The sequence below is a fragment of the Lolium perenne genome, chromosome 4 (assembly GCF_019359855.2).
Source record: "Lolium perenne isolate Kyuss_39 chromosome 4, Kyuss_2.0, whole genome shotgun sequence".
NCBI lineage: Eukaryota > Viridiplantae > Streptophyta > Magnoliopsida > Poales > Poaceae > Lolium > Lolium perenne.
Window position 1 is genome coordinate 115,039,881 of NC_067247.2, and position 125,754 is coordinate 115,165,634.

General features: G+C 43.9%; 2 protein-coding genes across 2 annotated transcripts; one reads left to right on the top strand and one right to left on the bottom strand.

The window, feature by feature from the left end:
* Nucleotides 1-31,421: 31,421 nt before the first annotated feature.
* On the bottom strand, nucleotides 31,422-94,336 carry LOC127347110 (putative cyclic nucleotide-gated ion channel 9). Its single transcript, XM_051373334.2, has 5 exons — nucleotides 94,253-94,336; nucleotides 75,039-75,085; nucleotides 62,043-62,287; nucleotides 36,438-36,444; nucleotides 31,422-31,888 (listed from the first exon to the last, which is right to left on the bottom strand). Exons 1-5 carry the CDS (start codon nucleotides 94,334-94,336, stop codon nucleotides 31,426-31,428), a joined length of 846 nt encoding a protein of 281 aa, XP_051229294.1. The 3' UTR covers nucleotides 31,422-31,425.
* LOC139830774 (uncharacterized) lies at nucleotides 89,474-92,805 on the top strand. Its single transcript, XM_071819604.1, has 3 exons — nucleotides 89,474-89,941; nucleotides 92,062-92,238; nucleotides 92,369-92,805. Exons 1-3 carry the CDS (start codon nucleotides 89,474-89,476, stop codon nucleotides 92,672-92,674), a joined length of 951 nt encoding a protein of 316 aa, XP_071675705.1. The 3' UTR covers nucleotides 92,675-92,805.
* Nucleotides 94,337-125,754: the final 31,418 nt, after the last annotated feature.

Consider the following 125,754-nt stretch of genomic DNA (forward strand, 5'->3'; position numbering starts at 1 on the left):
GCTGTTTGGAAGGCGATAAAACTTCACTAATGAAATATACTGGCCTCTGCACTCCATGGAGTTTTCCTTCTTCTTCCCTTTCGACAACTAGCACCGTGCTAACCACCTGGGGTGTGGCTGCAATGTACAGTAGGAGAGGTTCTTTTTTCCTTCGGCGCCACTAAGACTGGTGGTGTCGAGATTGTGCGTTTCAGATCCTCGAAAGCTCTATCGGCTTCTTCGTTCCACTGGAATTTCTCTACTTGCTTTATTAAAGCATAGAACGGTAACGCTTTTTCTCCCAGCCTGGCGACGAATCTGCTTAAAGCTGCGACTCGCCCAGTTAGCTGTTGTATTTCCTTCAACTTTGTTGGCTTCCTCATTGTTACGATAGCTTGGATTTTTTCGGGATTTGCTTCAATCCCTCTTGCTGAAACTAGGAACCCGAGAAGTTCTCCTGCAGGGACGCCGAAAGAACACTTCGTCGGATTCAACTTGAGACAGAATTTGTCGAGGTTGTCGAAAGTTTCCTTCAAGTCCTCGATTAATGTTGCCCCCTTTTTTGATGTGATGACGACGTCGTCGATGTATACTTGTACATTTTCCCAATCTGTGTTGCCAAGCACTTCTGCATCATCCGTTGATATGTTGCTCCCGCGTTTTTCAACCCAAAGGGCATTGTTTTATAACAAAATACGCCATACGGTGTGATGAACGTTGTTTTGGCTTCATCGTCTTCTTTTAATCTGATCTGGTTATAACCAGAGTATGCGTCCAAGAAGGAAAGACGTTCACATCCTGCCGTGGAGTCGATAATCTGATCGATCCTTGGGAGGGGAAAGTGATCCTTTGGACAATGTTTATTGAGACACGTAAAGTCGACACACATGAGAAGGACTTTCGTGTTTTTCTTTGGCACCATCACTGGGTTAGCTACCCAGGTGGCCTCGGTGGATATCTCTTTGATGAAACCATCTTCTCTGAGTCGATCAATTTCTGACAGCATAGCTTTGCGGTTTGGTTCCGAAAAACGCCGCAAAGGTTGCTTGATTGGTCTCGCGATAGGATCTAAGTTTAGGTGGTGCTCGGCAAGTTCCCTGGGTACTCCTGGCATGTCAGCTGGACACCATGCGAAGATTTTCCAGTGCTCACGGAGGAACTCGACGAGCGCGCTTTCCTATGCGAGGTCCATGTTTGTTGCGATGGACGTTGTTTTCTTCGGGTCTGTCGGTTCAATCTGCACTTCCTTAGAATCTTTAGCTGTATTGAAAGTTGATTCCTTGTTGGGCCTCCCTACGTCTGACAGCACATCATAATCAGTCATGAGCCTTGACGCTGCGTACTCTGCCTGCATCCCGAAAGTTTCTGATAGTCGATGAAAATCTTTGTCGCATTTATCGGCTAGCGTGAAGCTTCCTTTGACTGTGATTGGTCCTTTAGGTCCAGGTAACCTCCAAAGAAAGTACGTGTAATGTGGTACCGCCATAAACCTGGCATATGCTGGTCGCCCCAGCAAAGCATGATACTGCGACGGGAAATCCACAATTCCGAATTCCAACCTCTCTATCCTGTAGTTTTCTCGGGTCCCAAACTGAACGTCGAGATTGATCTTCCCCAGTGGGTAACTTGGCTTCTCTGGTGTGATGCCGTGGAAACGTGTGTCGGTTGGTTTCAAATTTGCGAGGGAAATATTCATCTTCCTTAGCGTATCTGCGTACATAAGGTTTAAGCTGCTGCCGCCATCTATAAACACACGAGATACGTCAAATCCTGCGATGACCGCTGGTAATATGAGTGCTGACTGTCCTGGTCGAGGAACCTGCTGTGGATGGTCTGCTATAGTGAAGCCAATGTCTTGCCATGACCAATTAAGGTACTCGACTGTTGGTGGAGGCATTTTCTCTGCCATGAACACCTGTCGCGAGATCACTTTCTGAGTTCTATTGGATGGCCTTCCCTTCTGAATCATCGAGACCGCTCCGTTAGAGTTAGGATCAACGTAAGGCGGTGGTGCAGGTGCCGCCGCTATTCTGAGCTGATGTCGATTGTTGTTCGTAATCGCGGGAGGATGTGGCAAGTGAATCTCGCTTCTAGGTTCTCGAAGATTTCTTTGCGCTGCCTGAGCATTAGCATGCCCTGCATACCTTAACATTGCCTGGAAATTGCGGCAATCCTTCTGCAGATGTCCCGACTGTCTTTTCCCGTTGCTGTCGAGGAAAAAATGCATCTGACACGGCCCGTTCATCATCTCCTCGGGGGACACGAAAGGCCTCTGGAACCTTGGCCCACTGTTTTGCCTATTGTTTCGAGGTTCATCTCTATTGTCGCCTCGTTGCTCATTACTTCTCTGGTAATCATCTCTGTTGTTTTCTCATGCGCTTGCTCGGAAACCAGCCGAGATTTGTCCTGGAGCATCATAGCTCGAGTACTACCAAGGAAATCGTCGCCTTGGTTGATAATTTCGACCGCGGTCTTCCTCTGGCGACCTATGCCGTTTGTTGTGGACAGCATCTTCTCCATCTGCCCATCTGTTTGCTATTTCCATTAATGCGGACACTGTCTTTGGATTGGTCCTTCCCAGATCCTCGACAAAATCACCACGCCTGATCCCTGCGACAAACGCATCTATTGCTCTCTCATCAGATATATTTTCTGCCGAGTTTTTAATGATGTTCCTGATACGTCTCCGACGTATCGATAATTTCTTGTGTTCCATGCCACATTATTGATGATATCTACATGTTTTATACACACTTTATGTCATTATTATGCGTTTTCTGGAACTAACCTATTGACGAGATGCCGAAGGGCAGTTCTTTGTTTTCTGCTGTTTTTGGTTCCAGAAATCCTAGTAAGGAAATATTCTCGGAATCGGACGAAATCAACGCCCAGCATCCTATTTTTCCACGAAGCTTCCAGAACACCCGAGAGCCGCCAGAGGAGGGCCCTACGGGCCCCAGACGACAGGGTGGCGCGGCCAGGGCCTGGGCCGCGCCCCCCTAGTGTGTCGTCGCCTCGTCGACCTTCCGACTCCGCCTCTTCGCCTATTTAAAGGTCCCTGACCTAAAACCTCGATACGGAAAAGCCACGGTACGAGAAACCTTCCAGAGCCGCCGCCATCGCGAAGCCAAGATCTGGGGGACAGGAGTCTCTGTTCCGGCACGCCGCCGGGACGGGGAAGTGCCCCCGGAAGGCTCCTCCATCGACACCACCGCCATCTTCATCAACGCTGCTGTCTCCCATGAGGAGGGAGTAGTTCTCCATCGAGGCTCGGGGCTGTACCGGTAGCTATGTGGTTAATCTCTCTCCTATGTACTTCAATACAATAATCTCATGAGCTGCCTTACATGATTGAGATTCATATGATGATGCTTGTAATCTAGATGTCATTATGCTAGTCAAGTGGATTTTACTTATGTGATCTCCGGAGACTCCTTGTCCCACGTGTGTAAAGGTGACAGTGTGTGCACCGTGTGGGTCTCTTAGGCTATATTTCACAGAATACTTATTCGTTGTTATGAATGGCATAGTGAAGTGCTTATTTATATCTCTTTATGATTGCAATGTGTTTTGTATCACAATATATCTGTGTGCTACTCTAGTGATGTTATTAAAGTAGTTTATTCCTCCTGCACGGTGTAATGGTGACAGTGTGTGCATCCGTGTTAGTACTTGGCGTAGGCTATGATTATGATCTCTTGTAGATTATGAAGTTAACTATTGCTATGATGGTATTGATGTGATCTATTCCTCCTACATAGTGTGAAGGTGACAGTGTGCATGCTATGTTAGTACTTGGTTTAGTTGTGTTGATCTGTCATGCACTCTAAGGTTATTTAAATATGAACATTGAATATTGTGGAGCTTGTTAACTCCGGCATTGAGGGTTCGTGTAATCCTACACAGTTAGTGGTGTTCATCATCCAACAAGAGGGTGTAGAGTCTAACATCTATCTATTTATTCTGTTATGTGATCAATGTTGAGAGTGTCCACTAGTGAAAGTATGATCCCTAGGCCTTATTCCTAAATACTGCTATCGCTGCTTGTTTACTATTTTACTGCATTTATACTGCCTGCAATATTACTACCATCAATGCCACGCTTGACAAGCACTTTTCTGGCGCCGTACTACTGCTCATATTCATTCATACCACTTGTATTTCACTATCTCTTCGCCGAACTAGTGCACCTATTAGGTGTGTTGGGGACACAAGAGACTTCTTGCTTTGTGGTTGCAGGGTTGCATGAGAGGGATATCTTTGACCTCCTCCTCCCTGAGTTCGATAAACCTTGGGTGATCCACTTAAGGGAAACTTGCTGCTGTTCTACAAACCTCTGCTCTTGGAGGCCCAACACTGTCTACAAGAATAGAAGCGTGCGTAGACATCAAGCTATTTTCTGGCGCCATTGCCGGGGAGGTAAGGTAAAAGGTATTCACATCCTCCGACTACTAAGCTATTTCCTAGTCTTGTTGCTGGTGTGTGAGTGCTCGAAGCTATTTCCTTTAGATCATGCAATTGCATCTTTTTGTTTCTTGTTTTTATTTTTCACTAGTTAGGCATAATGGAAAACAACAATGAGCTTTTTAATCTATTTCCTGAGTTAAGATATGAACTGTTTGATGTGAAAATTAAAAAACCTATGGAACCTTATCTGCATGATAGTAGCAATGTTATTAGTATGAATGCAATTACTGCTAATAATGCCATGGAAAAGTCTAAGCTTGGGGAAGCTAGTTTATATAAAAATAATCTTTTTTGCTCCTCAGCTTTGGAAGAAATATTTTGCTCTGATAATGCTTCATCTCCCATATGCGATAACTCTAATGATGCTTCTGATATTTTAAATCCAATTGCTGAAAGTGTTTCATATAAAATACCTACGAAAATTATTGAACATGTTATGGATAACCGCTATGAAGGGGATGGAACTGTCCATCCTGGAGATCATTTACTGTTTTTGCATGAATTATGCGGGTTATTCAAGTGTGCAGGTATCTCTATGGATGAAGTTAGGAAGAAACTATTCTCTATATCGCTGTCTGGTAAAGCGGCGCATTGGTATAAATTGCTGAAGAATGGGGATTCTCTTGATTGGAAGGATATTGCGCCTCTATTTTACTCTAAATTCTATCCTCCAAGTGAAATTCACAAAGACCGGAACCGCATATATAATTTCTGGCCTCATGATGGAGAGAGTATTGCCCAAGCATGGGGAAGATTGAAGTCTTTAATGCTCAAATGCCCCATTCATGAGCTTCCTGGTAATATCATCATTGATAATTTCTATGCAAGACTTTCTTTTCAAGATAAAACTTTGTTGGATACTACTTGTTCTTGATCATTCACGCGCAATAAAGAAGAGTTTAAATGGGACCTTCTTAATCGGATTCAGGAGAACGCTGAAGGTTGGGAGAACAACAAAGGTGAAGAGTCAGGTATAAATTATGATTATGAATGCATTGAAGCTTTTATGGATACTGATAAATTTCGAGATATGAGTGCTACTTATGGTCTTGACTCTCAAGTTGCTGCAAATCTTTATAAAGCCTTTGCTTCTCATTTTGAATTGCCTAAAAAGAATTTTGATAAGTATCATGAACCTTTTAAAGAGGCTTGCATGAAGGATGAAATTGTTGTTAATGATTGCAATATGCATGCTCAAAATCCTAAGAATGCTATTTCCTATAAGCATGTTAATTTTTGTGGAATGCATAGACCTTGTGGAATTAATCAAATCAAAGATGAATATTGTATCCATCATATTAATGAAAAAACTAGAAAGTGGGCTAGGGCTCTAGATGATCTTGGTAAAAAAGTTTGTGCCCTCTATCCTTTTATTTGTGAAGTTTGCCATGAAGTGGGTCATTTTAATTTTCAATGCTCCACCAATGATAATTTGAACCCAATGAGTGCTGCAAATTTGTATTGTGATGATGAAATTACTCCTAATCAGCATGATGAACTCACTTTATTTTTGTGGTGTGAAGAGTTATCAAGGAAAATTTCTTTGTTACATATTAATGATCTTGATATTGATGATGTCCTGCATGGGTGTTTTTCTGATTGCATTGATAATAGCCATACAAATACTTACATACAAAATATTTTAGAAGATGACACCTTGCCAAAATATGATAGGACCGCTGTGTGTTTTGAACTAATTAATGAAAAGGAGGAATCCTCCCAAGTTTCTTCTATTGTTTCTGAAAGTAAATCAGGTTATGCGGACAAGCCACCCTTCAAGCCTCTTCCTCCTAAAGAAGGGAACAAGGAGAAGGAAGAGAAGAAGAAGAAGAAGAAGAAGAAGAAGAAGAAGAAGGGAACGAAGAAGAAGAATAAGAAGAAGAAGGATAATAAAGAGAAAGAGGTAACGGCATATCCCCGCGTGAATGAGATAACGCTAGGTAACCGTAAGTATGTTGCTCCTAATGATTATTATGATAATGAATCTGAATACGATGATCTTCCTATGCCCTTTACATACATTAGTGATCATGATTTGAATGAGCACACTACTTTTGATATTGCAAATCTCTGGGAAACTAATTCTGAAAATGATGATGATAATAATTGCCATAGTATCAGTGCTATCCATGCTTCCTCCCATAATGATATAGAAAGCTCTAAGCTTGGGGAAGAGGTGTTTGAAAATCCTTTTGCTACTGATCATTATGTGTTTGATACATCTCCTTCTAATAACAATGATGGTATGGTCACAGATAAACCGACTGTGAAAGATAACTATTCTATTTCTTATGATGACACTGTGCCTCCGACATTTGATGATTATTATAAAGAATGCTATGATATAGGTTATAATTATCCTTATGAAACTTGTCATAGTCATGATTGGATTGCCAAAAACAATTCCCTTAATATGCAACTTGTTTACCATGTTCAAATTCTTGATAATAATCTTGCTCCAATTACTATCAATGAGAAGAACTCTTCTTATGCCAAAATTAATGATACTTCTATACATATGAGCCATGATAAGAATGTTTTAAGTGATGGGTATATTGTAGATTTCATTAATGATGCTACTGAAAGTTATTATGAGAGAGGGAAACATGGTTATATGCATCTTAATAATATTAAGTTTCCCCTCTTTATGTTGAGAATCTTGAAGTTACTCGTGTTTTATCCTCTTATGCTTGTCACTTTGTTCTTCATGAATTCATTTGTGTACAAGATTCCTTTTCATAGGAAGTGGGGTAGACTTAAATGTGTTTTGAATTTGCTTCTTGATGCTCTCTTTTTGCTTCAAATACTATTTCTTGCGAGTACATCATAAAAACTGCTGAGCCCATCTTAATGGCTATAAAGAAAGAACTTCTTGGGAGATAACCCATGTGTTTATTTTACTACAGTACTTTGTTTTATATTTGTGTCTTGGAAGTTGTTACTACTGTAGCAACCTCTCCTTATCTTAGTTTTATTGCATTGTTGTGCCAAGTAAAGTCTTTGATAGTAAGGTTCATACTAGATATGGATTACTGCACAGAAACAGATTTCTTGCTGTCACGAATCTGGGCCTAATTCTCTGTAGGTAACTCAGAAAATTATGCCAATTTACGCGAGTGATCCTCAGATATGTACGCAACTTTCATTCAATTTGGGCATTTTCATCTGAGCAAGTCTGGTGCCATTTTAAAATTCGTCTTTACGGACTGTTCTGTTTTGACAGATTCTGCCTTTTATTTCGCATTGCCTCTTTTGCTATGTTGGATGAATTTCTTTGTTCCATTAATGTCCAGTAGTTTTATGCAATGTCAAGAAGTGTTAAGAATGATTGTGTCACCTCTGAACATGTGAGTTTTTGATTATGCACTAACCCTCTAATGAGTTTGTTTCGAGTTTGGTGTGGAGGAAGTTTTCAAGGGTCAAGAGAGGAGGATGATATACTATGATCAAGAAGAGTGAAGAGTCTAAGCTTGGGGATTTCCCCGGTGGTTCATCCCTGCATATTTCAAGAAGACTCAAGCATCTAAGCTTGGGGATGCCCAAGGCATCCCTTTCTTCATCGACAAATTATCAGGTTTCTTCTCTTGAAACTATATTTTTATTCGGTCACATCTTATGCACTTTACTTGGAGCGTCTGTGTGCTTTTATTTTTGTTTTGTTATTTTCATTCTTTGAATAAATGCATGCTTGTGTGGGAGAGAGACACGCTCCGCTGGTTCATATGAACACATGTGTTCTTAGCTTTTAATGTTCATGGCGAAGGTTGAAACTGCTTCGTTCATTGTTATATGGTTGGAAACGGAAAATGCTACATGTAGTAATTGGTAAAATGTCTTGGATAATGTGATACTTGGCAATTGTTGTGCTCATGTTTAAGCTCTTGCATCATATACTTTGCACCTATTAATGAAGAAATACATAGAGCTTGCTAAAATTTGGTTTGCATAATTGGTCTCTCTAAAGTCTAGATAATTTCTAGTATTGAGTTTTGAACAACAAGGAAGACGGTGTATAGTCTTATAATGTTTACAATGTGTCTTTTATGTGAGTTTTGCTGCACCGGTTCATCCTTGTGTTTGTTTCAAATAACCTTGCTAGCCTAAACCTTGTATCGAGAGGGAATACTTCTCATGCATCCAAAATCCTTGAGCCAACCACTATGCCATTTGTGTCCACCATATCTACCTACTACATGGTATTTCTCCGCCATTCCAAAGTAAATTGCTTGAGTGCTACCTTTAAAATTTCCATCATTTACCTTTGCAATATATAGCTCATGGGACAAAATAGCCTTAAAAACTATTGTGGTATTGAATATGTACTTATGCACTTTATCTCCTATTAAGTTGCTTGTTGTGCGATAACCATGTTTCTGGGGACGCCATCAACTACTCTTTGTTGAATATCATGTGAGTTGCTATGCATGTCCGTCTTGTCTGAAGTAAGAGAGATCTACCACTTTATTGGTTAGAGCATGCAAATTGTTAGAGAAGAACATTGGGCCGCTAACTAAAGCCATGAATCATGGTGGAAGTTTCAGTTTTGGACATATATCCTCAATCTCATATGAGAACACTAATTGTTGCCACATGCTTATGCATTAAAGAGGAGTCCATTATCTGTTGTCCATGTTGTCCCGGTATGGATGTCTAAGTTGAGAATAATCAAAAGCGAGAAATCCAAAATGCGAGCTTTCTCCTTAGACCTTTGTACAGGCGGCATGGAGGTACCCCATTGTGACACTTGGTTAAAACATGTGTATTGTGATGATCCGGTAGTCCAAGCTAATTAGGACAATGTGCGGGCACTATTAGTATACTATGCATGAGGCTTGCAACTTGTAAGATATAATTTACATGATACATATGCTTTATTACTACCGTTGACAAAATTGTTTCATGTTTTCAAAACCAAAGCTCTAGCACAAATATAGCAATCGATGTTTTCCTCTTTGAAGAACCATTCTTTTACTTTTATGTTGAGTCAGTTCACCTATTTCTCTCCACCAAAAGAAGCAAACACTTGTGTGAACTGTGCATTGATTCTTACATACTTGCTTATTGCACTTGTTATATTGCTTTGCATTGACAACTATCCATGAGATATACATGTTACAAGTTGAAAGCAACCGCTTAAACTTAATCTTCCATTGTGTTGCTTCAATGTCTTTACTTTAATTTATTGCTTTATGAGTTAACTCTTATGCAAGACTTATTGATGCTTGTCTTGAAAGTACTATTCATGAAAAGTCTTTGCTTTATGATTCATTTGTTTACTCATGTCATTACCATTGTTTTGTCGCTGCATTCATTACATATGCTTACAATAGTATGATCAAGGTTATGATGGCATGTCACTCCAGAAATTATCTTTGTTATCGTTTACCTGCTCGGGACGAGCAGAACTAAGCTTGGGGATGCTGATACGTCTCCGACGTATCGATAATTTCTTGTGTTCCATGCCACATTATTGATGATATCTACATGTTTTATACACACTTTATGTCATTATTATGCGTTTTCTGGAACTAACCTATTGACGAGATGCCGAAGGGCCAGTTGCTGTTTTCTGCTGTTTTTGGTTCCAGAAATCCTAGTAAGGAAATATTCTCGGAATCGGACGAAATCAACGCCCAACATCCTATTTTTCCACGAAGCTTCCAGAACACCCGAGAGCCGCCAGAGGAGGGCCCTGTGGGCCCCAGACGACAGGGTGGCGCGGCCAGGGCCTGGGCCGCGCCCCCCTAGTGTGTCGTCGCCTCGTCGACCTTCCGACTCCGCCTCTTCGCCTATTTAAAGGTCCCTGACCTAAAATCTCGATACGGAAAAGCCACGGTACGAGAAACCTTCCAGAGCCGCCGCCATCGCGAAGCCAAGCTCTGGGGGACGGGAGTCTCTGTTCCGGCACGCCGCCGGGACGGGGAAGTGCCCCCGGAAGGCTCCTCCATCGACACCACCGCCATCTTCATCAACGCTGCTGTCTCCCATGTGGAGGGAGTAGTTCTCCATCGAGGCTCGGGGCTGTACCGGTAGCTATGTGGTTAATCTCTCTCCTATGTACTTCAATACAATAATCTCATGAGCTGCCTTACATGATTGAGATTCATATGATGATGCTTGTAATCTAGATGTCATTATGCTAGTCAAGTGGATTTTACTTATGTGATCTCCGGAGACTCCTTGTCCCACGTGTGTAAAGGTGACAGTGTGTGCACCGTGTGGGTCTCTTAGGCTATATTTCACAGAATACTTATTCGCTGTTATGAATGGCATAGTGAAGTGCTTATTTATATCTCTTTATGATTGCAATGTGTTTTGTATCACAATATATCTGTGTGCTACTCTAGTGATGTTATTAAAGTAGTTTATTCCTCCTGCACGGTGTAATGGTGACAGTGTGTGCATCTGTGTTAGTACTTGGCGTAGGCTATGATTATGATCTCTTGTAGATTATGAAGTTAACTATTGCTATGATGGTATTGATGTGATCTATTCCTCCTACATAGTGTGAAGGTGACAGTGTGCATGCTATGTTAGTACTTGGTTTAGTTGTGTTGATCTGTCATGCACTCTAAGGTTATTTAAATATGAACATTGAATATTGTGGAGCTTGTTAACTCCGGCATTGAGGGTTCGTGTAATCCTACACAGTTAGTGGTGTTCATCATCCAACAAGAGGGTGTAGAGTCTAGCATCTATCTATTTATTCTGTTATGTGATCAATGTTGAGAGTGTCCACTAGTGAAAGTATGATCCCTAGGCCTTATTCCTAAATACTGCTATCGCTGCTTGTTTACTGTTTTACTGCATTTATCTTTTGCAATATTACTACCATCAATCGCACGCCACAAGCACTTTTACGCGCCGTACTACTGCTCATATTCATTCATACCACTTGTATTTCACTATCTCTTCGCCGAACTAGTGCACCTATTAGGTGTGTTGGGGACACAAGAGACTTCTTGCTTTGTGGTTGCAGGGTTGCAGAGGGATATCTTTGACCTCTTCCTCCCTGAGTTCGATAAACCTTGGGTGATCCACTTAAGGGAAACTTGCTGCTGTTCTACAAACCTCTGCTCTTGGAGGCCCAACACTGTCTACAAGAATAGAAGCGTGCGTAGACATCAGTTCCACCTTTGGATATATTTTCTCATTGGCTCGTCTGGCTTTTGTCGGCACGCTCTCAACTCCTCTAGTGACGCAGGTTTCTTGCATGTGGACCGGAAGTTTTTGACGAATATGTCCTCGAAGTTTTCCCAACCGTTGATAGATCCTGGAGGAAGTTTCTTTATCCAAGATCGTGCGGCTCCACTCAAATGCACCTGGATGCTTTGCATAGCTGTTGCCCTGGTTCCTCCTGTGAGCTTTACCGTCTCGAGATAATCAACTAGCCAATCATCGGGATCTTGGAGGCCGTCGAATTTCTTGAAGTTATCAGGTAATTTGAATCCCGACGGAACTCGAGTTTTTCGAACTCTCCTTGTAAAGCATGGCAAACCACACATGTCCTCGTCATTTAGCTCTGGGGACTGCCGATGGTCCCTTCTACTTTGTCGTGCTCTGTCGACCCTTGCTTGTGCTGCCGTGTCCCTTGCTCCACTTGGCCCTTCGGGAGCTGTTGCTGTTGCTGCCGCAGGTCGTGGACTATTTTGCCTTGCCGTTCCTTCGGGAGGTGCTGATATAAAACCGTTCCCATGGCTCCAACTCCTGCCATTGCCATGTTATATAATGCCTCCCTTGGATCTCCTGGGGGTGACCTAGACGCTAAGATGAAAGCTTGTGTCGCCATGTATCCTGCTTCCGGTGTTTTTGGGATAATATTCCCCCTCGTGTCGATTGACATAAAGGACATGTCGAGGTTTTGGATTAGAGTCTCTCTTTCATCTTCCGGTATATTTTGCAGCTGAGATCTTGCTCTCCTCCGAGCTTCTCTGTGACTATCTCCCGAAGTTTCTGAGTGTCGACTTAATTCCGCTCGTCGCCTGCTTGATGCGGAAGCTGCTTCTCTTCTTCTGTTCAAGGCAGCTGTTTGTTTTTCCAACTCTCTTCCAGCTCGGGCGAGTCTATATTGATAAGCTTGTAGTTCTTCGACTGTAGCAGTTGTCTCCATTGGTTCAGAGCCATCTAAAGCTTTCGCAGCTCTATCCCAGGCTGCTTGTGGAAGTTGAACTCTGACACGTGGTGTGGGCCCGACATATTTAGTGCCCAAACCTCTCCTTAGATCTGAGGGATCGACATAGGGATTTCCCAAATCGTCGAAAGCCTCTGATGTTTCCTCTTGATCGCGACTTGCCTCTCCAATGGCATAAACTTGGTGATATTTTGGAGTTGTCACTTTGCTTGGTTTGGTGACACCATCATAGAGATTGGTGAAGACCTTCCCAATAGACATGGATTTGTCGATGAAGTTGAAGCTGTCGGTGTCGCTTGAATCATCGCTTATATAGGAGTCCGCAGATGACTCGAAGGACATGTCGCTGAAGATCTTGGCGAGTTTTTCGCTTGCATTGCTGCCGATGAAGCGTGGCGACGAAATCTCCTTGTCGCTTGACTCAATGGATGATACTGAGTTTGAGAAATCAGGATCAACCGCCGATAATCCCGACGAGATCGGAATTTCGAGACGATACACTCCTTCTTTCTCGACGCGGAAATCAAACTTTCCAATCGTCATCTTCATGGGCTCGTCCAGATACGCATATGCATCCAAACGGGAGGGCGGGTGAGGAATAAAATCAACGAGACCAGTTTCGATCTGTTTACCTCTGTCCATAATGTTGCTTGCTACTGATGAAGTCGACGATCTTGAACGTGCCATCGAGATCAGCTCCTTGTCGCCTCTAGATCCCACAGACGGCGCCAATTGACAAGGTATTAACTTGTCAATGCCTACGGATTGTAGACTAGGGTTTAGTTGGATGTAGAGGGCAAGTAGATCTCGAAGGTTTCAGCCGAAAAGTACTCGACGAATATGAAAACTAGGGTTTTAGAAACAATGATTCGATGATCTCTTTGTTCCTCGACTCCCCCTTATATAGGAGGCGGAGCCGAGGGATTCGTATTGTACAAGTTACAGAGTCCGGGAAGGTTTCTAACTCCTCCCGCAAGATTACAAATAATACTTCCTATTACAACTCTAGCTTTCCTTAACAATATCTTGGGCTTCCGAGTCTTCTTATTCTTCGGGTAGTGGGCTTTCAATAAACCCCGGGTACTATCTTCGGCAGGCCCATTGGGGATGCCTATGTCAACGTGCACCAACAACTTATGCTAAGCAAGATAAGCAACGAGGTGATAGCAAATTAGATATAGAACATCAAGCACGAAGGCTATCACAATTTAAAGCGCATAGGTAAAGGAGCTCGGGTTGATAAGCAACCGGTGCACAAGGAGACGACGATGTATCCAGAAGTTCACACCCTTGCGAGTGCAACTCTCTGTTGTAGCGGTGTGGAGGCACAATGCACTCCAATATGCCACTAGGCCACCGTGTTCTCCTCGAGCCTTTCCCACCAAAGGGAAAGCCTCGATCCACTAAGGGACCCTTAAGGGTGGTCACCGAACCCGTACAAGCTTGGATCAAACACCCAAGTATCAAGTTTAAGGCAAACTCCACAACACCGAAGGCTCTCAAGTACAAGACCACAAAGGCTAGTACGCCACAAAGGCGACAAGGCCATGAAGGCAACAACACCACTAAGATCAACAAGCCCTCAAGAACCCTAGAGGGAACACACACAAACTCACACGAGACCGAAACCCCGTAGAGAACCCAAACTGATGCACCTAATGCAATGGCTAAGAACAACACTAATATTCCCAAGTCCTTCTCTCCCAAATTCCAACAAAGCTACAAAAGCTATTGGAGGATTAGGGGAGGAAGAACAAAAAGTAGGAGGAACATCAAATTACTCCAAGATCTTGATCTACCAAGATCCCCTCACAAGGAGAGGGATTCACTTGGTGAAATAGTAGATCTAGATCTGCTCTCTCCTTTTTCCCAAAAAGATGCCAGAAATAGTGGAGAGATCAAGAGGAGGGACAAGCTCTTCTAGGTCAACAATAGAGGAGAGAGAATAGATGGGAAGAGCTAGTGTGGACGAAGGTGGAAGAAAGGTATAACTAGGAGCCCAGAAAATACATTCGTTGGGGGCAGATTCACGCCCAACCAGTACAACCTCTTGCACTACCGGTAGTAGCTCTTATGTATAATAGGGCATCTAAATATAGGCAGAAAAACATCTTGGGCTGGCACTACCGCCTGTTGTACCGGTAGTATCGGCCAGCAGCAAAGCAGCACAAAACAGCACATGAGGAGAGGGGGCATCGAGCTGGGCTGGGGAACCTGGCCGGCCCATGGCGGCAGTGAGCAAGCGCAGCAGGGGGCGAGGCGCACGCGTGGCTATACGCAGCGAGCGGGAGGCGGGGTGGTGTCGAGCGGGGAGCAGGTCCCGCGTGGGATCGAGCATGCAGCGGCAACAGCAGCGCGCGAGTGGGCCGGCGTGGGTGGCCCAGAGCGGGAGGCGGGGCAGAAGGTGCCGAGCCGGCCAGGCGGCGGCTTGGTGCAATTGTAGATGGCAGGTGGGTCAGAGGAGGAAGAGGGACTAGGCCAACGATATTATCGGGCCCGGTACCGTATGGTACCGGCTTAGGCTCCTGGGCTTACAGATGTCCTACCAGTACTAGGCCGGAAGCTGGGCCAGTAGCACCACGGCCCAACTGGTTTTCCCTTTCTTCTTTTTAATAAAAACTGCGCGTATGACAAATACGAGAATCGCAATTTCTCAAGATCGGAAACTCGGAATGGGGTGAAACTAACTTTGCTGGAAAGAGGACAACAAGAGATATCTCCAAACAAGGTGAAAACATGGAAACAAGTGGATGATGATTTTCTATGAATTTATAGGTGCAACCTCTCAATACGGTAAACCGAGAAAACCATCCAACTCAAACACGCAACATGACATGCATCCAGAATCCGTTTCCGATGAGCTAGAGCTTTTCATGAGAATGACCACAAGCTCAAAATCATCTCATGGATAAGAACCAATGACAACCAAGAAACACGATGCAATGCATGCAAGATTTGAGCTCTCTCCGACGATGCGACCAACTATCCTACCAAGCACAAACCTTGACCTTGCGCATTCCACTCGATCCGGCAAGCTCCGTCTTCACCCCTCTTCAACATTGTACATGTCACCATCTTCATCCCACTTATTCAACATACACGCCACCGTTTTCATCCCTCTTCGACACCGTCTTCATCCGCCATCTACATTGCACTTGATTTTCTTCATTGCAACCTTGAGACCTACATATGGCTCAAACATTGCCTATGGACACAACCTAAGAGAGAATCTCAATACAACCATTAGTCCATAGGGATTGTCATCAATTACCGAAACCATACATGGGGGCTCTATGTCCATTCAATGAGCCCCTATTTTTAGAGTTAATTCAAATTCAAACCGTTGCCAGAGAGTATGATTCACGAAAACCATGCGGTATGAGAGGCGCAAAATCCATTCAGTTACCATTCCTAGAGATTATGATTCACGTAAATCACGACCGAGGAATTTCTGGCGGCTTCGAGTTCGGAAATAAAGATTGGTTTGGAAGCTCTTCGATATTCTCTCCGGATTGAAGTAAAGCGGAAGCTAGACGTCAAAATGGTGAATCATTGAAGAACTTCAGAGGCTACTGTTTTTGGTACACTTCATTGGTATTCCATCAACATGATCCGATTCCGGCAAGCCCGGGTGGTCCACATATGGTGGTGGTGGCATATGGCCCACCTGGTGGCCCAGTTGCTGTTGATTAAAGATGGAAGATGTTCAGCCTAGGAACGAGGAGCCGGATCCATGGAGGTCCATGAAGGAAACCGGATCCAATACGATAAGTTAGGATAAGTGGATCCTTGACGTGTACGACAATGTAATATTTTGTAGATAGACAACTTGTATCAGGGTAGGACTCTCCGTATAAACCCTAAGATCCTGACGCCTATATAAGCCGGATCCCGAGATCCCTAGCTGCATGACACAACTCATTGTAAGACGCACAAGCGCCTAGATAATTTCAGACAAGCATCAGTATGCGCTGCCATCGTGCAGCGTGATCTGAAGCTGCGTAAATCGCGTACCACCGTTCCGGTTGCTCTCCGCCCTATGGCCCCATCTTCTTCCCCCTCCCCTTCGTGAGGATACCTCCTCTCGATTATTGTCTTCTATGCAATGACACTTACCGCCGGCGCACCACCATGCTGGTGCACCAAGGGTATAATAATTACGCCAGCGCACAAGGATGGTGGTGCTCTGGCGGTAAGGTTTCTTCTGATTTCTCCTCCACCCCTGCATCGCCTTTCTAGTGTTTGAAAAAATAAAATAAAATGATATAAGTTTCAAAAAATAAAATCCTTCGAGATGCCCATGTGTTATGTCATCTAGTTTCCATGAAAATTTTAGAAAATGAATTTTGATATATTATGCAAAATGACGTCATGTTTTGGTAAAACGGGATTTCTGGTTGCATACGACCTCTGATGAATTTTTTTATATCAAAATGTATCTACGCGAAATTTTACATTCGATTCAACCCTCTCTGGACGTTTAGACAATTTTTAGATTCCCCGGTATCAAAAAGGAAACGAGACTTTTTTTAGGTTTTATATTTTGATGTAAAAATAAAAAAATTATCGCCAGCGCACCACCATATTTGGTGCCCCAGCGGTAACCTTTGCTATATATGCAAACCAAACCGGGGGTCTCTTCTTCTTCCTCACTTTCTTTCTTCCCCCACCTCCTCATCCTCCTCCTCTTTCCTTCTCCCCCTCCTCTTTCTCCCTCCTCCTCAACCCGGCAAGCACCTCCTCAACCCCGTGACCTCCATCCGGTGAGTATCTCCCCAAGCCGGCGAGCATCCTCCGGTGACCACCTCCTCAACCTCGTCGGGACCTCCCTCTGGTGACCACCTCCTCAACCTCGCCCGGACCTCCCTCCGGTCTGGCGACCACCTCCTCAACCTCCACGGCAACCACCACCTCAAGCTCGCCGACTACCTTCCGGCCGGTGACCCATTGTGAAGAACGTGAAGAACACATCATGACGAGATCTAGATCTAGATTTATCTTTTTTTTTTGAATTTTGAAAAATATACCGTCGGCACACTAAGCTGGTGCGTCGGTGATAAGTCGAGTTACTGCCGGCGTACCAGGAGGTGCGCCGGCGGTAACGTGTACCACTGGCGTGTTCCCACTGGCGCGTGCTGGTGCGCTGGCGTTAGCCTATTTCCTCGTAGTGTCACTATATATTCTCGTTTGATATGTTTCATATGTAGTATCCATAGTGTGTCAATATTATGTTTAATCGAGTGACGTGAAATACGTACACTTACAATTCTTATGAATTGTTGTGGTGCAAATTGTTTGGTTTGTATGGTAGACATACTTAAACTATTGTATGTGTTTTTCTGTCATGTAAAAAAATAAAGACAAGAGGACGCACCATTCCATCTGCACAGAAAATGGACAACTGGTTAAGAGTCTTTTTGCACATAGAAAATACACGTGACCGGGTGTGTACAACCATTAACTCAAGTACTGATCTAATGGCATGTAAGAACAATAGTTCAGTTTACAGATCAAATATCTCACTTATATTGGTATCTCAACATGGCAGGATAATCATTTACCCACAGTCACTACGGGGACCAGTCAAGGTGCCGACGGCCGGCGGCCGTCGGCACAGCTTGCTTTGCCTTCGGCACAGGCTTGTGCCGACGGCAGCCGTCGGCACCTTGCCGTCGGCACAATAACGCCTCGGCACAGTCAAAGTTGCCGTCGGCACAGGCTGGCCGTCGGCACAGTATCCTGTGCCGACGGCAAAGCCATCGGCATAGAAATAACGCCGTTTGGTAATTCTGGCTCGACTTTTTTCAAAAAAAAAAATTAAAAATTTTTTCAAATTTTTTTTTTCAAATTTTTTTATCCCAATTTTTTTAATCTCTCACATACACCATTTTAACTCTAACTACACTTAATATTAGGTCAAATTTCACTCATAGCCAAACTTCCCGGTCAGTCACCCATCCTCACACTACTCCACCCCTAGCACGCTTAACTTCTTGGTTCCATTTAGACTAGATTCCATGAAAGAAATGACACCTTGTTGACAATAATACCATATCAATACTATTAACCCTTATTACTTGATGTTGCACATCATTATTTTTTGAATTCCAAACAATTACCTACATAAACTACAAGAATAAGTATATTAATCTTGAATTCAAATGGACAATAAAATGATTTATTTATTTTTTTATTTAATATGGAATAATTAATATCTTTAAATCTGTAAATCAAAATTTGACAAATAATATGTCTAAATTGATTAGAAAAATGAGAGGAATCCAAATATGACATCTATATCATATTTTGAATCTAAAAATATTGTTTCCAAAAAATCTTGAGCATTAGATCATGTACCAGTATTTCAAATCTGGCCGGCCTCCTACCGATTCGGCAGGAATTTGTCTTTTTCATGAGGGGTGGACGGAAAGGTTTCAGATACACCGGTTGAGAAATTTTGCATCTTAGTTGGTCTAGTATTTTTTAAAAATGTGTTGGTACCAATGTCAATCTTTAATTTGGTGGTTGCTTCACAAAACACCCCGTTTTCGGCACCTCAAAAATGGAAAATGGTTTTTTCGTGCGATAAAATGGAAAACTTCCTCCTGCAATATCGTAAGACATCCCAAGATGCACATGTGTGCATAATATGGGCACATTATCACAAACTATGCCGTGATTCTATCCATAACATGGTCGTTTGACCTAAATGTCATGAAACCTCGAACATGATAGCTCATTTTGTGAAGGATTTTTTGTGATGTTCGCAATTTTCCAACTTTAATATTTTTCCTTGCAACTATGACACATAATATGACACCACGCGAAGGTTTCACATTGTTTGGATCGTTTTCGATTTTTTATGCCCGTTTCAAACTATATTCAAAACGGCGGGCAAGACGATCCTTTGCCCGGGCCTGAGGCTCGCCAAACTTGCACTGGATCTCTGATGAAATAGCATGTTGTGAATCTAAAAATGATTTTTACAAAAAATCTTGAGCAATATATCAAGTACCTGTAGTTCAAATCTGGTCGGCCTCCTATCGATTCGGCAGGAATTTGTCTTTTTCATGAGGGGTGGACAGAAAGGTTTCAGATACACCGGTTGAGAAATTTTGCATCTTAGTTGGTCTAGTATTTTTTAAAAATGTGTTGGTACCAATGTCAATCTTTAATTTGGTGGTTGCTTCACAAAACACCCCGTTTTCGGCACCTCAAAAATGGAAAATGGTTTTTTCGTGCGATAAAATGGAAAACTTCCTCCTGCAATATCGTAAGACATCCCAAGATGCACATGTGTGCACAATATGGGCACATTATCACAAACTATGCCGTGATTCTATCCATAACATGGTCGTTTGACCTAAATGTCATGAAACCTCGAACATGATAGCTCATTTTGTGAAGGATTTTTTGTGATGTTCGTAATTTTCCAACTTTAAATTTTTTCCTTGCAACTATGACACATAATATGACACCATGCGAAGGTTTCACATTGTTTGGATCGTTTTCGAATATTTTATGCCCGTTTCAAACTATATTCAAAACGGTGGGCATGAAGATCTTTTTCATTTTAAATATTTCAAGTTTGATATTTTTCCAAGATAGAACTTATTTTTCTGAAAATTTTGATATATTATTTGTATTTTTATGAATTATAATGATTTAGTTATGATTTTTTTAAGATTAATGTCGTAAAATGGAAAATAGCTATGCCGACGGCAAAGCCGTCGGCACAGGGCTGAAATATATGCCGACGGCTTTGCCGTCGGCACAGGCCTGACGCTGTTAGCTCGCCGTCACGGCGGAGAGGCTATGCCGACGGCCGAAACTGTGCCGACGGTTGCCGTCGGCACAGACCTTCATGTGCCGATGGTTTACCTGCGCCGACGGCTGACCTGCTGGCCTGGCCAGAACGAGTCCTGTGCCGACGGCCCCGATATTTTGCCGTCGGCACAGGATCTGGCCGTCGGCACCTTGACTGGTTCCCGTAGTGAGTTTACATATTGCCAAAGTTTATACTTGCACTTTTTACCAAAACATTTGTCATAATTGTGGAACAATTTTTGTATGATCACATAATGGGAAATAATATGATATTAATGGAACCATATTTTTATTTCTTACACTTTAAACCAACTACAGATGATGCCCTCAAAAACGCTAGTTAACAACAACAACAACAACAACAAAAAGACCGGAGCACACCATACATGGCTGGTCTAGTTAGAGCTTTGGATGAAAATTGGAGAAGAGCGAGGTTTGAGGTGATTGTGGAGTTGGCGCTGAATGGGGTGTATTTGGCGACTCAACTCCAGAGTTCGAGCATGAAAAAACTGTTCGATATAGTCTAGTCCGGCGGAGAACGGCGCCATGTATCTTGATCGAGCTACGTTCTAGATAGGGCATGCAGTTGATTCGGCCATTGCCATGTTTAGACAAACAACGCCAGTTCACCCTAGGACTCGTGACGTCTTAGGGTGCGTTTAAATTTTGGATAGCTAGCTGACCAGATGAGTCACTAAAAGCAGGGTTAGTTGTTTGGGTAAGGGGCTAGAATCGCTAGTTAACTACCGCACAACGCCCACCATCGTGTTCTATATTGCCATGCGGGAGAGCCAAATTTGGCTTTTCACGGCCGTTACATGCATATGCCAGATTGCAAAGCTCCCTTGCCAAGAACCCAAACGCACCCTGAGTAACAAGTCATTCCGGTCCAATTTAACAAGTCAACGGTTTCCTGCTGCGGTTCAATCTTTGCTGCGTTTGCTTGCTCACTCTCTTCGACGGCTTAAAGTGTACATTCTCGTGCATAACTGGAGAGATTTGCCGGCACGAATCTACTGTGCAGAGAGTTCAGATGTCTCGATGCCTCCCATTCATATACACACAATTTGATAGATGGATCTACCATATGCATGTTCTCTAGAAATTACACAACATACATGCGCGCGAGAAAACCACTACTTCAACCAAACAGGTATATATATCAATCAAATTTGGGTGTACGAACCAATCCAGGTCCCCTACAGCCTCTGCAATCCACTCCTGGTGAATCATATGATCTTTTTTTTTATCTGGTGAGCAGGTGAGATACATGTCATGTTGTAGTCCATGAAATATATAATAGGAAAACCTTATCAAACTAGTACAAGGATGGTAAATATAAATGTGGAATTGCATCTACCGCATATTAATTACTTAGGGCATCTCTAGCAGATCCCTTAAAATCTATTAGAGGATTTTTTGTTTTGTTTTTTGGAGGTTAGATCGCACCTAGCCGATCCCTCAAACTGGTTACTCAGGCGGTTTAGTCGTCCTCTACATTATAAGGGATCTGAAGTTCTCACCAAAGTTGGTGGAATTTTAATCAACAAATAACTATACTAATGCCTAGGTTTAAATGTAATTTGCTTAAAATTAAGCGTGAGAAACTTTCTTCATAGATTTTAGCCTAATATTTCGTGCTTCTTTTGTCCTATAACAATTATCGAAGATTTATCAAATTTGAAGATATCTAGATAGTTTCACGAGATAGAGGGAGTATTTAGAATGAAAACGGTTGTAATGAACCAGTGTCACACCCAAATAGAGTTTTGTAATCATTCTTCGCCTGTTTTGCCACCCCAAAACAAAACAAAAAGCTCGCTCTTATGAAAGTTTGTTTTAAGACCAGACAATTGTTCAAAATTGCATAGAACTAATTTCATATTTAGACCTTTATCTAGGTTGTGTTCCATAAATAAAATGGTGTCATCTGCATACTGACCCCCTCCCCCCCATCTACAAGATGAGGAATAAGACCAGCAATCTGACCATCTTCTTTGGCCCTAGCGATCAGAATAAGCAACATATCCGCAACAATATTAAATAGAATGGGAGACAGATGATCGCTGATACGTCCCCGACGTATCCATAATTTCTGTCGTTCCATGCTTGTTTTATGACAATACTTACATGTTTTGCTTGCACTTTATGATGATTTCATGCGTTTTCCGGAACTAACCTATTAACAAGATGCCATAGTGCCAGTTCCTGTTTTCTGTTGTTTTTGGTTCCAGAAAGGCTGTTCGGGCAATATTCTCGGAATTGGACGAAATCAACGCCAAACCTCCTATTTTCTCCGGAAGGCTCCAGAACACCGAAGAAGAGTCGGAGAGGGGCCAGGGGGCCACCACACCACATGGCGGCGCGGGCCAGGCCTAGGCCGCGCCGGCCTAGGGTGTGGCGCCCCCAGGTGCCCCCCTGCGCCGCCTCTTCGCCTATAAAATCCCTTTCGACCTAAAAACGCAGTACCAATTGACGAAACTCCAGAAAGACTCCAGGGGCGCCGCCACCGTCGCGAAACTCCAATTCGGGGGACAGAACTCTGTCCCGGCACCCTGCCGGGACGGGGAAGTGCCCCCGGAAGCCATCTCCATCAACGCCATCGCCTCCACCATGCTCCGTGAGTAGTTCCCCCATGGACTACGGGTTCTAGCTGTAGCTAGTTGGTATTCTCTCCCCCATGTACTTCAATACAATGATCTCATTGAGATTCATCTGATGTAATCGGTGTTGTGTTTGTCGGGATCCGATGGATTGTTACGTTATGATTGTCTATCTACAAAGTTTATGAAGTTATTGTTGCTGCAATCTTGTTATGCTTAATGCTTGTCACTAGGGCCCGAGTGGCATGATCTTAGATTTGAGCTCTATACTTATTGCTTAGATTGTATCTACAAGTTGTATGCACATGTCACTGTCCGGAACCAAAGGCCCCGAAGTGACAGAAATCGGGACAACCGGAGGGGATGGTAGTGATGTGAGGATCACATGTTTTCACGGTGTGTTAATGCTTTGCTCCGGTGCTCTATTAAAAGGAGTACCTTAATATCCAGTAGTTTCCCTTGAGGCCCGGCTGCCACCGGCTGGTAGGACAAAAGATGTTGTACAAGTTTCTCATTGCGAGCACGTACGACTATTATTGGAAAACATGCCTACATGATTAATGATCTTGATATTCGGTCTTAATGCTCTTTCAACCCTATCAATTGCCCGACTGTAATTTGTTCACCCAACACTTGTTATTGGAGAGTTACCACTAGATAGCTGGGAACCCCGGTCCATCTTTCATCATCATATACTTGTTCTACATGTCAACTGTTTTCTGGTGCTATTGCTCTCATATCACTATTACTGCTGCTGTGTTACTATTACTATTGCTCTCATACCACTGCTACTTTCACATCACCCCTGTTGCTAGTGCTTTTCCAGGTGCAGCTGAATTGACAACTCAGTTGTTAAGGCTTATAAGTATTCTTTACCTCCCCTTGTGTCGAATCAATAAATTTGGGTTTTACTTCCCTCGAAGACTGTTGCGATCCCCTATACTTGTGGGTCATCAAGACTATTTTCTGGCGCCGTTGCCGGGGAGGCATAGCTCTACTCATAAGTTCACCTGGGGAGTACACTCTACATCTCTCTCTATTTTATTTTATTTTGTTTTGCTTAGTTTACTTTTTCCTAGTTTACTTGTGCTTAGTTTATTTCTGTCTAGTATTAGTTTGCTTAGTCTACTTTTGCTTAGTTTATTTTTGTCTTGTTTTATTTGTCTCATATACCCAAAAATCCATAAAAATTTGAAAAACCAAAAAATTAAAAACTGCTGTTATGGGAGAACCAACAACTTACTTGGAGCTTATAGAATGTTATAATTGTTATAGAGAATCAAGAACTGGTAAAATAATGAGTGCTATGATAGAAAAACTGAATACAATTGCTAAAATCTTGCTTGAACGCCATAATATAAACTGTTGCTCTCAACAGGATACTAAACATCTTAAATTTCAATGTGGCTTTAGTGAGGAATTTTTAATTAAGAGCTATAATCGGAATTGCTATATTCATTATGGGTTCGAAGAGGTAGAACAATTTGTCTTATTTATGGGAGCCTCCGAGATAGAATCCTTCATGGTTGAGAATTATGAAACTTGTGTTGTTTGTAAGGGCCTTAAAGATTATGTCTCTACTATCCTTAATTCTTGCATAGAATGCTACAGTAGGAATCCTTATATCCTTGATTATAAAGAGAGACACATTAATGCACAAGAATGCACTCACAATTTGCAGGAACCGATGGAAGAAGAAATTGATGAACCTGAAAGCTCATTGGATGAAAAAGAGGAGGAAATTGATGAACTTGAAAGCTCATTGGATGAAAAAGAAGAGGAGAGCGACGAACAAAAGGAGGAAGAATGGATTAGCTACCCATGTCAACCTTCTAATGAGAGTAACTCTTTATCTCTTACACTATTTGATTGTCCTCCATGCTTACCGGAAGAGGTTGAATGTTATGTTCCTGTGGATTCTCTTGAAATAATACCTATGAGTAATACTTGTGAGAATGATTATGCTACTGTTATATATGATAATCCATGCTACTTTGATAAATCTTATGATAATGCTTTGTTTGTGCCTGATGTCGAAATGCATGGTACTAAAGAATTTTGTTTGGCAAATGTCTATGATAAAGCTCTAGATGATGGTCCTATGTTACTTGATAATATTAATTGTACTACTAATGAAAATGAGATTGGAGAAGATTTAACTTATTCTATGAGTCCCATATCTCTTGAGATTGATCAACTACCTTGTTATATTATTAATAAAAGTAAGTTTGAAAGTTTTAATTCCACTATTCTTGAACTTGATAAAAATTATGTGTTTGGAAATCATGAGAAGTATGCTGCATGTGATAGTTATATTGTTGAGTTTGTTCATAAAGCTACTGAAAATTATTATGAGAGAGGAAAATATGGTTGTAGAAATTTGCATGGTACTAATACACCTCTCTATATGCTTAAAATTTTGAAGTTACACTTGTTCTGTCTTCCTATGCTTGTTACTTTGCTTTTCATGAACTTGTTTATTTACAAGATTCCTATGCATAGGAAGCATGTTAGACTTAAATCTGTTTTGAATTTGCCTCTTGATGCTCTCTTTTGCTTCAAATACTATTTCTTGCGAGTGCATCATTAAAACTGCTGAGCCCATCTTAATGGCTATAAAGAAAGCAACTTCTTGGGAGATAACCCATGTGTTATTTTGCTACAGCACTTTGTTTTATATTTGTGTCTTGGAAGTTGTTTACTACTGTAGCAACCTCTCCTTATCTTAGTTTTGTGTTTTGTTGTGCCAAGTGAAGCCTCTAATCGAAGGTTGATACTAGATTTGGATTACTGCGCAGAAACAGATTTCTTTGCTGTCACGTATCTGGGTCTAATTCTCTGTAGGTAACTCAGAAAATTATGCCAATTTACGTGAGTGATCCTCAGATATGTACGCAACTTTCATTAGTTTTGAGTTTTCTGGTTTGAGCAACGGAAGTATTTTATTAAAATTCGTCTTTACTGGCTGTTCTGTTTTGGCAGATTCTGTCTCTGTTTTTTGCATTGTCTCTTGTGGACTTTAAGCGAGGTTTTCTAGACGTGGAGAGCTGTAGCTAATGTTTTATTGAGTTCTTGCAATGTGCCACTACAGGACCAAGGTGGATTCAATTTTTTTTGAGTACTAACCCCTCTAATGAAGTTTATGAGAAGTTTGGTGTGAAGGAAGTTTTCAAGGGTCAAGAGAGGAGGATGATATATGATCGAGAAGAGTGAAAAGTCTAAGCTTGGGGATGCCCCCGTGGTTCATCCCTGCATATTTCAAGAAGACTCAAGCGTCTAAGCTTGGGGATGCCCAAGGCATCCCCTTCTTCATCAACTTATCAGGTTCCTCCCCTGAAACTATATTTTTATTCGGTCACATCATATGTGTTTTACTTGGAGCGTCTGTGTGTTTATTTTCGTTTTGTTTGTGTTTGAATAAGATCGGATCCTAGCAATCCTTGATTGGGAGAGATACACGCTCCGCTTTTTCATATGAACACTTGTTCTTCGTTTTACTTTTAATGTTCAATGATAAAAGTTGGAAGCTACAATACTTATTGGTTATTTGGTTGGGAAAAGAAAATGCCTTATATGTTGTGGATAATTTGACACTTGGCAATTGTTTTGAGCTCTTAAGTAGATTATTTAAGTTTTTGCATGTAGTTTAAACCTATTAGTGGAGAACTACCGTAAAGCTTGTTAAAATTGGTTTGCATAATTGATTTCTCTTAAGGTCTAGATATTTTCTGGTAAAAGTGTTTGAGCAACAAGGAAGACAGTGTAGAGTATTATAATGCTTGCGATATGTTCTTATGTAAGTTTTGCTGTACCGGTTCATACTTGTGTTTGCTTCAAACAACCTTGCTAGCCTAAGCCTTGTATCGAGAGGGATTACTTCTCATGCATCCAAAATACTTGAGCCAACCACTATGCCATTTGTGTCCACCATACCTACCTACTATGTGGTATTTCCTGCCATTCCAAAGTAAATTGCTTGAGTGCTACCTTTAAACAATTCAAAATGCTTCTCAATTTGTGTTAATGTTTTATAGCTCATGAGGAAGTATGTGGTGTTTAGCTTTCAACCTTGTCATTTACTTTTGACGGACTCTCATATGGAATAGTGGCACATCCGCTTATCCAATAATTTTGCAAAAAAGAGCTGGCAATGGGATTCCCAGTCCCGAATTAATTAACTTAAATAGACACTCCTCCATGGTTTGTGATTGTTGGAAGGCACCCGAAGGATTCGGTTAGCCATGGCTTGTGTAAGCAAAGGTTGGGGGGAGTGTCATCATCATAATAAAACTAAAATAAAAAGGCACTCCTTCATGGTATGAGATTGTTGGCAGGCACCCGAGGATTCGGTTAGCCATGGTTTGTGAAAGAAAGGTTGGAAGGAGTGCCACCCAAAAATAAAATAAAATGGGAGCCGCTCTTAAAAGTCCGGTTGGCGAGGTAGTTAGTGTACCCATTACCATTCGTTGACAACAACAAACACCTCTCAAAATTTTACTTTTTATGCTCTCTATATGTTTTCAAAATCAAAGCTCTAGCACAAATATAGCAATCGATGCTTTTCCTCTTTGAAGGACCATTCTTTTACTTTTAATGTTGAGTCAGTTCACCTATTTCTCTCCACCTCAAGAAGCAAATACTTGTGTTAACTGTGCATTGATTCTTACATACTTGCATATTTGCATTCATCATATTACTCTATGTTGACAATATCCATGAGATATACATGTTGAAAGTTGAAAGCAAGCGCTGAAACTTATATCTTCCTTTGTGTTGCTTCGATGCCTTTACTTTGAATCTATTGCTTTATGAGTTAACTCTTGTGCAATCTTTTGATGCTTGTCTTGAAAGTACTCTCCATGAAAAGTTTTGCTATATGTTATCTACTTGTTAGCAACTATAGATCATTGCCTTGAGTCACTTCATTCATTTCATATGCTTTGTAATAGTATGATCAAGGTTATGTAAGTAGCATGTCACTACAGAAATTATTCTTTTTATCGTTTACCTGCTCGGGACGAGCAGGAACTAAGCTTGGGGATGCTGATACGTCCCCGACGTATCCATAATTTCTGTCGTTCCATGCTTGTTTTATGACAATACTTACATGTTTTGCTTGCACTTTATGATGATTTCATGCGTTTTCCGGAACTAACCTATTAACAAGATGCCATAGTGCCAGTTCCTGTTTTCTGTTGTTTTTGGTTCCAGAAAGGCTGTTCGGGCAATATTCTCGGAATTGGACGAAATCAACGCCAAACCTCCTATTTTCTCCGGAAGGCTCCAGAACACCGAAGAAGAGTCGGAGAGGGGCCAGGGGGCCACCACACCACATGGCGGCGCGGGCCAGGCCTAGGCCGCGCCGGCCTAGGGTGTGGCGCCCCCAGGTGCCCCCCTGCGCCGCCTCTTCGCCTATAAAATCCCTTTCGACCTAAAAACGCAGTACCAATTGACGAAACTCCAGAAAGACTCCAGGGGCGCCGCCACCGTCGCGAAACTCCAATTCGGGGGACAGAACTCTGTCCCGGCACCCTGCCGGGACGGGGAAGTGCCCCCGGAAGCCATCTCCATCAACGCCATCGCCTCCACCATGCTCCGTGAGTAGTTCCCCCATGGACTACGGGTTCTAGCTGTAGCTAGTTGGTATTCTCTCCCCCATGTACTTCAATACAATGATCTCATTGAGATTCATCTGATGTAATCGGTGTTGTGTTTGTCGGGATCCGATGGATTGTTACGTTATGATTGTCTATCTACAAAGTTTATGAAGTTATTGTTGCTGCAATCTTGTTATGCTTAATGCTTGTCACTAGGGCCCGAGTGGCATGATCTTAGATTTGAGCTCTATACTTATTGCTTAGATTGTATCTACAAGTTGTATGCACATGTCACTGTCCGGAACCAAAGGCCCCGAAGTGACAGAAATCGGGACAACCGGAGGGGATGGTAGTGATGTGAGGATCACATGTTTTCACGGTGTGTTAATGCTTTGCTCCGGTGCTCTATTAAAAGGAGTACCTTAATATCCAGTAGTTTCCCTTGAGGCCCGGCTGCCACCGGCTGGTAGGACAAAAGATGTTGTACAAGTTTCTCATTGCGAGCACGTACGACTATTATTGGAAAACATGCCTACATGATTAATGATCTTGATATTCGGTCTTAATGCTCTTTCAACCCTATCAATTGCCCGACTGTAATTTGTTCACCCAACACTTGTTATTGGAGAGTTACCACTAGATAGCTGGGAACCCCGGTCCATCTTTCATCATCATATACTTGTTCTACATGTCAACTGTTTTCTGGTGCTATTGCTCTCATATCACTATTACTGCTGCTGTGTTACTATTACTATTGCTCTCATACCACTGCTACTTTCACATCACCCCTGTTGCTAGTGCTTTTCCAGGTGCAGCTGAATTGACAACTCAGTTGTTAAGGCTTATAAGTATTCTTTACCTCCCCTTGTGTCGAATCAATAAATTTGGGTTTTACTTCCCTCGAAGACTGTTGCGATCTCCTATACTTGTGGGTCATCAATCGCCGTGTCTAAGACCTTTTTTTGTTTGAAAATAACGACCTATGTCATTTTTTACTCTAATACCCACACTACCTTTCTCAATATAATTCTAAACCCATGAACAACACTTAGGATCAAAATCTTTCATACGCAACGCTTGTTGCAAAAGAGCCCCATTTACCTTGTCATATGCCTTTTCAAAATCTATCTTAAACAAAACACCATCTAATTTCTTCCTATGAAGTTCGTGTATGGTTTCGTGAAGGATAACAACACCCTCGAGAATGTGTCTACTAGGCATGAAAGCAGTTTGGGTCGGCTGGACCACACTTTCAGCAATATTTGAAACACCATTAGTCCCTACCTTGGTGAAAACTTTGAAGCTTACATTTAACAAGCAGATAGGACGATATTGTCGTATTTGGATGGCATTTTATTTTTTGGGGAGAAGGATGATCGTCCCAAATTTCAAATGAAAAAGAGGTAACTCTCCTCTTTGAAAACATTCGAACATCGCTATCAAGTCAGATTTCAAGATATCCCAAAACTTTTGATAAAATTCAGCCGGGACCGGGTCCCGGCGCCCTATTCTTTTCCATTTGCATTATGGCCTTTTTAACCTCTTCTGCAGTAAAATCACAAATCAAAATCGCATTTTCCTCAGCAGAAATTTTCTTTATATCATGATTCATCGATTCAACCATAATACAAGAATAAGGTGGTGGCGGTCCAAAAAGATTTTTGTAATACTTAGAGATATAATGTTTCAAATTTTCCTGGCCCAAAATTATTCCTTACTCTTGTTCTAATTGGAAAATTCTCTTTTGACGACTTTTGCACGCTCATCCCACTTAGACTCCTCTTCGCGATGTAGCTTAGCTAAATCAGCATTTGCCTTACGCATGGTATCGGTATGTCTCTCTTGAGCATCTAACGGGATTGTTTCCGCTTTGCAACCAAGGATCTCAACAATATTTAAGAGCCTATCTTTTTCAATTTTATATTGTCCGCTTAAATTACGTGCCAAACCACGAAGATATTTTGAGGGAAATAATTTCTTGGAAATAAGCAAGAAACGTCGACAAACACTTTTGTCTTTGACTTCACAGTGAGAAAAAATTCCAATTTATTCTCTGAGATAACCAATAAAGATATTCATCCTATTTTGGTTGTAAACTCATTTACTTACGCTACGCATACCAAAATTTAAGAAAGAACTATTAGGGTTTGTACCATAACTTGTATTGTTTCATTTTTACGGACTATGATGATGCTCTATTTAGTGTAAAAATGGTAGTCTCTAAAGCATAATCTACAAAAATATAATGGTATTATTTTATTTTATATCATCATTAATCCAACAAGCTTGCAGGCGGAGTTGAGTATCATGGCGGAGTTGAGTATCATGGATGGGGAAACTTTTGCGGGTATGAGGTGGACTTTGTATCAGTCCTTGCGTCCATAGCCTGTTTGTGAGTCCTTATTACCACGTGCAACTTTTGTAAATGATGCAATTTCAGTTTCTCTTAACACATAATTCCTCTTTATTCATTCATAATCAAAGTTACATCGTCAATTAAGAGAGATGCTATGGTTTTTTTTGGAAGATCTTTTTTGGGTGATCGAGAGTTTAGGGATTCTCAGTCGACTTAGACATAGCAATCCGGTATGAAATAGCAGACATATACTCCCTCTGTGCTAAATTGTAAGACATTTAAGTGTAGTAAAACAGTGTGTCACAACGTCTTATATTTCCACAGAGGGAAGGAATATAACTAAAGTTTGTCTAGATCATATTGTCACACCACCCGATCCAGACGTCAAATCATTGACTCGGTAAGGATGATGAAGGCTAAGCTATGTTAGGAAGTGTAATTGGAGCAGGAGGCCGTGTGATACATTCAGTCATCAATGCCAAAGTCCGGCTCACGGGGCTTAGGCACGGGGACATGGATCATGACCTCCTCATCCCGCTTGGAGCGTTGCCTGTGCATCTTGGCGGCGAAGCGGGACACCAGTATGGTGGTCTTGAAGCTGGAGGAGCGTCCCTCGTCTTCCTCCTCCTTCCGCCGCAGCTCGGCGGCCTTTCGCTTGAGGTGCCGCCGCCATGCCGCCTGGATGTAGGTGGCCGCCCAGGTGCGCCACTGCTGGGAGTAGAACCGGAACGTGTGCTGCACCTGCTTGCTGTGCATGCGGCGGAACTGCCCCGCCACGAACTTGAGCTCCTCGGCGTGCAGCGCGAATGCCTCGACCTCGGAGAGCGCCATGACTGTGCGCGTGGAGGAGGGCAGGCTGACCCCGGACTTGGGGTCGAGCGCCCAGGTGAGCAGCTCCTCGCCGCAGAAGTTGGCCCACTTGTACGCGCTCGCGCAGCTCCTGCGGCAGGAGGCGCGCGGTGGTGCATCCACTGCTCCGAGTCGCGCCGCATCTCCTCCAGGCGAACCGTCAGGGACTGGAGATACGTCTGCAGTCCGCGTACGAGCTGTTGCGCCGTACATACGTGCGCGCGCGTTCGCCGCGTACCGGTGAAGCTCCATCGATCGAATCTACAGTAATCGGGTAGGAGCAACATTTTCGGGCATGCATGGATTAATTGTGCTCACACGAGTCGATCAATTAATTTTGGTCCCCGTCTTTTCTCGCGCACACGATCGATCGAGTCCATCCATGCCAGCTGGTGGCGTATGCCCGCACAAACTGCTTCCCAGGACTGGAATTGAAGGATGCCAGCTGTACATTACCCGGCCCACAAAATGAGCGACTTCCTCCGGAATCCATTCGCTCGCTCGCGCCGGGAGTTCGATCAACCGGTCCATCATTTCCTTTTCTTTGTCTTCTCACTTCGACGTGTATCATCATTTTCTAGCCAACACAAACTAACTTTTCGGGATGTAAATTATTAAGGAATCTCGTTACCTCACCTGCTGAGAGAATTAAAATGAGCGATCAATTCGGAATCCATTAACTCGCTCGCGTCGGAAATTAACTTGCCGACTCCATCAATAAACACAGCTGCCTCCAGCTAGCTGATTTATAGGGGTTCAAAACTGAATCACTTTGTCCCATCGGCCGCTCCATTCGCGTATACAAGGATCACCTCTTGACAAACCAAATACTCCATACTAACACTTGAAAGGATGAGGATATTGTACGCTACCACTTCCTCTCCAAAGTGGACGTGAGTAGCAAAACCAGCCAAAAAAATATGCATTTCAACAGCTACCTAGCACTAATCGGAAGGGAAATTTTCCAACAGCCTTTGATCTTTTTCGGACCTCCATCTCACACAAGCACACAATATATTACTGGTACAAAGATAAATACTAACAAACAAACAACGTACTAGCTTATGCAACCAGTCAATCTTACGATGGCTATTACACCAACAACACATGCATGCATCAGGCTGCTCATGCATTGCAGCCATCACGTATTTATTTAACTAGCTCCTGCTCCACAAGTAGTCCCTACTTGTCCCTGGGGTCTTCTTCCCTCCCAGTGAAGTGATATGCACCTTAATTGTACCTACAATGGTGGACACGTGTTCGAGCTCGCCACGGATGAGTTGACATTGGTGTCCTTTTACTCGGTACTGGGTAGAGATGCAAGTGGGCGAAGATTCGGTTACCCTCTACCCTATTTGGTTAAAAAATGAACTAATAATTTTGGATGACATCATCATTTTAGTTTAACTTTTCCACAAAAGAGGGTAAAGGGTACCCTAATGTTGCCCCACTTGCATCTATAGTACCGTGGGCGAAACATTGTGCAAACATCTCCGGCGTAAAATGTTTGTCGGATGTCCCTGTTTGTCACTCAGATTTTTTCTATATGTTTCTTGTTTTCTCTTATTTTGTGCGAAATGTTACGTAAAGTACAACCTTTTGAGTTCATCAGCTGCATCTCTTACCCACCACTTTATCTTGACATCTCTTTACCTCTCTCTCTTTCACTCTCTGTTTCTTGCCACCCCTTTCCCGACACTTTCTCTCATCATAGCCTTGGCTTTATTTTACAATTAACAAATATGAAATGGGACACATTAAATCAATTTGGAAAGAAATTTGGCGTCTAAGAGCCGTAGAACAAAGGGACACATGAGAAGTTTGGGTCTGTTAGAGGCTTTTTCTGTTACCATGGATTTTCTGGTCAAGTATTGCCAATTATTCTTCTTTGTCATTTTTTTACAAGGATTATTGATTTTAATCTGTCATAAATATTTCGTCATGTGGTAACTGAAAAAACTTTTGCTGGTCCAGAACGATGTACACTACTATCATTTAGCTAGCTAGTCTTGCAAGTAGCTGTGTTAATCCTATGTAGCGCTGATTCTAAACGGGCAGCTGCGCATGCATGCATATGCATATACAAGGGAAGGAGGTTCGCGTGAGCAAGCAAAGCTTCGGTTGGTCCACAAAACGTCCGCGTGGCCTGCTAATCCTTCTTATCCTGCATGCGTGACGGAAACAGGTACCTGCAAATCCTGCATGTCATCCGTGCGGCCAATGCAGGCAAACGCGGACACTCCATGGACGTGTCCACTTGCAACCTGATGAAAATTGCGCCGCCCACAACTACCTACAAAAATAGCAGCATTTATAACGCTAAATTAATATACTCCCTCCGTCCCGGTTCATAGGACTCACATGAATTTGCACCGTGACCAAGGTAGCATTTGATTGGACGCTAAAAATCTTCTCACCACTTGCCTCTCTCCAATCAGCTGTCCTTTCTAATTAATAGGAATGCTAACAGATTTGCATGCACCGCATCTCCACATGAAAAATCATTGGGTTTTCCACCCTGCGTGCATGCACTGGTTGTTTCCTCCAGCTTAAAAAAGAGAAAGAGAAAGGAGAGAGTAATTAGAGGGAGGTACTACTTCTAATTAAATGCATGCAGGCTTTAGTGGGATGGTGTTATGAGACAAATGTTTTTTCAGATTAGGCCCTGTGAACCGGGACGGAGGGAGTAGTACAGTAGTTAGATTCATCTTGACATATAATTCAATAATATATACATATAAGTTGCTATTATTATGTAAAAAATTGTCTAATTTAAAAATGTTTAACTTTCAAAAAATAAAACATACACTTATTTGGGGACGGAGGAAGTAATTAATTTTCTGCAAGGCCCGAAATGTTGACTTCAAAATCAAAACATTTGCGGCGTGCTTATATCGTAATTTTTGTTTGCCGCTCATGGTTCGGCTAAAAAAGGTACTCCTTCCAATCTACACTAATTATCATGGTTTTAGTTTAGATTTAATTAAAAATAAACTAATGTCACCTCACTTGTTATGAATCGGAGGGACTACATGTGATGTGTGTAGACAAACGAATCAAATGATTATGCATGTATATATCTATATGAGCACACGCCTAGATTTTATGCATGCATCCGGGTTTTTCTCCCACAAACAGACATGTCACCCTGCTCACCCGTACATGTACACAGGAACCTATTCGGGTAAAGTCATCTACATACGCATTTTTCGTCCGTAAAACTAATCCTCGGGCTTTCGGTCTTGTCATGAGCCTCGCGCCATGCAATGTGCCCGTGTCATGCACTCATAGTATACTTCCCTCATGAGATTGATGAAGACCAGAGCTCGTGTCATGCAAGATGCTAGGTCGTGGAGACGAGGTGGCGTCGGCTGAGGTGACGTGCCAACAAGAGGCGGCGTTGGAAGCGGAGGGGGTCACACAAGAGAGGGAAGCGAGGAAGAAGGGGAGATGTCGTAAGCACATGATGAGAGTTCATTGGTTGGGGAGATTAGGGTGGCCAAGCAGAAGGAGCTTGGGTGGCCAACGACGATGGGGCTAGGTGGTGGCGGCTCGATCTGCATCAGGGTGGATGGCGTCGGGGGAGAGCGGGAGAAACATGAGGGAGGATGGCTGCGGTTGGGGTGATGCTGTCCACCGACTTGATCGGCGCGGAAACAGTTGCCGCACACCCCCTCCACCTTCTTCCGGTATTTCGTGGGCTTGGCCCAGTTTGCTGAATCGTTTTCCCTAAACGGGCCGCAGCCCAACATCAGGTAAGCCCTTTTTTTTCTTTTTCGTTTTTTTGTATATTTCTGAATTTTAATAAATTTTATATTTGGACAATTTTCAAATCTGAACAATTTTCATATTAGAACAATTTTCGAATTTGAACAAATTTTGAATATGAACGATTTTCATATTTGAACAATTTTCGAATTTGGACAAATTTCATATTTGAACAAATTTCGAACACGAACGATTTTCATATTTGAACAATTTTTGAATTTGAGTAGTTTTCATATTGAACCATTTTAGTAATTCTCAAATTTAAACATTTTTCGAATTTAAACATTTTCCGAATATAGACTTTTTCAATTTGAACAAAAGAAAAAATAAACAGAAAGAAAAAGAAAATAAAACAGAAAAATGGAAAAACAAAAAAAAGAAAAAAGAGAGAAAACGAAGGCGAAATCGAAAAAACGCTAAATGGGCTAGGCCCAATACCCGACGAGGGGTGTGCGGCAACCCGCATCGGCGCCGACCTGGTCGGCGTATAGGACTGGCCCTGCGGTTGGGGGTAAACCCTTGACCATTAAAGGCTCGGTGGGCCAATTTTGATCGGCCTAGTGCGTGTATTTTGCACTATGTGGCCCATTACACCCTCGTATCCGTTTCTAATCAATTCAAACAACTACCTTGCAAGTTTTCTCATAGTACTAGTTGAATGCCCGTGCTTCGCCACGGTCCATATTTTCCTTGCAACATATGTTAACTCTCCATTCTTTTCAACGAATAAGGTTTATATTTTTTTCTGAAAAGTCAAGCTTAGTAAACCTGGTCCGAACTTTTAAGAAGAACTACCAACCACTATAATATTATGTATATAGATATAATATAGAAATATATTGCATGATGTATCTAATGACATTGATTCTATATTGTACATGTTAATTATATTTTGTAAAATCTTGTTCAAAGTTTACAATGTTTGACTTTAAAAAAATAATATAAGGCTTATTCATTAAATTGGAGGTAGTGTGATAATTGCAAAAGTAGTACAACTAAGCCACAAGATATTCCAAAAATTCCACCTCGTTTGAAGTTATGGATCTTATGTCACTTTACTACTCCCTCCAGTTGAAGATAATTGCCTAAAAATAGATGCATCTTTTGATCCGGAAGGAGTATTATTTCACACAAACAAAAAGACTGGACAAGATCAATTCTCTGTATACTCTCCCTACCCCACCAAAATAGAAAACATACATGAATACATGATATGCCAACGGCGAATGCAACTCAGTTAATTTTACCAGGTGATAGGTTTGTGTGGCTAAAACCACCTTCTCATCAGCAATTGAAACACAATGTTTCTGCTCCTTGAATGTTTTTTTTAGTAATAGGCCAAAGGCCCGGCGTTAAATTAATAACATCCGCAATAGCGACAAGATACAAGAAGTTGAACCCAGCTTACAAGAACGCACACCATACCCATAGAAACTACCAAAGAAGCTACCGCCAGGAGAGCGAACAATAAGCTACTGCAGGGAGCGTGAACAATGAGCATGGCTAATACGGCGACTACGCAGACTCGTGATAGAAACTGGACAACAATAGTGTTGGCCCGGAGCTAACCCAACGAGCGAGCCAATGAACACGCACACGGTCGACAACCCTCCCGTCGCAGGAGATGCCACAGGAGGCCGACCACCCCCAGGAACCGAAATGCTGCGCACCGATCAGCAAGCAACACCTAGGAAGCTCAACGCAGGGGAAGAGCACATCGCAAACTTTGCCGAAGATCGCCAAACGAAGAGCCGACGTCATCCAAAGAAGCCTCGCACCTCCGCCAACCAACCAATGAAGAGCCGCACGCCGTGAGCTCCAAGGCGGTGTCTTCAAGAAGAGAGTGACACAAGAGAGCCGCCACCGCCCGATCCGAGGATCTTGGGCTTTCGCCCAGAGCACCAAGGAGAGCCGAGAGGAGCCCCATCAACGCCTTCAAGGAGTACACTCCTCCTTTCACCTCCGGCTTCGGGACAAGGAGGGCGCAACCGACGCGCCTCTGCTGTTGCCGCGCTGGTTCGCGGATGTTGACGCTGCTGCTGCCGCGCCTTCGAATCGCAGGTGGCGTCACGTACTCAGGCTCTTCCTTCACCTTGCGCTTCGGCACGCTGTACGACGTGGCGTGGTGCGAGGAAGGCGTCGATCGCGCCGGCCCCGAAGAAGAAGAGTTTGAGGAGGACGGGTACGTCCACCTCGGTTGCGACCGCGCTACGGCCAAAGGAGATGGCGGTGGGGAAGGTGGCATCTCCAGCCTTAGGGCGCCGTTGTGGATGCCGTCGACGACGTTCGGCAGGGTGCACCTAGGAACGCCCCCGAAGCGGACGCGCCACTCCTTGTTCCACGTGTTCCTCTGGCCGACGAGGCCATTGGTGGTGTTCATGTCGGCGTCGTATTGCGCCGGGAAGAAGTCCGCCCACCAGTTGTCGTTACCGGTGGGGGCCTAGGTGGGATCAGCTCGCTCCTCGGCGCTGAGGCGAGCGCGCTGGTTCCTGATCGCGTCCCTCCAGCGATCAGTTCTCAGCGGCGGCGGCGGGGCGCTGACCCCGTTTACGGCCTCCTCCAGCCGCCGCTGCTTGGCAGGCGCATGTCCGGCGGGACTCAACCTGTGCAATCCCGGTTTAAGCTGGGTTCTGTTGGTTCCTCAAACCAGACCGTGTGCAGCAGTTTAAACTGGATTGGTCTGGTTTAAACCATTCCGATAGGAGGGGATTTTCCGGGTTGGTGCGGGCTGGTTAACCGGTGTAGTCGGTTTCACACCGCTCAGCGTCCGAGCCGGCCATCGGCACGGGAACCGTCCAAGCCATCGCCACCAACATCGATGGCGTGCTCCGTATCCCCATCGAGTCCGCCGCGTAGGCATCCTCCTCCTCCGCCGTCCTCGACGGCGGCGCCGACGAGTCCTCCGCCACGCGCCGACGCAAGCTGCAGCCCACGCGCGCCGCCGGTGGCGCCATGCTCCCGCTCGCCGCCGCACCCCGGCGCGGCCTACTACTCCGTCGTCGCCGACCTCCCCGCAGGGCGGCGGTGGCGGCGCGGTCTCCGTCGCGCCGGCCTCGCGCCCGTCGCCGCGGCCCAGCAGGGCTTCGTCGTCCCGTCCGCCGCCGGCAGCCACATGAGCCCGATTGATTTAGATTGACGGTTTGGACTGGTTCGGCGGTTTCCAGCCCGTCGCCAACCCAGCTAATGATTTTTTTCTTGTGGGTTGAATCCAGGAACCGCTCAAACCGCAATAAACTGCTTGTCCGGTGTGGTGCGGGCTGGGTCGCTGGTTTACACGGTTTCAACCCAAACCATGCACGGGCTGAGGCGGGACAAGGTACCGCGTGCGGTACAACGCCCATGCTTCCGCCACCGTGAGGCTGCCGCGTTCGAAGCCGTTCGCCGCGAGGATGTTCTTGCGGGAGGACGACAATTGCGCTAAGGCGAGAGGACGGAGGTGCGGCGAGATTGGAGTGGGAAACATGGAGAGAGGAAGGAGGGTGCGCTCTTTATTGTCTAGCGGCGGCAGGCGAGGCGGCAACGGGGAGTTGGTCGTAATAAACGCCGGCGTGGATGGCCACATGGCTATGCACGACGAGACGCTTCACTGCGTCACCTTGGAAAGTTGAGCACCATTAACATCGCCTTACCAGAGGTACGCGACGGGTTTAGACTTCCGTGTCAATGATACGTTGGGCCCACCACTCCCCGCCTTGCTTGTCGCTGTGTCCGGCATGCCCGGAGCGTCCCCTATGGATCAGGACAGGCTCGGGACGCCGAACACCGTATTGAACCGCGCCGGATAGATAGAGTATTTGGGACGCGCGACGGGAAACGAAAAAATATCCGGCGCGCTCCAAATACCTTTGGGATCACTTTAGGGGACACGGCTAGAGATGCTCAGAGACCTGCTATTTTTGCGAAATAAATCAGCAACAAGATTGTTAGTTCGAAGCATGTCACTGCAAATGCATAGACTACAAATGTACAATAGGAAGAGACTTTTTCCTTGTTGATTTAACGTGGATATGTTATTCTCAGTCTTTCCCAGAGAAAATTGGTCTGATTTTACATCTGACATAAGCAAATCATCACATAAAGCAAGAATGCAGTCAGCACCTACAACAAAGAACCGGAGAGAGATTCCCTGGATTTTCGCAGGAGGATGCACGTACTGACCGGGGAGAAAGAATATTTCGTCACCGGAGCCGTCAATGGAGGTCCTCAACGGAGCTGAAAAATTCGTCATTAGCCATCGTGGTCTCTGTTAGGTCGGCAAGTCGCAGCACACGGCGCCGGGCACGTTCGCGCGGCAGCCGGCGGGTGTAGGTTGGCGGCCTGGCATGCAGGATTGTGGCGGCCGGCGGCGTGCGGGAGACTCGCGCGGCCTGCACCGCTGCAGGCTTATGTAGCGGAGCCGCGATGTGGCGGGTGCAGGCGTGTCCAGGCGTGTGCAGGCGTGTGCAATACCTGGTTGGTGATGTTTCGGAAATAAAATGATAATTAGCGGCGACGTTCAGGAATAGAAGGCGCAACCGTGCTCCTAATGGCCATGGATGGCGCATGCTGCAAAGAGCTCGAATGGCGTCGTGGGCTGGGAGGCGGAGAGAAGCTTCGCTGGACGCAGTCGGCGGTTAGGAGCTCGGGGCGTGTGGCTGACTGCTGGTGGAGAGCTCCATGTCCGCGGTGTCGAACGGCCAATTGCGAGACGAGGACGTCTTGACAAAGCCAAACGTTGGACTCCAGAAATCTAGGAAGAGATAAGCTAATTCCACGTGATAGTAGATGGAGATAAGCTAATTTCGTTGGCCATCTATTGAGATCAGATAAGATTTGTTAGCATACTTTTAGGAAGTGCGAACATTTGGTACAGCGGAGGAGGCAATCATCTTGGATAGTAGACGTGGGGGTATTATTGTCCATCCTAAAAATGTGACACCAGGCATTTACCAATTTGCTCTTAATAGTAGAGATATTTACTCCAGGCGCGCCGAGTCTGTCGTGATGAGCTGTTGCCCCGCGCGCGCATGCATTCCGCACCCATCGATCGATCGAATCGGGTCGATCCATGCCAGCTGGCGCGCGCATGGATGGATTAATTGTGCTCACGCGCACGTGCGAGTCGATCAATTAATTTTATTTGGTCCCCGTCTTTTCTTTTCTCGCGCACACGATCATCATTTTCTTTTTCTGGCCCGCAAAAATTAACTTCCCGGGACTGGACTTCAAGGATGCTGCCGTACATCGATAGCGCGCCACGGCATCTCCATCTGCTGTGCGCGCGCGCGCTGGATGCATGGTCGCGAAACCAAAATCGATTATTAAGGAACCAACTTTCGTTAATTGCCCAAAGACGCAAGTTCCTGCCTAATCCATTCGCTCGCTCGCGCCGGGAGTTGGATCCATCCTTAATTTCCTTTTCTTTGTCTTCTTCTCACTTCGACGTGTATCATCATTTTCTACCCAACACAAACTTTTCGGGATGGAAATTAGTAGTAAGGAATCTCGTTAATTACCTGCCGATAATTAAAATGAGCGATCAATTTCCATTCGGAATCCCATTAACTCGCTCGCGCCGGAAATTAACTTGCCGTGTCCATCAACCAACACAGCTGTATCTATTCGCATATACAACGATTCTCTTGACAAACCAAATAACTAAACCCATCTTCACTCTTCTCCTCCAAACGGCGCCTGATCGAGCGTTTGTGGGATGCCTCCGCTTCGTGCCATGTTTGGGCGCGTCGCTGCCCAATCACAATACCCAAACGCGTCCCCTAAACATTAAAATAACTCTTTCTTTTGCATTTTCATTTCAATAAAGAGAAGGAATTTACATGTACAATCGAGATTTCTAAAGTAGTGCAGCATATTGAAACAAATTAAACATAAAAACTGCGAAAATATATGTTCAAACTAATTTTTTAAACTACTTCTTCTTTGATGCCCTGTCTCGTCGTCCTCACGGAGCCGCTTCCTGCTCGTCACGTCTTCCGAAGAGATAGTGACGTTCGACACGTCCGAGGAGCTTGTGTCCCCCTCCGACGAGTAGTCATTGGTGTATTCGTCGTCGTCGGTGCTCGCCGGCTGCGCCTCCGCCTTCGCCTTCGCCCTAGCCCTTGCCTCCTTCTTTGCCACCGCCTCCAGCCGTCTCCACCCTCGTCCTCTTCCTCCTCCTCCTCCTCCTCATGGCTGTCGTCGGTGATGGCCTCCCCCTCCTCCCTCCTCGCCCTCGTCGGCCTCTTCCTCGTCCTCCTAGACGTCCATCGGCGGGGAACTAGAGCTGCTAGATGTGGCAGTTCTTTCCCACCAATGGGCGCCATCTCGGCGGCTTCTCCTCACTATTCGTGTATGATGGCAAAGAGAGGTTGCTCATGGTCAAAGAGGAGAGGATAGATGAAGGGCGCCGACCGGTTGGACATCGGAATGCGCAGACATATGGGTCTTATTGAGCGGGGATGAATGGCGGCGCAGATATCGAAGAGGGTTGAAGTTGCTCTTCTGCGGAATTCGCGCTCCTTTCCGGCGGTTCGCGCGTCGATCAACGCGGTTGCCACTGCGGCGGTTCCCCTTCCCAACAACTGCGCCGTCGTTGCGTGCCAATAATAACTCTGCCGTGAGGTAGGCGACGGTTGGGCGTCGTTCGTGTGTCAATGACGCGTCGGGACCGCCACTCCCCGCCTCGCTTCTCGCTCTTTCCAGCGCACCCGAAGCGTCCCCAGTGGAGCGGGGACGGGCTCGGAGCGCCGGACACCGTATTGGGCCGCGCCGGGCGGAAGGAGGCTTTGGAGCGCGCGACTGGGGACGAAAAAATGTCCGGCGCACCCCAAAGACCTTTGGGGGACGCGACTGGAGATGCTCTAACACTTGAAAGGAGGAGGATATTGTATGGTACCACTTCCTCTCCAAAGTGGACTACTCCCTCCGATCCATGCCTTTAGTTCATTTTTTTTCAAATTTAAACTAAAACCTCGACACTTATCATGTATCAGAGTGAGTAATAAACCAGCAAAATATCTCTGCATTTCATTTAAGATAAAAGCTAATTCAACAGCTACCTAGTACTAATCGGAAGGGAAATTTTGCAACGGGTTTTGATCTTTTTCGGGCCTCCGGATCACACAAGCACACAATATACTACCGGTACAGAAATAAATACTAACATACAAACAACATAGCTCATGCAACCAGTCAATCTTATGATGGCTATTACACCAACAACACATGCATGCATCAGGCTGCTCATGCATTGCAGCCATCACGTATCTAACCAAGGTGATAGCCAATAGGCTAGCTCCTGCTCGACAAGTAGTCTCCTATTTGTCCCTGGGGTCTTCTTGATATGCGCCTTAATTGCACTTACAAATGATGGACATGTGTTCAAGCTCGGCATCGTTAGTGGGTGAGTTGAAAATGGTGTCCTCTTACTCGGTACCGTGCACGAAACATTTGGCAAACCTCTCCTGCGTAAAATGCTTGTCAGATGTCCTTGTAAGGCACTCGGATTTTTTCTATACGTTCTTGTTTTCTCCTATTTTGTGTGAATGTTACGTAAAGCACCACCTTTTGAGTTCACCATCTGCCTCTCTTACCCACCGCTTTATCTTGACATCTCTTTACCTCTCTCTCTTCCACTCTGTTTCTTCTCACCCCTTTCCTGAAACTTTCTCTCATCATAGCCGTGGCTTTGTTTTACAATTAACAAATACGAAAGGACATAAATCACCAATTTGGAACAAATTTAGGGTCTGAGAGCCATAGAACAAATTAAGGGACACATGAAAATCAATGCAAGAACCAATCTTGCAAAAATATTTTGGACTTTTAGTTCGCAATCCCACTTTAAAAATCTCCCCCGATCTTTTATTGGGGCTTAATATGTGGGCATATAAGGGAGGTGTAAATAGACAAATCACATGTAATTGCCACTTACGATAGAAAGTTAAGGGGGTTGACGTCACGAGTTCCACATAATAGAGTTGCTCTATAAACGACATGAGGAATGGTCACACACAATAGAGTTTCTCTAGAAACGATGCCAGGAAGGGGCACATGAGATCACGCCAAAAAAAACCTCTAAAACCCTATATTTATTTTTTTGGACTCGAGTCCTATTATGGGTATATGTAGTTGATGTAAACTGGAAACTTGCGTACACTTAGTGGCGTCTCCTTCACAAACAAGACTATCTTGAGGAAGTTTTTGGACTTGTAGTGGAAAACTCATGCTTCGAAACAACCTCGTTTTTAAGAACTTGACATATATTTGAGTTTGTCTTTTTTTCTATGCTATATTATATCAATAAAAAAGGAAAGTCACATAAAATCACCGATTTTTGTGTAAAAAACTAGCCTATTTTTGTTATGGGTGCGCGTAGGACATTGGGACACATGAAATCATGTCAAACATTGTCGGAAGCCCTAGCTTTGTTGTGGGAACTCATAAAATGGTATATAATGTTTTTGTACATAGTAAAATGGATACATAACTTCTAAATGGCACCTCTTTTAAAACATGACTATCCCAATTTCCTGGACTTATTGGAGAAAACTCGAACTTCGAAGCAACCGAACCAACATTTCTAAGAATTTGGCCTCTTATTAAGTTTGTATTTCTTTACCCTATTCTACCACTAAAATACGAAATTTACATAAAGTAACAACTTTGGGGTGAAGGCCACATGTTTCCCTTTCCATGGACATGTATTAAGGAGATGGCACAGTAAATCATGGAAAAACCCTTGAAAACCTTATCTTTTTTTTTTGCATGGAGTTGATTTAAAAAGAAAAACCCTAGTATGCGTACATAAGGTTGATTTAAATAGAAAGACACAATACAAAACTTTGTATTGTGTATGAATTTTAATATGGGTGCTACCATCGGGGTATGCTGGGTGCATCACCCTAGATCATCTCTCTCTAGTTGTATGTAAAGTCCTTCGACTCCATGGCCCTCCACCTATTTTCATTCTTGACAACGTTACTATCGGTGTTGTCTCTCAAAAACCGCCTCCCGGCCCTGGTCGCCCTCCTCACATTGGTGATCACGGACGATGATGAGGAGCATGTGGCACAACATGGTGGCATCGATTTGATATTAGGCGACTGCCAACATCAAGGAAGGTGGCCATCATGTTCTTCGTGGTCATAAACCTCGTTCTCGATCCTGGTGCATGCATACTAGAGCATCTCCACCGATATCATTGTTTCTTTGTTAATTACTTTTACTTCAATCACATACTGCAGCATGGTGGTGACCTCCACCCAACCAACATATATATGATAGGTCTACACATGGTACATACATAAAAGCATACATTCATCAATAATTAAGCTAGCTAGCCATGAAAAGAATGTCAACACTCTTTGCATTTTTATGTGGGCGCGGTTGGCCATGTATACATTATTTGCCCCCCCCCCCCCCTTGGACATGCATGCATGTTCTTCGTCATTGCATGCGTACAAGGATTGAAAACTTAGCGTGCTTACCAACTTGCACATCCATGCTTCCTCCCTCTCCCCCTCATTTTCTCTTCTCTCTCATGCTATCTTCTCCCACCATGTGGCCAAAACCATGGCCCCCCTCGGCGACCACCCTCACCACCACTACAACATCACAGGAGCCAACACAGAGAAGGTGACAACGAGAATAGTCCGAGGTGTCTGTGTGTGTGTCGGGGGGGGGGGGGGAGAGGGTGCGCTAGCACTAGAGATAAAGATGGTGGCATCAGTTTACAGTGACGGTTAGGGTGGTGGATTGAAGGAGGAGGACTGGGAAGTATGGGGCGGTGAGGCACCGCTTAAGCGTGCAAGCCTCGAGCAGGGCTGGGTCTGGATTTTCAGAGGCCCCAGGGCGAACTCAATGAATGGGCCCAACGTTTATACCAAAGAAAATAAGCCAATTTCATAAATTAATGGACAAAATAATTGTTCATCTACCTTTCTAGGATTCTAATGGTCGCTACAATTTTCAGTATACTCTTGGGCATCGGAAGTCTCATCATGTTGTTGTTGTTGTTCGGCATTATTGATATCTAATTTCTCACAATTCCTGTCACGCCTTAATGCAATTTACTGATAGCCCTTTTTTTGAAGATTCAATTAACTTATTTTCCCATTTCGTCATGTTTCTTTCCTCGCATTCTTATAAATGTTTTTTGGGCAACATAAAAAAGAAGAAGAGATCACACCTGAACGTTGCAGTTATTTATTCATTTATCCCAAACCGAACTATCCCATCATCGAAAACCAGGTGATGTACTATCTGAATACTGAATCAATGCTAAAGAAGCAGCTGCAAGTGTAGTCTGTAGAAATTAATTAAAATTATTGAGATTGAGAAAGGGGCAACTGCCGTGGAAAAAGAATACGAATCAATAACCAGATTGGTAAAATAAAAAAGTACGACATGCAGAGCCCGGGCTAATAGAAACTAATCTGAAAATTGCCTGTAGAATATTGCTCTGCTATGTAGCTAGTTTCCTTGTCGTCGCTCCATCATGCATGCCTCCGTGCCTGATGGGTTCGTATGAGAACGAAGAGGTACCTAGAGAACAATCTAATATTTTCCTTTGTTTTAGGGAAACGAGTATGTGCAGATTCAGGTCAGCTTTTCGTTGGATAGATGTTGGGCATGTGCTGTTTTTTTCTACCCTGCACTACCTATGTACTATTTTTTTTGTTGAGCCGATGCACTACCTATGTACTAGTATTGAATTACTCGTTATGGGCTCCAAGTTTGGATGGGCCCCGGGCAGTCGCACCTGCTGCCCTGGGCTAGAGCCGTCCCTCGAGCAGAGAGGACGGTGGATGTGGTAGAGGAACAGAAGTGGTTGTGGTGGTGCGACACCTTCTTCTCCCTCCTCTCCCAGTAATGACGGTGGTGCTCATATCCTCCTATTATTCTTCTCACTCCGTTCAGAGAGCTACCGGACAAAACCAACGGTTGGAATTTTACCGGAGATAGAATGGGTGACCATAATCTAGCAACAACAGATGAAGTCGCGGTTTGTAGATATCTAGGCATTCTTTCGTTGAGCTCTCCAAGAATTGAAGAGGAGGGTTCTTAATATCACGTACATATGTGCCAGTGGCGGAGGCGGGGGCCAACAGGGCCTGCCCCTGACTCTCTTCTACCTCGAGGAGAGTATCTAGTGGTATCAAGTGAGAGAATGATTGGACTCCTCCTCGGAGAGAGGGGGATTGGGGAGGGATATTTATAGGGAGAGAGGGTGAGGAAACCCCTTCTACACAGCTCAGTGGTGATGTGAAATGACATGCATGCTTGTATGGCCACAACAGGCGCATGCCTTGGCCGTCCACGGGTCTTCCACCCCCATGCTCGTGTTAGTGCCATCTACGACACTTAACAATGTGATGAAGGAATGCCATTGATCGAGCACATGAGCTTCAAGGCGAGTGGGTTTCGAGCCTCGAGGCCAGCAAAGACGGTGCCGACACACACAATCTAGACAGGGCGAGGCCGTTGTCGGCTTGGAGGAGCGTGCTTCTGCTCCAAACCCCCATCGTCCACCTGGAGTAGGAGTAGTTGACGTACAACGGCTGCAACCAGCATGGCAATTGTTGCAGCGGTGGTCGTGCACCATGTCTTTAGATTTATCTCTCATGTAGCTCGTGACTAGAGGGAGAGTTGCAGCAAGTTGCAAAAGAAAAGAAAAGTTAGCAATGCTAAGCTAGCAACTTGGGCATTTCACGTAGATTTTAACATTTTTTAAATGAGACACCTTTGCATGTTTTGATCAATTACCGTAATTAAGTTTTTTTGCAACAATTATGGTAGGGACATAAGTGAGCAAACATAATTACGATTGGAAATAAACTCGGTGCCCTTTTTTCTCCGTCCAGTTCGTGTATGGAAATGCCGTCGGAAATTTTGGAATCGAACAAATGACGGAACGGAAATTATGGGCAAACATTATTCGTCAATCAAATCACACAAAACCCGCCTTGTTTGGGTCGCCGATCTGAGCCATCATCCAACAACACCCACCGCCTGCGCCGCCGCTCACCTATGCGGGCGATGCCCCTCGCCGCTGCTCGCCGGCGCTGCTCCGTCTCCCACCCCCCGCTGACTCCGCATCCACGCCCCTCCAATCGCTAACCCAACCTGCTCGTGCGCCGCGCCTCACCGGACGGCTCCCAAGCCATGGGGGCCGGTCGCTCCTGGACTTCCATGGCCACCGGCCGATCCCGCCATGGGGGGCTTCTACCGGTCGACGGAGATGCTTGCACGCCGGCCACCAGGACGCGACCCCGCAGAGGGGATCAGCAGACGCAGGCAAGGAGATGACGCCCGCCTTGTCCCTGCCGCCGCCTTCCTCGCATCCTCCTCCGCGCGAGGAAAATCGGTCGCAGCAGCGCCTGTGGTATGTCTCCTCCGACGTGCACGCCGCCGGTGAGACCTCTAATCTTTCTATACAGAACCGATCTGGCAGGACTTTTACATGGATGGTTACAATCCATTGTGTGCAAGACGAAGAATGTGTAGCAGATGTGATTTTATTTCTCTAGGCGAACCTTTTCACAACTCACACGAGCTCAGCCATGCACGCTATGCATGTTTTTTTATCACACAAATTCAGATTGCTTAGAATGGAATGTCTTCTTCGGTGGTTACAGTTACTTCGTTCAGATTGGTGTTTGTAGATTCATGAGGTGTCAGTTATGGATTTACTGCAATAGCTTTCTACATATTGGTTTGAGAATTATCCATTTGCTACCAAGTTGCCTCCTACATCTTATATCTTAGATGTGTTATTTCCTGTCTAATTTCATATCTTGTGTATGTACTACTGAAAGTCTGATGTGGTCTAACTTAGTATACCTCGATTATTCAGGCACCCCACTGAAACTTTGCGCTTTAGTCGTTGGTAATGACGTGTGACTGCGGCTTGCAGGAGGGGATCGCCGTGGCGCGCTGGGATGGCGGCGGGAAGGCACCTAGGACGAGCTGGTTGTCACCTGCCCTGGCCGCTGCTGCTGACAATCAAGCTCGAGCTGCTGTCAGCGTCTTTCGGCCACCGGCCACATCCCTGAGCTGATGCGTGCCTACCAGTGAGTTCTCTCTTCTCTGCTTTATGTATTTTTGCTAAAATTTTGTTCCTTTTCCTGTAGAATGTGTAGAGAAATTTATATACTTCCATGAATGGAAATTTTGTTCCACCCAGTAAAAAAGGTTTTCTTTTTTGCATAGGCAGTAGATGTATGCTTTCGCCGGTGGGAGACAATGATAGTGGAGGAGCTTCGCAGCTCAACAGTGGGCTGCAACCATGATTGCCCTCTTGCCAGTGCCAACGCCATGCTGTAAGCACCCTTGCCTCGACCTAGCTGCAGGACGACCAAAGGCTGCTCCTGCTGCTCCCTATCTTCGTCGAGGTTGTTTTGCCACAGGGAGGTATAAATCCCTCTTAGATCCATCTAGTGTTGTTCTCTGTGTGATCTGTACCTTAACTCTTCTCTGAATCATCTAGTGGATCAATCAAACTTCCAGAGGACACATTCAGAGCTCTTTATAATATTTTCGCAAAGCACCTATTGGATCAGAGCATGATTTGGAGTAGTTCATCATATACTGATGCTGCATTCACGGGTTCGGTTTATTGATTCACCAGAAAATAGTATGTAATTGCAGTTACACTAGTAGTGAAATAGGCGTATGAATGTACGCGTGTAGTTTGGTTTGTCGTCTGATGCTTGTGCAAGAAGTAAGGTTTTAAGTTCCTTTGGCTGTAGTGGGTCTAGACGGGTCACAATAACCCCATTATGTGGGCCAAAGATTAAAATACTCACATTTTGTGTGTGATTGATTCAACAACATGTCTATGCTGCTTGCAAATGTATCACTGTGGTATTCTTATATGCATCGTAAACTGAGTATGAACTTTGTTCTGTTATTCATCTTTTGTACAACTTTCTGGTGTATGTATTCATTTGAGGTAACCAAATCGCATGGTAAAAACTTGGAAGCTATTGGTATGCGCTTGCATGCTTAGATCATCAGATAAGCACTTATGATTTGTGTGCATAAACCTCTTCCCAGTGTGGTCATTTTGTCTGAGCCACCTTTTGAACATAATACATGTTGTATCTCTGAAAGAAAGTATAAAAATATTCCTTTGTTTTTTTTGCTTCTGTATAATCCTACTATACATTGCAGATTTGCTAATGAAATCGTGCACCACTCACTTTTGACAGCAAAAAATGATTATAAGTTGTCATGTTTCGAGTGAATAAGCAAGACATCAGGAGGAGAGGCGGAGCTCGATGGCTAGTGGTGACCACAACTGCTCTCTTGCCAGCGCTGCCGCCACAGCATGTGCGATCCTTCTCGGGCCTCCCCACTGCCAGGGCCAAGAACTGAGAGGCGTGCAAATACTCCCTGCCCTAACCTAGCCGACGACACATTGCTGCTGTTGCATCTGATAATGATGATGCATGTCACCATCAAGGTGGTTTTGCCATTTCCAGTGAGGTAGATCTTTCATCTCTATGTCTGTTTCTGGTGCCGCTTTGTGTGTATTATGCTAGTTAGTTCTTATCTGAATTTTAAGATCCATTCAAATGTTCATAACTTTGTTCAAAAAAAAGTTCATAACTTCTGTTGGTGAGATGCATCTGTCTTCTTGCAAAGCATGTAATGGACCAAATCTTGGTTTGGAGTCTGATTGATCATAGCGAAGATCAATTTAACCCTTCGTTGCTGAACATGCAAGAATTGGCTGACGCAAAGTTCTGTTATATTGTTGTGCTGTTGTTATCTGATGGTGTTATCACAAGCGTGATTTTGTGGGAGACCGCTTAATTGGCTGGTATGCATGTCAATGGTCTTTGGTTTGTAGTTTGTCTCCTGGAATGTTTAGAGGACATGTGGGATTTTTATTTAATGAAGACATCTGGTAGCTATCATGTATTATGCCGGTGGTGTTGAAGACACCATTTATGCCCTTTTGTACGTGTGCGTCTTGTGCTAACCATTCTTGATGATGACTTTGCATGCCACTCTTACACATGAGGTCGTAGTTGTACATGTTCTGTTCAAAGTGTAGCTCTGTTCCTGATATTGGTTTAAAGTTAATTATTTGCTTACGCTAGAATTCTCCCAAAACTTAGTCCTAGTAAAAAATCATGTCTTGTTCATTTTTCATTAGTTGCAGTGGGTTATTTTTTTATATATAACATGATGGCTCTAAAGTTATTTCTTGTTCCTATTTTGGTAATGGCATGATTTTGCATATGTATAATTGATCATGCTTGTGCCCGTGCAGAAAAGGAGATCAAGGCTGGCCTCCCTGTGCTCCTGCTAGTGCACACATGTTTGGGGGTTGTTGTTGTTGTTTTCCCTATCCGTGTCCCCGATCTGCTGCTGCGGGTACGGCTTCTCGGCCTCAGATGCGGCTCTAGATTCCTGCACTAGTCGTCGCAAGCATCGACCAGCGGTGGGCTAGCATTCCGGGTGGATGACACCACTTGGTGCACTGAGATTGGCATCGACTACAATCCGTCCTAGGTGAGCTCCAACTCTTATCCTCTGCCCTGACCTATGGCATCGTTCCATGTTGTTCTAAGTTTAGAATTTGTTCCTGTTGTATGGCGTGATGACTTTGATTGCATTAGATTGCAAATCTACAGGAAAACTTGAGATTCTGTTAATTTAGTCACTCCTGAACTGCTATATACCTGAATGCTATTTGTAATGTGTTGTTCATTATCATTATTGCCATGGACATGCCTAGCAGGGGCATTCTAGGATAGTTGACTTTTAGTAGAAATATACTGATCTGCTACATACCAATTAGTACGTTACTAAGAACCTTAGGTTGGATAATAAGCGAAGTAAAGATAGCATAAGTGACGAAGACAAGAGGAACTTGTGACCTTAGAATGTTTTGGGACTTTGGGCCTTTATGAGATGTACTAAAATTTTCGCATTTCAAGATTTAAGGTTCTTCAATTGCCTGCATGCCTTACCTTTTAAAACATAGGTAGTATACTTAGATTTTTTATATTGATATTCTTCTTATTAATGTTATCATTGATAATAATACCGGTTCCTTTCACCCATTAAATGATATAAGCTTGTCTATTTGTTTGACCCATGTTCTCCTGTAAAGTGCGTGAATCCTTACCTCTTCAGGATATTTTGGATTGACACAGTGTTTCCTCTAGAAACAATCTGTGTTTTATATCTAAATGTAGTGGCCCTGTTAATATTACTTTTCTACTGCAAACATTCCAAATTACAGAATTATTTTTTAGCAGCAAGCATATGATAGTTTTATAATTTTGTGACAGATCTGGAAGGGACATCTTCAAGATCATGTGCATCCCGAGCCTTCGTCTTCTGGCTAAGGAGACTAGTCACTAGCTGATTTGACACCAGATTCTGTTGTACCCACTAAACTTCCTCGGGTCCCTAAATATGTGAATTCTTCTCAAGGACCTGTTAGTAATACATCATCAACATCCTAGCATGGTCCTGCGAACTCAGCTGTGAGTGTTCCATATATGCTTCTCGTTGCCAAGCTCTTCGATGGGATCTCTTAGCTCGGACAAAACAAGTTTCAACCTAGATGCTAAGGTTCGGTATGTGATGCATATTATACTTGTCCATGCTTTTTTTTTTCTTTTGTTTCCTATTGCTCACCTGTGTCAAGTGCACTAACAATTGCTATTTCTAGACCAGGAATTCAAGTTGAACCCAAATGATAAGGATTTCACTCCATTGACTTCTTCTGTCAGGCCATGTCGCCTTCTAGAAGCTGATGCAACTTACTATTATCCTAATAACATGCAAACTACTCATGGACCTTTGCATGGCCACATGGGGGTGAGTTTCTAATATTTTAAACACATTTTCCTTATTTACATACTATTTACATGAAATGGGTGCAATACTGAATTCAAATATATATGTCTGAATTATGACCTATTTTTTGAGTTTATTTTCAAAAAGAATTGGGAAGAGTGGCAGTGGTACCAGTTTGTTGATTTGGTACTGAGGTTTAGTTACCTGCTAGTCAAGATGTCGGTGTTGTAATAATCCTTATTGAACATCCTTTTTAGATGATGTGGCCCTTCACTAATTTCCAAGGTTCCTAAAGCTGATACACCATGCTTTCCTATTGATGACAATTACTTGTTCGATTTTTTGTGGTCTCGATTCTCGAACAATCCATGAGATGCATGTTGTATTGTATTGGTTTCTGAAGCTTCTAGGGCTGTTGGGTTTTTTTTAATGTATACGGGCAAATGCATACTTTTGCAATTTGTCTTGTCATGCCGATCCAATCAGCTTCCAGATTCTTAGATTTGGGTAATGATATTCACTCTGAATTTGCAGCTCTTTTTTGGTATTCAAAAATTTTCGTAGGGTCTGAATTTTGAGCATGTATTAGTTTAAGAATTTCTGGGGGGAATTGAAAGCTCAGGAAATAATATGGTCCTATTTTTAACTTTCTTCCAGTACATGTGCTTCTGGGACCTTCTCTTTTCGAGTTCACTGTTATTACATTGAATTGTTGTGTTGTGTTGTGTTCTCTTTTCCTTCTCTAATTGCCAACCATCTTGGTTAGGTTTCTTCTAGTGGCCTGTAATTTGAGCTTATTGGTAGTTTGAGCTTCTAGATAATTTGAAGTTATGGTGATTGCTTTCTAGAATGTAAAAGTTTTTTTCCTTTCTTCTTCTAATGAAGCCAAAATCTCCAAAAGCTTTGTTTCCTGTTACTCTTGCCTTTCTGCATCAGTTTTGTTGTCGGGTTACAACACTAGATATTTTTTTGCTAATGAAATCCTCTCTTTTTCATCAAAACTAAGTGCTTATATTAGCTTATTATGTATCCTGTAAACATCATTTTTGATGCCGTGGAGTTTTCTAAGCTAAGAAGGTTCATCCCTTCCTTGCAGATTGATTAGGAAGCTAAGCCTCACATCTCATCGATAACGTAGTGGTTGAAGCATCTTTGAGAACTCTTATATTGTGTTTAATAAGCTACCCCTTACAATTATTCAGTACTCGCTCAATACTCAAATATCAACGCAATTTTCCTGTTTAACCGTGGTTTTCTGCCTAACATGTTTTTATCCTTATGGCTGGATGAAATAAACACACACACACACACCGGTGCAATTATTTGATTCTGGTTTCTTGTGCTATCTGATTATTTGCCATAGTATATAGACAGTACAAATTCAGAAGCAAAGGTTCTTCCTATCTTGATAACAAAGGAGGAGTACATTGCCCAAAACTTTCTGGATCCATTGTGAAAGTTGAAGGACCACTTTGTGCCTTTAAGCCTGCAAAAATATGCAGATGGAGTTGTGCGACCGCAGGGCAGCCTAGATGGAGTGCCCCTGGAGGACTTTTGCACCTGCGGGGTGGGGTTGTGGTGGCTGCAGCTGCAGGGCTAGTGCGCCGACTTGTAGATCCTTACGCTATAGTGGCAGCACTTGTAGATTCGCACATGGGTACCACGACAACATATCTGGGTGATGGTCTCATCACCAAAAAGGGGGCAAAGTCACTAAAGGGAGGATCTAGCGCTTGAGGTGGACGAGGACATGCTGCTGCGGAGGGACATGATGGTGAGTCGATGTGCTAAGTGATTGATATCAACGGGGAAAGCAGATGGGGAGGAGGCTTGTAGAAGGAGAATATATGTGCAGGGGTTAGGTTTCGGGGCGAGTCTTCATTGAATGACTATGGCGTGAGAGCCGACCATCTCCACCATATGGCACATCACCCAACACTCCTACAGAACATTGAGGCCGCGGTCCACTCCGTCAAGCTATTCTGTACTAGTCGGGGGCAGCGATGGAGACTAAATTGAATACGTCTGCAGACGTGTGCTAGGAAGCTGCATGGCTTTCTTTATAAAAATAGCATTCAACACAAAATACATCTGGGTACCACCGATCTTGGCGCATTTGGACGGTCCAGGAAACGGGACCATCTGTGCCAGGGATCACTTGTGCTTTTCCGCTGGTTATAGAGATATGATGTTGGTTATATTTTAGAGTCTCCTTCTATATATCTATAATGCTGTTGTTTGAAATCTTCTTGAACATTGCAAGTACTTGATACTGATTCCACTTCTTGTAGGTGAACATATCATCGCAAGCCTAGGAGCATGCATGTACTTTGTCGAGAACTTCCCATGTTCTCATCACTTCCATTTCGGTGAACTCTCGAATAAGGTAAATTCTTGGTTTCTTTTTCTTTTTCGTCTACTTGCTCTTTGCGGGCATGTACAATGCAAGCTGCGTAGAGAGGTGCTTAGGGAGTTAGCAAAATCAACCGGTTTTTGCTTATGCAATGGTGCTTATTTACACTAGGCTGATGCCTAATTAGGCACCTCTCCTATACAAATAAGCACCTGTGCTTAACAAAATGCTTGGTTTATTTTTGTAAGCACGTCCTTGCATCGTACATGCCCTGATAGAAAGTCCATCAAGCCATGGTTGTTCTGTGCTCTGGACAACCTATAACATACTGGTTGGTTTAGTGTTGGTAATATGGATAGGATTTGGTTTTGCATTTTTAGCATGATTCAAGCGATGTCACAAAAGTGAAATGATTTGTGTTGATTCAGGGTACAAGAAGTTGAACAAGGACTACCCCCACAGGTGGTTGTCATCCAGCTGGGCAGTGTCGGTCTCCCCGAGCTCCTTCTGGTGGTTGCCTGCATGGGCTGTTGCTGGCGACTACTGTCTCGCTACCATGCAATGACGGAAAGTTCACCGTGGTGCAACTGCGGCAGAGGCGGTTTCTTCATCGAGGCCGTGATTTAGTTGAGTTTTTGGTTCTCCTTTTCTTTAGATCAAATGAATTGAGTGTAAGGCAGCTGACGTTCTCATGCAAATCTTCAGTCACTGTTCTTGACATACGTCGTCGTTTGGGTATGCAGGCATGTAGCTGAGGCGCAATATCACTGATGGAGCGGCCTCCAAGCCAGCGGTCCTCCCTTGCCAATGGTCATCGTGGTAGAGGCAAATAAGATTGCACGTTCTTACACGGGAGAATTGGAGCTCTAGGTTGCTCCAGGCACCTGTGTCAGTGTGGCTCAGCCAGTGCAGTGCCAGACCTTCACAGCCTAGACTATGCACTCCAAGGCCACCTGGAGCAATTTCCCTGCAGACACGCCTCCAATTGACATGGTGGTTTCCTCCCTTTGCATCTGCCCTGCCTTCCCAGAAGAACCCTCCTTCGATTTTTTTGAATTGTTTGATGCTCTTCTTTGGCGGTGCGAGGACCAGCAGCTGATGCACAGGGATGTCATTGAGCACAGACTTGATGAGTACGAGGCAGCCAGGCTTATTCATCAGACGAGCCTTACAGGTTGGTAGCTTTCCTCGCATCTTCTCGGCCACTGGATGTAGCTGGGCAGTGGCCAGCCACCTAAGTGGGAGAGGGATGCCCAGGTAGCCGATGGGAAACTCGACGATTGGGCAGCCAAGGTCCACCGAAACCTTCATGGCATCCATGTCGCTGTAGTTCATCAGTGTAGTTGTGCTTTTCGTGTAATTGACATGCAGCCCTAATGCTTGGCCAAACAATTGCAGTATCTTCTTCACCGTCATGATGTTGTTGCACTATTTCAACTTATTTATATCATTGCTAGATCAATTAGGTATTGGTGTTGCTTATCCATGTTGTTTGGTTTGATTAAATGACTTATTGTCTCAAGTATCTCGTGAATAGTTTGGCTCCTTTAAGGGGTATGTTTCTTGACTTTGTCGAATGGATGAACCTACTAATTACTTTGGCAAATGGCAGCTACAAGAAAGCAATAATGATGACAAATGTTGAAGCAATCTTGCCGGTATGTTTATATTTCCCATCTCATAATTATTTTTGTACTCCCTCCGATCCATATTATTTGATGCTAAAATGGAGGTATCTATAACTAAAATATGTCTAGATACATCTATATAGCATCAAGTAATATGAATCGGAGGGAGTATATTTTTGTGCTTGAAAACCGAAGTTACCTATCTTCTTGTGGGTCTAGTACTACCGAAGGATACTTATCTTCCGTGTTGGTGTTCTTTTTATTCTCGGATAAGATGAAACAAGTCTTTATTTGTTTGGTGATTAATGTGGATACATGTATTGTCCTTTTTGCAGAAATATTTCATGGTTCCTATGATGTCACGCCTAGCTCTTTCTGGTTTTGTTTTTCTGCAATTCTTATATATGTAATAATACACTTATGAGATTACTTGCAAAGGTTAAATTATCCCATGGCTTGGTAGAGGAATAAAATCCCGTGTTTATTTTCCTGATTTTGTTCTCCTGTTTGGTAGTGGTAAATAGACAGTTGGTGATTAAAAAGTAGATGTGGTTACATTTTATATAAAATAGGTTCATATCACTGGAATATATGCATGTAATGTAAACATTGCTACTGATTGGCATGTTGCTTTGTCGGTTGTCCATTTTTCATCCAACTTGGAACTTGCATACAGTATGTAGGTAATGTTGTCTGTTACATGGATGTTTTATTCATCACTTGTTAACCTGAACCTGTATACAATAGTTAGGTACAATAAGGTTCATTAATCAACACCACAATGTATAAATACATATATAGATGAGTGACTACTATCAGTAGTAGATGATAGGTGCGTTCAGGTTGCAGATTCAGCTGGTGTTGTTGGTGGCATGTGCTTTCTGGTACATGTAGTGTCCTATTGTTATTTGATTCATGCTAGTCCTAGTGAAGCTCTTCTTTTTCAACTTCTTGGCATTTTTCTTTGTGCTAAATTTATAGTTTCTCAGATTCAAATTGTTATTGTGTTATTTTGTTTAACAGTTCCTTTTTGTTCTGCAAGTTTATATTTGTTTTTGAAACAATTACTCTTTGAACTTTATGTGATTAATTGCCTTGCATCCTGATTCAGATAGCCTATGGAATCTCCCAGGTTTCCTCCGTGGTTCCTGATGGTGTCAACGATTGTGACTGGTTTCAACCATGGCCTCTCGTAATACAGTCGTAGGCCATAGTTGGAAGTTGAAGGAGCACTTTGTGCATTTTAGCCTGCAAATATGCAGTTCTAAAGAGTGAACCTCAATTTCATGTTCTCTCTCCAGTGATATTGTTGCAGCCCACAGAAGATGTTTTTATTGAAGTTTTTTTTGTTCACAGCTTTGCGGAGATCTTTCATTCCGCTCTACAAACACTTGCGTTCTAATTATTGACATCTCATAGTAGAAACTATCTGATGCAGATATTAAACTTAGTTGTAATTTCTCATCGATTAATTTTATTTCTGTTTATCCCAGGAAATTGTAAGAGGAATATTTTAACCTCGTCTAGACTGATATTCTGCAGAATCCTGATTGAGTTCTGGTTAACATCTATGCTTGGCAGCAATCTCAATTAAATAAATAATCAGAACTTGAGATGGTACATACTACTTTGGTAGGCCACTAATAAAAGAGAGTTGCAAGACATGTACTCAAGAGAACTGGGAAATTCATAATATCTGGCATTTAGGTAAGTTTCCAGTTCCGCTCTCCTCTTTGTACTTTGTTATAATATTGTGCGTTTATGTAAGTTTCTAGTTCCTCTCTGATATTGCGTGTGTGGTGAACAGGATTTCATTAGCACACTAGAGAATCAAAAGGAATAAAGATTCTCCTGTCATTTAATATTTTTTTACTTACATTCCTAAGAAGACCACTCAAATTTCTTGAGCAGTGGCGAGTGGTAATTTGTTTCCTAAGACGGCATTCAGTCTAACTTACGGCTTAGACCCATCTGTTAATCTTCATCCTTTGGTGCTTATGTCGGTGCGTAGTGTTGTCACAGTTGCTAAGAGATAATGGACATTTTATTTGAGTATGTTCTAAGTAATCCTAATGCTGACCAAGTTTTGCTGGTCTTGTCATTTGTTAAACATTTTCTGTGTATCCTTGTTTGTGTGTTGAGCAATATTTTCCTATGCCAGTCTTGGAGCTAAACCTTTCTTGGTTTATGGTGGTGCAGGTGATAGGATGTACAGGCAGCATGTTGCCGTGGCCCTTGCTCTTGAAGGAAGGAGTGGAGCGGCCGGACGTGCTTCCTTTGTCAATTTCATTGACTGATCCAGTGGCATGTTCACTGCCTGTTAGGTAGTAATGAGTAGGTGGAGTATTGTTTGGGCAGAAGCATCTACGTGGATGGAATGTCCTTTATTTATAATACTATGCAATATAATGTTGGTACCAGAAATTTCTTCGGCTGATCATATTCAACCTGATGGAAGAGTGAGAGATCCATGTGGGTTCTTTTTATGCCAAAACTGATAGAATTAACATTTCACATTGATGAGAGATGCATGTAGTGCTTGTTTTCTTTCTGTCTTCCTGGCTGTATTACTGTATAAACGACACCGTTTTGATTGTGTGGAACATACATATACTTGCCCAGAAATAGATACAATTCCGTGTGCAAGTAGACACCTGATTTGTTGTGTATGAATCCTTGGCTCCAACATCTATCTTCACTGTGTTGGTTAACTAAAAGCAACCAAGGTCAAGCACGGGCTGATTTCTAGGAACCCAACCGAATGATTCATGTATATATATCTAGCAAAGAAAAAGAGGTATGAGCCGATTGCTGTTCCGTAAAAGGGGTATAAATTTAGTCTAAAATCAAGATAATTTTGTCCATTTTTTTTGAAAAAAAAATAGTAGGTGGTACATGCATGGATTTCTGTAGCGTCAAATCAATCTGGTGCGTCAGCTCCCACTAATACAGGGAATGACGTGAATACCTGGAGCAGTTATTAGGACTTTTGTACTCAAGGAACGAGTAGGTGGTACTCCAATACTCCATGCATGCATGGATTTCGTGGCTAGAAGGGGCATTTAGCTCGGCGTGATGCAACGGTGGTGTATACAAGGGCATTGGCATGGCTTTCACGGTGCATGTAGAATCATTCGAGAAATCCATCCACACCGGCTGTGTCGGCTTCCACTGATTCCTGGAGCAGTTGCTGGAGAACGGATCAGGTATGGATGAAAACTAAAATAGCGAAAGGGACGAGTAGGTGCATGCATGCATTTCTTGGCTAGGACGTGCATCCGTGCCCGTATACACAGCTTAAAATTAAGAACGGATAGCATTAAATCATTGGCCGAATCCATTCACGACACTAAAACAAGGAGGGATGCTGATTCCTGGAGCAGTTATTGGGAAGGAATTCTTTCACGGGATGGAAGAGTAGGTGGTGCATGCATACATGTTTTTTGGGCTAACACAGAAAGGGATGTTGAGTTATTAGAGGAAAGAAATCATCGTTAATTGATCAAGGAAGGAGAACATCACCCTTCACGTCGCCGATCCGAGGCACCACCCATCGTAACCGTCTGTTGTGCTTCACCTGTAATGTAATCAAGGGCTATGGATGGAAACTAAATTAGCGGGAGGGAGGTAGGGAAAATGCGCCGACAGAGCCTAAAAATTTCGAGCAGAAATTCAACCCACAGCTTGTCCTTCCAGCTGTCTAAGTACTAATACGGGTGGAGCTATCGCGTCCAGCTGGCGCGTAGAACCGAGTTAGATTTTAACTCTTGCTCGTCGAATCATTCGGGAATCCATCCACCGGCTTAGATGTAACCTAACTGTTTCTAATAAAATCATTCACGGAATCCATCCACCGGCCATGTTGGGTTCCGTTGATTCCTGGAGCAGTTATTAGAGAACGGATTAGTTATGGATGGAAACTAAAATAGCAAAAGGGACGAGTAGGTGGCATGCATGCATTTCTCAGCCTGGACACACAGCTGAGCCCTGATGCATATGTGCCCGTATACATAGCCACAAATTAAGGCCAAAGAGCATTGAATCATTGGTCGAATCCATCCACGACATTAAAACGAGGAGGGATGTTGACTCCTGGAGCAGTTATTAGGCAAAAAGAATTCTTTCACCGGATGGAACAGTAGAAAGGGATGTTGAGTTATTAGGGAAAGAAATCACCGTTAATTAATCAAGGAAGGAGAACGGCACCCTTCAAGTCACCGATCCGAGGCACCACGCATCTCAGCCGTTTGTTGGGCTTCACCTGTAATGTAATCAAGGGATATGGATGGAAACTAAATTAGCGGGAGGGAGGTAAGGGAAATGGCGCTGACAGAGCCTAAAATTTCGAGCAGAAATTCAACCCACAGCTTGTCCTCCTCCCGCCTGTCTGTAAGTACCACTAGGGGTGAAGCGACCGCGTGCGGCTAGCGCGTGCGACCGACTTAGACTTTGACTCTTGCTCGTCGAGGAGAGGAGATGACACCCTGCTTGGAGATGAGATAGCCAGGTATGATGTGATCTTGTCGTGCTAACGCGGTGTTAATTGCATACATATGCGCCAGAGTATTGTATCTCTAACGCTTGGTTTATGCATCAGGCTGGTAACTCAATTGGGCACAGGAGTAGGCGTGTCGTGGGGAGCGAGCAAGGAGTAGCGTCGTCTGGTCGGGACACTTGGGGACGGACGGAGGCGAGCACCGTCGTTAATTTCACCAGGTAACTCGTTGACTCGGTAGGTTCTCAGGTGTTGAACTTGCTCGCATGGTCGATCGTACCGGCGGCTAATGGACACGCATGGATTCAGCCAGCCAGTGGTTTGTCTTAGATATACGTTTGGATAGATTAAAGACGCGAAACAGAATTAACGATTGATCCAATGGAATTAATTTTATTTTAGTTTGGCTGACAATCATAGTCCCTCAAATCTAAAACCTCCTAGATAATTAGAGACGAGCGAGGGTTGAGGAATGGGAATCAGAGGTAAAGACCAGGTTGCGCTTCCTATTTTTTCCCTCGCACTATCTTAGGCCTGAGAGGCTGAGAGTCAAAAGTTAGGACTCATGACGCAAGCAAGTGACCTATTGGAGCGTGGCTTCAGTTGCGCCATTCTGGTCAACTGTGAATCCTGGGTGTCTTAGAATGTACTGCCCACTGAAAAAATTCTTTCATCTCTGAATCCTAGCATTTTCTAGTACTCGGTTACTCGATTCGCCCTTGGCTGCCTTCTGTGCCAGTTCACTGATGGAGTTACGGTCCGGCCGTCGACTCATCCCGCCACCGCCGCACGGAGCCCGTCGTCGTTCTTTAGCGGACGGCGATGGCGTGGATCGGATCAGTTCCCTTCCCGATGACTTGCTCCTCCAGATCCTCGGCCGCCTCCGCTGCGCCCGCGATGCCGCCCGCACTAGCATGCCCGCCCGGTCGCGTCCCGGAACGGGCTCCTTGTCCTGGAGCTCCGGCGCGAGGAGCGCGCCCAAGGCCTCACCCTCAGCGTGTACAACCCCATGACTGGGGAGGTGTCCGTGCTTCTCTCCCTCGCCGGCGAGGACTGCCCTGGGTACTACGCGTGCGCCATACTCACGGGCGACGATCTTGACGCCAGCACTCCGCCGGGCTTCTTCCGCGTGCTCCTCGTCTACAACCGCCGCAGTTTCACGGCGCTGCGGATCTTCTCCTCCGACGTAAGAAGCCGCTCCGACCGCCATCGATGGTGATGCTCTCGAGCCTGCCGCGGATGATGAAGACCATCTGGTCCACGGGGTCCCCTTCCTGGTTGATGTAGTTGCGCTCCGTGTAGAGCGCTGGCTTGAGCCGCTCGCATATGGCGTCCAACAGTCGCTCGTCCATGTTGTCGAAGAGCGGGACGCGGCGGACCAGGCCCATACAGAGGTGTCGCTTGATGTCGCGGCGGAGGTCCTTGGACACCCTTCAACACATTGTTGAAGCATTCAGCCATGTTGCTTGTCATGTGACCATATCTCCTCCCATCCTCATCATAATATCGTGCCCACTTTGAGTTAAATATAAAGTGCCTCTGAAGAAACTCAAAACCACCTGCGTTGAGCTCTTTGTGCTTCAGCAAGCTGTTGTATAGATTTGTGAAGCGGCAAGGAGATAGTGAGAAGAAGAAATACCGGTTGACAAAATGGAATGTCGTTTGCCGTCCAAAAGATCAAGGTGGACGTCGGTGTCACGTATGAAGCTCCAGTAGGTGGAGATCATACCCTCGTTCTGAAGCTCTCTGAGCTCCACATCAGTGGTTTCACAGGGCCACCATTGACCCCGTTCTCCTTCGCGGATCCGAGCTTTAGAAGCCCTCTTGTTTTCCGCCTCCTGCACCTTGGTTGCCATCCTCGCTTGACCTTCGAGTTCTTCTTGGAGTTCTTTGAGGGAAGGGATCCGGCCTGGAGTGGTGCTGGAAGATGCGGAAAATGGTTGAGCTAGCCGGATGTCGGAAACATATGGTGGTAGGAACGCAATGGGATCCGGGCAAATTGGTTCCACGGCACTGGGTTCCGGGTTACTCGGAGAACTACCAGTGCAGTGAGGAGAACCGTGAGGCATGCTTCCGGCTGCACCCATGCGAGCTAGTTTGAGTAACCGGAGAATCTATACTACAGCTACTACTTCTTCTACAAGACCGGCGCACGTACCGTCAATGGCGCGGTGGCTCGGCGGAGCTCCGGTGGAGTTGAGGTCGCCGGACTTGCAGGAAATTGCCTCGCGTGACCACGAATCAGCGGCGGACAAGATTTCCCGTTCAACCGTGGGAATCTTGGCACGAGGAGAAGCCTGGGCCGGCGACGCGTGAAGCTCACCGTGGCAAAGCTCGCCGGAGTTGAGATCTGAACATGTGAGTTTTTGATTATGCACTAACCCTCTAATGAGTTTGTTTCGAGTTTGGTGTGGAGGAAGTTTTCAAGGGTCAAGAGAGGAGGATGATATACTATGATCAAGAAGAGTGAAGAGTCTAAGCTTGGGGATTTCCCCGGTGGTTCATCCCTGCATATTTCAAGAAGACTCAAGCATCTAAGCTTGGGGATGCCCAAGGCATCCCTTTCTTCATCGACAAATTATCAGGTTTCTTCTCTTGAAACTATATTTTTATTCGGTCACATCTTATGCACTTTACTTGGAGCGTCTGTGTGCTTTTATTTTTGTTTTGTTATTTTCATTCTCTGAATAAATACATGCTTGTGTGGGAGAGAGACACGCTCCGCTGGTTCATATGAACACATGTGTTCTTAGCTTTTAATGTTCATGGCGAAGGTTGAAACTGCTTCGTTCATTGTTATATGGTTGGAAACGGAAAATGCTACATGTAGTAATTGGTAAAATGTCTTGGATAATGTGATACTTGGCAATTGTTGTGCTCATGTTTAAGCTCTTTCATCATATACTTTGCACCTATTAATGAAGAAATACATAGAGCTTGCTAAAATTTGGTTTGCATAATTGGTCTCTCTAAAGTCTAGATAATTTCTAGTATTGAGTTTTGAACAACAAGGAAGACGGTGTAGAGTCTTATAATGTTTACAATGTGTCTTTTATGTGAGTTTTGCTGCACCGGTTCATCCTTGTGTTTGTTTCAAATAACCTTGCTAGCCTAAACCTTGTATCGAGAGGGAATACTTCTCATGCATCCAAAATCCTTGAGCCAACCACTATGCCATTTGTGTCCACCATATCTACCTACTACATGGTATTTCTCCGCCATTCCAAAGTAAATTGCTTGAGTGCTACCTTTAAAATTTCCATCATTTACCTTTGCAATATAGGCTAGCTCCTGCTCGACAAGTAGTCTCCTATTTGTCCCTGGGGTCTTCTTGATATGCGCCTTAATTGCACTTACAAATGATGGACATGTGTTCAAGCTCGGCATCGTTAGTGGGTGAGTTGAAAATGGTGTCCTCTTACTCGGTACCGTGCACGAAACATTTGGCAAACCTCTCCTGCGTAAAATGCTTGTCAGATGTCCTTGTAAGGCACTCGGATTTTTTCTATACGTTCTTGTTTTCTCCTATTTTGTGTGAATGTTACGTAAAGCACCACCTTTTGAGTTCACCATCTGCCTCTCTTACCCACCGCTTTATCTTGACATCTCTTTACCTCTCTCTCTTCCACTCTGTTTCTTCTCACCCCTTTCCTGAAACTTTCTCTCATCATAGCCGTGGCTTTGTTTTACAATTAACAAATACGAAAGGACATAAATCACCAATTTGGAACAAATTTAGGGTCTGAGAGCCATAGAACAAATTAAGGGACACATGAAAATCAATGCAAGAACCAATCTTGCAAAAATATTTTGGACTTTTAGTTCGCAATCCCACTTTAAAAATCTCCCCCGCTCTTTTATTGGGGCTTAATATGTGGGCATATAAGGGAGGTGTAAATAGACAAATCACATGTAATTGCCACTTACGATAGAAAGTTAAGGGGGTTGACGTCACGAGTTCCACATAATAGAGTTGCTCTATAAACGACATGAGGAATGGTCACACACAATAGAGTTTCTCTAGAAACGATGCCAGGAAGGGGCACATGAGATCACGCCAAAAAAAACCTCTAAAACCCTATATTTATTTTTTTGGACTCGAGTCCTATTATGGGTATATGTAGTTGATGTAAACTGGAAACTTGCGTACACTTAGTGGCGTCTCCTTCACAAACAAGACTATCTTGAGGAAGTTTTTGGACTTGTAGTGGAAAACTCATGCTTCGAAACAACCTCGTTTTTAAGAACTTGACATATCATGCTTCGAAACAACCTCCTATTAAGTTGCTTGTTGTGCGATAACCATGTTTCTGGGGACGCCATCAACTACTCTTTGTTGAATATCATGTGAGTTGCTATGCATGTCCGTCTTGTCTGAAGTAAGAGAGATCTACCACTTTATTGGTTAGAGCATGCAAATTGTTAGAGAAGAACATTGGGCCGCTAACTAAAGCCATGATTCATGGTGGAAGTTTCAGTTTTGGACATATATCCTCAATCTCATATGAGAACACTAATTGTTGCCACATGCTTATGCATTAAAGAGGAGTCCATTATCTGTTGTCCATGTTGTCCCGGTATGGATGTCTAAGTTGAGAATAATCAAAAGCGAGAAATCCAAAATGCGAGCTTTCTCCTTAGACCTTTGTACAGGCGGCATGGAGGTACCCCATTGTGACACTTGGTTAAAACATGTGTATTGTGATGATCCGGTAGTCCAAGCTAATTAGGACAAGGTGCGGGCACTATTAGTATACTATGCATGAGGCTTGCAACTTGTAAGATATAATTTACATGATACATATGCTTTATTACTACCGTTGACAAAATTGTTTCATGTTTTCAAAACCAAAGCTCTAGCACAAATATAGCAATCGATGCTTTCCTCTTCGAAGGACCATTCTTTTACTTTTATGTTGAGTCAGTTCACCTATTTCTCTCCACCTCAAGAAGCAAACACTTGTGTGAACTGTGCATTGATTCTTACATACTTGCTTATTGCACTTGTTATATTGCTTTGCATTGACAACTATCCATGAGATATACATGTTACAAGTTGAAAGCAACCGCTGAAACTTAATCTTCCATTGTGTTGCTTCAATGTCTTTACTTTAATTTATTGCTTTATGAGTTAACTCTTATGCAAGACTTATTGATGCTTGTCTTGAAAGTACTATTAATGAAAAGTCTTTTCTTTATGATTCATTTGTTTACTCATGTCATTACCATTGTTTTGTCGCTGCATTCATTACATATGCTTACAATAGTATGATCAAGGTTATGATGGCATGTCACTCCAGAAATTATCTTTGTTATCGTTTACCTGCTCGGGACGAGCAGAACTAAGCTTGGGGATGCTGATACGTCTCCGACGTATCGATAATTTCTTGTGTTCCATGCCACATTATTGATGATATCTACATGTTTTATACACACTTTATGTCATTATTATGCGTTTTCTGGACTATTTGCCTTGCCGTTCCTTCGGGAGGTGTTGATATAAACGCCGTTCCCATGGCTCCAACTCCTGCCATTGCCATTTATATAATGCCTCCCTTGGATCTCCTGGGGGTGACCTAGACGCTAAGATGAAAGCTTGTGTCGCCATGTATCCTGCTTCCGGTGTTTTTGGGATAATATTCCCCCTCGTGTCGATTGACATAAAGGACATGTCGAGGTTTTGGATTAGAGTCTCTCTTTCAGCTTCCGGTATATTTTGCAGCCGAGATCTTGCTCTCCTCCGAGCTTCTCTGTGACTATCTCCCGAAGTTTCTGAGTGTCGACTTAATTCCGCTCGTCGCCTGCTTGATGCGGAAGCTGCTTCTCTTCTTCTGTTCAAGGCAGCTGTTTGTTTTTCCAACTCTCTTCCAGCTCGGGCGAGTCTATATTGATAAGCTTGCAGTTCTTCGATTGTAGCAGTTGTCTCCATTTGTTCAGAGCCATCTAAAGCTTTCACAGCTCTATCCCAGGCTGCTTGTGGAAGTTGAACTCTGACACGTGGTGTGGGCCCGACATATTTAGTGCCCAAACCTCTCCTTAGATCTGAGGGATCGACATAGGGATTTCCCAAATCGTCGAAAGCCTCTGATGTTTCCTCGTATCGCGACTTGCCTCTCCAATGGCATAAACTTGGTGATATTTTGGAGTTGTCACTTTGCTTGGTTTGGTGACACCATCATAGAGATTGGTGAAGACCTTCCCAATAGACATGGATTTGTCGATAAAGTCGAAGCTATCGGTGTCGCTTGAATCATCGCTTATATAGGAGTCCGCAGATGACTCGAAGGACATGTCGCTGAAGATCTTGGTGAGTTTTTCGCTTGCATTGCTGCCGATGAAGCGTGGCGACGAAATCTCCTCGTCGCTTGACTCAATGGATGATACTGAGTTTGAGAAATCAGGATCAACCGCCGATAATCCCGACGAGATCGGAATTTCGAGACGATACACTCCTTTTTTCTCGACGCGGAAATCAAACTTTCCAATCGTCATCTTCATGGGCTCCTCCAGATACGCATATGCATCCAAACGGGAGGGCGGGTGAGGAATAAAATCAACGAGACCAGTTTCGATCTGTTTACCTCTGTCCATAATGTTGCTTGCTACTGATGAAGTCGACGATCTTGAACGTGCCATCGAGATCAGCTCCTTGTCGCCTCTAGATCCCACAGACGGCGCCAATTGACAAGGTATTAACTTGTCAATGCATACGGATTGTAGACTAGGGTTTAGTTGGATGTAGAGGGCAAGTAGATCTCGAAGGTTTCAGCCGAAAAGTACTCGACGAATATGAAAACTAGGGTTTTAGAAACAATGATTCGATGATCTCTTTGTTCCTCGACTCCCCCTTATATAGGAGGCGGAGCCGAGGGATTCGTATTGTACAAGTTACAGACTCCGGGAAGGTTTCTAACTCCCCCCGCAAGATTACAAATAATACTTCCTATTACAACTCTAGCTTTCCTTAACAATATCTTGGGCTTCCGAGTCTTCTTATTCTTCGGGTAGTGGGCTTTCAATAAACCCCGGGTACTATCTTCGGCAGGCCCATTGGGGATGCCTATGTCAACGTGCACCAACAACTTATGCTAAGCAAGATAAGCAACGAGGTGATAGCAAATTAGATATAGAACATCAAGCACGAAGGCTATCACAATTTAAAGCGCATAGGTAAAGGAGCTCGGGTTGATAAGCAACCGGTGCACGAGGAGATGACGATGTATCCCAAAGTTCACACCCTTGCGAGTGCAACTCTCTGTTGTAGCGGTGTGGAGGCACAATGCACTCCAATATGCCACTAGGCCACCGTGTTCTCCTCGAGCCTTTCCCACCAAAGGGAAAGCCTCGATCCACTAAGGGACCCTTAAGGGTGGTCACCGAACCCGTACAAGCTTGGATCAAACACCCAAGTATCAAGTTTAAGGCAAACTCCACAACACCGGAGGCTCTCAAGTACAAGACCAAGTATTATTTGGAATGAAGCAAGATAACTAATTAACCTTATTTAAGAAATATAGATAAGAAAGCTTGACTCAAGTGTGTCAGGATTATGCTCAAGTGAATACCCATCTCAAGTCAAAATAATAGTTGGTTTAACTAAGACAACTTCCTATAGACACTACCAAACCTATAGGTCTCCTTTAAAGGGTTTTAATCCTAAGGTCAAAGCATTTGCTCTGATACCAGCTGTGATGACCCAGCGTACCACTGCATGGTGTAGTACACAAGTCGTTGACATAACACAAGTGAAACACCGTTCCACTCATATTACATCTCTCAGAGTGGTACAACATAAACATATGCGAGTCCAAGGTATGTCTATAGAAGTACACACGAGCTGTTTACATAAGATCAACACAACCTCCTACTTTACAGTGAGGTAAAACTTCAAATAAAGCTCTAGAAGAACGACTCGTAATCTATCTTATTGCTAACTCAAGTTCAAGAGCTACTTGGCTTGCTATAGAAATCTAGCTACTTAGGTGCTATGATTAGGGAAAGGTTCCCTTCTATTACTAGTCTAGGTTTCCATTATAGCTGATGCAGAAGTTGACTCCATTGACTTCTTTGATTGGATTCTTCATCTCGTTGCAGTTGACTCCTTTGTCTTCGAGTTCCACGGTAGTTTCTCCTTCGGTGCCTTGCTCTAAGAAGGGGGTTCAAACGAGATAGAATGAGTACGAGCGTACTCAGCAAGTTCATATTAGGAAATATGTGTATCATGCACTAGCTACAGCCATAGACCAGAAAGTCATAGACCAATGCAAGTTTTTGTAAACATTTCTTCAAAAGGTTTATTTTATTCTGAAAACTATGCCCGTCAGTCTTCACAGGTTGACCAGAACTTCGTGGAGTTCCTTTCCTGCCGCGTTCGCAGTTCCCTTCCCGGAACAGGGAGTGACAGTCACAATTCAGTATCCTCTGCAGAGGTGCGTTACTTTTCCCATAAGAGACCTTATCCTTGATACCTTTCCGAGATGCATGCTCGTCCACACTTCCTTGGTGTGGGGCCAGGTGTAAGATCCAAGCCAATCACTGCCTTCTCCGCGACCCTGCAAACCCACCCTTTTGTCCGACCGTACACCTCCAGTAGACTTCCCCCGATAATACGGCTTTACTCATGGTATACTCCGGACAATCCCTCATAGATCGAAGAGATTAACATCACTAATGGATGGGGATTTAAAAGGATTTCCCAACCTATTGCGGCAGTGCCTCCAGCACCCCACCGTCTCTTCGATCCGTTGGCGTGCAGAAGGGAAAAGATACAGCTGACTTGCCCAGAGCCATTATAGATCTTATGGTCAACGCGATATGTACGGCGCTAGAATCACTGGACGGCATTGGTAATTAATCCTAGGGTGATATAACCCATTGCAATGGAACCTCCACCATATCAACACATACCATGGTTCCATTGCCCACCACATAGTCATATTCATAATTGGAAAATAATATTTTGCTTTTCGATGCATGAGTGATAAGTATAGTACTTTGCATATAGTTTGATAAAAATAATCAAATGACATGAGCAAGCGATGAACTTGCCTTTCTTGACTGCAAGATTATGCAGGCAAAAGCTTCGATACGTGAGAACTCCAAATTCTGAAATACCATCATCGTCCGGTAAGGACAATGTTTAAAGAACTGGCAAAGATGCTATAATGCATAGTATGAGATGCAATCGTCCCGAGCGTAACCTAACCTCGATGATTTAGGTTGTATGAGTTGTAAAGATTTCTTTAGGGTTGGTTGCACTTTTAGAATGATTCTCAAACAAGGTTCTTATTAGGGTTTGGTTATATTAGCATCATAACCAAATGATATAAGACATCATAACAATCATACATAAAGAATAGTAGTGGAATAATATGTGAAGAACAGTTGTCAATTTTAAGTTCTACAGGACATGGTTGATGATTACTTATATTATACTTCAAAAGAATAACTTTTGAAGAACATGTTGTTAAAGAAATATTTAGTATTTCAAAGAAGTATTGGGCTTCTAAGGTTTGATTGACACTTGTACTTCAAAAGAATATCCAACTAAAGATAGGTTGGATTTACGGTATTCTGGAATTTTCCAGAACACCGGATAATCCGCCCCCCTGGCGCCCCGGAATATCCGGCCGGGCCGGATTATCCGCCCTCACTTTGGGCCGGATTATCCGGCCTGGGCGATTTGCGGGAAGACTAAGGGAGGCCGCGGGGTGAACGGTTGGCACACCAATCAGTTCCCCCACGCGCCCCCCTTCTTCCTCCTCAAGCCGCCAGAGCTCCTCCTCATCGCCGGAGACGCTTCGTCCGCCCCCTCTCGGAGTTCTTGGGTGGATCGGGTGGATCTCCTCCCTAGCTACCATCTCCTCCAAGCGGTTTCCACAATGGATGTGGGTATGATTCACAATCTCTAACCCTAGATGTTGTGTTTTATATGTGCTATTTTCTTGGTGGAATTGGTGTCTAGTTGTTCCAAATCGTGTGTAGTGTTCAACGGTGTCGTAAATAGCTTGTAGAGCATCAAACTTCACTTGTAGTTCCCTTGATTTTTAGAAAGTATATCACATTAGTGCTCCCGCCCAAGCATCATCTAGACGTAATATGTATTACAGAAAAAAGAACTTGCGGAGAAAACACATGCTGTGGGAGGTTCAAGCACACTGTAGATTCCCAGTGACGGAAGAAAGCAGTACCACATCACGCGTGAATGATGTGGGTTCTCTGCATTTAGATGATACAGTAAACCAGTTTGAAGTTATATCTCATTAGCCTACAATAGTTGTAAACCGAAATTTGAGCAGAATATCACATAATCCATAGAAAGCAGTACTGTAGGTACTCACCTGACTCCTTATATTTTTCTGCAATAATGATTAATTCAAAGTTGAAATTTTTTAAATTGTTGCAGACTTCAATAAATAGTCCTTGTGGATTGTTTATCGCAAGCACATTTCAGATTATAAAAGGCTGCTACCCAACCAGAAACAAATTTCCATTGTTTGTGTGTCCCTCAGTATACTCTGACATGAACAGTTGTATGAATGAGGCAGTCAATAATACCAAGAAGATGGGGCCTTAGGTGACTTGAAATTTGGAACCTATGGTTCAGTGAATGCATCGTTCGGTGCTCCTTTTGTGGCATCAGGTGCATATGAGATCCATGCCCCATTGTATGCTTCTGAATTCTGCTGTCGAGTGCAATATTTTAAGTACCCCGTAGAAGAATAAATCAGAGCACAGTGAAGCCAAATGCTTAATCCAGTATCTCTAAATTCTAGAAACTGAAGCCAGCAGTTGCATGAAGGCCGACATGAGATGGCAGCAGAGGAAATCGGTGCAGAGATTACAAGACCATGCGGAGCAGCTATACTCAGTTTTCAGGACAAACTTTCTTCAGGCCGTGAGATGATTTTTCTGATAAAGTCCGTGAGATGATGCCATATATGGTAGATCCGTCAGGGAGATTAGAAGATCAGACACAGACACGCAATAGCAGTTCCTTGGTTGCCTAGATTATCATGGGGGCAGAGAGATGATTCTGGATATGTCCCCTTGGCATTTGGGCATCAACGCCTCATGAATCCAGGACTCATTGGCATCGGTCCTAGCTCTGCTCGGCCTTGCAAGCAGCAGGGATGGTGAGGCATGTTGTGCGGGCAGGAGGGGTTAAGAAAGGGAAGTTGGACATAGGAGGGCATTATAGCTATAATTAAGCTAGCCAGGTCTTCGAAAGGCACGAATGTCCCTTTGGGTGCCCCTCCACGAGATTCTTCCATGGACTGATGGTTATCTATGTTAATTTGCTGGGAGACTGCAGTTTCGAAATGATTTATTGACGTGGTTGGAAGAGGGAAGCAATCAGGTCTGAAAGCATCATCAAACGCATGCATGGGTTGAGATGGGATGATGTGGACAGGATATGGCTGATTTGGTGGGACCCCTGAGGTGGCATAGCTGCATGTTTAGAGAAATAGGTTAGTGGGGATGAATTACTTAATTGTATAGGATTTTTTGGTGTATGTATGCATTTGGGGTAACCAAATCACATGGTAAAAACTTGGAAGCTATTGGTATGCACTTGCATGCTTAGATCATCAGATAAGCACTTATGGTTTGTGTGCATAAACCTCTTCCCAGTGTGATCATTTTGTCCGAGCCACCTTTTGAACATAATACATGATGTATCTCTGAAAGAAAGTATAAAAATATTCCTTTGTTGTTTTTGCATGTATAATCCTACTATACATTGCAGATTTGCTAATGAAATCGTGCACCACCCCCTTTTGACAGCAAAATATGATTATAAGTTGTCATGATTCGTGTGAATAAACAAAGACATCAGGAGGAGAGGCGCAACTCGATGGCTAGTGGTGACCACAACTGCTCTCTTGCCAGTGCTGCCGCCACAGCATGTGTGATCCTTCTCGGGCCTCCCCACTGCCAGGGCCAAGAACTGAAAGGCGTGCAAGTACTCCCTGCCCTAACCTAGCGGACTACACAATGTTGCTGCTGCATCTGATAATGATGATGCATGTCACTGTCAAGGTGGTTTTGCCATTTCTAGTGAGGTAGATCTTTCATCTCTATGTCTGTTTCTAGTGCCGCTTTGTGTGTATTATGCTAGTTAGTTCTTATCTGAATTTTAAGATCCATTCAAATGTTCATAACTTTGTTCAAATAAAAAGTTCATAACTTCTGTTGATGAGATCCAACTGAGACCACTCGACCGATCTCATCCACTTGAAAATTCATGTAAAAGATGGTCATTCTACTTTCTAATAGAGTCGTGAATTCTGCAGCTCTAGGTGAGATTTCTCTGCCTCTATGCAAAGCATGTAATGGACCGAAGCTTGGTTTGAAGTCTGATTGATCATAGCGAAGATCAATTTAACCCTTCGTTGCTGAACATGCAAGAATTGGTTGACGCAAAGTTCTGTTACATTGTTGTGCTGTTATCTGATGGTGTTATCACAAGCGTGATTTTGTGGGAGACTGCTTAATTGGCTGGTATGCATGTCAATGGTCTTTGGTTTGTAGTTTGTCTCCTAAAATGTTTAGAGGACATGTGGGATTTTTATTTAATGAAGACATGTGGCGGAAATTCAATTCGGCTCCCGGGTGTATATGCTCCCTCTATCAAAAAATTATATTTCGAAATGTCGAAAAATTTTGACAAAAAATTCTACATGTACATCTCCACAATATACATATGTTTGTCAAGTTTCGCGAGGAACCAATATGTTTTGTGATCTGTGTAAAAAAGAGAAAATCTATCTCCCGAAAAGCCTTATTTTCAGCATTGAATTTTGTCTTTTTTACACACGTCACACGACAAAGTCGGATTTTTATGAAACGACTTTGTGAGCGTGTAGCACATGAAGATGTACGTTCGAATTTTTCGTTTCAATTTTTTAAAATTTTAAAATGTATGTAACATGCATTTCAAAATAAAGGGAGCATATGCTCCCATGTGCCAAAACAACATTCCCTGACATGTGGTAGCTATCATGTATTATACCGGTGGTGTTGAAGACACCATTTATGGCCTATTGTATGTGTGCATCTTGTGCTAGCCATTCTTGATGATGACTTTGCATGCCACTCTTACACATGCGGCCTGATATTGGCTTAAAGCGAATTATTTGCTTATGCTAGAATTCTCCCAAAACTTAGTCCTAGTAAAAAATCATGTCTTGTTCGTTTTTCAATAGTTGCAGTGGGTGAATTTTTTTATATCTAACATGATGGCTCTAAAGTTATTTCTTAATCCTATTTTGGTAATGGCATGACTCGGCGTATGTATAATTGATCATGATTGTGCCCATGCAGAAAAGGAGATCAAGGCTGGTCTCTGTGCGCTCCTGCTAGTGCACACATGTTCGGGTTGCTTCTGTTGTCTTCCATATCTGTGTCCCCGAGCTGCTGCTGCGGGTACGGCTTCTCGGCCTCAGATGCGGTCCTAGATTCCTCCACTAGTCGTCGCAAGTGTCGACCATCGGTGGGCTAGCTTCCCGGGTGGACGACGCCTCTTGGTGCACCGAGATTGGCATCGACTACAATCCGTTCTAGGTGAGCTCCAACTCTTCTCCTCTGCACTTATGGCATCGTTCCATGCTGTTCTAAGTTTAGAATTTTTTCATGTTGTATGGCCTGATGACTTTGATTGTATTAGATCGCAAATCTACAGGAAAACTATATATTCTGTCAATTTAGTCACTCCTAAACTGCTATATACCTGAATGCTATTTGTAATGTGTTGTTCATTATTATTATTTCCATGGACATGCCTAGAAGGGGCATTCTAGGATAGTTGGCTTTCAGTAGAAATATACTGATCTTCTGCTACAAATTAGTACATTACTAAGAACCTTAGGTTGGATGATAAGCGAAGTAAAGATAACAACAGTGACGAAGACAACAGGAACTTGTGACCTTAGAATGTTGTGGGACTTTGGGCCTTGATGAGATGTACTAAAATTTTCGCATTTCAAGATTTAAGGTTCTTCAATTGCCTGCATGCCTTACCTTTTAAAACATAGGTAGTATACTTAGACTTTTTTTATATTGATATTCATCTTATTAATTTTATTATTGATAATAATACCGGTTCCTTTCACCCATTAAATGATATAAGCTTGTCTATTTGTTTGACCCATGTTCTCTTGTCAAGTGCGTGAATGCTTACCTCTTCAGGATATTTTGGATTGACACAATGTTTCCTCTAGAAACAATCTGTGTTTTATATCTAAATGTAGTGACCCTGTTAATATTTTTTTTCCTACTGCAACATTCCAAATTACATAATTAGTTTTTAGGAGCAAGCATATGATAGTTTTATAATTTTGAGACAGATCTGGAAGGGGCATCTTCAAGATCATGCGCATCCTGAGCCTTCGTCTTCTAGCTAAGGAGACAAGTCACTAGCTGATTTGACACCAGATTCTGCTGTACCCATTAAACTTCCCCGGGAGACAAGTCACTAGCTGATTTGATACCAGATTCTGTTGTACCCATTAAACTTCCCCGAGTCCCTAAATATGTGAATTCTTCTCAAGGACCTGTTAGTACATCATCAATATCGTAGCGTGGTGCTGCGAACTCAGCTGTGAGTGTTCCATTCTTTTCGATGCCAAGCTCTTCGATGGGATCTCTTAGCTCGGACAAATCAAGTTTCAACCTAGATGCTAATGTTCGGTATGTGGTGCATATTATACTTGGCCATGCTTTTTTTTTTCTTTGGTTTCCTATTGGTCACCTGTGTCAAGTGCACTAACAATTGCTATTTCGAGACCAGGAATTCAAGTTGAACCCAAATGATAAGGGTTTAACTCCATTGACTTCTCCTGTCAGGCCACCTCGCCCTCTAGCAGCTGATGCAACATACTATTATCCTGATAACATGCAAACTACTCCTGGACCTTGGCATGGCCCCATGGGGGTGAGTTTCTACTATTTTTAACACATTTTCCTTATTTACTTACTATTTACATGGAATGGGTGCAATACTGAATTCAAATATATCTGTCTGAATTATGACTTATTTTTTGAGTTTATTTTCAAAATAATTGGAAAGAGTGGCAATGGAACCAGGTTGTTGATTTGTTACTGAAGTTTATTTACCTGCTAGTCAAGATGTCGGTGTTGTAATTTCCAAGGTTCCTAAGCTGATACTCCGTGCTTTCCTATTGATGACAATTACTTGTTAGATTTTTGTGATCTCGATTCTTGAACAATCCATGAGATGCATGTCGTAGTGTGTTGGTTTCTGAAGCTTCTAGGGCTGTTGGCTTTTCTTTAATGTATACGGGCAAATGCATACTTTTGCAATTAGTCTTGTCATGTCGATCCAATCAGCTTCTAGATTCTTAGATTTGGGTAATGATATTCCCTCTGAATTTGCAGCTCCTTTTTGGTATTCAATGATTTTCGCAGGGTCTGAATTTTGAGCATGTACTAGTTTAAGAATTTCTGGGGGGGAATTGAAAGCTCAGGAAATAATATGGTCCTATTTTTAACTTTCTTCCAGTACATGTGCTTCTGGGGACCTTCTTTTTTCGAGTTCACTGTTATACATTGAATTGTTGTGTTTTTTTCTCTTTTCCTTCTCTAATTGCCAACCATCTTGGTTAGGTTTCTTCTTGTGGCCTATAATTTGAGCTTATTGGTAGTTTGAGCTTCTAGATAATTTGAAGTTATGGTGATTGCTTGCTAAAATGTAAAAGCTTTTTTTCCTTTCTTCTAATGAAGCCAAAATCTCCAAAAGCTTTGTTTCCTGTTACTCTTGCCTTTCTGCATCAGTTTTGTTGTCGGGTTTCAACACTAGATATATTTTGCTAATGAAATCCTATCTTTTTCATCAAAACTAAGTGCTTATACTAGCTTATTATGTAGCCTGTAAACAACATTTTTGATGCCGTGGAGTTTTCTCCTGGTTCCTTTCGTGATTAATTAAGATAAGAAGGTTCATCCCTTCCTTGCAGATTGATTAGGAAGCTAAGCCTCACATCTCATTGATAATGCGGTGGTTGAAGCATCTTTGAGCACTCTTATATTGTGTTTAATAAGGTACCTGTTACAAATATTCAGTATTTGCCCAACATTCAAATATCGACGCAATTTTCCAGTTTAACCGTGGTTTTCTGCCTAACATGTTTTTATCCATATGGTTGGATGAAATAAACACACACACACCAGTGCAATTATTTGATTCTGGTTTCTTGTGCTATCTGATTATTTTCCATGGTATAGACAGTACAAATTCAGAAGCAAAGATTCTTCCTATCCTGATAACAAAGGAGGAGTACATTGCCCAAAAATTTCTTGATCCATTCTGAAAGTTGAAGGACCACTTTGTGCCTTTAAGCCTGCAAATATGTAGGTGGAGTTGTGCGACCGCAGGGTAGCCTAGATGGGGTGCCCCTGGAGGACTTGTGCACCTGCAGTGTGGAGTTGTCGTGGCTGCAGCTCCAGGGCTAGTGCGCCGACTTGTAGATCCTTACGCTATAGTGGCAGCACTTTTAGATTCGCACACGGGTACCGCGACAACATATCATCACCACAAAAGGGGCAAGTCACCAAAGGAAGGATCTAGCACTTGAGGCGGATGAGGACATGCTGCTGTGGAGGGAGATGATGGTGAATCGATGTGCTAAGCGATTGATATTGATGGGGAAAGCAGATGGGGAGGAGGTTTGTAGGAGAAGGAGAATGTATGTGCGGGGGTTAGGTTTTGTAGTCTTCATTGAATGACCATGGCGTGAGCGCCGACCATCTCCATCATATGGCACATCACCCTACGCTCCTACAGAACATTGAGGCCGTGGTCCACTCCGTCAAGCTATTCTGTAATAGTCGGGGGCAGCGATGGAGACTAAATTGAATATGTTTGCAGGCATATGCTAGGAAGATGCCGGGCTTTCTTTATAAAATTAGCATACAACACAAAGTACATCCGGGTACCACAGATCTTGGCCATTTGGACGGTCCAGGAAACGGGACCATCTGTGCCAGGGATCACTTGTGCTGTTTCGCTGGTTATAGAGATATGATGTTTGTTATATTTTAGAGTGTCCTTCTATATATCTATAATGTTGTTGTTTGAAATCTGCTTGAACATTGCAAGTACTTGATACTGATTCCACTTCTTGTAGGTGAACATACCATCGCAAGCCTAGGAGATGCATGTACTTTGTCGAGACCTTCCAATGATCTCATTACTTTCATTTCGGTGAACTCTCCAATAAGGTAAATTCTTGGTTTCTTCTTTTTCGTCTACTTGCTCTTGAGGGCATGTACAATGCAAGATGCGTAGAGAGGTGCTTAGCGAGTTAGCAAAATCAACCGGTTTTTGCTTATGCATTGGTGCTTATTTACACTAGGCACCTCTCCTATACAAATAAGCACCTGTCTTAACAAAATGCTTGGTTTATTTTTGTAAGCACCTCCTTGCATCGTACCTGCCCTGATAGAATGGCCACCAAGCCATGGTTGTTCTGTGCTCTGGACACTGAACCTATAATGTACTGGTTGGTTTAGTGTTGGTGATATGGATAGGATTTGGTTTTGCATTTTTAGCATGATTCAATGGATGTCACAAAAGTGAAATGATTTGTGTTGATTCAGGGTACAAGAAGTCAAACAAGGACTACCCCCGCAGGTGGTTGTCACCCAGCTGGGCAGTGCTGGTCTCCCCGAGCTCCTGCTGGTGGTTGCCTGCCTGGGCTGCTGCTGCCGACTACTTCTGTCTCGCTACCATGCAATGACGGAAAGTTCACTGTGGTGCAACTGCGGCAGAGGTGGTTTCTTCGTCGAGGCCGTGGTTTAGTTGAGTTTTTGGTTCTCCTCTTCTTTAGAGCAAATGAATTGAGTGCAAGGCAGCCGACATTCTTGCTGTAAGTACCTATTTTTTCCTTCTTGATATTGATAAGTTTTATGTACTTCGGTACAGACATATGTTGTTTTACTAGAAATGAAAATGTCCAAGGTCTAGCCTTGATTTGTTTTTAGTGTTTATATCTTTGTGAAACTGATGGGATAGGTCAAAAAATGAGATAGTTTATGGCTGAATTCCTTCTGAAATTCAGTGAAAATTGGCTGAAATATTGTGTCTATGAATTCAGTGGGGTTTGTCTTACATTGCTTTCACCAAGTTCTGTATTTTGTGAAGTTGGGACAGTTTGAGATATCTTCTCTATGTGGATACATAAATATCGATGTCTCATCATTTTAAATTCTCCTAGCTATTCTACTTTGCATGTCTTGTATGATTTTCTCAAGGCACAAAGGGTGTATGTGCACATGCAGTTCATGATGGGATCTTTTTTTACAAGATGCTAGACTTGCAGAAATTAAGGGTCGGATCTATGTTTACATGGTTGATGGAATTGTTGGTATGCTCTCAAGATACCCACCCACATTACCTATTGGAAGATATGCAGTCCTCTATGGAAGTCACGGAAGCTGGGACAACTCTAGCTGGTGAATTGAGCTTGCTTATGCTGCATCTTAATTATTTCCGTGCTTGCATTATATATTTTGATCACTTGCATTATTTCTGGTTGCATCACAAAAACTAGGATTGCACTATCTAAACTCTAGCACAACCATCTTATGCATGTTGCTGCTATTGCATCAGGTAAATCACCACTTGCACTAAATGGACGCTCACTCTTTTTTCTGTCCATGTGGAGTTCTGAATGTTAGTAAGTATCTGTATCGAGATTTACTTCAGTTGCTCATGCACTTGTACTTCTTATGATAGATAAATACTCATGTGGTGTCCAATTGCTTGGCAGCTGCATAAATATCCCCTTGATAGCCTCTGTTACCTACTACGGTCTAGTTATACATGTTCTCATTAAATTTCTGATGTGATCCCCAATGGTTTGGCAGCAACATTTGCCATTTGTTAGCCTATTTTATTGTGTATTGACCCAGTGTGTAGTGTACAAAAATATGCTCATCCATGTGACTACTAAATCATTCTTGCTTATTAGTCTCGTGACAGCTGTTGTGCTGACATAAGTTACCCTCCCAAGTTCAAGAGCACGTGTGAGAGATTCTTCCCATGCTCTGACACTTCCATTATGGAACGTGATTGATGCTACTCTTGTTTTGTATATGAATGCATGTGCTGCGGGCTGGCCGTGAACTAGAGAATATCCAGTCCTCTAACTGATTTATTGGCCTTATCCAGTTTTTCTGCCTAGTTTCTAGTGTTCTGTAAGAATTAAGGTAATGTGATACACTGGGTTGTTTGCTCACACTTGGTTGTATTTCTTCTTTATCCGTGTGCATAGTGTAGGAGTTGATACCCGTAACTTGCTTACTCTGCCTGATGCATGTATGTATGCCTAGGTAATGTAGTACTCATGTATTGCTTATTTTGTTGCACTATTTTTCGAGAAAACGCAAATGACCTTTGTATTTCATTTCATTGAAAAGACGGAGAGTTTGTTACAAAAGCTTCCTAGGAAGCGGGTGTTACACCAGTTTTGACTTAATGCACGTCCCAAGTCCATGGCAGGACTACCCTAAGGCTTGTGGCACTGGCTCTAGCCCAAGGCTTTGCTTCATCTTGAATCCGGGAGACCATGCCATCTGTTCTCATGCAAATCTTCAGCCACTATTCTCTTTAATGTGAATAACCCCTTGTATGTCCTGCATTCAGCTGTTCTCATGCAAATCTTCAACCACTGTTCTTGACATACATCGTCGTTTGGGTATGCAGGCATGTAGTTGAGGCGCAATATCACTGATGGAGTGGCCTCCAAGCCAGCGGTCCTCCCAGAAGCGTGCTGTTAGCCATTGCCAATGGTCATCGTGGTAGAGGAAAATAAGATTGCATGTTCTTACACGGAGAATTGGAGCTCCAGGTTGCTCCAGGCGCAACCTGTGTCAGTGCGGCTCAGCCATAGCTAGCGCAAGCGCAATGCCTGACCTTCACAGCCTAGACCACGCACTCCAAGGCCACCTGGAGCAATTGCCCTGCAGATACGCCTCCAATTGACATGGCGGTTTCCTCCCTTTGCATCTGCCCTGCCTTCCCAGAAGAACCCTCCTTCGATTTTTTTTTGAATTGTTTGATGCTCTTCTTTGGCGGTGCGAGGACCAGAGCTGATGCACAAGGATGTCATTGAGCACGGACTTGACGAGTACGAGGCAATCAGGCTTATTCATCAGACGAGCCTTACAGGTTGGTAGCTTTTCTCGCATCTTCTTGCCAACTGGCTGTAGCTGGGCAGCGGTTAGCCTCCTAAGTGGGAGAGGGATGCCCAGGTAGATGATGGGAAACTCGACGATTGGGCAGCCAAGGTCCACCGAAACCTTCATGGCGTCCATGTCGCTGTAGTTCATCAGTGTAGCTGTGGTTTTCGTGTAATTGACATGCATCCCTAATGCTTGGCCAAACAATTGCAGTATCTTCTTCACCGTCATGATGTTGTTACACTATTTCAACTTATTTATATCATTGCTAGATCAATTAGGTATTGTTGTAGCTTATCCATGTTGTTTGGTTTGATTAAATGACTTATTGTCTCAAGTATCTCGTGAATAGTTTGGCTCCTTTAAGGGGTATGTTTCTTGACTTTGTCGAATGGATGAACCTACTAATTACTTTGGCAAATGGCAGCTACAATAAAGAAATAATAATGACAACTATTGAAGCAATCTTGCCGGTATGTTTATATTTCCCATCTCATAATTATTTTTGTACATTTTTGTGCTTGAAAACCGAAGTTACCTATCTTGAGATGGTACATACTACGATAAATAATCAGAACTTGAGATGGTACACATACTAAGTCATGATAGTACTTCGGCAGGCCAGTAACAAAAGAGAGTTGCAAGACATGTACTCAAGATTACTGGGAAGCTCATAATATCTGGCGTTTAGGTAAGTTTCTAGTTCCGCTCTCCTCTTTGTACTTTGTTATAATATTGTGTGTTTAGGTAAGTTTCTAGTTCCTCTCTGATATTGTGTTTGTGGTGAACAGGATTTCATTAGTACACTAGAGAATCAAAAGGAATAAAGATTCTCCTGTCATTTAATACTTTTTTGCTTACATTCCTAACAAGACCACTCCAATTTCTTGAGCAGTGGCGAGTGGTAATTAGTTTCCTAAGACGGCATTCAGTCTAAGTTACGGCTTAGACCCACCTGTTAATATTCATCCTTGGGTGCTTATGATGGTGTGTAGTGCTGTCACAGTTGCTAAGAGATAATGGACATTTTATTTGAATATGGTCCAAGTAATCCTAATGTTGACCAAGTTTTACTGGTCTTGTCATTTGTTGAACATTTTCTGTGTATCCATGTTTGTGTGTTGAGCAATATATTCCTGTGCCATTCGTGGAGCTAAACCTTTCTTGGTTTATGGTGGTGCAGGTGATAGGATGTACAGGCAGCATGTTGGCGTGGCCCTTGCTCTTGAAGGGAGGAGTGGAGCTGGAGATCCGGCCGGCCGGACATATGCTTTCTTTGTCGATTTCATTGACTGATCCAGTGGCATGTTCACTGCCTGTTAAATAGTAATGAGTAGGTGGAGTGCTGTTTGGGCCGAAGCATCTATGTGGATGGAAGGTCCTTTATTTGTAATACTATACAATATAATGTTGGTACCTGAAATTTCTTGGGCTGACCATATTCAACCTGATGGAAGAGTTAGAGATCCATGTGGGTTCTTTTTATGCCAAAACTGAGAGAATTAACATTTCACATTGATGAGAGATGCAGGTAGTGCTTGTTTTCTTTCCGTCTTCCCGGTTGTATTATTGTATAAATGACACCATTTTGACTGTGTGGAACATACCTATCCTTGCTCAGAAATAGATGCAATTCCGTGTGCAAGCAGGCACCTGATTTGTTGTGTATGAATCCTTGGCTCCAATTTAGATATGTCTTCACTGTGTTGGTTAACTCAAAGCAACCAAGGTCAAGCACGGGCTGATTTCTAGGAACCCAACCGAATGATTCATGTATATATATCTAGCAAAGAAAAGGAGGTATGAGCTGTAAAAGGGGTATAAATTTAGTATAAAATCAAGATAACTTTGACCATTTTTTGAAAGAAAAGTAGGTGGTACATGCATGAATTTCTCGTCGCATTGAGCTCAGCATGATGCATTCGTGACAATACATAGATGGCATGGTTTTCGAGGAGTCGTTCACCAAATCAAGCTGGCGCGTCAGCCTCACTAATACAGGGAATGACATGAATACCTGGAGAGTTATCAGGACTTTTTACAGAAGGAACGAGTAGGTGGTACTCCATGCATGCATGGATTTCGTGGCTAGAAGGTGCATTGAGCTCGGCGTGATAGCAACCGTGGTGCATACAAGGGCATTGGCATGGTTTTCGCGGGGCATGTAGAGTCATTCGCGGAATCCATTCACCAGCCGTATCGGCTTCCGCTGATTCCTGGAGCAGTTATTAGAGAACGAATCAGCATGCATGCATTTCTCGGCCAGGACGCGCATTGAGCTCAGCGTGATGCATCCGTGCCAGTATACACAACCAGGCCGGAGAGCATTGAATCATTGGTCGAATCCATCCATGACGCTAAAGCAGGGAGGGATGCTGATTTCTGGAGCAGTTGGAATTCCTTCACGGAATGGAAGAGTAGATGGTGCATGCATGTATTTTACGCTAATATAGAAAGGAACTGTTGAGTTATTAGAGAAAAGAAACCATCGTTAATTAATCAAGGAAGGAGAACAGCACCCTTCACGTCACCGATCCGAGGCACCACCCATCTCAAGTTCTCAACTGTCTGTGGTACTTCAAATGTAATCAAGGGCTATGGATGAAAACTAAATTAGCTGGAGCGAGGTAGGGAAAATGGCGCTAACGGAGCCTAAAAATTTCGAGCCTGTCTATAAGTACCAATAAGGGTGGAGCTACCGCGTGCGGCTGGGGTCCTGGCCGAGAAATGCATGCATTGATTTCGTGGCTAGCTAGACGCCGCCTGATGCAACACACAAGGGCATTGGCATGGTTTTCACGGGGCATGTAGAATTATTCGCGGAATCCATCCACCGTCGTGTCGGCTTCCGCTGATTCCTAAAGCAGTTATTGGAGAACAGATCAGCTATGGATGGAGTGAAAAGGACGATGAGGTGCATGCATGCATTTCTGGGCCAGGACGCGCCCTGAGCTTAGCCTGATGCATCCGTGCCCGTATACACAGCCACAAATTAAGACCAGAGAGCATTGAATCATTGGCCGAATCCATCCACAACACTAAAACAGGGAGGGATGCTGATTCCTGGAGCAGTTATTAAGGGAAAAAATTCTTTCACGGGATGGAAGAGTAGGTGGTGCATGCATGTATTTTACGCTAACATAGAAAGGAATGTTGTGTTATTAGAGGAAAGAAATCATCTTTAATTAATCAAGGAAGGAGAATAGCACCCTTCACGTCACCGATCCCAGGCACCATCCATCGTAGCCTGCTGTGCTTCACCTGTAATGTAATCAAGGGCTGTGGATGGAAACTAAATTAGTGGGAGGGAGGTAGGGAAAATGGCGCCGACAGAGCCTAAAAATTTCGAGCAGAAATTCAACCCACAGCTTGTCCTCCCGCCTGTCTATAAGTACCAGTAGGGGTGGAGCGACCGCGTGCGGCTGGCGCGTGCGACCGACTTAGACTTGGACTCCTGCTCGTCGAGGAGAGAGAGAAGATGACACCCTGCTTGGAGATGAGATAGCCAGGTATGATGTGATCTTGTCATGCTAACGCCGTTGTTAATTGCATACGTAGGTGCCAGGTTATTGTATCACTAATCTTGGTTTTTTGCATCAGGATGGTGCCTAGATCGGGCGCGTCCTGGGGAGCGAGCGAGGAGTAGGCGTGTCGTGGGGAGCGAGCGAGGAGTAGCGTCGTCGTCAATTTCACCAGATAACTCCGTTTCTCATGTGCTGAATCCGCTCACTTGGTCCTACCGGCGGCCTATGGACCCGCATGGATTCAGCTGGCCGGTGGTGTGTCGTAGATATCCGCTCCAATCGGGTAAATGCGTGAAACGGAATTAGCGATCAATCCAGCTGGACTAATTCTTTGTTTTTAGTTTAGGCTGACTATCATAGTTCCTCGAATCAAAACCTCCTAGATAATTTGGAGAAGAGCGAGGGTTGAGGTGATTGCCAACAGTAAACTAGGCACCAACAAAATAAACTAACGTTGTTGCAATCCAATCAACATGTACACGTGCAAAAAAGATGTAGAGATTCACATGCATATGTATTGTAACGAAACATACGTAACAAAACATACGGTGGTGGGCAGCTGACGGCGGTGGAGGAAGGCCGGCGGACATGGAATTAGCCAGTAAATTGTGATCCTTGTTGGATCCCTCAAACCAGACATCTGCTCATCTTGTGAGCGCAACGCTGGAGGGGCAGGACCCGGCGTGAGAGAAACAGCCGGATTATTTCATCGGCGCAGAGGTTGTCTCCTCCTTGCTCTTCTCAACAAACCTCGGCTTCTTCCATCAAGAAAACGAAGACGTCCGCGCCTTCCAGAGGCGCCGCCGACCTTGCGACTCCGCGCAGCCGAGCTTCGTGCCAACAGCGTCTGCCTCGCACCTCCTAGACACGCTATCGCTGGGCTCCCAACTCTTCGGCGGCCTGTTCGAGCATGCCCGCCCGGTCGCGTCCCGGAACGGGCGCCTCGTCCTGGAGCTCCGGCGCGAGGAGCGCGCCCAAGGCCTCATCCTCAGCGTCTACAACCCCATGACTGGGGAGGTGTCCGTGCTTCCCTCCCTCGCCGGCGAGGACTGCCCCGGGTACTACGCGTGCACCATACTCACGGGCGACGATCTTGACGCCGCCAGCACTCCGCCGGGCTTCTTCCGCGTGCTCCTCGTCTACAACCGTCGCGGTTTCACGGCGCTGCGGATCTTCTCCTCCGACGTCGGCAGCTGGGGGCCGGAAGGCAGGATGCCTGGCGCCAAGATGGATGCCGGTAAGCTGCGCCGGCTAGGCCCTGCTGTCGTGGTCCGCGGAGTGGCATACTGGCCCATGCACCGTGCAGCGTTGGGCGTGCGCCTCGACGGCGCACCCATGGACGTGTTCTTCGTGCCCTACATCGAGCACTATTTTCCGGACTACCGCTTGCTGGGCGTGACACCGGACGGGAGCCTCAGCTTCGTCTACGCGCTATTCACCGGCCTCACCATCACCGTGGAGAGCCTGTAGCCGCAGAGTTTGGTTACTGAGTGGGAGTTGCGCGAATTGATCGACGTTCCCGAAGCCCCGGTGAGTTCAGGGACTGCGTTTAAGTTGCGGTGGTTCAACGAGAAGAGCGGCACCGTGTTATTCACCACCAGAGAAGGCGGAGACGCTACCAGCGGCGCCTTCGTGTTGAACCTCGCGACGAAGTCCTTGGAGAAGCTTGTGGGCGGCGTCGAGTGCCATGGATGGAGAAATTTTTGTGGGTATGAGATGGACCGTGCGGCGCTCCTTGCTTCCATAGCCCGCTTATGAGTCCTTGTTACCATGTGGCATGTGCTACTTTTGTAACTGATGATGTAATCTTGGTTTTTTAACACATACTCTTTTTGATGATGCAATGGACGAATAGGTGAGCCTCTAATTCTTGTGTTTGATCACAAAGCGTGCAAATATTGTAATTATTTTAATCTCTCCTCTCAAGTTTATCCACCGTTCAAAGCCTATCATGCATGGCAAGTCAAGAAAAAGAACTTGATACTTGGAAGAGACCAAGCCTTCCACATCATCTTGTTGAAGCAAGTTCCCCACAGTGGCTCAAAATGTACATTCTCGTGCACAATTGCAGAGAGTCGCCCACGAATCTATTGTGTAGAGAGTTCATATATCTCGATGCCTCCTATTCATATACACACAGTTTGATAGATGGATCTATCATATGCATGTTCTCTAAAAATTATATTACATGCATGCGCGCTAGGAAGCCATTACTTCAACCAAACAGGTTGAAGTAATCCAGGTCCCCTACAACCACTGCAATCCACTCCTAGTGAATCATATCATCTTCTTTTATCTGGTGAGCAGGAGAGATACATGTCATGTTGCAGCCGATGAAATATATAATAGGAAAACCTTATCAAACTAGTACAAGGATGGTAAATATAAATGTGGAATTGCATCTACCGCATATTAATTACTTAGGGCATCTCTAGCAGATCCCTTAAAATCTATTAGAAGATTTTTTGTTTTTGTTTTTTGGAGGTTAGATCGCACCTAGCCGATCCCTCAAACTGGTTACTCAGGCGGTTTAGTCGTCCTCTACATTATAAGGGATCTGAAGTTCTCACCAAAGTTGGTGGAATTTTAATCAACAAATAACTATACTAATGCCTAGGTTTAAATGTAATTTACTTAAAATTAAGCGTGAGAAACTTTCTTCATAGATTTTAGCCTAATATTTCGTGCTTCTTTCGTCCTATAACAATTATCGAAGATTTATCAAATTTGAAGATATCTAGATAGTTTCACGAGACGGAGGGAGTATTTAGAATGAAAAACGGTTGTAATGAACCAGTGTCACACCCAAATAGAGTTTTGTAATCATTCTCCACCTGTTTTGCCGCCCCAAAACAAAAAAAGCTCGCTCTTATGAAAGTTCATTTTAAGACCAGACAATTGTTCAAAAATGCATAGAACTAATTTCATATTTAGAGCTTTATCTAGGTCGTGTTCCATATATAAAATGGTGTCATCTGCATACTGACCCCCCCCCCCCCCACCCCCATCTACAAGATGAGGAATAAGACCAGCAACCTGACCATCTTCTTTGGCCCTAGCGATCAGAATAGCCAATATATCCGCAACAATATTAAATAGAATGGGAGACAGATGATCCCCTTGTCTAAGACCTTTTTTTGTTTGAAAATAACGACCTATGTCATTTTTTACTCTAATACCCACACTACCTTTCTCAATATAATTCTAAATCCATGAACACCACTTAGGATCAAAACCTTTCATACGCAACGCTTGTTGCAAAAAAGCCCCAATTTACCTTGTCATATGCCTTTTCAAAATCTATCTTAAACAAAACACCATCAAATTTCTTCCTATGAAGTTCGTGTATGATTTCGTGAAGGATAACAACACCCTCAAGAATGTGTCTACTAGGCATGAAAGCAGTTTGGGTCGGTTGGACTACACTTTCAGCAATATTTGAAACACGATTAGTCCCTACCTTGGTGAAAACTTTGAAGCATACATTTAACAAGCAAATAGGACGATAGTGTCGTATTTGGATGGCATTTTATTTTTTGGGGAGAAGGATGATCGTCCCAAAGTTCAAATGAAAAATAGGTAACTCTCCTCTCTGAAAACATTCGAACATCGCTATCAAGTCGGATTTCAAGATATCCCAAAACTTTTGATAAAATTCAGCCGGGAACCCATCCGGTCCCGGCACCTATTCTTTTCCATTTGCATTATGGCCTTCTTAACCTCATCCGCAGTAAAATCACAAATCAAAATCGCATTTTCCTCAGCAGAAATTTTCTTTATATCATGATTCATCGATTCGACCATAATACAAGAACTAGGTGGTGGCGGTCCAAAAATATTTTTGTAATACTCAGAGATATAATGTTTCAAATTTTCCTGACCCAAAATTGTTCCTTCCTCTTGTTCTAATTGAAAAATTCTCTTTCGACAACTTTTGCACGCTCATCCCACTTAGACTCCTCTTCACGACGTAGCTTAGCTAAATCAGCATTTGCCTTACGCATGGTATGTCTCTCTTGAGCATCTAACGGGATTGTTTCCGCTTTGTAATCAAAGATCTCAACAATATTTAAGAGCCTATCTTTGTCAATTTTATATTGTCCGCTTAAATTACGTGCCGAACCACGAAGATATTTTGCGGGAACTAATTTCTTGGAAATAAGCAAAAAACATCGACAAACAATTTTGTCTTTGACTTCACAGTGAGAAAAATTCCAATTTGTTCTCTGAGATAACTAATAAAGACATTCATCCTATTTTGATTATAAACTCATTTACTTCCGCTACGCATACCAAAATTTAAGAAAGAACTATTAGAGTTTATACCATAACTTGTATGGTGTTATTTTTACGGACTATGATGATGCTCTATTTAGTGTAAAAACGATAGTCTCTAAAGCATAATCTACAAAAAAAATATAATGGCATTATTTTATTTTATATCATCATTAATTCAACAAGCTTGCAGGCGGAGTTGAGTATCATGGATGGGGAAACTTTTGCGGGTATGAGGTGGACTTTGTATGACTCCTTGCGTCCATAGCCTGTTTGTGAGTCCTTATTACCACGTGCAACTTTTGTAAATGATGCAATTTTAGTTTTTCTTAACACATAATTCCTCTTTATTCATTCATAATCAAAGTTACATCGTCAATTAAAAGAGATGCTATGGGTTTTTTTTTTTGGAAGATCTTTTTTGGATGATTGAGAGTTTAGGGATTCGCAATCGACTTAGACATAGCAATCCGGTATGAAATAGCAGACATATATTCCCTCTGTGCTAAATTGTAAGACATTTAAGTGTAGTAAAACAGTGTGTCACAACGTCTTATATTTCCACAGAGATCGATCCGTCCCCATCCAGATACCCCGCTTCGACCGCGCCATCTCGATGAAGCTGACCGTGCACAACCTCCAGCTGACACCGCTGGCGCAGGGCGCCGTGTTCCCGGTGCTGGAGCGGCTGACCATGTCGCGCTGCCACTTGAACACGGATGCGCTGGTCAGGCGGTGCCCTCGCCTGCGCGTGCTAGAGTTGCTCCAGTGCGCCATCGGCACGATCAAGGTACACTCGCCGACGATCGAGGAGCTTGTGGTAAAGCAGAGCTTTTATACGCAGTGCATTCACATAATGGCCCCCGTGCTTAAGCGGCTGACAATGGATATCCAAGTGTGGTTGTTCTTCACCTTGTCGTGCTTCTCAGCGCCGATGGTGGAAGATGTCTCGTGGGAGTGCCGTAGTTTCTACCCAAATATTGGGGTTGGCGAGTGGTGGCGTCTGCAAAGACTCAAACTATTGACAGAGAATAGTGCCCGCACCCTACGGCTGTTCATAGACGCTAAGATGCTTCGGCATACGGTATGGTTGTCTACTGAACCTTTATATTCATGTTAGTTAACTGGTAGTTATCTGAGACTACATGAGCAACATGTCAACATGTATATCCAAATAATAGTTTGCCTATGACACAATAGACGAGATGTAATGGGTTTATGCATCAATCGACGAGACCTGGGGCATCCTCTTTCTCAAAAAATAATAGAGGAGATGCATACTTGGACCTTATATGTTTATCTAGAATTATAGTACAAAAAGTAAAGGATTTCAGTAATATGAATGTAGCATGTTCAAATGTCATGTATAGTCCTTGTTATAGACAATCTCAAAAAAAAATCCTTATCGAGATCAGGTAGACAAGTTGTAAATAGGGCAACACATGCTGTCAGGTTTCTCAAATTAACTGAATACCAAGCAGTACACATAACTGAAAAAGTGAGTAATTTCTCGAAATCTTATTGCTAAAGACCCCACTAAAAGTAAGGTGATAAATCTTCTTACTTTATATGCGTTTTTGTTATCGAGAATGGAAAGTGGATGGAGGAATACAAATATGTTACTCCCTCCGTCACAAATTAGGTGTCGGACGGGCCTTTTTACCAACAACACCCCCACAAATTTCCGACCAACTCCGCGATCCCTGGCAACTCCACCCTCACTTCGTCGTCCTCTCCTCTTCCACCCGACGACGCCGACCGCTCGCCGACGGAGCCGGCCGCGTTCCGCCGGCGTGGGCCTGTGAGCTCCACCGGGTGGCCCGTCGGCACCAGGCGGCGAGGGGCGAGGGACTCCGCCGGCGCCAGCGGCGAGGGACGAGGACTCCGCCGGCGCCAGCGGCGAGGGGCGAGGACTCCGCCAGCGCCAGGCTGCGAGGCGTGCGGGACTCCGCCGGCGCCAAGCTGTGCGGCGCGTGGATCTCCGGCGGCGGCGCGCGAATTTCGGCGGCATCAGGCTGCGCGGGCGCAGAATTTCGGCGGTGTCGCCGCGGCGCGATCCGCCGGTGGGAGTCGCCCGCTGCCAGGCTGCACGGGCGCGGAACTCCGGCGTCGTCCGGGGCACGATCGCGGCGCGCGATCCGCCGGCGGGAACCAGCTGCAGCAAGCCCGCGCACGCGATCCTGGGAGATACGATTGGGGATTCGATCGTGATGTTTTCGAAATACTAAGGGTTCAATTGCAAAAACTGTTTTACACTAGCCCTGCGACACCTATTACGTGACGGAGGGAGTACATGACTTGTTCAAGAGTTCGATGTATATGTTGGTTCTGCTATTGTATACTTGTATGCATGTGCTTAGAGCATCTCCCCTAAGATCCACAATATTTCACTTCCAAAAGGATGTTTTTGGGACAGGGGAGAGATTTTTTGGGGGAGTCAAAATTGCTCGTCTCTAGCAACTTTCCTAAAAGGTGGTCCATAAATTTAATTCTTGGACTAACATACGAGATAAAACTACTTCATGCCTTTATATAATCATACTATTGCAATTATAATCGTGCACCGTAGACATATTTCTTTGCCAAGAGCTTATGTTTTGATCTTCGTCTCCAACCTAGATGCAATGGCCTTTATCTTGTGTTCGTGGAGGATATTGTCCAAGTGTAGCTCAATTTTCATTGTCTTCTTGAATTTTCTTATCTTCTTCGATTGACTTCTTTTCTTCCTCGATCTTCTTCATTGCTTCTCCATCTTCCAGGTTGCGTCTAGTGCTAGCTCTAGCTTCTCTTCGGTCTTTTTCCTTTATTCATCAGATATCTTCTTCTCGTAGATTGTGAAGTTCAACTATTCCAAAATAAATATTTTTTAATACATGTGTGGGTGTATCGCAAGAAGTGCCAAATTTATCCATAGATAAGATAATGAATGGCTGATGTTTACTCACCTTGGTGTAAACTTCAGTTTAGTTTTGCATAAAACTTGGCAACTACCATTTTGATGTCTCTCTTCGAAGGCACTTCCTTCCATGGAAAACAAAAAAACCTTCATTTTCCCTTCTTTTGAAACTAACAACGAATAGACCTTGTATCATAGATCACACAAGTATGCATGTTCCACTTTGGTGATCAAATTACTTCTGTGGTACTGTATATGCTATATTGTTAATTATTTCCTTTTCACACGCCATTTTTTAACATTTGCAGAAGCATATGCCGCCCGCGGAGCGAAACTTTAATCAACATATAGGACCGCTCCCCGCCTTTTCTGTTCTGGAGCTATATTTACTCAACGGAGAACATGTTTTTGGAGCAGCAGTGTTGAACCTACTTGAAATTCGTTCCACTATAAGAAGGCTTAAGGTGGTCATTCGACATCATGCGGTAATTGATTCTTTAACCAAGATCCTTGATGTATACACTTTTCAAAATCTGTTTAGTTTATTGAGTTAGCTACGTAAGTTGATGATGTTTTCGCATATGAAGAATCTGCATTACTTCACTTTTGTTTCAGGACGAAGAATCATGTCCACCAGAATGTGCTTGTGATCTACCACGAAACTGGAGAAGTCAGAGCGTCTCCTTGGTGGCTCTTGAACAAGTGGAAATAAATGGTTTCAATGGAAATGACCACGAAATTGATTTCTTGAAACTTCTGTTCCGATGCGCAACTCAGATGAAGACAATGACGGTGCAACTTTCCACCAATATTTTGGGAAGTAACAGAGAATGGGCGGAAATATACAACATCTTTAAGGAAAATCCTTCTGTCGAATGTTTTGTTACTGTAGCAGCAAGCAGCAAGCAGCTTCTGTTCTAGATGATGACTCTATGCTTCTTGGCGCGACAAGAGTCTATATGTAAAAAAGATAGTCTCTATTTAGTCAAAACCTCTGTCCCGAATGCCTCCATTTGTACAAACGCCTCGTTTGACCTGCATAATTTATTCTTTTAAAGGAAGGCATGTATGTTTCTTGTCATAATAAGGAAGCCCGGCATGTTCTTCTTTTTATTGAATGTCTATTGGATGATTCCTATTCCTGTTGATAAAAAGAGTAGCTGGCTGTCATCTTTTCTTCGGTTGTGATTATTTGGTTTGTTTGGGCTCTGGGGCTGTCATTCTAGGATGGATGTCTAATCATTCTTCAAATAATGCATCATATCTTAGTGGTGACTTCGTCAACTCAAGATATGCAGGCTCAGTGCTCATAGGGGTAGGGTGTGCGTACGTGCGTTCATAGGGGTGTTTGTACGTGCGTGTTTGTAAGCGTCTTCCATACGGTACCAGACGCACCTCACCCTCGGCTTCTTCCATCAAGAAAACGAAGACGTCCGCGCCTTCCAGAGGCGCCGCCGACCTTGCGACTCCGCGCAGCCGAGCTTCGTGCCGACAGCGTCCGCCTCGCACCTCCTAGGCACGCTGTCGCTGGGCTCCCATCTCTTGGGCGGCCTGTTCGAGCATGCCCGCCCGGTCGCGTCCCGGAACGGGCGCCTCGTCCTGGAGCTCCGGCGCGAGGAGCGCGCCCAAGGCCTCACCCTCAGCGTGTACAACCCCATGACTGGGGAGGTGTCCGTGCTTCCCTCCCTCGCCGGCGAGGACTGCCCCGGGTACTACGCGTGCGCCATACTCACGGGCGACGATCTTGACGCCGCCAGCACTCCGCCGGGCTTCTTCCGCGTGCTCCTCGTCTACAACCGCCGCAGTTTCACGGCGCTGCGGATCTTCTCCTCCGACGTCGGCGGTGGGGCGGAAGGCAGGATGCCCGGCGCAAAGATGGATGCCGGTAAGCTGCGCCGGCTAGGCCCTGCTGTCGTGGTCCGCGGAGTGGCATACTGGCCCATGCACCGTGCGGCGTTGGGCGTGCGCCTCGACGGCGCACCCATGGAGGCGATCACGGATGTTTGCTTCGTGCCCTACATCGAGCACTATTTTCCGGATTACCGCTTGCTGGGCGTGACACCGGACGGGAGCCTGAGCTTCGTCTACGCGCTATTCACCGGCCTCACCATCACCGTGGAGAGCCTGAAGCCGCAGAGTTTGGTTACTGAGTGGGAGTTGCGCGAATTGATCGACGTTCCCGAAGCCCCGGTGAGTTCAGGGACTGCGTTTAAGTTGCGGTGGTTCAACGAGAAGAGCGGCACAGTGTTATTCACCTCCAGGGAAGGCGGAGACGCTACCAGCGGCGCCTTCATGTTGAACCTCGCGACGAAGTCCTTGGAGAAGCTTGCGGGCGGCGTGGAGTGCCATGGATGGAGAAACTTTTGCGGGTATGAGATGGACCGTGCGGCGCTCCTTGCTTCCACATCCCGCTTCTGAGTCCTTGTTGCCATGTGGCATGTGCTACTTTTGTAACTGATGATGTAATCTTGGTTTGTTTAATACATACTCTCCTTATACCCACTTGTACTGGTCGTAGCGCCGGACGCGCTCGCGCAGCGCGGCAGGAGGCGCGCGGTGGTGCATCCAGGTACTGCTCCGCATCTCCTCCAGGCGCTCCGAGTCGTGATGAGCTGTTGCCCCGTACAGTACATACGTGCGCGCGCATGCATTCCCCACAGTGTAACGCCGCGTGGTCCCGTACCGGTGATTGAAGCTCCATCGATCGAACCGGGTAGCAGCAACTGCCTCATTTTCGTGCTCACGCGCGCGTGCGAGTCCATCAATTCATTTAATTTGGTCGGTCTTTTCTTTTCTCGCGCACACGATCGAGTCGATCCATGCCAGCTGCCGTATCATCATTTTTCTTTTTCTGGCCATGCCCGCAGAAATTAACTTCCCGGGACTGGACTTAAAGGATAGCGACGGCATCTCCATCTGCTGTGCCTGTGCGCGCTGGATGGTCGCGAAACCAATATCGATTGTAAGGAATTAACTTTCGTTAATTACCCAAAGGCCCACAAAATTGATGAGCGATCAATTAGTGTCACCCAAACACGCAACTTCCTCCGTAATTAAGGATGTGTTCGGTTCCAGAACGAGGAGGAATGGAATGAAATGGTTCCGTTCCGAGGTCATTGGACGGTTCCGACTCCGTGTTCGGCTAAGAAAAAAACGAGGAATGGAATGGTTCCATATTGTGTTCGGTTGGAGGAATTGGGAACAGAACGGAATAGCCACAATCGTGCTTAAAATGCTAATAATTGTAATTAACGGACTGTTTTGTTTTGGCTCAAAATATTTACACATTTTTTTTTCCAAAATCAAATTACAGAGGTCAAATCTAAATTACTTAGGCATAATCCCCAAAATTGGGGCCAAATCAGAGCCACCGCCGGAGGGCCCGTGGATGGAGGCGAGGAGCTAGCCGGAGGGCCCTGCACGCCGCCGCTGGTGCCAGCCGCCGGAGGGCCCTGCACACCGCCGCTGGTGCTCGGGGCCACGCTGCGGGACTCGTCGAGGCTGAGCAGGTGCAGCACGGCGCGCACGCGTCCCAGACGGCGATGCGACCGTGGCGGAGTGGGCGGTGGTCGTCGGCGTCCTCGTGGCCGCCCCCGCCTCCCAGCGTGCTCGCAGCGATGGTTAGTGATTATTTGCGATGTGGTTAGCGAGCCGTTCGTCGCGGTCCGCCCGATTTGGTCGAACGAGGTAATTCCGCATCTAGCACGAATATTCGCTTCGGGGGAACCGGTTGGTTCCGTTCCATGACCCCAACCGAACGCTAGAATAGCCTCCAGGTGCAGAACGGTTCCATCCCATTCCTCTGTATTCCAAAACTGAACAAACCCTAAGCCATTCGCTCGCTCACGCCGGGATTTCGATCAACACATCTACACTATCAAATTTGATTTCTTTTTATTTAATTTTAACTAACAACTATATGCATTCTAATTTGAAAAGGGATGAAAACATAAAATGAAAAGTCCAAAACGACCGACCCACCGGCTCCATCCATCCTTAATTTCCTTTTCTTTGTCTTCTTCTCACTTGGACGTGTATCATCATTTTCTAGCCAACACAAACTTTTCGGGATGGAAATTAGTAAGGAATCTCGTTAATTACCTGCCGAGAGAATTAAAATGAGCGATCAATTCGGAATCCATTAACTCGCTCGCGCCGGAAATTAACTTGCCGGCCGTGTCCATCAACCACCAAAGCTGCGTCCAGCTTGCTGATTTATAGGGTGCAAAATTGAATCACCTTTGCCGCATCGGCCCGCTCTATTCGCGTATGTATACGACGACCTCTTGACAAAACACAAATCTCTACTACGTAGTACTAGTAAGGTTGCACGTGCAACGCACGATTTTCTTAGTTAACGTAAATCGTTAATAGTGTACAAATCAGATATGTCACCATGAAGTGTTTCCCATCTCCCAATCTTTTCATCTAGGAGTAGTTTGTGTTTTGTATTGGAGTTGCCATGAAACTTCATTCGGCACTCTTCCTCCTTACTTTATGTGTAATGGGGTACCGACTCTACAACCAAAAGATGTTTGAAATGTGGGTGCCAGCTCAGAAAAGCCTAATTCTAAAAATGTTGGATTGATACAGGAATTGTGTTCAACAACCATAATATAACAAATCAAGAATATTGCTTATGTGTCTTACTCCTCGAGATCACCATAATACAAAAAAGAAAAAATACTCCTGAATTTTCTTCCTCACAACACATAATATCTGCTACAAGTTGTGCACATAATCACTTATTGTAATTCGGTGTAACCTACCATCGTATAAATTAGGTAGGTAAAGTAATCAATAAGGTCGGCCAGATGTTCATCAAAGATACACTGCAATTCTTTAGGTAGAAATTTAACATGTATACAATTGAATTCTTCCTACCATGCAATTACCAAAAGACCTACTCTGAGTCCTTGTACTAACCATAGAAATTTTTATTCCATTCCCTCGTTCAGATTCTGCTCTTTCTAGACTGAAAGTAAAATCATGATAGGTCCACAATAATGTAAGACAACAAAATCAAAATGCAGCCATTACAATGAAGATAAATCAGCCTATACATTTAGTCCTGATGGTCTGCATGGAATTTAAAAAAACTGTCTTTCTCAAATATCCCACTGTCTAACGATCTGAAATTGTCATTTACAAATCAGACTGTGACACTTGAAAATTCAGAAGAGCACAAGCACGAGATAGGATGCAGAATTCACACAAGTGGGCTATAACCAAGATGATTTGTATGTTGAGATTAAAAACATATGTCTCTGAAAGGTGTCATATACTCATATCCCAGGGGACATGGGGGTTTGTTACGGGCAGTTTAGATTCAGCTCAACTTGTACTTAATCAATGAAAACGCGCCAATGCCCAACATCAAATTTACAAAGAAAAACCAATACTGATTTTAAAAATTATGTAATACTTAAATCTATCAGACGAAATAAACTCTTGACGATTCAGCTAATTCTTGAACAATATGTAAATATAACAACTGGTCCATGCATCAAACGCAAATATAAGTGTGATAAAGATGACTACTAAACCTGTGGACAAGTAAACAAATCACGAGGTAGGATGATATTTGGCACAAAATGAACAAAATTATTCCCATATAAAATATCAGGCCTGAATCTAATTTGCTAATGTGAAGTCAGCAATGAGTGTCTCTGAAGAGCGCACAAAACACATTGTTAAGAAGTACAACAAAGGTAAAACCTAGGTAAATAATATTACCAAAAATTGAACATTCTGGCGTACAGTGTAAGCACATTCAGTTGAATTGAACACAAAGTAGCCGACCATCCTATAGATAGCATGGAACTGCTCATTAATCGTTAAAACAACATGATCTACAATATATCACCACAACAGACACAAACAGATATCCAATGAGAATGCATATTTTAGAAGAATTTGAAACCCAAAAGGTAGAACATAAGGGTAAAGTGAAGAGCACTAAATACGCCAAATGATGTGTATGTTAATTTCAGAGTATGTCAAACTTCAATCTACATCTGAACTTTCCGATCACAATTCAGTGCAGACCGTGGCCTACATGCTTTGAATCTGAAATGCAGGTTATGTAGAATTTTTTATTTCAACAGGACACTAAACTGTTTCAGACAAAATCACAGCAAACTTTAACAAAACATAACACATCCAAAACAAGATAAGATCACAGTGTGAAGATGTGTTACCGTCACGTGGGGACCAACATCGCCGGGCAGACGATGATGCGTGGAAAATTGCTACCTTCTATTCAGCAAAAGCTTTCCTTAACTGAGCATAAAACATCTTTACCCTATGTCAAGTTCAGCTTAAGGGCTGTACAGAGGAAAAGTCTGAATATGCAAATAACCAGCGTGCAGATAAATACAATACATGATGATTAAGCTAAACATGTAGACTGTACGGGTTGGATATAGTTGTCCAGCGTCATATAATGAGAAAGTAGATCGATGTAGCATGACATTCGCTTATCAATGTCTCCAGATTCATTATTTTCTTACGTAGAAACCACAGGAATAGCAATACTTATAAATTCGTGCTATTACTTCTACAATTCATCAGAGAATAGAAACGAAGATCAGATAGACAAATACACAGGAAAAAAACTGAAGAGAGGCGGGCTACCGTTGCTCCTGCAGGCTGGCTTAGCTTCAGGTGGCAACGACTGTAGGGGCGGGCGGAGCGAGCTCGGCGATTGGGGCAGCGGTGACATCCAAGAAGTCGCCTACGCGCCAGTAGGGGCGGCGGAGCCGGATCTTACCGGCATCTGATTGAGCATGACCTGGTGTGGAGCACGGAGGGCAGGTGAGGAGCGCGTTGATCCAGCGAGGAGCGCTACCGGCTGACCCGCCGGCGATGCATGAGGGGCTGGCGGTTTGATGAGGGAGAGGCGCTGAAAGCACGGCGGAGAGAGGAGCGAGCCGGGCAGTGTGGGCGGCGGTGGGGGATTGGAGGCGGCAACCAGCGAGGAGGAGATCGAGGGAGGAGTGGAAGAAGAGAAGGAGAGAACCGTGGATTTGTTGACTTGTTGTTTTGGATCGACCAAAAAGATTGAAAGGCGTGCGCGTGAGATGTGGGCGGGATGAAAATTCACTTGACTTGGGGAGGGGAGAATATATGAGTGTGGACCGTACGATAGATTAGATAAACGGCCAAGATTTAATTTTCCAACGGCACTTCGTGCCTTTATAAGTAGTAGAGATTAAATTGGAACCGGTGTGTTACGTCGTGCCTCGTCGTCTATCCAGCCAAATTTGTTTTTGCATTTTGACACTGAATATCAGCCAACAGTTCTCCCTCCCAACGAGAAAAAAGAGCCAGCCCACAGAAAAGAAAATGCCTCGACCGAGCTCAGCGTGCCGCGTGCCGCGTGCCGCCCACCACCCGCTGCCGGTCGCCACTGCTTCCGTCGCGCGCCGCCTGGAGCAGTCGTCCTGCCGGCGAGATTCCATCTCCGTCTGTCCGTAGCCGCACACTGCGCTCCTCCACGGCCGGCGAGCCCATGACTTCCACGGGTTCTCCTCCGACCACCACACTGGCCGGCCCCCTGTCTTTCGCCTCTGCGCTCCTCCACAGCCGGCGATGGCCGTGACCTCCACGGGGTCTCCTCCAAGCACCGCTCTGGCCTGCCCCTGGCTTTCGATTCTGCGATCCTTCACTGACGGCGGCCACGACCTCCACGGGACTCCGCCCAAGCGCCGATGCAACATGGTTGCTCCGTCTAGCCGTCCTGTGTTTTCTTAGTTGTTCCTAGCTCATCTGTCAGATAAGCCTACGGTTGCTTTCAGCATTCCTAGCTCATCTTTTGCAAAGTTAAATATATACGATGTACCATTCCAGTGATTTTATTCACACTAAATGAATGGTTTAGGCTATGGGTGATATGGGGTGGCCCGATCTTCTCAGTAAGCAACGGTGGTGATGATGATCACGGGGTGATGGCAGCGGAGGAACACGACGATGTAGTGGATGATAACTTGTATGACGCAACGAGATCTCTCGATTGGTCCCTGTCGCCAATGCAACAGCTCTCAACCCTGCAAGATATTCGCAACTCCACACACTTGCGCACGTAGCCGCCGACCACGAAGCGGTAAGTTGCAACCGTCTAATTCCCAATGGAACAGCAGATCACACAAGACTTAAACAGGATCTACACAATATCCAAGCAATATGGTGTAGGAAATTCAATAGTTTTGCAGAGCAAACAACTAAGAACTAGGGTTTATCTTAAACGTGGTCTGAAGCAACTAGGGGGGCGTCCTGGGCACTTATATAGGTGTCCGGGACGAGTTCTGGTCGAAAAGATACAAAAATAACCGACCCAGAATAGATCTGGTCGAGACAGACTCGGGTGGTCCGGTGCAGGATCCGGTCAACCGGGCTGTGGACCGGGCTGTCCGGTTTGTGGTCCGGTCAACCGGGCTGTGGACCAGGCGGTCCGGTCGAAGTCGATCGACCGGTCGGAAACCGGGAAAACTGCGAAGTTTCCGGTCTCGCTCCGGTACGATAAATTTCCTCCGGTTGGTGGCCGGTTTACGACCGGTCGACCGGGCCAGAGACCGAGCGGTCCGGTCAGGGGGCCGGTCAGACCGGGTTCTGGACCGGCCTGGACTTCTTCTTCGCCTCTCGCGCATTCCTCCCGCTCCTCCCTCGCGCGTCCATGAGATATCTTCATGTCCAGCTCCATGTCCAGCTTCACGGCCTTCTTGATGTCCGTCTTCACGTCCAGCTGCTCCTCTCCTCGTGCGATGCATGTCTCCTCTTGATACCTGATGATACATAAGTAATAGGACTTAGGCAGTATAAAGTTCTCATCAATCAAAGTACCGTTTAGAAACAAGTTCACCTGTTGTTTAAGTAGCTTCGCACGAGCTCTTGTAATTGGTCCAATCCGAACTTCATTGGACTTGAGCTTCACAAAGAGTTCATCTTCATTTGCTAATGACGGAGGTAGTAGTGAGGTAGGGATGTCCTCATCATCTCCCCCTTCAAAAGGCGTCGACCAGACGCTCCAAGGTCTTCTCCGTCATATGGTGTCAAATCAGCAACATTGAAAGAATTACTGACACCAAACTCATCAACTGGAAGATCTATCGAGTATGCATTATCATTGATCTTGGCAAGCACTTTATAAGGACCAGCACCACGAGGCTTCAACTTAGACTTCCGCAGCTTCGGGAACCTATCCTTGCGAAAATGTACCCAGACCAAATCACCAGGCTTGAACAACATCTCTTTACGCTTCTTGTTCATCCTTGCAGCATTGCTCTTGCCTTTCTTCTCGATCAACTCTTTAGTCTTCTCATGGATCTTACGCACAAAATCTGCCCTCTTGGATGCCTCCATATTAACTCTCTCATGTATGGGCAAAGGCAACAAGTCAAGTGGAGTAATGGGTTTGAAACCATACACCACCTCAAAAGGACACAGCTCCGTGGTAGAATGTACCGCCCTGTTGTAAGCAAACTCCACATGCGGCAAACACTCTTCCCACTCCTTCAGGTTCTTCTTGATCATGGATCTCAACAGTTGTGACAAGGTTCGATTCACCACCTCAGTTTGACCATCAGTTTGAGGATGACAAGTAGTACTGAACAGTAGCTTTGTCCCGAGCTTTCCCCAAAGTGTCTTCCAGAAGTAGCTCATGAACTTCACATCACGATCAGAAACAATAGTCTTCGGGACTCCATGTAGTCGAACAATCTCCCTGAAAAACAGGTTAGCAATATGCGACGCATCGTCGCTTTTGTGGCAGGCAATAAAGTGTGACATTTTAGAAAATCTGTCCACTACCACAAATATAGAATCATGGCCTCTTTTAGTACGCGGCAAACCCAACACAAAATCCATACTTATATCCTCCCAAGGCGTAGTAGGTGCCGGTAACGGAGTATACAAACCGTGAGGCTTCAGCTTGGACTTGGACTTGTTGCAAGTAATGCATCTCCTCACATATCTATCCACGTCCCGCCTCATCTTTGGCCAATAAAAGTGGTCAGCTAGCATGAGTAGCGTCTTCTCACGCCCAAAGTGACCCATCAACCCTCCAGCATGTGATTCCTGCAATAAGAGCAAACGCACAGACGATTCTGGAACACATAGTTTGTTAGCTCTAAACAAGAACCCATCATGTATGTGATATTTTTCCCATGCTTTACCAAGAGCACATAAGCGATATGGTTCAGCAAAATCATGATCAGTAGCATACAAATCACATAGTATCTCTAAACCAGGAATTTTAACATCAAGTTGAGTTAATAGCATATTCTTCCTAGATAGAGCATCAGCAACAATGTTATCTTTTCCCTTCTTATGTTTAATGATGTATGGAAAAGACTCAATGAACTCAACCCACTTAGCTAGACGCTTATGCAAAGTAGATTGGGCTTTCAGGTATTTTAAAGCTTCATGATCAGAATGTATGATAAATTCTTTTGGCCACAAATAATGTTGCCAAACCTCAAGAACTCTAATTAAAGCATACAATTCTTTATCATATATAGGATAGTTCAACTTAGCACCAGATAATTTCTCAGAAAAATATGCAATTGGGCGACCCTCTTGCATCAACACACCACCAATTCCAATACCACTAGCATCACATTCAATCTCAAATTGCTTATTGAAATCAGGAAGTGCAAGCAACGGTGCAGAAGTTAACAATCGTTTCAGTTCATCAAAAGCATGATCTTGGGCAACGCCCCACTCAAAGACAACACCCTTTTTAGTCAATTCATTCAAAGGTGCAGCAATAGTAGAAAAATTGGGCACAAAACGGCGATAAAACCCAGCTAGACCATGAAAACTTCTAACTTGACTCACATTCATGGGAGTAGGCCAATTTTGAATAGCTTCAATTTTAGACACATCTACTTCTACTCCATGCTTAGAGACAACATAACCCAGAAATATGACCTTATCTTTGCAAAATGTGCACTTCTCAAGATTACCATAGAGTTTATTATCACGCAACACTTGCAAAACATGTCGAATATGTATAGTATGATCAGATTCATTGCGGCTGTAGATTAATATGTCATCAAAGTACACAACCACAAACTTGCCAATAAAATCACGCAAAACATGGTTCATTAGTCTCATGAAAGTGCTAGGTGCATTAGTTAACCCAAAAGGCATTACTAACCACTCATATAAACCAAATTTTGTTTTAAAGGCTGTTTTCCACTCATCCCCTTCTTTCATCCTAATTTGATGATAACCACTACGCAAATCAATTTTAGAGAACACAGCAGCACCACTCAATTCATCTAGCATATCCTCTAAACGGGGAATAGGATGACGATATCGAATAGTAATGTTGTTTATAGCTCTACAATCTACGCACATACGCCAAGTACCATCTTTCTTAGGAACTAGAATAACAGGAACAGCACAAGGACTAAGGCTTATGCGGATATAACCTTTGTCGAGTAGCGCTTGTACTTGCTTCTGTATCTCCTTCGTCTCTTCGGGATTAGTGCGATATGGCGCCCTATTGGGCAGCGATGCTCCGGGAATCAAGTCAATTTGATGCTCAATACCTCGCAATGGTGGTAGTCCTGCGGGTACCTCCTCCGGAAACACGTCGCCGAATTCCTGCAAAACACTAGAAACACCAAGAGGAAGAGGGGTCATGTCATTAGAAACCAAAACCGTACCCCTGTACAAAAGCACAAGAGGCATGGCCGTAGGATCCTCACTAAATTCTCTCATGTCTTCTTTGGTGGCTAATGAAACTAAGGAATTCACTCTCTCACTTTTCGTTATATCACTCACGACATTACAATTCTCTCGCCTATCTAGAGGTGCATCCTCCAAATTCACTTCAATCTTCTGACGAGACTCATTGACAATCTGTTGTGGTGACATAGGCTGTAAGTTAATTTTCTTGCCCTTGTACTCCAAGTGATATGTATTGGCGCGGCCATTGTGTTGCACAGAACGGTCATAGAGCCAAGGCCGACCCAATAAGAGGTGACAAACCGTCATAGGAACCACATCAAAATCAATGCAATCCTTATACGGTCCAATCTCAAACTCAACACGCACCATATGGTTTACCTTCATCTCACCACTGTCGCTCAACCACTGAATATAATATGGATGCGGGTGCGGTAGGTACTTCAACTTCAGCTTGGTACATAACTCCTTGCTTGCTAAATTGCGGCAACTCCCGCCATCAATAATGACCTTGCAAGCCTTGTCAGGACCAACCAAAGCTTTGGTTTGGAACAAATTGCAGCGCTGAGTAGATGCACTAGGCAACACATTAAGAGCACGCTGCGACACAACAATGGTACGAGCATTAGAAGGATATGCATCTTCACCATCAGTGTCATAGTCATCATCGTCTGGAGCATGTGGATCAACATCATCTCCAGTCTCATACTCATTGTCCTCATTGATAAACATGACTTTGCGGTTAGGACAATCTCTCTTGAAGTGACCCTTGCCACCACATGTATGGCAAAGCATATCGCGGTTGCGCGTTGTAGACACACTAGAACCACTCGTACTTGCCGCAGATTCGGACTTCTTTGCATTAGATACATTGGAGACCGGTTTGCTAGGCGGAGTAGAGTAAGGAACGGAGGCCTTGTCCGACGGTGCCGGCGCCGTAGAGGGCGCGCGGGGTGTAAAACGCCCAGCTCCCGTAGCACGTCCTTTAACCTTTGCTTCTTCAGCCAACTGTGATTCAGCTTCTCTTGCATGATGTAACAATTGATTCATATCGGTGTAGGTGTAATGACGAACAATGCCTTTAACATCATACTTCAATCCATTGAGAAAACGCTGCATTGTCATCTCTAGAGACTCACGGACACGACCACGCTGCATAAGCATCTCCATCTCCATGTAGTACTCATCAACAGTCTTCACACCTTGCCTCAATAGTGTTAGCTTATCAAATATATTCCGCATGTAATTTGTAGGCACAAAACGAGAAGTCATAACCTCCTTCATAGCACGCCATGTACGGATAGGTTGTGCACCATCTTCGTCGCGGTTACGAATCAAAGAATCCCACCAACGTAATGCATAACCATCAAATTCAGAAGAAGCAAGCTTGATCTTCTTATCTTCAGAGTAGTTGGGATGTAAGCTCCATAACTTCTCAATCTTGAGCTCCCAAGTGAGATATTCTTCAACATCAGCTCCCCCTTCAAACTTGGGTATGGAAAACTTGGGCTTACCCAATCCATCTTCTTCATCTTGCCCACGACCATTACGGCCAAGTGGAGCCCGACCACGCGGACGATGACCATGAGGCGCACCACGAGCATTGTGTGCGTCATCTTCAAGCTCAGGATCTTCATCATCGTCTTGTTGTTGTTGTATAGTCAAATTCTCAATAGTAAGGCGCATATCGTCAAGAGTGCGCTGTATATCGGTCATTTGATCAGCCAATCCAGTGACGGTGATATTAGTAGCATCCAGCGTCTGTTTGATCTCGTCAACTGTATCTTTAAGCTCATCATCCTTAGTGCGGAATTCACGTCGCATCTCGTTACGAAGAGCTTCATACTCCCTCCATGTGACGATATCTGCCGAATTCTTGTTTTCCTGGTTAACAATCTTATTATCACTAGCAGACATGATTAGTAGGTTAGTGCACTAAATCAAGAATATATGGTGGTACTCTCACAACTCACTCAAAACTGATAAGAAAAGGAAATCTTACCGTTCCAAAGTAAATTAGTGTTGCTTACCACTTGTAGTAACAACTAGTGCACGGATGTAGCGAAGCGAATATCAAGGGTATAAGAACAATCACACGACAAAGCAGGATATATGTGGGGCTGTAGGTAGGCTACCTATTTGCACCAATAACAAGCTCTAGCGCTGACCGTAGACAACCAAAGATACTCACACAAGGCGATATAATGGGGCAATGCAACTATATGTGGGAAAGGTTGCAATGCACTAGAGAGACGCTAGCAAAGCTCAATGAGACAGGCACAAGATTGCTCAACTACGGGTGCAGTAAAGTAACTTAGGCCTTCACTTGATTCAACTAGCACAACACTTTTCTTTTTTATTTTTCTTTTTGTATAACACACGCAGCTATGTAGCTCTTTTTGCTTTTTTTTTTTTGACTCAACTCCTTGATAACACGGCCAACAGAAATTGCAAAGCACCAAAACCCTAACGAGCAGCCTGTCGAGCGGTAAAACTAGTCTCTTCTGGGGAAGTTCCTAGTCACTTTATATCGATAGGCTGTGTCTATGGTTGGGAACAAGCACACTGTACGCTATGTGGACTCGGAGTAACAAAACTGACACACTATAATAAACTAGACACAAGATGATAGGGAAACGCAAACCCTAACAATTCTACTAGAAGAAAGATAAAGATACGCAAAAACAACTACGAAAAGCAACTAAAACTCGAAATTAGTGCAATCTAAGGCTATGGCAAACCCTAACCCTAAATTTTTTTTTATGGCTTTTTCTGGATAGGAAAACACTCACAACTCAACTATGGGGTGGATTGTGGATGGCTTACCGAGGAAAACTGGAAATCTGATACCAAGATGATATGGGGTGGCCCGATCTTCTCAGTAAGCAACGGTGGTGATGATGATCACGGGGTGATGGCAGCGGAGGAACACGACGATGTAGTGGATGATAACTTGTATGACGCAACGAGATCTCTCGATTGGTCCCTGTCGCCAATGCAACAGCTCTCAACCCTGCAAGATATTCGCAACTCCACACACTTGCGCACGTAGCCGCCGACCACGAAGCGGTAAGTTGCAACCGTCTAATTCCCAATGGAACAGCAGATCACACAAGACTTAAACAGGATCTACACAATATCCAAGCAATATGGTGTAGGAAATTCAATAGTTTTGCAGAGCAAACAACTAAGAACTAGGGTTTATCTTAAACGTGGTCTGAAGCAACTAGGGGGGCGTCCTGGGCACTTATATAGGTGTCCGGGACGAGTTCTGGTCGAAAAGATACAAAAATAACCGACCCAGAATAGATCTGGTCGAGACAGACTCGGACTGGTCCGGTCTGGGATCCGGTCAACCGGGCTGTGGACCGGGCTGTCCGGTTTGTGGTCCGGTCAACCGGGCTGTGGACCGGGCGGTCCGGTCAGGGGTCCGGTCGACCGGTCGGAAACCGGGAAAACTGCGAAGTTTCCGGTCTCGCTCCGGTACGATAAATTTCCTCCGGTTGGTGGCCGGTTTACGACCGGTCGACCGGGCCAGAGACCGGGCGGTCCGGTCAGGGGGCCGGTCAGACCGGGTTCTGGACCGGCCTGGACTTCTTCTTCGCCTCTCGCGCATTCCTCCCGCTCCTCCCTCGCGCGTCCATGAGATATCTTCATGTCCAGCTCCATGTCCAGCTTCACGGCCTTCTTGATGTCCGTCTTCACGTCCAGCTGCTCCTCTCCTCGTGCGATGCATGTCTCCTCTTGATACCTGATGATACATAAGTAATAGGACTTAGGCAGTATAAAGTTCTCATCAATCAAAGTACCGTTTAGAAACAAGTTCACCTGTTGTTTAAGTAGCTTCGCACGAGCTCTTGTAATTGGTCCAATCCGAACTTCATTGGACTTGAGCTTCACAGCAGGTTCATCTTCATTTGCTAATGACGGAGGTAGTAGTGAGGTAGGGATGTCCTCATCAATGGGTGTTCAGAAAATGATTTGGCCTCAAGATGGCTGCCAAGCTTGTTAATTCAAGTTAGTCTTCGATGGAGAAACTATTAATCTATTTCTTTTTACTTGTAACCAGCCTTTAATTGTCCAACAAATTTCAGCAAAACTATATCTGGACATTTAGATTCTACTAATATCTTCATGCTAAGGTTAAGTAGTTCAGCGTTTCATATTGAGCAAAAAGTAGTGTTGACTGGATTACAGTACAAATGTCTGTTAACCATGTGTGTATATGGTTGATGTATTATTTTTTACTTTTTAAGGTCAGATTTTGTTGTTTCGCAGCAACGCGCAGACACATTATTATTGTACACTACCACGTCCTCTCCAAAGTGGACTACTCCCTCCAATCCATAATAAAGGTTGACCCTTTAGTTTATTTAAAAAAAATTAAACTAAAGCCTCGACACTTATCATGTATCGAAGTGAGTAGCAAACCAGCAAAAAATCTCTGCATTTCTTTTAAGAAAAACCTAATTCAACAGCTACCTAGTACTAATCGGAAGGGTAATTTTGCAACGGCGTTTGATCTTTTTCGGGCCTCCGGATCACACAAGCACACAATATACTACTGGTACAGAAATAAATACTAACATATAAACAACATAGCTCATGCAACCAGTCAATCTTACGACGGCTATCACTACAAGGAAAAGCCTTATTGCCGGCGCACCAGAGCCCACCGGTGGGAACAGGCCGGTGATAATGAGTTACCGCCGGCGCACCAGCTGGTGCGCCAGCAGTAACATGAATTATCCCCGGCGAACCAGGCCAGGTGCGTCGGCGGTATGATTTTTCAATTTTTTTAAAAAAGGCCGATCTAGATCTAGATCTCGATCTAGATCTAGCTCGGGTTCGTCCTCGAAAACCATGAATGTGGGCCTGTCGTTGTTGCGCCGAGGTAGGAGTAGGAGGGGTGTAGGAGGCCGGAGGTGGTGGTGGAGGAGGAGGTGACCGGAGGTGGAGTATGAGGAGGAGTAGGAGGAGGATATCACCGGAGGAGGATGTCACCGGAGTAGGAGGAGGAGGTGGAGGAGGAGGAGGCCCGATGTGTAGTATGAGGAGGAGGAGGAGGATGTCACCGGAGTAGGAGGAGGAGGAGGAGGCCCGAGGTTGAGGAGGAGGAGGCCCGAGGTTGAGGTCGCCGGAGGAGGTCGTCGTCGGAGGAGGAGGAGGAGCCCGTCAGGGAGGAGAAAAGGAGGAAGGAGAAGAGGAGGAGGAGGAGGAGGAGGAGGAGGAGGAGGAGGAGGAGAGGAGGAGGAGAAGTGGAAGAGGAGGAGGAGGCTAGTCTGCGCCTATATAGTAGAGGTTACTGCCGGCGCACCTAGTATGGTGGTGCGCCGGGGGTACTTTTTAATTTTTTTTCATCCAAATCTAAAACCTCAAAAAACTCTGTTTTCCTTTTCGAATTTTGGGAATCAAAAAATTCGGTAAACGGTGAGTATCCATCCAAATCTAAAACCTCAACCCGGCAAGCACCTCCTCAACCCCGTGACCTCCATCCGGTGAGTATCTCCCCAAGCCGGCGAGCTTCCTCCGGTGACCACCTCCTCAACCTCGTCGGGACCTCCCTCTGGTGACCACCTCCTCAACCTCGCCCGGACCTCCCTCCGGTCTGGCGACCACCTCCTCAACCTCCACGGCAACCACCTCCTCAAGCTCGCCGACTACCTTCCGGCCGGTGACCCATTGTGAAGAACGTGAAGAACACATCATGACGAGATCTAGATCTAGATTCATCTTTTTTTTGAATTTTAAAACATATACCGTCGGCACACTAAGCTGGTGCGTCGGTGATAAGTCGAGTTACTGCCGGCATACCAGGAGGTGCGCCGGCGGTAACGTGTACCACTGGCGTGTTTCCACTGGCGCGTGCTGGTGCGCTGGCGATAGCCTATTTCCTCGTAGTGTCACTATATATTCTCGTTTGATATGTTTCATATGTAGTATCCATAGTGTGTCAATATTATGTTTAATCGAGTGACGTGAAATACGTACACTTACAATTCTTATGAATTATTGTGGTGCAAATTGTTTGGTTTGTATTGTATGTGTTTTTCTGTCATGTAAAAAAATAAAGACAAGAGCACGCACCATTCCATCTGCACAGAAAATGGACAACTGGTTAAGAGTCTTTTTGCGCATAGAAAATACACGTGACCGGGTGTGTACAACCATTAACTCAAGCCCAATTTCTATTACGTGCTGGGTCTCCGCCTCGTCTTAGCCGGTGACCACTCGTGTCTACCGTCCGATCAAAATCAGACGGTTCGCTCTCCTCCGCGCTAACGTCCAAATTATTACCGACGAGGACGCCCGCACGCGTCGGCTACTCCCCTTCTTCCTCGCTCTGAAACTGCTCCGGACTTTCTCTCTTCTCCCCTTGCGTTCCTCCGATTATTCTCCAAATCCATGGCAGATCTTCTCCCCTAAATCGCCGCGCCGCCGATCTCGTCGTCGGGGGAGCCGCCGGGCTGCTCCGGGGAGCAGAATCTGTGTCGAGGACGCGGGGATCGTCTCGCCCGTCGGCTCGATTTCGTCCCATTCGAGGTGGAGAGGAGGCGTCTGCGACGGCGTCTTGTTCTGCGTCGATCCCGCGTCGATCCACAGGTGGTACTCTGTTAGTGCTTCGATTTCGCACCCCTGCCCCTCTTACGTGGTTCGATTTTATTCGATAGCTAGAGCTGTTCGTCCCATTTTGAGGTGGAGAGGAGGCGTCTGTGACGGTGACTTGTTCTGCGTCGAGCCCACAGCTGGTACGCTGGTGAGTGCTTCGATTTCGCTCCCCTGGCCCCTCTTACTTGCTTCGATTTTGTTCCGATAGCTAGAGCTGTTCGTCCGCCTTGATGATTTTGTCCGTGGCGGAGATTTTTTTGGTCGTATCCCCGTTGATTTTGTGGAGGAAACTCATCGGCGGCTTGGCATAGTTTGCATTACTCCCACTGGTTTGTTTGATTCGCACCCGGATCATGTCGATTTTGATGATTAGTATCCCGATTTTGCACTTGTACTGTTTGTTCATTGTCATACGTAGCACGACAAGTTTCGAGTTATCGTAGTAGTACTAGTAGCATATTGATTTGATGTACTAGCAGTAGTAGAATCCCGTATTTCATCCTACGCCCCACAGATGGCTGTTATGTAGTTTTGTGATTTTTATTGAGTAGGTTTAAGTTGCTCTGATGAAATCCAATGTTGATGTGCTGTAATCCAATGTAGTTTTCAGTTGTTTTTCTCATTGATATTTGGATGTATATTCATGAAGTCATCAAGGTTGTAGGAAGATTTCTTCTTATTTTTTTTTGATGGGTGGATGTGTTTAAGTGTTGTTGCATGTATTTTGTAATACTGTGGGTGTATAAAACTTCATTAACTTGTTGTTTTGTATCTCCATTTTTAAGTCAGCAAAGGTTATAGGAGACTAGCTAAATGCCCGCGCCTTGCTGCGTGTAACAAAATCATAGACAAATAGACTTCTACAATGGTAATCATATGTGCCAAATGGTGTACCAACTGAAGATGATGTTTATAATCAAATAACATCTTCCAAATTCAGCGAGCAGGATGTAGTAAAATTTAGTGGCTAGTAGTAACAGTAAAATTCAGTAAGGAGCCTCCTATCTGTATCACTAATTGTACTTTAGGTGTATTCTGACTCTGTACTTTTGTCAATCCTTTTTGATTTTCCCTTGAAAGTAGTTGTATGACTTGTATCTTCGTCATTTTGCCTGCCCACACATTATTGTCTCACGCCATCCCATCCACACTGATTTGGTCTCGCATGCCTCAGCTTCTTGCCCACATCGCCTTCCACATGATTTTCCTTGCGTCTCACACTGATTTTGCCTCGCATGCCTTGGCTTGCCCACATTGTGCTTGCGTTTCCAAGCATGACCTTCTGTTCACCTACATGGCATCAGGGCGAGTAATGAACATCAAATTGACTTACCCTTTTTGATGTATAATTATACACTGTGGGTGTATAAAACTGCATTAACATGTTGTGGTTTTGTATCTGCATTTTTCAAGTCATCAATGTTACAGAGAAAGATTTACTTACCCTTTGGATGTATATTTAAATACTGTTGGGTGTATAAAATTGAGGCTACAGAGAAATATTTTGAATTATCCAATAAGGTTACAGAGAAATTTTTTAGTTACCCTTTGGATGTATTTTTAAATACTGTTGGCTGTATAAAACTTAGAAACATGTTGTGTTTTTCTATCTGCATTTTCAAATCAGCATTGTTACAGAGAAATATTGAGTTACCCTTTTGGATGTATATTTAAATACTGCTGGGTGTATAAAACTTAGAAACATTTTGTGTCTTCTATCTGCATTTTCAAGTTAGCAATGTTACAGAAAAATATTGAGTTACCCTTTGTATGTATATTTAAATACTGTTGGCTGTATATTTTAAATTTTTTGAGTTACCTTTTTGAGTTCTTCTTAGCATATCTGTTTTTGCAGTTAATTATGCTGCTGCTATTTTAGTAGATATTCCATGGGTTCTCATTAATTGCTGAGATGTTCTTCCAACATACAATTTGTAGGATAACGTTGCATAGAAAACAAAAATTTTCCTACCGCGAACACGCAATCCAAGCCAAGATGCAATCTAGAAGACGGTAGCAACGAGGGGGGTATCGAGTCTCACCCTTGAAGAGATTCCAAAGCCTACAAGAGGAGGCTCTTGTTGCTGCGGTAGACGATCACTTGCCGCTTGCAAAAGCGCGTAGAAGATCTTGATCACGATCGGTTCCGGCGCCACGAACGGGCAGCACCTCCGTACTCGGTCACACGTTCGGTTGTTGATGAAGACGACGTCCACCTCCCCGTTCCAGCGGGCAGCGGAAGTAGTAGCTCCTCTTGAATCCGACAGCACGACGGCGTGGTGTCGGTGGCGGTGTAGAAGTCCGGCGGAGCTTCGCTAAGCTATGCGGGATGTGGAGGAGCGGGCGGCTAGGGTTTGGGGAGAGGGGGGCGCCGGCCACTATAGGGGTGCGGCCACCTTGGTGGTGTTTGAGGTGGCCGGCCCCCTCCCCCTTGGCCCTCATTATATAGGTGGAACCCCAAGAGGTGGTGTCCAAGTCTTCGAATAAGACCCGAACCAAAAACCTTCCATAGGAGGGGGAAACCTAGCCCAACTAGGACTCCCACCCAAAGGTGGGATTTCCACCTCCCATGTGGGGGGTGGCCGGCCCCCTATGGTGGAGTCCACTTGGGACTCCACCCCCACTAGGGCTGGCCGGCCATGGAGGTGGAGTCCCTTGTGGACTCCACCTTCCTTGGTGGTTTCTTCCGGACTTTTCTAGAACCTTCTAGAACCTTCCATAGAACCTTCCGCGACATTTTATTCACATAAAATGACATCCTATATATGAATCTTATTCTCCGGACCATTCCGGAACTCCTCGTGATGTCCGGGATCACATCCGGGACTCCGAACAAATATTCGAACTACATTCCATAATTCAAGTACTACCATTTCAACATCCAACTTTAAGTGTGTCACCCTACGGTTCGAGAACTATGCGGACATGGTTGAGTACTCACTCCGACCAATAACCAATAGCGGGATCTGGAGATCCATAATGGCTCCCACATATTCAACGATGACTTTAGTGATCGAATGAACCATTCACATACATCACCAATTCCCTTTGTCTCGCGATATTTTACTTGTCCGAGGTTTGATCTTCGGTATCACTCTATACCTTGTTCAACCTCGTCTCCTGACAAGTACTCTTTACTCGTACCGTGGTATGTGGTCTCTTATGAACTCATTCATATGCTTGCAAGACATTAGACGACATTCCACCGAGAGGGCCCAGAGTATATCTATCCGTCATCGGGATGGACAAATCCCACTGTTGATCCATATGCCTCAACTCATACTTTCCGGATACTTAATCCCACCTTTATAGCCACCCATTTACGCAGTGGTGTTTGGTGTAATCAAAGTACCTTTCCGGTATAAGTGATTTATATGATCTCATGGTCATAAGGACTAGGTAACTATGTATCGAAAGCTTATAGCAAATAACTTAATGACGAGATCTTATGCTACGCTTTAATTGGGTGTGTCCATTATATCATTCACACAATGACATAACCTTGTTATTAATAACATCCAATGTTCATGATTATGAAACTAATCATCCATTAATCAACAAGCTAGTTTAAGAGGCATACTAGGGACTTCTTGTTTGTCTACATATCACACATGTACTAATGTTTCGGTTAATACAATTCTAGCATGATATATAAACATTTATCATAAACATAAAGATATAAATAATAACCACTTTATTATTGCCTCTAGGGCATATCTCCTTCAGTCTCCCACTTGCACTAGAGTCAATAATCTAGATTACATTGTAATATACCTAACACCCATGGCATTCTGGTGTTGGTCATGCTTTGCCCTAGGGAGAGCTTTAGTCAACGGATCTGCTACATTCAGATCAGTGTGTACTTTGCAAATCTTTACTTCTCCATCTTCGATGTACTCGCGAATCGAGTGGTAACGCAGCTTGATATGTTTCAGCCTCTTGTGTGACCTTGGCTCTTGTGCATTGGCGATGGCACCCATGTTATCACAGTAAATGATTAATGGGTCCAATGCACTAGGAACCACACCGAGCTCTACAATGAACCTCTTCATCCATACCGCTTCTGTTGCAGCCTCTGTAGCCGCTCTGTACTCGGAGTCAGGTGATGACTTCGCCACCGTGCACTGCTTCGAGCTTGCCCAGCTTACTGCAGCACCATTCAATATAAACACGTACCCAGACTGTGACTTAGATTCATCAGGATCAGTGTTCCAACTTGCATCGGTGTAACCGTTTACAACGAGCTCTTGGTCACCTCCATAACAAAGAAACATATCCTTAGTTCTTTTCAAGTACTTCAGGATATTCTTGATCACTGTCCGGTGTTCCATTCCTGGATCACTTTGATATCTGCTAGTCAAACTAACGGCATGTGCTATATCCGGTCTAGTACATAGCATGGCATACATGATAGATCCTCTTTGCCGAGGCATAGGGGATGTTACTCATCCTTTCTCTTTCTTTTGCCGTAGCCGGTCCTTGAGTTTTACTCAATACCTTGCACAGTAACATAGGTAAGAACCCTTTCTTACTTTCGTCCATTCTAAACTTCTTTAGAATCTTGTCCAGATATGTACTCTGTGATAGCCCTATTAGGCGTCTTGATCTATCTCTATAAATCTTGATGCCTAATATATACGATGCCTCACCAAGGTCTTTCATTGAAAAACTATTATTCAAATAACCCTTAATACTGCTTAATAGTTCTATATCATTCCCGATCAATAATATGTCATCTACATATAATATCAGGAATGCTACAGAGCTCCCACTCACTTTCTTGTAAATACAGGCCTCTCCATGACACTGTATAAATCCGAAGTCTTTGATCACCTTATCAAAACGTCGGTTCCAACTTCTTGATGCTTGCTTCAGTCCATAGATTGAACGCTGAAGTTTGCATACTTTGTCAGCATTTTTAGGATCGACAAAACCTTTGGGTTGTACCATATACAACTCTTCCTCAATGTCTCCATTAAGGAACGCCGTTTTGACATCCATCTGCCAAATCTCATAATCGAAAAATGCAGCTATTGCTAACAAAATCCTCACAGATTTTAGCTTCGCTACAGGTGAGAAAGTCTCATCGTAGTCAACTCCTTGAATTTGTCGGAAACCCTTTGCGACAAGTCGAGCTTTATAGATGGTAATATTACCATCAGCATCTGTTTTTCTCTTGAAGATCCATTTATTCTCGACAGCCTTTCGGCTATCAGGTAAGTCTACCAAAGTCCATACTTTGTTATCATACATGGATCCCATTTCGGATTTCATGGCTTCTTGCCATTTGTTGGAATCTGGGCTCATCATTGCTTCTTCATACGTCGCAGGGTCCTCATCATTGTTATCTACAATCATGACATTTAGACAAGGATCATACCAATCAGGAGTGGCACGTTCCCTTGTCGATCTGCGAGGTTCGATGAGTTTCCTCGTTCGAAGTTTCATGATCATTATCATTAGCTTCCTCTCGTTGCCGGTGTAGGCGGTACAGGTACAACTTCCGATCTGCGCTACTCGATCAACGAGTATAGATTCATCAATCTCATCGAGTTCTACTTTTCTTCCAGTCACTTCTTTAGTGAGAAATTCTTTCTCAAGAAAGGTTCCGTTCTTAGCAACAAAGATTTTGCCTTCGGATTTGTGATAGAAAGTGTACCCTATAGTTTCCTTAGGGTATCCTATGAAGACGCATTTCTCCGCTTTGGGTTCTAGCTTGTCCGGTTGTAACTTCTTTACATAGGCTTCGCAACCCCAAACTTTCAGGAACGACAGCTTAGGTTTCTTATTAAACCATAATTCATACGGTGTCGTTTCTACGGATTTTGATGGTGCTCTATTTAAAGTGAATGCGGCTGTCTCTAATGCATAACTCCAAAATGATAACGGCAAATCAGTAAGAGACATCATACTACGAACCATATCTAAGAGAGTTCGATTACGACGTTCGGACACACCGTTTCGTTGTGGTGTTCCCGGCGGTGTCAATTGTGAAAGTATTCCGCATTTCTTTAAATGCATGCCAAACTCATAACTCAGATATTCACCTCCACGATCAGATCGTAGAAATTTGATCTTCTTGTTACGTTGATTTTCTACTTCACTTTGAAATTCCTTAAACTTCTCGAAAGTTTCGGATTTATGTTTCATGAAATAGATATACCCATATCTACTCAGATCATCTGTGAAGGTTAGAACATAACGATAACCATCGCGCGATGCTACGCTCATTGGTCCACATACATCGGTATGTATGATTTCCAATAAGTCAGTAGCTCGCTCCATCATACCAGAAAATGGAGTCTTTGTCATTTTTCCCATTAGACATGCTTCGCATCTATCAAGTGACTCAAAGTCAAGTGATTCAAGTAATCCATCATTATGGAGTTTCTTCATGCGTTTCACTCCAATATGACCAAGACGACAGTGCCACATATAAGTAGAATTATCATTCAGTTTAATTCGCTTAGCATCAATGTTATGTATATGCGTATCACTACTATCGAGATCTAACAGAAATAAGCCATTCTTTTGTGGTGCTCGACCATAAAAGATATTATTCATAAAAATAGAACAACCATTATTCTCAGACTTGAATGAATAACCGTCTTGCATTAAACAAGATCCAGATATAATGTTCATGCTCAACGCAGTACAAAATAACAATTATTTAGGCTTAAAACTAATCCCGAAGGTAGATGTAGAGGAAGTGTGCCGACAGCGATCACATCGACTTTGGATCCATTTCCAACGCGCATCGTCACTTCATCTTTCAGTAGTCTTCGTTTATTCTTTAGTTCCTGTTTCGAGTTACATATATGAGCAACCGAAAAGTATCAAATACCAGGTACTAGAACGAGAACCGATGAGATAAACATCTATAACATGTATCTCAGATATACCTTCTTTCTTCTTATTGACAAGGCCGCGCTGTAGATCAGCCAGATACTTGTAGCACTTACGCTTCCAGTTGTCCCTTCTCCTTGCGTAATAGCACTCAGCATCGGGCTTAGGGCCGTTCTTAGGTTTCATAGGAGGCGTGGCAGCTTTCTTGCCACCCTTCTTGAATTTTCCCTTAGACTTGCCCTGTTTCTTGAAACTGGTGGTCTTGTTGACCATCAACACTTGGTGCTCTTTCTTGATCTCAATCTCAGCAGCTTTTAGCATGCCAAAGAGTTCAGGTAACTCCTTGTTCATGTTCTGCATATTGTAGTTCATCACAAAGTTCTTGTAACTTGGTGGAAGTGATTGAAGGACACGATTAATCCCCGATCTGTTAGGAATCACTATTCCCAAGTCATCGAGTTTCTTCGCATGCCCGGTCATGGCGAGCATGTGCTCACTAACGGAGCTGCCTTCTTCCATCATACAGCTGAAGAAATGTTTCGATGCTTCATAGCATTCCACTGCCGCATGAGTCTCGAATATAGCTTTCAGCTCATTCATCAACTCATGAGGATCATGGTGCTCAAAACGTTTTTGAAGATCGGATTCCAGACTGCACAGGATGGCACACTGAACTTGAGAGTACCGAGTTTTCCGAGTTGCGTAAACAGCTTTTACTTCATCGGATTCATCTTCTGCGGAGGGTCACCTAGCGGTGCATCAAGCACAAATTGCAGATTTCCGCCGAGAGGAAGATCCTCACATGACGGAACCAAATTTCGGTGAAGTTGCTACCGTTGCTCTTAAGTTTCTCTTTCTCTAGGAACTGATTAAAATTGATTGGGGACGCCATCTCTACAACATATATTTGCAATAGTTTAGACTAAGTTTATGACAAATTGAGTTCAAATTTTAATTCAACATAATTAAAACCCTAGGTGAACTCCCACTCAAAACAATATCCCTCGCATTGTCTTAGTGATCACACGAACCAAATCCACCACACCTATGTCCGATCATCACGTGACAAGGTGTGATTTCAATGGCGAACACTCAAAGTGTTCATCATATCAACCATATGATTCATGCTCTACCTTTCGGTATCACGTGTTCCGAGACCATGTCTGTACATGCTAGGCTCGTCAAGGCCACCTTAGTATCCGCATGTGCAAAACTGTCTTGCACCCGTTGTATGCACTTGTTGATTCTATCACACCCGATCATCACGAGATGCTTCAAACGACAAGTCTTGGCAACGGTGCTACTAAGGATGAACACTTTATTATCTTGAGATTTTAGTGAGGGATCATCTTATAATGCTACCGTCGCGATCTAAGCAAAATAAGATGCATAAAAAGGATTAACATCACATGCAGTTCATATGTGATATGATATGGCCCTTTTGTCTTTGCGCCTTTGATCTTCATCTCCAAAGCACGGACATGATCTCCATCATCTTCGGGCATGATCTCCATCATCGTCGGCGTAGCACCAAGGTCAATGGCGCCGTCTTCATGATTGTCCTCCATGTAGCAACTATTACAACTACTTTGAAATACTACTCAACATGAAATTTAAAGACAACCATAAGGCTCCTGCCGGTTGCCACAATACAATAATGATCATCTCATACATATTCATCATCACATTATGGCCATATCACATCACCAAACCCTGCAAAAACAAGTTAGACGTCTCTAATTTGGTTTGCATATTTTACGTGGTTTAGGGTTTTCGAGAGATCTAATCTACCTACGAACATGAACCACAACGTTGATACTAATGTTTTCAATAGAAGAGTAAATTGAATCTTTACTATAGTAGGAGAGACAGACACCCGCAAAGCCTCTTATGCAATACAAGTTGCATGTCGAACGAGGAACAAGTCTCATGAACGCGGTCATGTAAAGTTAGTCCGAGCCGCTTCATCCCACTATGCCATAAAGATGCAAAGTACTCAAACTAAAGATAACAAGAGCATCAACGCCCACAAACCATTGTGTTCTACTCGTGCAACCATCTATGCATAGACACGGCTGCGATACCACTTTGTAGGATAACGTTGCATAGAAAACAAAAATTTTCCTACCGCGAACACGCAATCCAAGCCAAGATGCAATCTAGAAGACGGTAGCAACGAGGGGGTATCGAGTCTCACCCTTGAAGAGATTCCAAAGCCTACAAGAGGAGGCTCTTGTTGCTGCGGTAGACGATCACTTGCCGCTTGCAAAAGCGCGTAGAAGATCTTGATCACGATCGGTTCCGGCGCCACGAACGGGCAGCACCTCCGTACTCGGTCACACGTTCGGTTGTTGATGAAGACGACGTCCACCTCCCCGTTCCAGCGGGCAGCGGAAGTAGTAGCTCCTCTTGAATCCGACAAAGACGACGGCGTGGTGTCGGTGGCGGTGTAGAAGTCCGGCGGAGCTTCGCTAAGCTATGCGGGATGTGGAGGAGCGGGCGGCTAGGGTTTGGGGAGAGGGGGGCGCCGGCCACTATAGGGGTGCGGCCACCTTGGTGGTGTTTGAGGTGGCCGGCCCCCTCCCCTTGGCCCTCATTATATAGGTGGAACCCCAAGAGGTGGTGTCCAAGTCTTCGAATAAGACCCGAACCAAAAACCTTCCATAGGAGGGGGAAACCTAGCCCAACTAGGACTCCCACCCAAAGGTGGGATTTCCACCTCCCATGTGGGGGGTGGCCGGCCCCCTATGGTGGAGTCCACTTGGGACTCCACCCCCACTAGGGCTGGCCGGCCATGGAGGTGGAGTCCCTTGTGGACTCCACCTTCCTTGGTGGTTTCTTCCGGACTTTTCTAGAACCTTCTAGAACCTTCCATAGAACCTTCCGCGACATTTTATTCACATAAAATGACATCCTATATATGAATCTTATTCTCCGGACCATTCCGGAACTCCTCGTGATGTCCGGGATCACATCCGGGACTCCGAACAAATATTCGAACTACATTCCATAATTCAAGTACTACCATTTCAACATCCAACTTTAAGTGTGTCACCCTACGGTTCGAGAACTATGCGGACATGGTTGAGTACTCACTCCGACCAATAACCAATAGCGGGATCTGGAGATCCATAATGGCTCCCACATATTCAACGATGACTTTAGTGATCGAATGAACCATTCACATACATCACCAATTCCCTTTGTCTCGCGATATTTTACTTGTCCGAGGTTTGATCTTCGGTATCACTCTATACCTTGTTCAACCTCGTCTCCTGACAAGTACTCTTTACTCGTACCGTGGTATGTGGTCTCTTATGAACTCATTCATATGCTTGCAAGACATTAGACGACATTCCACCGAGAGGGCCCAGAGTATATCTATCCGTCATCGGGATGGACAAATCCCACTGTTGATCCATATGCCTCAACTCATACTTTCCGGATACTTAATCCCACCTTTATAGCCACCCATTTACGCAGTGGTGTTTGGTGTAATCAAAGTACCTTTCCGGTATAAGTGATTTATATGATCTCATGGTCATAAGGACTAGGTAACTATGTATCGAAAGCTTATAGCAAATAACTTAATGACGAGATCTTATGCTACGCTTTAATTGGGTGTGTCCATTATATCATTCACACAATGACATAACCTTGTTATTAATAACATCCAATGTTCATGATTATGAAACTAATCATCCATTAATCAACAAGCTAGTTTAAGAGGCATACTAGGGACTTCTTGTTTGTCTACATATCACACATGTACTAATGTTTCGGTTAATACAATTCTAGCATGATATATAAACATTTATCATAAACATAAAGATATAAATAATAACCACTTTATTATTGCCTCTAGGGCATATCTCCTTCACAATTTTAAAATTCTGGCTTGTAGCATGTAGATATACCACTATATCTATAATTCATACATTTTTTTTGACTGCTATTTTTTTTGTTTTTTCAGAGTTTTTATTCTGGATCATTTTGTTTTCTGTCATCTATTAGGTTGCAATGAAACCTGTAATCCCACTCGTAAGAAATCTGTCCCACCGCATGCATGTTTTTTATATGTATATTTTGGTTTATATCATGGTGATTACGTAATTCTTGCCTTTGCACTTTTCTGTATGTTGCAGAAACATTCTAAAACTCCAAAGAGCCGTCAGAAGATTTCTAAATTCAAGAGGATGAAGGAGAGGTTACAGTATAAAAATGTATCTCAGGGTGTGCAAGAAGAACCAGTACCATTGCAGACTGTTCTTCCATCCGATGAGCCCCCTTTCAATGTGCCAGAGCATCCAATACACGATGAGGAAAAGTCAGAAGAAGAGGACAATATTGTTGAGAAGAAGGTTTTTTCTTAAACTCCCTTTTTTGTTTTCTACTTTATGCTTCCCCTTTCTCATTTCTTTTTTTTTACTTCTGCATGCTGTAAATGGGTGTTGTTTCTCATGGTACTACATTTTTGCTGCAGAATAATTTATTCAACCGTTCTTCTCCAATGAAAGTTGTTAGGGTTTGCAAAGGAATGACATCTAAGCAGCGTGCTTTGATCAGAGGAGCAGATTTTGGTGCCATCCTTAGTATGAAGTGTTCAAAGTTAATCCCAGAATTATGCAGATTCCTAATGGAACACTTTGATCCAGTGGCTTGTGTTCTAGATTTTGGTGAGAGGGGGAAAATCTCAGTTAATGTTCAGTCGGTTGTGAGTGTGATGGCAGTACCCATGGGTACACACCCTGTCCCATACAAGCAAAACATTGATGCAACAAGTTCTGTGCTAGAGATGATGGGTATCAACAATGGGAGGCAACCAACCTTATCAGAGGTGGAGAAGCAGTTGGAACGTAGCTATCCTGCTGATGATGCTTACTTGAGGAAGTTCATTATCTTCCTTATGTCTTCTGTTTTTGCTCCTACAACTGGAATTTATGTTAGCCCAAAGTGTTATCCAGCGGTGATTAACATAGAAGCAATCCGAAGGTTGAACTGGGCAAGATTTATTATCGACATCCTCATTAAGACCGCAAACGCCAAAGGAAAAAAACTGGTTTAAAGCTTGCATGCCATACCTAATGGTGAGTTCCTTCATTTCTGGTTTAACTTTCTTCAATTCTTCTTTTTCTTGTATGTTGGTACATTCTCTTATAAGACATAATCATTTTTTGTTTTTCTACATTGTTTCTGTAGGTTCTGTATGTAGATTCACTGGAAACAGACGCTGTTGATTTGCCACCTGGACCTCGCATTTCTGTTTGGACTAACCAGTTAATAAGGCATGTCGTAGATTTGGATACCAACACTGATGGATCATTTGGAAAACTACCGGTACTGCCCATTGTTTCTTTTAATTCTTTTCAAATTGTTTCGGTTTTCCAATTTATGAACTGGTTATCCTAATAAATATACATTGGCTTTTGTAAATAGTTTATTCTTTGTACTTTTGCATATGGTGCCATTAAATGATGTTCATCATTTTTTAGAATAGCATGTTTGAATTTACATACCAGGTTTTTATTCTAAAAAAATTGTGTAACTGCCACAGCTCAAGGCTTGCTTTAGGAACAAGACTGTCCTTTTCAATAATGACCCATCTGCTATAGACATGTTCATCAGATGTCATGCACAAGAATCTCCTAATGAAGAAGTAAGTTACTGGTTTTTCTTCTTTCCATTTTGACATGAAATGTATGTATTTGCACAAGTTTCTAATCTTTTTTCCATTCTCTTTTCTGCTTTTTTTCAACAGAAATTGGTACAGTACAGAGAAGCTGTCATAAACATGTGCAGTGCCTTTGAGGATGGCTTAGCTCAGTTTATCAGGTCCTTCGCTCCGAATCAAGTAAAAGAAGGCAATCCTGATCTTCACCAGTTCGATGAAGATGTTGATAAAACGAGCAAGCACAAACACCCTAGGAGAGTTACAAAAGTGCAACAAAGTGTCAGAGACGACGGAGTCAATGAGGACCAGATGGAAGGTGAAGCAAATCCAAGAGTCAATGAGGTAAAATCCAAGAAAAGGAAACCTGATGACAGATTTATTGCTGCGGGACGACCTAAGAAGAAGAAGTTTAAAGTGTCTGTCGTAAGTGAAGATTGTCATGACGAAGGGCCCGCAGTTGTTTATGAAGAGAAAGCATCAGATGGTCAAAGTGTTGTCATTACATGTAACAAAGAAGCTACTGATGAAGGCATTTTGGCTGAAGATGTAACATGTAACATGGAGGCTGAAGATGATCAGACACGCAACAAAGAAGCTGATGAAAAAGGACATCTGATTGGTCAAAGTGTCGACGGTACATGTAACAAAGAAGTTACTGATGAAGGTATTTTGGCTGAAGATGTAACATGTAACATGGAGGCTGAAGATGATCAGACACGCAACAAAGAAGCTGATGAAAAAGGACATCTGATTGGTCAAAGTGTTGACAGTACATGTAACTTTTTTGCTGAAGATGGTCAGGCACTCAACGAAGATGCTACTGATGAAGGCACTGTGAACAAAGATCTTGTTCAAGCCAGCGAGGAAGTACTTCCTATAGTGCCTGTGGAGACAGAAGTATCTCTTCCGCATACAAGCATGGTTGATGCATTGAGGATTCTTCAAGTATACGGTACTGGATCACAATCAAGCACTGAAACTCCACCAGTCCATATCATTGGAGAAGGCATGCAAGTGGAGCAAGAGGATGAGACAAGCAATAGTTCTGCTCAACTGAAAACAAAGACGAGTAGATCTGTTTCATTTTCAGACCACGTGCAGGTTACTCCAGTTGCAAGGAGGCCTGTAACAAGATCAATGTCTCCTTTGAAATCTCCACTTCTTAAGGAAGATGTCAAAAATACTGCTCCTAGCCCAAGAAGGCTTACAAGGTTTGCTACTGCTGAAGCACGAGCTAGTGCTAGTTCGATGAAGCATTCTAATTCTCCTCCATCTGCTTCAAGGTCTTTCAGAAACATGTCCAAGAACTTGTCTGTCGATCTTGGAAATGCAGAAACTCCAGAATCAGAACATCAGAGGAAGGTTAGAGAGTTGGCTGAACATTGCCCATCTTTTGATCTCGGTTTCGATCTGGGAGCGCAGACAGTGATTGAGAATGTAACTCCTGAGCTCACAGTTCCTGAGCAGACGGTAGATGTCCAGCAAGATGAAACAGTACAAAAGGATCAAGATTCTCAGGTGGATGAAGTTGTTGTCATTTCTAGCAATGATAGCGGTGACTCCCTTGACAAGATTTTTGCTTCAATTGAGATGCCAACCTCAGGAGGAAAAGCCATTAACTTGCAGAATTCATCTGCTGCTTCACCTACAACTCCTGGTAGTTCCACACCCATTCCTCAAACAAAAAGGATTTTGAAGCTAGGACCTCAACAGAAATCACCATTTGTTGCAAACGATAAGAAGCCTTCTGTTCCCAAATCAGATACTGAGTTATACAACAAGGTGTGCATGTATGGAGGCAGAACTACAGATAAGTTAAATGATGAAAGCATTATTGACTATGGGAATTTCTTTGTTCAACTCGGCGATTTGTCAGACTCAGTCAAGCCAGGAGGTTGGCTAAGCAACACAACCTGCGAGATCGCATTGCAAGTGCTTTCTGCAGACATGGCCAAACAGAAAAAATTCGTTATGCCTCTTATGATTGCGGTTAGTAAAAATCATTTACACTTAAAATTCTTCTTTTTTTTGTATTTCCTTGATATGTATTTCTTCTGCTCTCTTTTAACCTGTCCCTTTTATACTTTATAATGGTGTGCAGACTAAACTAAGGAGTGCAACCAACTGTCTTTTAGATAGGACTGTTAGAAAAGCTTTCGAGTGTTCACCTACGCACCGCCTAGACCACAAAGATATGGTACGTTCTATCTCTTTTTTAGCTTTCTTGCTTCCTCTATTTTTCTTCTTTTCTAAAAAGCTTCCTTGAAACATGCTTACTGCTTATGGGTGCATCTTTATACAATAATAAGATTCAACATGTAACTAAAAAACTTATTAGAAATACATGATTCAAAGAGTTAGAACTTCCATTGGAAGTAATTTTTACATTTTTTCCTCAAATATTACATGTTTCTGTGTTTCTACGGATATGTTTCTGCTACGGTTATGTTCCTGATCCTACTTTTTCTATTCTACTACAACTGTACAGATTATGTTTTCAGTTCTTCAAGATTTGACACCTGAAATAAAGAAAATGACTGGGCACTACTATCTTATTGTGTTGAACCTGACGTCCGGGAGGTTCGAAGTGATGGACTCACTAAGGCGTGAGGGTGACAAAGCGCTGATGGCTGATGCTCACCTTATCATTGGAAGTATCAAGCATTTGTGGGCAACAAACTATAGCGAATCAAAAATCGACATCTCGAAATACAAAACAGTATACATAACTACACCAAGGCAAATTACTACGTAAGGACTAGTTCTTTTGCATTTCCAATTCTACATTTTCCTAATTGTCCATGGTTTTTTTTAGTTGACATATGCATTTTCCAATTCTTTTATGTTTCCAAGGTATGACTGCGGGTTCTTCATGCTCAAATTCATTGAGTGTTGGAATGGAAGAAGGATGGCAGCAATTAATCCATCAGACATGCCTGCGCTTAGGAAGATATTCCTAAAGAAATGGATAGATTATGTCGAGAACAGGATTGACTGGGAGGAACTTCTCTTCCCAGTAAGGAAGTGTTGATCTTCATCTTGATGATAGGGAGCCAGGTAATAATGTCTGAAGAATAGAATGAGTATTCTGTTGTCTGTTTTTTTTGTATGAGAGCTGTTGATAAGTGTATTTTTTCTGTCTGTTTTTTCTACACTCTGTTATATATATATATATATATAT

Excerpts from the sequence above, each read along its gene's own strand:
- LOC127347110 (XM_051373334.2), bottom strand. The coding sequence starts at position 94,336 with ATGCGGAGCAGTACCTGGATGCACCACCGCGCGCCTCCTGCCGCGCTG. Across the intron at positions 75,086-94,252 it reads GCTACGACCAGTACAAGTGG|ATTGTTTCTAGAGGAAACAT; the intron begins GTATAAGGAGAG and ends TATAAAACACAG. Across the intron at positions 62,288-75,038 it reads ATCCAAAATATCCTGAAGAG|GGTGTCCAAGGACCTCCGCC; the intron begins GTAAGCATTCAC and ends AATGTGTTGAAG.
- LOC139830774 (XM_071819604.1), top strand. The coding sequence starts at position 89,474 with ATGAAGCTGACCGTGCACAACCTCCAGCTGACACCGCTGGCGCAGGGC. Across the intron at positions 89,942-92,061 it reads CTAAGATGCTTCGGCATACG|AAGCATATGCCGCCCGCGGA; the intron begins GTATGGTTGTCT and ends TAACATTTGCAG. Across the intron at positions 92,239-92,368 it reads TGGTCATTCGACATCATGCG|GACGAAGAATCATGTCCACC; the intron begins GTAATTGATTCT and ends CTTTTGTTTCAG.